The sequence below is a fragment of the Rhinolophus ferrumequinum genome, chromosome 3 (genome assembly GCF_004115265.2).
Source record: "Rhinolophus ferrumequinum isolate MPI-CBG mRhiFer1 chromosome 3, mRhiFer1_v1.p, whole genome shotgun sequence".
In the NCBI taxonomy this organism is placed as follows: Eukaryota; Metazoa; Chordata; class Mammalia; order Chiroptera; family Rhinolophidae; genus Rhinolophus; species Rhinolophus ferrumequinum.
The window spans coordinates 64607631-64751809 of NC_046286.1; positions in this window are offsets into that span (position 1 = coordinate 64607631).

Here is a 144179-nt window from a genome sequence, read left to right on the forward strand (position 1 = left end):
AACCCCATGAAATTCTACTAAACTTTGAGGACTCACTGGAATAATGACTGGAAAAGCCAGAAAAGGTCTCAATTCTTTAGGGAAAAAAAAGAATAATCTGGTAAAGTAACCAGACAAGGGTGCTTCTATAAATCATACCTTTATCACTGCTAAAAACAAACAAATAAACAAACACAAACAAACACGGTTTGCAGTTAACTACACCCTACAGGATGCAACTATAAGAGCACCAAAGAAACACGAATAAAATAGAAAATGGAACCAAAGAACTCCTGGATATACATATAGACAGTCTAAACTGAATATATGGGGCTTAAAATCTTCTCAAAGTGTTATGTCATAGTTTTAATCTTCATGATATTTTATTGCTGCATTAAAAAAATGGGTATTCTTGGAATGGAAAATACCATTTCCAATGTTGAGATGAAATGTTAAATTCAAATAGAAGTCTTCTGTCTTTAAAGGTAATTTGTCAATTTCAGAAGTAATTTTGGTTTAACTATCATTTAGAAAAGAACTGACTCATAGTCAGTCTTTCAATTGGTTTATCTTTGTGAATATAGAATATTGCATCATTTCCTGATTCTAATTTAATTTCAGATAATCTATGTAATATTCAGGCATGCATATGTCTAATAACGTTTCTGAGCCTTTTGGTAAAAACACATTTTTCTATTTTTCTCTTCTACCTATAACATTCCAGTCTTCTTTCACTTATATATTTACTTTTGCTGAAATTCTTTTCGATGTATTATCCAGGGAAGCTGAGTGAGTGGTAGGTATTATTTTTAAGAATGAATTTTCTTATCATTTGAACATTGTTCTGTTGAAACACAAATGTGTAGCAGTTTGCCATTTTACAAGCTTTAGTTCATTTATTTCAGTTGATATTTATTGAATTAATGATTTATAAAGATTGAAGAAAATTTTAACTAGAAATGCATGCATATAGAAAAACCAGCTCATTCAAATCATGGCGAATAATATAAAATCAATGTGTATATTACATTAAATCATGTAAAATTGCTAATATTGATATAAAATGTCAATTTGATGCAATTCACCCTAATATGTATATGCCCTATGAAATATACTTTTTCTATAATGACTATTAAATCAAACACTTGTTTGTGCAAAATGCAATTGGGGAAAATTTGTAAATGCGTTGTTTACTTAATATGCCTTATGTGAAAATTATATTCCATAGAGTCCTATTATATTAAATCTCAACTTTCCAAATGATGAAATATAAATGATGAATAATGAAGATAATAAAATTGGCTATTTGGATTGCTCAAAGAATTTTGTTTTAATAAACTGATGTTTAATATATCATAGGTTGTACCAATACAGTTTAAAGAACTCTTTTCCTTGATATTTTAATTATGCTATAAGAATTAATTTACTTGCATTAAACATTTCATTTCAATAAAATAATATTTAATAACAGGAAATAACTGTGCTCATACTATGAGAGTAAATTAATTTTTATATTATTAAAATGTTACCAAAGAAGAAAGTTCTTTAAGCTGTTACTGATAACCCCAATTTTTGGTCTATACACATCAAACAAAAACAGAAGGGTGGGGAGTAGAATTGGTCAGATTCCTAGATGAAGAGAGAGAAGTTGGACTGTCGGGTAAATATTAATTCACTTAAAGCAAGTTTTGAATAATTGAGCAAAACAAAAAAACAAACAAAACACTGCTCTGGATCTGCGTTTTCAGCCTCCCTCTATTACCAACTAAATGCCTTGGGTAAGTCCTTTTAACTTCAACGAATATCAATTTCTTCATCCATAAAGTGAAGGAATTAGGTAAAACAGGTAGGGTATACATTGTCTGTGTAAGGGGGGAGAAAAAGGTGTGTAAAAACTAACTTGACATAATTCTTTTCATCAAAAAGTTGTTATATATTAAACCCAAACAAAGTCTCAGGTCTTGTGCAGTGAGTCACTCTCCTTTCCGGCAGCCAGGGTTACTTCCTGTTTTCAATTATTCTAAAATACAATTCTGCAATTTTTTGCATATATTTAAATATTTTTTATTGATCAGGATGGACTAAGCACTTAGGTATCATCCTCTACCATTTTAACCTATTTTAAGAAGTTTTTTTTTTTTACACAAGTGTCATTGGATCAATGCATAATCTAATTGTTAAACAGAAGCACACCTAATTTCTGTACAATTCTACATTGAAGTGAAGTGGTATTAGCAAGAGAAACAATTGCCTATAAAGAGTATTCAGCCAATCTACTAATTACTATCAGGTAAATAAATAATAACACTTGCTGATGTTAAATCTCAGGGAGGCAAATTGCTTCACCCCCTACAGGCCATATCAATAGATAACAGAAAAGCTAATGGATAAAATTTAAACCCTAATTCTAATCTCTAAAAAAAGTGACCTCAAACTTCATGGAAAAATCAAAATTTCCTTTAACCTCTGGGACAACATAGGAAAAATCAGCTCATCATCATCTAACCATTTTTTTTTTCTGAAACTCTGGCCATTAAAATAAAGTATGAAACAAAAGTTTGAAGAATAACAGTTATAGAGTAAAAGAAAGGAATTAGTCAACTATCATTGATAATTTTAATATAAGATGAAATATTTTTAATAACTAACAGATACATTTGAAACAAAGATTCAAGTTCACAGTACCGTAGCAGTAAAAATATGAAATATCTAAGAATAAACTTAATAAGATACGTGTAGGACCTGTAATAAAAAAAATCTTTCTGAGAAAGATAAAGAAGCTTCAAATAAACAGAGAGAAATGCTATATTTCTAGATTGTATTAATAAGATTAAAATTAAAAGGGCATCAACTACTAAATCTCATCCTTAGTTTTATAAAAATTTCTCATCAAAATACCAATGGATTTTCTATCAATAAAATAATTTTATATTTCAAATTGAATAATGTTTAGAATAGTCAAAAAGTTTGTAACAGGAAGACTAACCAGAGAGAACCAAATATTAAAAGTATTATAAAACTACAGTAAATTAAAAAGTATGATATTGGTGAACTCAAAGAAGCAGATGTATCCAAAAGAAAAGAGAAAAAACAAAACCTTCCCCAGTTAAATCCTATGAAGACAGAAACAATGAGAGAATAATATATATATGTATAGTGTATACATATATATACACATATATATTGTGTAAATATATATACACACATATGTAATATACACACATATGTATTAGATACAGCTATGTGTATGATTATTACATATATATGGGTAAAATTATATATGCAAAGGAAGCACATAATTCACCATGTGAACTGATAAATGATGTCAAGAATATTGGCAAGACTTTTGGAGAAAAAAATATCATCCATCTTCTTTTTGTACTTAATGCTAAAATAAATTCCAGATGGAATGAATTGCCCAATGTAAAAAAGGAAACCTCACAATGTTAGATGAAAGGTAATAAATTTGGAAGAAAACTTCTTAAAGTACCAAAATCACAAAAATATTCAAAAGAGTTAACAATTTATAAGCAGGATTAAATAGCAAATAAAGTTCGTACATATCACTTCAAATAATTATTGCTTTATATTTTAATATTTGATAGAACTCTTGATTATTACCTATTAATTTTTTATATTATTTCTGCATATGGTCTCTTGTTATTTTTTTCTATATAAACTTCAGAATCATATGGTTTATAAAATGAACCTATTAATATTTTTATTGGGGACTGCAGGAAATATATTAACTTTATCTCAGGAGAACTGACATATTTATAATGGTGATTCTGCTTCTCAAAAACTACCTGTTCAAATCTTCTTTTGGGTTCTTCAGTAATCATTTCAAGTTTTGTTATCTGTGTTTTTAATATGTACATGTTGCCATTTCTTATTTGGTTTATCACTAGTTTTAAGTGTCAAAGTATGATCTGAAATTTTAAAACTTCAGATAGAATAGCCAAGATAGTCTTCACTAAAATGACATTTGATAAAGATCATTATGAAAATCTGAACCAACTTACATGGTTCACTGAGATAGCACATAGAAAAAAGGGAATAAGACATAAACTGAGGCAGAACAAACCTGATGAGCTCAGGAATACAGAGGGTGTGGGTGTGTTGGGGAGATTACAGAGGTAGGCAGAAGGGTCCTGGGGGAAGAGGGAGGTTGCAGTTCACATTATGCAAATTGTATGTATGCTTTTTAATTGGATGTGCATGTATGTGGGTGCTTTTTTTTTGACATTGGAATTGACATTATTTTTATGGTCTAATATGTAGGCAATTTTTATGAATGTTTTAAAGATAACCTATATCTTCCATTTTCACTGTAGAAATTTTTTTATTTTCTCAGTAGAGAGTTTGTGAGATATATAGATAAAAAGGCAGATAAATAGGGAGATGATAGATAGATGGATGATAGATATGATACAAAGTTACTTCGTTATATATGTTAATGTCTATAACATCTTTATTTATTATGTACTCAAACTGTGATGGATAGAGTGAATTAATGTCTTCTCTGCTAGTTTGTTTCTATTTCTCCTTGCATCTCCTGTAATGTCTATATTTTGAATTCTGCTTCTATGATATTTGGTGTATAAATATATATAACTGTGTATCTTCAATGTGAATTATTCTCTTTATCATTATGTGGTACCCTTTGGCCTGATATTAAGATTGCAAATCCTACAGTTTCATTTGTTTATATATTTGCATTTGTTGGTATACATTTGCCCTCTTTAAAACAATTTTTTTTCTAACATTCCTGAATCTCTCTTTTTTTTTTTTTTTTTTTTTTAAGTGAATCTCCAGTACAAAGAAAAATATTAGGTTTTTCTTTGTCTGAGATCAAATCTGAAACCAATTCTTGTGCCATAGGGGTTCCAACAACCTTTGGTTGGCTGAAGTTCATTCTTTAGAAGTGTCTTCCATAAGATTCATGGGAATAATATTTCTTCAGGTATTGCATGTTCAAAACTGTCTGTCTTCAGTCTTCACAATAGAATGATGAGAGTTTGACTGGATATGAATCTCACACCTCCCTCCTGTGAGCATTTTTTGGTGTTGCTCCCCTATCTTCTTACAATGAATGACTGTGGCAAAGTCTGTGGACTGCATTGTGATTCTCAACACAAACATGCTTAATCGTTTTGCCTGCAAATCCAAAGGATTTCTTTTCTACTTCTAATGTCTAATATACTTACAAGTTTGTGCCTCGGTACTGACTTTTCAGGATAATATTTGCAGTGTATGATAGATACATGGTGCATTCTTACATTTAGGTTCAATTTTTTTTTTAAATTCTTTGCTTTCCTTCTTTTCTTCTGTCCTTCTTTCTTCCTCCATCTCTTCCTCCCTTCTTTCATTCCATTCTCCCTTTTTTCTTTTCTTGTTTGGGAACTTTAAGAAAAGTATGTTTATCTCCTTTGCTTATCTTCTATAGCGACTATATATAGCTACTTCTATAGCTAATTTAAATTTTTATTTAAATTCCTTTATCTTCTTTCCTTGTTTCCATTTTCTTTTGGTTTCTATACTTATTTCTACATTCTTTGTGTCTTTCTTTTCTGTATTGTGTATTCTCCTTTTATTTTTACAATTTTACCTTTATTTCTATGATAGCTTATTTTCCTCTTCTATATTTCTGAATTCTTCCAGCTTATGTTTTACTGTCTCTTGTGTAAAATGTTTTACTGTCTCTTGTGTCTCTTACTCACCTCTATCCTGATTCTTATATTTGAATTTTTCTGTTCCTCCATGAGAAACAAAAGTGCTGCATTAAATTATTTTTCAATTTATGGTAGAATATTTGGTGGCACTTTTCCTTGTATTTGTGGCATCATTTTCTGGAAAGTGCTCTTTAGCTGTTTTAAGTATTGCTCTTCTCTTCTACTATATTTCTTTTGATATCACTGCATTAATGCTCTGCCAGTGATATATTTATTAATCATAATTACATAAGATGGATTTTCCTGAACCAGGGATGTTACCTTCTGGTGCAACTGTAGTTTTGTCTCGATTGCTTCTTTGAATCACACCACCAGGCCAACAGGGCTTCTAATGATCAAACATGGTCCCCTAGATTTCAAACTAGCTGGTGTCAACAAGAGACTTGGTCCTGCCTCTTGGGGTGAGCCCCTTCTATGTGGGAAGGGTATATTTGCTGGCAAAACATTTTGAGTTTTGCCCCCCTGGCACCCTGAAAACTTTACACTACTCTTCTTTCCATGTCACCCTGCACATTCTCAGACAGAAATCAGCTCTTCCAGCACTAGATCTGACTAAGGTCTAGTTGGTGTCCAGGCTACACACCTGGTTCACTGTTATTTACTAAAGTTCTTGGGAAAAGGGGATGTAACTCTTGCACTTAAGTGTGAACACCTCAACTTCCAATATATTTTTGCTTGAGTTTTCTTAGATCTAATCTTTGCTGCCAATCTCAGTTCTGCTAAAAAAAAAAAAAGGAGTTTGTGGTATTATTTTTGTTGGCTGGTTTTTGTTTCCTGCTTCTTTGGTATGATTTCGTGAAAAAGAAGGGAGAAGATATTAAGCCTATACTCCATGTTCATAATGGTGATCCTCAAAAGTGAATTTTGGAAGGAGAAAATGATATGTAAGGAGTTTTGAATTTTTAAAAATAATTTCATTGAAGTATGATATTCATGTAGAATAGTGTACAAATGATGTATGTGACTTGGTTAATATTAAATACAAAGTGAAACAATCTGGATAAGCATCACATATGTAAAGTAACAGAACACTACCAGAACCCTTGAAGCCTTCTTGCACATGCTTTAAAGTCATTATATTCTCCCTCACTCCTTGATTTTAAAGCTTTTTAATTATTATGCATTTGAGAATTTTAATTTTATGCATTTCTAAGTTCTTTATTGACTTTCAATTTTATAGTCAGAAAAATGAAAATAAGTTACCTGCAAAATTTTAAAAACAAGTATTTGTTTTTACTTTTTCTTTTACCAAACTCCTTTAAATTAAGAATAGGTATTTGCTGGTAAACTGTGAAACTCTGCTTGAGCTACTATGTTTGGTGGGAACAGGAGACAAGTCTTTAAGGGTGAACAAATGGAACACCTTAGTGACTTCAGGGCTGATGTGATACTATCAGACTCATCATAAACACTACTTATGCCTAGACCTACTCAGATTTATTTATGCGATACAATCGGGCCTTCCTGTTAGCAGATCATATCAAACTCAAATTTAAGAAAAAACAAAAAACACGAATTCCATATACTTGGATTAGAGGGAAATTATCATGGGTACTACATGAGCACCTTCCCTGCATGTAGTTGTTACATTTTGAATAATGAGATTTATCCTGATATGTTTTAATCTGTGTTATAATCAGTTGAGTTAACCAGAGATTCCAGTTTTTGATGCTGTGAAAATAGTGCTATGGATTCAAGCTAATAGGTCAGGCGATGGAAATCATAACACGCTATTTCCAAAAGCTGCTGCCTTCTAGCTTCTTAAAATATAGATAGTCACACTCCTAAAAGGTCAGAGAAGTGGAATTTAATAGCAAAATAATGAGTCTAAAAGGAGATCTATTTGAAACTATCAATGAGGCTCCATAGGTCTACAAAGGAATAATCATAGCATAAGAGTAGCCCACTCACATATTAAGGCCTTAATTTTGTTCTCTTCTCCTGTCCTGTTTTGCTTTGCCCGCTCCCTCACTTGAGAGCTGAACTTCATGAATTGGGGTCCAACCTACATTCTCTCGTTCACTGTCATATATATCACATAGCACACAGGTCATTCTCTTGTTTCTTGGAAAGAGAAGTCAGAGTTTTCTATCTGTCAAGCTGGTGAACTCCCACAGTTCCACAGAGTATAAACTGAAAGGAAATCTCTTTGCAACAGCCCCTCTCTAGCCAACACCAACACAATGGAGAATATGTAAATAGTTGGCTGGACTGATTATTACAGCAGTTAAAGCAAAGCAAGAATAGCTTTCACTCAGACAATGGAATTTGCACTCTGTATGCAAATGTTCTGGTTTTGGTTCTTGGACTTTTCACTCCTCAGGGTGTGCAGTCTCCTAATACGCTCACACACTCACACTCACCTCAAGGCCAGAGCACGGGACTCTCATGTCACTACTACAGGATTTCAATTTCACTGACTTGGAGTGACCTTTGCTTCAAAGCAAAAGCTCAACTCCAGAGCTTGATTTTTTGGGGGAAGTTCTTTGTTTGCCTTTGACCCCTCCCTTTCTGGACTCTCCCAAATAGGTTTAATTCTAGCTCTACCAAGGCTTTTGGTAAACCAACTAAACATTAGGGATCTAAAATACTATATGCAGTTATGTATTACTGCAAGCACTGTACCAAGTACTGTACCAAGGAATGATGATATCATCTCAGAAAGCATGCACTACCTGAATGGTAACAATAGAAAGCATTAAGAAACACAGGAAGTCAAGCAATGCTAGGTGGGACCATCCTGTTGTCAATCTTTCTGTAAGTAAAAATTTGATGTAAAAGTTTGTGATAGGAACTTTCAAATTTCATGTTTTTCTTTTTCCCAGTACTAAAATGCCAATGTTGAGAAAGTGTCCAAGTTTGTTTAAATGTGACCTATAACAAAATTTATCAGCAGAGTAAGATTATGATTCTGTCATTTGCTGTAAAGACAGAGGGCCACATTTCAAATGATGGTGTGTTTCTTTTTCACTGTCTGGTTGTATTAACCAATGACAAGAGCTGGATGCTACCCTTATAACAGTCGATGTCTATATGTATATTTTCTTTAGCTCATTGGACCTGAAAACATTTGTTGCTTAATTCCAGGGATTTTTAATGTTTATATAAAATATTATTAGATTTTGTTTTGTATTTAGTCCTAGAAATCCTGAAGTGGTATTTATATAATAGAAACTATTCTACTGTAAAGGAAATGCTGCATTAATAACATGTTTCCAAGAATGCAGTTGTTACATATCATGGGGAAAAAAATCCAGATGGCTAAGAACATGTTTTAATAATAACATGTAGTGTTTATTATGAGGAAGGTAATTTTTCAAATATTAGATTTGTACCACCAAAATGTATTGAATGTAGAACCATTAGTTTTCTTTTGTAACTGATTAAATAAATATTTAATAAGTTTGTACCATGTGCGCAATATTAGCATAGTACCAAAGAACTAATGACCTGAGCTGCAATATGTTCTTCCTTGTTTCTGTATGTTACACGTAGGATCATTTCTTAGATGTGTCTTTCAGTGCATTAATTCTTTCTGCTGTTTGGAGTTTCCATTGAATTTTTAATTATAATAATGATATTTTTCATTTAAAACAATTCTATCTGGTTCTATTTCTTCTGCCTTATTTTTAAAAATAGCAGGGTTGCCAAAAAAATACACATGCTTGTTTCATCTTTTGTTATCGGTATATATTGAGTATTACAATTTTAATAATTTTTTCTGTTCTTAAAATGTGTATACATTTTTTTGGCACCCTCTGTATATGTATTTTCTTATTCCTTGTTCATTTAAAAATGCATTTGTTATTTTTAAAATTGCTTGTGTTATAAAAAATATCTAATACTGCTTGTATGTGAAGGCCCTCGGGCTCAAAATATTTATCCTCGTAGCTGTGATGCAGTCCTGGTATTTGTGGTTCATTTGGCTTTTATTTTTTCATTGTGAGCTCATGCTTGACTGAACTTAATCTGAGAACCCAAATGGAGGATGCTTTTTTTCCAAAGAGAAATTATATTTGCTTTTGTTGGGAGCCAAGGGGTATTACTGGACCAGGACCATACTGATGTACTTTGAGGGTCTTGGTTTAACAAGAAATCTCAGGATTACATCCTAATCTGAGGTAGTCCCAAGGTTAAATTGGGTCTCCTAACACTAGAGCTGGTATAGATTTTGTCCCCAGCACGACTGTGATTTTGTGTTGACTCTGCTTGCCTTAAAGACTGCCCTTCGTAATTTTCAGCATTGCATTACGAACTGTATTTCTTGTAACCTATCTAGTATACAGTCATATTGTCATATTGTCAAATGAAAGTTTCCCAAATTATCTTGTCAAATATTTTTTGAAAGCAACTCTTCCTTAATTATAATTTCTTCATAGGTAAAAAAAATATTAGTTTATATCAAATTTGAATGCCAACTAAAACACTGTATCCATGGCTACATTATTTTTAATTTTGAAAAGTAAATTATAATCTTGAAAAATTCCACCTGAGAATTTTGAAATTAAAAAAAAGTAAAAGATGCTCTTCAATTTTCAGGTAAACAACACTTTACCTGAGAGATTCTGCTGGGAGTTTATAAGTAATTATGTTAAAAGCATAATTCTCTACCTCTTCACTGTTCATTGTCCAATAGCAGAACCACCGGCCATATGTGGCTAGTAAGCACTTGATATGTGGTTAGTCTGAATTAAGACATATCTCAAGTGTGAACTATGCACTAGATTTTGAACACTTGGTACAGAGAAAAAGAGTATAAAACCTCTTGTTAGTAATTTTATATTGATTACACATCAAAATAATATTTTGGATATATTGGGTCGAATAGAAAACCTTTTAAAAATTAAGTTCACCTGTTTATTTGTACTTTTTAATTAAAAATTTAAATTTAAATAGAAAATTTAAGTTATGTTTTTGGCTCATACAATATTTTTACCAGGAAGTATGGTAACTCAATCATTTTCAAATTTCCAACAAAAATAGTTATCTTTTTAAAACATTGTCTTTCAATATAAACTGATTATGATTTCATAAACTTTCAAATCATAACTTCCAAAGAAGCCATAAAGTTTAATAAATACTATGAGTAGTCTTTATGACTCATGTTAGAATTTGCTTTGGATAAGAAATGATTTTAAATTTTGTTTCTATTTACAAATATAGTGCATGCCCTTTGTTAAAAGTTCAAATAACTTAGATATGCATAAATTAAAAAGTCAAAAAATAAACTTCTCAATGCTAACCATCCAGAAATAACCCTTAAAAATACCACAGTATTAGATTTTCCGAATTTTTTTCAAATATGTACATATGATTTTTCATGCTTTTTAAAGTCTTCTTCTAAAAGTGAGCAAAAGGATACACCACAGTACTGCTAGTGATATTTTTGAACTAAAGTTATGACTACATATAAAAGAAAAAAGTAACTGTGAAACTATTATGGCATTGATAGTAATTACATATGAGATGCTAAATGCATACTTTAGGAAGTGTCCTTAATTTTTATAAAATTTATTTTTCCATGGTGATATGTCTTGCTTTCTCGGTACTGTGAAATACTTTTAAAAAGAGCTATAGTCATTAAGGGAAACACCTGGATAGTCTTTATTGCATCAAAATATCCGCTTCTAAGAAAAGTTTAAAATCCACTGTGAGAATTCCAATAATTTCACAGAAAACCTACGAGCAAGATTAAAACAATTCCTTAATAAATGTATTTTGATTTTTTTTTTTGAGCTGAAGAGTTAAAATACATAAGTATTTGACAGAGAGTCACAGATTATTTTCCTGTTACTGTTCTATGAAGATGGTGCTGATGCCGCATAGCCAAACATTTCCTCTATCCTCCGTGGACTTTGTATTCTTGGGGAGTCACTCTAAATGTGCCTCTGAAATCTAATGACAATAACTTAATCTGTAGTTCTTAATCTATAGACCAAAAAAAAAAAAAAGAAAGAAAATTGGAATTCTTTCATTGCCCTTTGCATTTTTCAATAGAACATAAAAGTCTTCTGTAAGACTATACATGTCTTATGTCCTGCCCCCAGTGAATTTCAGAAATGTTTCCTTGTATAAACTTAGCCAACATTGTGCCAATTTTTCAGGTTCATCTCTACAGTTTTGGGGAGTTTTTTAAAATGAGTTATGATATGCAAAATTTCTGTGAATTAGGAGATAGCATGTACGGTAAATCAAGTATTATATTCAACTGAGAAACATAGGGGATTATTGTTGATTTTGTTTTACCTCTTTGATGTCATCTACCTTGACTAATTTTCCCATGGTCTATCCTACACCAAATGTGGCAACTGACTTTGATTTATCTTTTAGTGGCTTCACCAAAAATTACTCTTCTTTTTACTGTTCTGGGAAATCTAAAACCTATAAAATTGTCTCTTAGATTTAATTCCAGTTCTGATGAACAATCTATTTGCATATACTCTTTTTAAATTACTAAGTAGTGCATACATATTAAAGGCAAGACACAATTTTTGGCATTTAAATAAACTGTATATCAAATATTGTGATTGGCTTACTTGCAAATATAACATGTTACCTTAAATTTCCAGGGAGTGACTTTGGTAGTAGAAATCTCCCTGTCTTCTTCCCATTAGGACTTTGGATGTGAGGTTAGAAGCAAAATGGCTAGCAGAAAGCTTCTTGACTGTGTGACACTCCGAGGGGAAAAATATAGGGGAAAGAAACAGAAGAATAAAAGAAGAGAAGGACAGGAGGAAGTGAAATTAGGGTCAGGCACTGAACACCACCACTTATCAGAAATAAAGGTGTTCCTGAGTCCTTTGTAGGAATGATGGTGAATGCAGTCTGAAATCCCCATCAATTCACCATTAAAAGGGCAGTCTGTGCCTATGTGTTTTGTCATCCTTGTAACAAAAAAATAATAGTGCTTACAAATTTTGAAACCTAAGAGAATATATTTGAAAGTATATCTGAATTTTTTACACTTAGCTAAAATCTTTGAAACTTTCAACTGCAGCTCAATATCAACATTCAAAATTCATATGATTTAAAATACAAAGTCTTCTGCTGTTGTTAAAGAACTGTGACTAATAATTTGACAAAATAAGTTATGAAATCATTAATAAACACAGAAAAATACATATACATGAATATTCTGTTGAAACAGAAAAAGCACAACACAATCGTTGAAAAATGTTTTCAGAAAAACAAATTTTAAATGTGGGCATCTCATGGTGTATAAAGGTGTATTTTCAAGGAGATCGAGGAATCAAATATGTTTAAATTTTCATTATTGCGTCTGAGTTTGTTGATGTTAAGAATGAGGCCCTGAACTGCGATAGCACTAGTCGGAATTGGAAGACGTGGCCAGTAGGCTTTGGTGACTGGTAGGTGGAAAGAACTTAAACACGATGCTAAAGGAAGAATTAACTCAAGTAAAGGGGAAAGAATGGCAGCTCAATGTTCCATGAAGTGACAGAATCTATATAACTGGGACATTATTATTCAATTGAAAAGTCAATTACTATTTTTAATCAGTCTCTCATCTCTAAGTCCAATGGCTGCAACTGGGCACAGAGTGTGAAGAAAGAGCTGTATTACTTTATATCATATTCACCTATAAAAACTCAGATGGCACCAGGTATTTCATACAAGTTATAATTTCAGTACATTGATTCTTGTATTTACATTTGGTCCAGCAGATAAAGCATTTAATTATGAGTCAATAAAACTGGTTTCTAGACTTATAGCTTCATTGACAGTATATATAATTTTAAGAATCATTGTTTATAATAATACTTCAGGAATCATCCTATATATCCGTTTTGTGAAACGGGATGATATGTGGTGCTTGTGCCTCTCTTAAAATTTGATGCAAATAATTGTGAAGTAACACTGAAACCTTTGTGAACAAGTTGCTGTTATGGTTTTTCATTATTGTAATACTTCTGCCTGCAGTGATTTGCTCTACTATAAGGATTTGTTTTTGATAAATTGCCTCTGGATCTCTCACACACGTATGTACACGTACACGCACACACACACACACAGACATATCGTAACACTTATGTAGTGTTAGCATTTCTACGTATTTATATTCCAATCCTCACAGAGATTACATTGTTTAAATGAGGTTATATTCCAATTGTTTTCAATTATTTAAGTTCAAATACCCCGTTACTTGTTTAAACGTCATGTTATAATAGTACAGTTGTATTTAAAAAATTTTTGTGCCACACTTTTTTTCCCTATTGTTATATTATGCTCTCTGAATGGATGAGTGGTCATCTAACTTCTCTAAGAACACATATGAGAAACTGTATTTCATATTTCTAATTCCTCATTTGTAAAATAAGAATTATAGAGATGGTAGATACATTTGCAAATTAACTATAAAATGTTGCTTTTAAAATTATAAAACCGTCATGACAATTTATCATTATGATGCTATCTGTGTCATTTCCAAGCATTTTAATTGATTAAAATGACAGCAGTAACAATTTAGAAGTATCCATTTTACCCCATTGCTCATTGAAGAGAAAAACTTGCTGTATAATAATAGAGCCAACAGAAAAACATTGCAATATTTATGTAATTTATTGGAAACTTTCAGTCACGATTGGCTATAACTGGTAGAAATAAATAATTTAAAGCTTATTCCAATTGATGTTAGGTGACTCTGGATTAGGGTTTTAAAGATTTATTTGTGTCTGTTATCTTGGGAAAAATTATATAACTGGTGTTATACTCTTCTGCTTAATTTCTACTGAACAAATTATCATTGTCATCCACATAGTCATATATCTGGCAAATATTTGTTGAGCTCCTACTACACATATGGTAGGGTTTTAGGCACCAAGATACAGCACAAAGCAAATCACTGTCTCATGGAGAGTACATTCTAGTATTCCTCATAGTTTACATAATTTAGACGGGGCTATCTTCATTTATTTTTTTCAATTGTGGAAATCAGACAATAAATACACAAAGAGATAACTGACAATACAATACCAAAACGAGATCAGTGATCTGATGGAGAATAATTCAGGGCAGTGGAACAGGTAGGTCAGTGTAGCCAGACTGGAGTGAAGGTGGCTGAGTGGTCAGGATGATGGGCTAGAGTCAGGTTCTGTAATGGGCTAGGGCATGGAAAGGTATTTGAATTTCGTTCTACTGGAATGGGAAAAGACTGGGTGGCTATGATGATTGGGATATAAGCATTTTTGTGTTTGTTTAGAATCTAGACTCTAAGAGCCAATTTGTACAAAATGAACCCTAATTGTATAGCAAGCCACAGATTATGTCTCTAGCTCATAAAAAGAATGACATGACCTGAGTTACATTTTTAAAAAATTGCTATGGTTCATCTTGACTAGGAGGGTGAGAGTTAAGAAATAAAGGAAACTATAGTTAGTCTAGACTTACATTAAGGTGGTACTGGAGAAATAATAAACAAGTGGATGTAGAAAATATTTTGAGGAGAGAACCAGCTAGATAGTTTACACATGAATCACACATATCCACGTTATATGTGGATTACATAAATGTGAGGCTTGTGGGAAGAAAGATCGGTTCAAGATACCTCTGAGGTTTCTGGCCTGGCATGGCTGAGTGTGTGGTGGAGCCATTTATTCAGAAGGGAATGACTGGAGGAAGAGCAAGTTTGCAAATATTAGTACTATCGCCATATGATAGTTGTGCATGCAGTTCCACTAGGAAAGTTGTGCTCATTGTTATCGCTGGGATTAAGGTAAGGCAAGTGTGCAAAATTTAAGGAATCACCAAAAAACAAAACAAAATTCAATAGTCAAGATAAATAATATTTTAGTGCAATATTTTAAAAATATTTTTAAAAACCAAAAAATAATGTACAAGAAATCATCATGAACAAAATATAAAAATGTAAATAAAAGATGAGATCAGGAACTGTTCCATGCAGTCATACTAGAATTTGAGGCAAAAGGAAAAGTGTGCATACTTAACATTTTAAGGAAAAAAAACACATTACACTGAAATATTGTTTTAATTTTTTCAATAGTAAATAAGCACTACTTAATATTTAATTGCATCACTCACGTCACCTTAATCCTGACCCTGCTGATTGTACACTGCACAAATACAAAGCGAACCATCTCACTCTAGTCTGTGTAAATGGTACTCTAGGAGCTAGGCCTAGGCCGTGCACAATCTCCATGGCACTGCATTGCGGCCCTGTGTGTACAGGAAAACCTTCCCAAAACAAAAGTAGCATTAATATATATTTAGCCTTTGGATATGTATTATATCCTTTGCATGCCTTCAACTAAAACAAGAGTCCAGTTTACCACAACGTATCTTCTTATATGATGTAAATGTCATATATATATATATATATATATAGAGAGAGAGAGAGAGACACATATATACATGTGTCTATATATACACATATACATATATATACACATATCTATACATATACAGTCAGTGTTTAAAAACGTATACACATTTTTAAAAAGGAAAATAACTGCATTAAAATTACACTGATGGTAACCACTTTGAGGACCTCTTGTAACTGCAGAAGTCAGACATGACTCGTATTCATCCTTTGTTATCAGTATATATTATTACAATTTTAACACAGTTTTTTCCTTTCTTAAAAGGTGTACACATTTTTTTTTGGCTCCCTCTGTATATGATATACATGTATGTATATATATACACGTGTATATGTATATATACATACACATATATATACACGTGTATATATACCAATACACACACAAAAAAACTATTTACTGACCTCTAAATCTGTATTAGGCAGTGTGCCGAATATTTTATGTATATTTTATCTATATGACACCATTGCAAGATGAATGCTTTTATATAAATAGACAAAGAAGCTGAGACTTGGTAGAAATTAAATGTCTTGACCAAGTTCTCATAATTGATCAGTGGCAGAAGTGAAATACCCAGTCTAATGTAAATGAATCTAAAGCCGTGTTCCAAACACCAAAAGAACTGTGGTATGTTTTTCAATATATTCTCCAAGAGAGCAAAGAGAAGTCCAACCCAAATAACAATCAGTCTTTTATGTCAATTTGACATCTATACATGTCAATTTACAAAACTTAAATAATCAAGGGATTTTATAATTTCAAATAGAAAAGAAAATCATCCATCCTGCAAACGATATATCAAGAACTATTTAATAATATAACCAGAAACATTTAATCTTCCAAAACTGCAGGTGTAACCCAAATGTAAAACTGGGCATTCAATAATCTCGAATATTAAAAAAAATACACCAAAGTATTTGATGATAGCATAAGTTTTTATAAAATAAGTATACGTAAACCAGTGGCCTTCATGTATATAAGAAGTAACAAATAAAACAATAAAAGGAAATTTGCAGAAAATGATTTGGAAAACACTTAACAAAAATTGTACAAGACCACAATAGGTGAATCCATGAGTTCTACTGAGCAACATAAAAGAACACCTGAACTGCAACCACTCAGTAAATCTTATATGACAATATTTAATATCATAGTGTCAAATTCCTGATTTTAATGTAGTGATTCAACTCTATCACAATTCAGTAATTGCAAAATATAGGAAAAAATATTATAATTATAAATTTAAAAAATGTCAGATTAGGCAGAAAAATCGTAGAGAAAACATATAATGTTGTGCAGTAATAAGTAATAGATATTAACCTGCATTATCTCTGAAATTTTATAATTTCAAAATGTTACATAAATGGAATCATACATTATATAATCTTTGGGGACTGGCTTTTTTCTCTCAGCATATTTTCCCCAAGATTCATCCAGGTTGTTGTCTGTATTTCTAATTCCTTCTTATTATTGAGTAGTTTTGTAAATAAAACTGTTTTATATGTGTGTATAGATTTTTGTGTGAATATAAGTTTTCATTGATCTGGGATAAATGCCCAAATGTTCAACTGCATGCTTTCCAGAGTGGCTGCACCATTTTACATTCCCACAAGCAATGAATGAGTGACCCAGTGTTCTATATCCTCACCAGCATTTTGGAAATGGAGGACAAAAATAGTGATTGACAGTTTAGGCATAGGAGTAGGGTATGGAGGTAGGGAAGCAGGTGTAGGTGTTAAAGAATTAACATTTAACAATTAAAGTAACACAAGAATTAACTGGGCACTTCATAATTAGAAAATACCCATTTTATTTGTGACCAGAAAAACACAAAGTAATGAGATTCCATTTTTACTTTAATGCAACAGATACAGAAGATTTTATTATCTGTTTTGTAAGGCTATGGAAGACAATGGGTTTCATACACTGGTGTGAGTTTATAGATTAGTATTGCTTTTTTTAAGGGCCATATGAAGAGATAGCTCTTTAAGCTTCCGTCTTATTTATCTAATATGAGCTTCTGAAGATGTAATACTCTGTTATCATCAACTCTGTTGATTATAATGGTGGACATTCAGATGTCCTAAAAGATAACTTTGATTCCCCATAGAGATGTGATAAGGCCATATGAATAGGACCTATTTGGTTTAGATAAGAATCATAAAACTGTTGCTTGTCTTTCAGCCAAACAAACAGATCTTTATTTGACAAATAGCTTCTACAAAGCACAATAGTGTTGATATGGGGGTAGAGAAAATTGTACTAGATCCTATTTTGGATAGCTTAAAAAAGAATAAAAAAAGATATAGCTAGAGCAAATAATTAAAAAATGTCTAACATCACAACATTGAATGTGAAATAATGTGGAGGTATCCTTAAGAAACCTAATGCATCTAGGAAAATATTCAGAATGTATTGTTAATTTGGGGAGAGAGGAATGATGAACAGATTTTTTTAAAGCTTGAAGGCACCACACTAATGAATCAACAATGGTGAGCCTTGAATGATGAGATTTCTGGCAACTTTGTTTTCTTCTTTTCACTAACTATAGTTTCTAATTTTTATAATTAAGATGCAATTTAATACAAACGTAAAAAAATTAAAATATTAAAGTCCAAAATGCAAAACAGATATATTAATTGATCTTGGTTATTTCAATAACAGATTCAAAATTTTATAAAAGATATCGTCTTTGCTGTTATTGTTGCTAGTTTATTTTTAATGGAAATAGCTTTCTTGTATTTTCTTTTTCAAATTTTTATCAGTTACACACATTTCTAGGAAAAATAGCAGCAAAGGGGCTTACAAATTCCTTTTCTACAATGATCAAGGAGAAATGAAAAATGGGGCAGGAACCTCAGTGGTCTCAAAAATGGGGAATATTGCCATACTCATATACAGACACACAAAGGAATTTGTGTCAGATATAGTGGAATTTGTATAAAAGGTGACAGGAATCACATATAACTCTACTACCTGATAGGAAACTGCCATACTGAAAGAAGTTGTGTAGAGGAAGCACTAATAAACTCCTCCATAACTCCCAAATTTTAAGTGACAGGATGAAAGCATTTACAAGCCATTTGAGGTACGGGAGTTGCTATACTCATTCCTTTTTCTAACTTTGAAAGACCAACAGCATTTAAGAGCAGTTTTGTACTTACTTTCCATCTCTTTTCTTGTCCGTGTTTCCTTTAACTTCTTACAAAGTTCAAAGAAGTAATTATCCAAAGCTTTCTTTTGTCTTGAGGTATCCTGTCAAAATATCTTGTCTCCTCATCTATATTTTGCATACTTTATGCATTTTTTGACAAAAATTTGTACAAGTCCTACATCTAATGCCATTTTTCTTTTCTATTTATTTATCTTTGAATGGGTTTGAATCTATCCAGGAATGCTAAATGACAAGAGTTAATACTAGATGAGTCTTTTGAAAGACTAGTGGGTCTCTACCTGCAGTTTTACATTACATACAGAAGAACAAGAATAGGAATTAGAGCAGACTTCTTGTTAGAAATTGTGCAAGCTGGAAGCTAATATAGTGACAACTTCAAAGTGTTGGGACAAAAACAAAACAACGGAACCCATTGAATGATAACAGTAGCACATGGGAGAGAGGAACGGGACTTACACTGGGTAAGGTTCTTACTCCATCTAAAGTAGTATATTTGAAGCTAGTTTCGGAGCTGAATGATTTGGGTTCATCCAAAAATTTAAGAAGAGTAGATGGAACTGGGGTTATATAATAAAGGCCAGTTATTATACACTATTAGGAGTATTTCTTTCTCACTAGTAAACGACAATCATTCATTTTATTAAAAAACAATTGCTATTCATTGTCTGTTATGGTAAATAATTTCAGAAATGATAGCAAATTAAAGGAAATGTAAGTTTAAGTTAATAATCAAGTCTTTAAATATTGGATCTATCATGTCTCCCATTTTCTTTGTGATTTTACAAAGTTCTGGAGAGGAACTATAAGTCAGAAAAGTTTTACCAGTAAAGCAATCAAAAATTTGTTACAACATATAATGAAAATAGTGCCCCAAAAGTCAGACACAATTTGTATGAGGAATAAGATCAAAACAGAAAAAAGGAAAAAGGAGAACTGCAAAGTTAAAAACAAACAAACACAAAACACATAAAAGAGTAAGTATTGTGAATTCTACATGTCATTAAAATGATTTGTCGATTTTATCAGTTCAAGGAAAAATACATTTGGGACCAAACTGATTAACTTGCCAGATAACTGTATTATTACAGATCTATCCAGTTAGTATGTCTTTAATTGGATAAATGGATTTTGAATAAATGACCAATTCAACATAGGTCACTGACACTGAAGGTTTACAGGTGATGTCAGAGCCATACTGAGTCATTGCTTCAAGCAAAACAAAAAATCAGTAACACTGATCTGCCTTTATTTGAAATTGTAATATTTTTGTTTATTATGCATATTCCCAGTTAATTTTTAGTTTTACAAATATTGCACTGTATATTATTTACCTTGATAATTGAGTTTTTTAGCTCCTGCCTAAATTTTATGTCCAAAATTTTAAGTTTCTCACTCATCTCACATTAGTCCTAGCCATACAGGATATCCCAGAATATTTCCACTACTAAAATTTTTGCAGCATGTGTTGTTCTAAATGTAAATTAAAACACGACAAAAACAAAAATTCAATATGCGATGAATGAGATTCTAAATTATATCCACTTTATATTCAGTTAATTGTAAGAACCGTCACATACTGGAACTACAGTGATTAGAAAGCATTTGAGATGTGAGCTTTTGTTTTATTAGGAAAAAGCAGAACATTTCTTCCCATGAATAACATTAGGGAATAAGGCCAATTAGCAGCTCAGGGTTATGGGTTTTCCTGTTTCAAGAGAATAGAGGTCATTGGCTGAAAATGAGGCACAGTAGAATTTTTAATTCTCCTGTACCCGATTCCCACTAGTAATGCCCTGGGAGAAATAAGCTGGAAGTCTGCCAATCCAGTCAATATTTCATTGTCTAAGGGGCATTGTGAAGAGAATCCATCAGCGACACAGGAGACACAAGCATCAACCAAACAGGATCACACAGTGTGAGAAAAATATCATGCATAGGGAGCAAAGGTTCTTTCATCGCCCTTTAACTGGTCTATTTTTTAAAAAATGTATCATTGTCTATTTTGCAATAGAGTTGTGAGAATACATATTTGTCTCCCTTGATAAAGTATTTGATTCTTCTTTGTATCAATGACAGTGCTCGAATTGAAAGGTAGGTTTTCAGTAAATATTGGTTAATTGAGAATGGTTTAATAAAATAATTTCTCCTAATCTATCCTAAATTCACAAAACATTTTAGAAAAAACATTTTCAAAGAAAAGAGGATACATTACATTCTAACTAGTCCCAAGTTAATACACAATTAACTTAGTTCATTAGGAGGAAAAAATAATTCTTTAATAGCGTAGGATGAGTTAAATGTATCTAAAACAGAACTGATATCTGAAACATTTTAGTGCATGACAAAAGTAATTTTATTGTACTCTAATGTGTTACGTGTTCAAGTGTTCCAAGTTAGGTCTGCTTCTCTATTTTGATTTGGAAGACTAGATAAAGAAAAACAGGAAAGAACACATATTCCAGCAGAGGTTCACCATCCTAAACAAAGAGAAAATAAATGCTGGAGAAAGCAAAGTGAAATAGAGAAAGGAAAGAATTAGTTGACTTGAGAAGTTCCAGGACAAAGTTACTTGAAGGTGAGAAGAATATTATTACTTAATTACATCTATTTGATGGGATTACCTGAAAAGTTGGAAGCAGGTTTCTGAACAGATCTTTAATTAGGTCAAGTATTATAGGAGAAGTTATCATTAATTCAATTATGAATAAAAGGAAATATTCAAATAGAGTTTTTAATCAGTAAAATACTTCATTTACAATGAACAAAATATATTCTTCAAATAAAATTTGCCAATGATATAACTGCTGACTCCCACATAAGTCAAATTCATTTTCAATCATTGGCAAAACTTTAATTGACTTTAATATTATTTATTTTCATTTGTTTCTTAATTATCCTTTTCCATTTAGTTTTGCTTATTTTTATAATATGTATTCAAAATTATTTCCTTTACCAGATTGTTTGTGCTTCCAAGTTCCTCTGCTAATTTCTTTTTCTACAGTTACATTCTATTTAACCACAGTGGACTTTATCCTTTGTTTATATTTTTACAACATAAATTTAATTCTAGTTTCTCCCACTGGGTCAAAACTGTTCCCCTTTTTTCCTAAAGTATTATTTCCGGCATATTTAAGCTCCATTCCCTTAGGGCTCCTCTTATTTTACTCAAATAAACTTTTCCCACATTCATAAATGAACCAACTGTATTCTTTTAGCAAATTTGAGCAGTTGCACAGATAATTTTAAAATATTTGTTCCTGATTTGGCTCTTATTATTTTAAATACTGAACATTGAATACTTTTTATTGAATTTATTAGGGCAAAAGTGACACTTTTCACATTGAAATCTACTTACAGGAAAATTACGAATGTCTTATGTTGGATATTTGATAACCCTTTCTCCTTTGGTATAGTTTATGATAACCCTTTCTGCTTGTTAACTGTCTAGGACTGATATACTAGAGGATGATATAATATTTTGAGAAAATTGTTTACTTTATCCATTTGAGCAGTTTTCTTTCTTTGCCTTGGGTGTTTGTGTGTGTGTGTGTGTGTGTGTGTGTGTGTGTGTGTGTGAGAGAGAGAGAAAGAGAGAGAGAGAGAGAGAGAGAGAGAGAGAGAGAGAGAGGATGATTGACACTGCCTTAGTATATAGCAATACACAATACTATCTGTGAAAATATAGAAAATATGTACTTTGTCTCTATTACCCAAAAAATTTCCAGAAGAAACAACTAGAAATTTCATCGTCTTGACAATTTATATAAACAAATTTGATTTATAAACAAAAAACTTAATTGAGCAAAATACATTTAGTATTGGCACATGGCACATGCCTGGGAGTTGTGGAGTGAATGAGGAACCTACTCAACATACTAGCTAGCCTTATGTGCAGTGCTGATGGTGCGTGTGCTACATTATGACCATTCATGCTACTCTCCTGATCTGTTCACATGCTGGCAGTAACCTATCAGTGAAATAGAAAACACAGTAATGTGTTAAGTAGTGCTCTTTATTAGAAGGCATTACATGAGCAAAATGCCCAAAAGTAGGAACTTCTAATAGCAAAGCCACAGACTTTCCATTTCCCCAAGTCTTATTGTTTGGCCTTTCTGGTACTCAGACTCTTATCTGCAAAATGTGAGTGCTGGCCTGGATCCCTGGTGTTAAACAGCAATTTGTGAAGACTTAGGAGTAAATTAAGATGCCTTATACACTGCCTACCAGGACAAGAGAAAGCCTTAAGAAGTAGAACCCTGGACTTTCCACCCTTAGATCAATCGAGTATTTTCTCTCTGGTATTATCTACTATAGGTATTGGGGTCCCATATAAGATTTGTTTAAAACAAGACTTTGACAATTAAACATACTTGAATCCCCTTATGAACTTTCCATTTTAAAAGCTGATTTTTCTAATGTTTAAATATAATATGTAAAATATCATAAGTCATGTATTTCTTTCATTGTATCTTTTAGCTTGTATGTTTCCATACTCATCACCTAACTTAAATTTCTATTAAAAGGGAAAATGGGATTCTTATTTTGCTAATGAGACACCAGAGGCTCAGAGGTATCACATGACCTGTGCTGATGACATGAGGACTGGGATATAGACTCCCCTTCCCTTGTCTGCTCCTCTCCACCATCTCTTCTGCTCTTCTGTTGCCATTACCAATTGGCAATAGACAGTTGCCATTGCCAATTCTAATTTGGACTTGTTCCTCTAACACAATCACCTGGACTAATATTCTTGTGGTTCATCTAAATTCAAGGCTCATAAACTGTTCATGTAGTTTTGTAGTAATTATAAAAATAGATAAGTTTACCATAAACAGATATTTTTACCCAGTCTAACTAAAATTAATGAATTCTCAGCCTTAAATAAAGTTCTCTATTTCTTGTGCAAAATGTAGCTGAAATCCTCATGATAACTGCAAGGCAAAAATCTATAGTAAATACACAAAAGATAAAGAGAAATGAAAGAAAGTCATCAAATCACAGAGTAAGACAGCAAGAGAGGAAGAAAGAAACAGTGAAGAACTACAAAAACAGCCAGAAAACAATTAACAACATGGTTATAGGTACATACTTATCAATGATTACTTTAAATGTAAATTGATTAAATCTTCCAATCAAAGACATAGAATGGCTGAAGGAATAAAACATACCCACCTATGTGCTGCCTATAAGACACTTACTTTAGATGTAAGGTCACAAACAAACTGAAAGTGAAGAGATAGAAAAATATATTCCATGTAAATGTAAACCAAAAAAAAGCTGGAGTAGCTACACTTATGTTAGACAAAACAGACTTTAAAACAAAGACTGTGATAAGAGACAAAGATGGATGTTACATAAAGATGAAGGGGTAAATCCAACAAGAGGATATAACAGTTGTAAATATTTATTCACCCAACACAGGAACACCTAAATACATAAATAAAATATTAACAGATCTAAAGAAGGAATAGAAAGTAATACAATAATAGTAGAGGACTTTAATATCCAGCTTACAGCAATGAATACATCCAGACAGAAAATCAATAAAGAAATATAATCCTAAAATTACATATTAAAACAGATGGATTTAACAGATATACAGAACATTCCATTCAAAAGGAACAGATACATATTTTGCTCAAGGGCACACGAAAATTTTTCAGGATAGATCTGTTAGGCATAATACAAGTCTTAACAAATTTAAAAAAACCTGAAATCATGTCATGCATCTTCTCCAACCACAATGATATGAAAATATAAATTAATTAAACAAAGAAAACAGGAAAATTCACAAATTTTCCTGTTAAAAAACAGGAAAGTAGTATGTTAAGTAGTATGTTAAATAGTATGTTTAGTAGTATGTTAAAAAACATACTACTAAACAACAAGTGGGTCAAATAAAAAATGAAAAAAGATATTACAAAAAATACCTGAGACAAACAAAATGGAAATATACCAAAATTACTGGGGGATACCGCAAATGTAGTTCTAACAAGAAAGTTCATAGCGATAAATGCCTACCTTAAGAAAAAAGAAAAATCTCAAATAATCAACCTAACTGTATACCTAAAGGAACTAGGAAAAAAAAAAAAGCCCAAAGTTAGTAGAGAGAAGGAATAAAGATTAGAGCAGAAATAAATAAAATAGAGACAGAAAAGACAATAGATAAGATCAATGAAACTAAAATCGGGTTCTTCAAAAAGATAAACAAGATTCTTGGTGTGTCTAGCTCACCAAGAGAAAAGGAAAGAGGACTCAAATAAGTAAAATTGGAAATGAAAGAGATGTTACAACTGAAACATCAGAAACACAAGGGCTCATAAGAAACCACTATTAACAACTATATCTAACAGATTGGACAACCTAAAATAAATGGAGAAATTCCTAGGAACATAAAATCTAGCAAGACTGAATCATGATGAAATATAACATTGGAACAGACCAATTACTAATAAGGAGCTTAGATCAATAATGAAAACCTCCCAACAACAATAAAAGAAAAATTCCAGAAACCATATGGTTTCACTGGTGAATTCTACCAAACGTTCAATTTTTCTCAAACTCTTTCAAAAAGCAGAAGAGGAGGGAACTCTTCTAAATTTATTTTATCAAGTCAGCATTACCGTCATACTAAAACCAGACAACAATGCCAGAAGACAATAAAATTACAAGCCAATATCCTTGATGAACATAGAGGTGAAAATCCTCAACAAAGTATTATTCGCAAACCAAATTCAACAATAGATAAAAAGGATCATATAATATGATCAAGTGGGATTTATTTCAGGGAAGCAAGGATGATTTGACACCTACAAATCAGTTAATGTGATACACCATATTAATAAAATGAAAAATAAATATCATACGATCACTAAATAAATGCAGGAAAAGCACTTGACAAAATTCAATATTTGTTTATGACAAAAATTCTCAAAAAAGCAGGTATAAAGGGAACATACTTCAACATAATAAAGGCCATGTGCGAAAAGCCCATAGCTAATATACTCAACAGCTCCTCTAAGATTGGGAACAAGACAAGGATACTCAATCTTGCCACTTTTATTCAACATAGTATTAGAAGTCCTAGACAGAGTAATTAGACAAGAAAAACAAAACAAAACAAAAAAAATAAAACACATCAAAATTGGAAAGCAAGAAGTAAAACTGTCACTCCTTGCATATGACATGATATTATAAACAGAAAATTCTAAAGACTCCACCAGAAACTGTTAGAACTAAAAAAAATGAATAAAGTTGCAGAATATAAAATCAATGTGCAAAAATCTATTGCATTTCTGTACACTAATAATGAACTACCAGAAAGGGAAATTACGAAAACAAAACCATTTGTAATTGCATTGAAAAGAATAAAATACCTAGGAACAAATTTAGCTAAGGAGGTGAAAGACATGTATATTAAAAACTACAAGACATTAATGAAAGAAATTGAAGGACACAAATAAATGGAAAGGTAGTCCATTCTTATGGATTGAAAGAATCAGTATTGTTAAAATGTTCATACTACACAAAGTAATCTATAGATTCAATGTAATTCCTATCAAAATTCCATGGCATTTTTCAGAAATAGAACAAATAATCCTAAAATATATATATAACCACAAAAAATTCTGAATAACCAAAGCAATCTTGAGAAAGAAGAAGAGAGATGGAGGCATCATGCTCCCTGATTTCAAACTATACTGCAAAGTTATATTAATTAAAACAATATGGTCCTGGCACAAAAACAGACACATAGATCAACAGAACAGAATAGAAAGCCCAGAAATAAACTCACGATTATATGGTCAATAATTTACAACAAAGAAATCAACAACATACAACGGGGGTAAAGCAATCTGTTTAATAAATGGTGTTGGGAAAACTGGACAGCCATGCAAAAGAATGAAGCAGGACAATTATCTTACACCATACACAAAAAATTAACTCAAAATAGATTAAAGACTTGAATGCAAGACCTGAAAACATAAAATTCCAAAAGAAAACATAGATGATAAGCTCCTTGATATTGGTCTTGGTGATGATTTTGAATCTGACAACAAAAGCAAAAGCAACAAAGCAAACATAAATAATTGGGACTACATTAAACTAAAAAGTTTTCGCACAGCAAAGGAAGCCATCAACAAGATGAAAAGGAAACCTACTGAATGGGAGAAACTATTTGCAAATCATGTATCTGATAAGGGGATAATATCAAAATATATAAACAACTGATACAACTAAGTAGCAAAAAAGCAAAAAAGTCAATTAAAAAAAAATGGGCAAAAAATCTGAATAGACATTTTCCCAAAGACTACATGATACAGATGGTCAAGAGGTTCATGAAAAGATGGTCAACATCATTAATCGTTAGAGAATGCACATTTAAACTACAGTGAGATATCATCTGACTGTTAGAATGGCTGTCATCAAAAAGACAATAACAAGTGTTGGCCAGAATGCGGAGAAATGGGAACCCGTGTACACTATTAGTAGGGATGTAAACTGGTTCAGCCACTATGAAAAACACTATGGAATTTCCTCAAAAAATCAAAAGATCTACCATATGATTCAATTTTACTTCTGGGTATTTATCTGAAAAATAAATAAAAGCACTGACTAAGAAAAATATATGTACCACCATTTTCATTGCAGAATTATTTACAATAGCCAAGACATGGAAACAACCTAAGTGTCTACTGATGAATGAATATATATATATATATATACATACACACACACACACACACACACACACACGTATATACAATGGAGTATTATTCAGCCATAAAAAAGAGTGAAATCTTGACATTTGCTACAACATGGTTAGTTAAACCTTGAAGGCATTGTGCTAAGTGAAATGAGTCAAAGAAAGATAAATACCCTCTCTTATATGTAGAATCTAAACAAACAAAACAAAAACAAAAACAAGCTCATAGATACAGAGAAAAGATTATTTTTTGCCAGAGGTAGGAGGTAGGGGATAGGAGAAATGGGTGAAGGGGGTCAAAAGGTAAAAAAGCAAATAAACAAATTTGGAATATTAAAAAATGAAATACAATTAGTGATTAAGTTAAGAACACAGCTTCTGGAGTGTTGAGGACAAATTGTAAACTCATTCATTGAAAGGGTTTATAATACAATTAGTTGCTTTTGGATGAAAGGAAAGTTGATTTTTTGATGTTGTTGTTCGTTTGTTTCTCAAATAGACAAGAAGAAACCAAACTAATTTGTCCAAATAAATATCCTTTGGATTAATTAATATTAAATGGAAATTACTCTTTTCCTCCCAACATAAAAGTAGCATAGTAAAAGCAATGTAAAGGCCTAATAGATGCCAAGGTAGACCATGTATTCTGTCTAATATTTATACAATACAATTAGTGCTGTTTTAGTTTAAGTCTTGGGAAATTACTTATGAGAACTCAAAAAAGTCATTACGTTCACACAAATCAGCCTCTGCTATATACAGATATCACTGCTATTCTAAAAAGGTATTTTTTTAACTAATAAAATAATTTGGTAATATTTCAGGTAGTTTTTTATTAGATGTATATCTTTTTTCAGTTTCTTAAGGAGAAAAAAATGTGGTAAAGATTAATTTGTCAAGGAGAAATATAGTAATGTCTTTTATATCGTTGTTGTTTTATTTCATTATTATGTTATTGCTTTCTGAATGTAGTTTTCTATTCAGATGTATTGTAAACTCTCTGATATCAGTCTCATGAACACTAAATTAACAGTTTGTCAATGATTTATTTCTCCTTACAGAAGTAAGAGGTGACGATTGTAGATGACATGAAACCTCAATGTGTGTTAACTATTATCATATTTTATTGAATCAAAGCCACCAGCAATTGTAAAACACCCTATCATTTATGCATTGCTAAAAAAGAAAAAAAATAAGCCAATTAAATTATGATATGCCAACAATTTTAAACTGTATTCTCATTTGTCAAATGTCAAAATGTGTAAAAATTTACCTTGAAATGTCACACCTATTATATATTCTCTCAGTGCTTGTATCAAAACAGAAGCACTGGTAGGAAAGTCATGCAAGGGGACAAATCAGTCCCACAAAGACACAAAAGCCATAACTAAATCTTATACGGTTAGACAGAAAATAAGTATTAGAAGTTACTGGCAAATAGTGATCACCAGGTGGGAGGATTCTTAAACAAATTCTATTAATTCCTTCCAAGATTACCTTACAATTTATTTGGAACCTATGAAAATACTGACTAACATCAAAAGAGACTGTTAAAGGAGAAACAAGTTAGGCCACTTTAAAGTCCCAAGAACTCATTTCCCGAGTACTCTTCTTGAAGGACTGTGATCAATGATCACAGGACACATTTCTGTCACAGTTTGCACACTGGAAGTTGATGTTTAAGGGGTTTCAAAATGGCTATTAGGTATAAAGCTATTGCTTGTCCAGAAAGATTTAATCCATGTTTTACAAATCCATGATTCTTGAAATGGAAATATACATATTTTTGGCTTAGCCCCTCTTATGTTTAGACATATTTCACAGCAGCTACAATTGAGAACAGACATAAATTAGCATCACAACCTCTCACTAAACAAAACAAACATTGCTGAGTGAGGCCCATAGGACACTGAATGCTTGTAAGCTACCTACAAGCTGAGTTTTCTTTTACCAACACCTATTTTCTCCCCCAAGTTATGCTTACCAAGAGTTAGTTTTGTTTGTTCCCTAAAATGATTATGCCAGTTTCTCTTGCTATTACAATCATACAATTATGTATTATAAAAGCCTATATTACTTTGAAAGAGTTGTGTGTGTGTGTGTGTGTGTGTGTGTGAAAGAGAGAGAGAGAGAGAGAGAGAGAGAGAGAGAGAGAGAGAGAGAGAGAGAGAGAGAGAGAGAGAAATGTTGGCTCCTTTGAGGACATTTGATGAAAGTGTCACTAAAAATGCTGTAAGATTAGGTACCGGTGGGTAAATCATAACAAAAAAAATTATGAAGATACAGAAGGAGTAATGCCCTCAAAAGTAATTATTATTTTGTTTAACTGGTCTCAAACAATGCTAAAAGAGCCCACTATGTTGTCTAGTATTTACCTTATATTCAACTTTTAGCCAAGTCCAATACTAGATCCTCAATTTAAGTAATGAATTAGTTATTTAGATACTAGGAAGACTTGAAAATAACCAACCCAGAATTAAAGAATGCTTTCTTTAATCTATTTATACCCTCAAATGGTGAAAATATTTCATTTATCATTGTTTATGGTCATCATAAACTCTGTCTTCATCAGCCCAAGACTTGCAGGTCATCCTGCCCAAACTCAGAAAGACCAAGTGAAAATTGAATGGAATACAGGATCCATACAGCTGGATGTAAAATAGTTATCTTAGAATCAAGAAAATTGGCATCAATCCAAAAAAATACTTCTAGTTGATCCAAAGTGAGAATATATTTAACCTTTCAAGTAATGTTTTAAATTGTGACTTGAAACTCTGTGATATTGACTTGTCCTTATTCTCAAAGCAATGTTTATATTCCTGAGAATTCAAACCTAAAAAGCAGACATTAGACTAACATCTGAAAGTCACAAAGAATCAAATAATGTTTTATGAGGAGTAGTTAGAGGCATGTATGCAAAGGATTCTGGGAACACAAATGAGAGACCTTAACTCTCCTTGAAATGTCAGCGATGATTTTACGGAGCAGACATTTGAGCCGTGTATAAGGGAAGGAGTTTCCAGGTTTGGAAGAAGTGAAAGCAAGAAGAGTGGTGTGGGAGAGCTGTGTGAGGATAATGGGGGGCTCAGAGGTTGGCGCGGAGCATAGTGAAAGGGAGACTGGGGAGGAGATGGAGATGGAAAGACGGCTTTCCAAGAGCGTGGTCTTCATTGTTTGCCCAGGCTCATCTTGGAGTAGTGTTCCTGTTCTTAGTCTAGGTATGAATGCGCAACCACCTAGTCATGATGTAAAAACCATACTCAACTGAATGTTGAGAAACAATGTTTTCTGTTGAAGGATGAAAAAAGAAGATAACTATCATTTCTTATTCAGTGCAGTGCAGGCATTTTTCATGGTCTTGTATCTACTATCTATAAAACGAGTGTTACTAATGTCTTCATTTTAAAGATGAGTTAACTGAATCTTAAAGCTGTCATGTGATCATATGACTTACTTCAAAATTCTCTAACCAGTTAGTAGCATAACAGGGACTTGACCACAGTTGTCTAACTGAAAGCCACAGTAAAAAGGATTTAGCCATCTAGGTTACCTCTCATTGGCCTTCAGAGCATGAAGCCCAGAGCTGCAGCAGTTAACCATCCCCACAATTTATGGGCAAGTTTCTATGCCGAGCTGTGTGGTGGGGGACAGGCTGAGAATAGACAGGGAAAAGGGGGTGGCACAGATTCTTGTTGGAGCTCACATCAACAGAGGCCCAGGTCATGATTTGAGAGCCCCACAGAGGGGCCGAGTAGAGGAAAGAGGAAGACCTAGATCCTTGTGGGCTTGTACTGCAACCAGAGGTCTGATTGACATCCTGACAGGATGGAGAAACTGAATTTACTGGACACACTAATAACCTGGATACATTAACTATTCATGTTATACTAAAGGCTCATGTCCATGAATAGCTCCAGGTGCAGGTACTGCCCTTGACTCTCTACTTTGAATTCTCCGAGTACTGTGGGCCCAACACAGACATATGGTCCATATCGGGTTCATCATCCCAGTCTGACTGACGTTTCCATACGTAACAACTCCAGGCACAGTGACTGCCATAGCAGCACCCCCAGGAATTTTCTGCTCCCACCCACCCACCTTGTCTTAATTGCAAGAGAAGAGGTCCAGGCTCATATCATTCATAGCCCAGTGTGCTACCTCCCTCCCATACACCCAGTCATCCATCTTCATATGTAGGTTTACGTAATATACATTTCCCCAGGGATAAACTCAGAAGGTTTAAATGTGATTGCTCATTTATCCTAGGGAATGAATAAATAAATGTGATCAGGTGTAAGCGTGTCTCTTTAATAAATGGTGACACATGTGTGACACGGAGATAGTAACTGTATGTATGAGTTATTCCTGCTTCTGAGCATTTACCTCATCTTTTAAAAATTATTCTTATAATTTTCATAAGGAGAAACAGTAACCTCATGGCACTTTTGACACATAATCCAGTGTATAAATGGATGTATGAGGATTGTACATATTCTGAATTTGTCAGAGACAAACGTTTAATGAAACTTAACATAGATCTTTCAACCCTGTATTTAGCCACAAACTATACGCTCCTCTCTGAAGAGTTTTGTCATTGCACTTATTGTGTATGAGAAATGCTGTTTTTATACATAATAAAATGTATAAATCAAAGAATAATAGGTATTATAATTATGTTAAAATTATAATAATAATACAATTAATTGTACTGTCTAAATTTGTTATAATAAATGGTACTAGTTATGAAAATCTATCAAAGGTCTTCTTTGAGGGAGTGACTTCAATTCATGTTTCTGGTTTATATTTTAAAAAAAATAACTAAAATCTACAAAAGCAGTTATAATACTTTTTAATCTGCACAAATTATTGTAAACTTTAGGAAGAAGATAGATCACATTATTTTAAATGTTTTCAATTCTTCTTCCAAAAAAGAAAGACCTGTTCAAAAACTTTAATTAACTATGATGTTTTAAAAACATAGAATACCTGGCTTGTCATGATGTGCTTAACGCAAACTAGAATATAAATTCAGTTCCTTGCAGGATGATTGATATATTTACATCAACCCTCAGGCAATGTAATGGCAAAGAGGTCCTAAGTGTCTTTAGTTTGCCATACATGGAATAATTACTTTCTTGCTTTTAAGAATCAGCCTTGAGCCTTAGAAAAATCAAAGGAGAGCATGATCCAGGTGTCTCAAAGAACTCCTACAGCTAGTGTGAAAATAAGTCTCTCTGAACACTGTTTCAAATTATAGCAGCAGCAGCCTAATTACTATGGGGACAATGAAATGGATTTGCATAAAGGCAAGTGATGGAATTAAGATTCCTTAGGGGGCACTAGGATCAAGTCATTTTGAGAAACCTGGATCAGAGGTGGAAATAATTAGACATCGTCATCCTATGTCCACTTCTCATAGTCTTTCACTATACTTTTGATTTTTAGTAATAAGATGCATGTCTGTAGGGTTTTGTTGTTGTTGTTGTTGTTGTTGTTTGTTTGTTTTATCTGAAAATCCTTTCACTGTCTGTAACAGAATCCTTAATATATAGGGCTTAGACTGTATATTTTTGAAGGAGGACTCTCTTCTGGCATAACGTAGTGGATCTAACCCTTGGTGAAAATAAACAAATACAGCTTTCCTGACTAGAAAACTTACTCTGTATCATGACAAACAAAAAATATCTTATCAGACTGTGTTTTTCTTCTTCATACAGAGGTCTCTGTCTTCATCCAAAATGTATTTTTGCCCTCTTATTTATCATACTTGTTTTCTTTAGGTGATGGAAAGTTTTCAATTGCAAATTATTTTTGTTAGGTACAATTTCATTTCAGTTAATAATCAAGAGTCTTTTTTTCATTTCCAGTGGAATTTAGTCTCTAAGTAGTTCCTGTCCAAGTAGAAAATGGCTTAGGAGAGTTTCATCAGCAATTCTTTTTATATAATTAAGCTCACCAAGCATACCATGGTTAATGTCAAATTAAGGCTTACTGAAATAGAGATGTTTTTCCCAAAAAAGTGTGTTTATCAGAAAATATGCCAACTAAGTAGAAAAGAAATAGGCATACACTGAAATAGATTATCAGACAGAAAAAAAAATTACATTATTACATTGGCACAATTTCCCCCCTTATTTTGTCCTTCCAAAACCTGTGTGGACTGGAAGGGACTAAGGCAATCTTTTATCTTCTCACCTCTTTTTACACACAGAAATGGGTAAGAAGCCCTGAGGATTGGAAGGCTTGTTGTGACTTTCCCTATAACACACAGCTTATAACTAGAATTCAAGTGTCTGGATCATCACTTATGTATTACATAGTTTCTTCTGACTCTGGCTGAAATGAAATCTAAGGATCATCTGTTTCAAAAGTATATAAAATTGTAGAAGAAGATGAGCTCTCTCAGAGAAAACATAAGAATTTAAAAGAAAAATGTCTGAAGGCAGAATCCTAAACAGCACCAATATTTAAAATGTAAGGAGAAGTAGAGACATTAATAAGAGATAATTAAGAAATAGCCAGGGAGTCCACAGGAGAGCCAAAAGAGAACGGAATCAGAATCATGGAAGCTAAGGAAGAAGGGGATTTTGAAAGGGCAACATTACCAAATGATTCAAGGTCAAGTTTCCTTCTTGAACCCTTTCTTCCTTTCTGTGATACCACATTCTTTTGTTTTGCTTTTGTTTTTGTTTTAACCTTCCTAGCTATGTAGCCTTCTTTGCTGGCTCGTCTTTCCCTGGTGAGCCTCTAAAGGTTTAGAATGGCTCAGGCTTAAGTCTGGAGCTTCCTTATAGCCCCTAAGTGACCTAATTCTGTCCCATGACCTTACATATCCTCTACATGCTGGTGACTCCTAAAGCTACATCTCCAAGCTCTGCTTCTCCTGAGAAGTTTTGACTTTTGTCTGAAAAGTCTTCCTTGAGATCTACATATACTTTTCAAACTCAGAACGGTCAACTATTGATTCTTACCCCCAGACCTGTTCCTCTTCAAATTTCCTGCATCTCAGTGAATAATAACAGATATAGTCTGTTGCTTGCACTAAAATCTCAAGTGTTTCCAGTATTATTCTTGGTCTCTCCAACACACTATATCCAACCTAGCACTGTTTAGTTTAATGAAAAATTGCATCCTAAATGTGTATTCCACTTCTCCTTTCCTCTGCTACCACTAACTTAATCCTAACATCATCTTCTACCTCCTAGAATAATCCTCCCAGACTCCTGCAAAAATCTTCTAACTGCTTTCTCTTTTCATTCTTGATCCTTTATAATCTATTCTCTAAAGAGAAGAGGAACCTGATTTAAAACATGAATGATTCAATCTTGTTTCTTCCCTGTGTAAAACCTTCATGTATTTCCATCTCAATTAAAATTAAAGCATGATCGTGCTCTGGCCAGCACAATCCTACAGGATTTAGCCCCTTCTAAAACTTCAGTCTCATCTTGCACTACTTTCCCTTGTCGATTTTCTTCCAACATCACAGACATTTATGTTGTTCTTTAAATGTGACAAGCCCAATCCAATCTCAAGACATTTTATCTTGCTTTTCTTTAACTTGGGAGATTTTCTTCCTGATCCTTGGTGATTATTTCTCGTCACTCAGATCTTACTATATATGTCAACTTGTGAGAGAGGCCTTTCCGGAGCAGCCAGGCATTATCTAATACATTACCCTATTTGAAATCTCTGCATAGCATGCTACCATTTGATATTCTGTGTTTATTTATTTCCTCTGTCCCTTCTCCAAAAATGTAATCTTTGTGAAAACAAAATCCTTGTCTGATCCCAGAACTGTGCCTGATGTAGAATGCACTGAATATGTATCGATTTAGATAACAAAATATTTTTATTATGTGGGCATTGGATGCTTTTGATATAATAGACAGTTGGAATATTAGTTGAATAGAGTCCAAAAAAAATTGACATATGTTTTCCAAATAACAAGATTGCTACTCAGTTGTCTGACTACCATAGCATTGGGGTTATGGAAGTAAGCAAGGCAGTCACAGGCCTTGCTCACTGGGGAGAGAGTACTCATTAAAACATGATTACACAAATTATCACTTAATTGCCCTTAGTATAAGTTCTACGGAAGAAAATTATAGGGTGATATAAAGCAGGTAACCTGGGGATGTAACTAACTAGGTATCAGGGAAGATACCCTAAAGTGGAATTTACATGACATTTCAGGTTCTAAAAGATGAGTAGGAATTGGTTTTACTATTTTTTGATGACCACTTTTTTTTTGTTATGTAAATAGTGAGACTATAATGATGTTCAAGGGATAAAAATACCATATCTGATGGATTATTGTAGTCATTTGAAATACAAGCTATGGCAATTAAGTTCGGGAACTTGCCACTGTGGGCTTACATTGAAAACACTATACAAACAGCTCAGTAAGGTTTCATAACCTTGGTATATCAGTGTCTCACAGCTGTGTTCATGTCGATGGGTGGCGGTGTCTCCTGAGTGGTGTTCATTATTGTTGTTGCGTGTTTTTGTGTGCTGTCGCGAGAATATCTGAGCTTGAATTAGAACAATAAACAAATATTAAACTTCTTGTTAATCTTAGCAAGAGTGGAAGTGAAATCAGGGACATGTTAGTCCAAATTTGTGGAGCTAATGCCATGAAGAAAACGGCAGTGTACAAATGGATTAAACGTTTCTCTGAGGGGAGAGAATGTGTCACTGATGAAGAGAGGTCAGGGCAGGCAGTAACGAGCAGAATGACGAAAACATGGCAAAAATTTGTTGACTTGTACGTCAAAAGCGTTGGCTGACTGTGAGAAGCATAGGAGACCAAGTAAACATTGATAGAGAAACAGTTAGGAAAATCTACAACTGAAAATCTTTTGAGAAAGGTGTGGGCAAGAAATGGGCCCGAAGAAGCTCACCAATGAACAAAAGCAAAGGAGAGTTGAAGTTTGCCAAGACCTTTTGGAGAGGCAAGACAATGTTTTGGGCAATGTTATCACTGGTGAGGAAACATGGGTGTACCAATATGACCTTGAAACAAAGCGTCAAAGCGCACAACGAAAGTCAGACAATTCTCCATGACCAAAAAATTTCCATCAGTCCAAATCAAGAGTCAAAACGATGTTGCTAACCTTTTTTGGTATCAGAGGAATTATTCATTATGAATTTGTGCTAACTGGACAAACAGTTAACCAAGTTTACTATCTGAAGTGCTGAAAAGGCTGCATGACAAAGTTAGAGGAAAATGACCTGAACTTTTCGCTAACAATTCATGGCTCTTGCATCACGACAATGCACCAGCTCACATGGCACTGTCTATGAGGGAGTTTCTCAGCAGTAAATAGATAATTGTATTGGAACACCCTCCCTACTCACCTGATCTGGCCCCAATGACTTCTTTTTTCACCTGAAGATAAAGGAAATATTGCAAGAGTAATACGATGACAGCTCTGATGGCCATTCCAGAAAAAGAGTTCCAAAATTGCTTTGAAGGGTGGACTAGGCACTGGCATTGGTGCATAGCTTCCCAAGGGGAGCACTCCAAAAGTGACCATAGCGATATTCAGCAATGAGGTATGTAGTACTTTTTCTAGGATGAGTTCAGGAACTTAAGGGTCAGACCTCATATACATTTCCCTCATTGCACAGATAAGCAAAGTAGTAAGTTTGGCTTTCTGATTTAAAACTCAGTTTCATGAGAGCTTAGTAGGAATCAATAGCTTTGAAAAGTTATTGATATGGTATTACCTAATAAATGGAATTCGGGTAACTGCAAATTTGAGTCCTACTTAGTAATTTGTTGTGAGTGTTCCAAATGCTTATTTCCCATTGGTCACTGGCTCTTTCTGTGATACTGTATTCAATTTCATTCATTTTATGAAGGCATTAATTTTTTTTTTATAAAAAGGTAGAATTTGAAACTTTTCTTCTATTTGTTTCTGTTATATGTTTTACATTCAGTGACAAAATAAATTTTAAAATTTTCCAGGTCTACCTCAAGTAAGGTTTTAAGATTCTAAATGTATGAGATTTTATATTATGTAAAGTCCTGATAAGACTGAATTCATATGTTTTTGGAGGAGGAGCATTCTTAAAGATCATCTAGTTAAACAGATTAAAAAAAAAAGAGAGAGAGAAAAAGACAAAACTGATGTTTATGAAGATGAAGGAATTTTCCAGTAAGTACCCAAACTAGTTAGAGGACAAGGGATTTTTCTCAATATCTATGCTCTTTGCATGGCATCAAAAAAAGGAGCTACATGAATATTTTATGGTATCATTATAGTTTTTCTAGTATGTTTTCTAGTTTTAAAAAAATAGAGTTAACTTTCCTTCTTTACTCTATCTCCCATCCACAGCTTCTGGACCATTTTCTACTACTGCCTTCTTTGAATCTTATATTTCTTGTATTTCACGTATGGTTGCTCGGTAAAGGCCCCTCTCTTGATATATACGGTAAGATCTGAGTGAAATCTTGTATTTCACTAGAGGAAGGGTATGTTTTCAAGTATTTATTTATTTATTTATTTAATTTTGTTCATGCTGTTCCTATATCTGGGCTGACTTTCCAGGACTAAGGCTCCATTCTCAAGAGTTACTTCCCAGAGGAAAAAATTCATAGCTAGTGACACCAGGCTGGGTTCAGTGTCTTCTGAAATGTCCCTGTAGAAGTCCACTTTTCTCCCTAATCATAAAATCTCTTTGAGGAAAAATAAGTATCTTGCTTTATCTCTAGATATTCCACATTTAGCATCAAGTCAGGCATATATCATGCCCGTCACAAAGTTTTTGACTAAAGGGAATTCACACTGTGCAGTCATTCACATATTTACCCAAAGTTTTTCATTTACCTGAGAAATAAAATTATTCATTCTTAAGCCTGCTATTTAAAAAGAGTAAGTTAAAAATTCTTTTTATACTCTCTATTAAAATTATTCCTTAAACTTGAGACATTTAGTTTTTCCTTAATTTAAATTTTATTGAACCTAATTTTGATCTCCTCCGGTTTATACTTAATATTTCCACTTTAATTGAATACACTTAACAATTCATTAAGAAACAAGCTAGCAATTTTCTATCTACTTATATTAATAATTCTGTCACCAGTTTCTAAGTCATAGAATTTTGGAATTGAGGAGTATTTTAGGGATTAACTCATCCAATAGTTAATAATTCATGATGAATAACTCATCTACAGTTATTCTCAGAAAAGCTGTATTATGTATTGTATAATGTATATTACATCATAATTAAGCTCTTTCAAGTACATAATGTTGCCTTTCTGCTGAATATTTACTAAAAGTTACCGATCCCAACAAATATCAAAAGCCTAGAAGGAAGGTCATTCCCTTAACTGGAAGATTCTTTCCTCATTACTGATGGCTAAAAATAAAAAGATAAAATAAAATAAAAATGGTATCTTCAAATTACATACCAAGTTATTGAGAAAGCCCTGGCATGGCTTAACAGTTATAGGTACGTGTATACTAATTCAATAAATTTGGAATTAGTCTTCCTGTCTTGGGGTCCATCTTACTAGAGATCTGCCATTGGTATCAGAGTCTTGCACTAGGTTTCTCATAATTATTTTGGGCAATCCAGTATCCAAGAGGAATCTCAGTATATTTTCATTTCCCCGCAAATTTGAGGACTTCAGAGCTTGAAAGTTTCTGCTCCTACACTAGAACTGATTCCTTATCCTTGATGCTAATTGCTGGATAGTTATTTTTAGAACATGATGAGCTGTTCTATCTGACTTGAGTTAGTTTCCAACTACGGTCATGCCTTACTCACTAGTTTCACTCTTCTTGCATATCAATCTTGGTCTAAAGCAAACCTTAATTCACCGTGTTCCTTTAGAAACTGCGTGGTATACGGAGTACCAACTCTGAAACCAGCCTTACAGATAGATTTATTCTCCCAAACTCAGCTCTGCCCTGCTGTACCTCCCACACCACACCCCCACAACACCACTGCTCGTGTCATTGATGTTCATCATGTTTCAAGACTAAACTGACCAGGTTATAACAACATGAGTTATATTTAACTCAGCTCTGTAATGGAACATATCAATACATTTGATCTTGAAACACTGGGGTAATTTTTGAAAACTTGCTATAGTGATGGTGCTTTAAAAAAATAACAACAAAGATCTATAAATATTAAATAGCACTCAAGAATTCTTTAGTATTATTTGCTTCATTAGTTGTATATTCAGTTCTCTTTCATTGAGGTGAAATATATATAACATGAAACTTGAACCATTTGAACCATTTTTAAGTGTATAGTTCAGTGGCATTATTTACATTCACACTGTTGTGCAACCATCACAGTCATCTCCAGAACTTTTTCATCTTCTCAAACTGAAACCCTGTATCTGTTAAACACTAACTCCCCACTCCCTTCTACCTCTGTAGTCCCTGGCAACTACCATTCTACTATTTGTCTCTATGAATTTGACTACTTTATGTGTCTCACATAAGTGGAATTATATGGTATTTGTTCTTTGGTGAATGGCATACTTAACTGTTCTCAAGGTTCATCCATGTTATAGCATGTCGGAATTTCATTCTTGTTAAGGTTGAATAATACGGCATTCATGTGTACACCACACTTTACCTATTATTTTTAGTTCTTTGAGTACAAGAATAATCCATACATACACCGAAAAAGGCATATTATAAGTGGTTAGTAGCAGCATTATGTATAATGCTGACAGCTTAAATACAGTCTAAATGTCCATCTATGAGGGAAATAGTTAAAAAATTATAAGCTCTCAATAGGATGAAAGGTCATTTAATATACAGAGATAAAAACAGGAACTGAAGAACCAGTGCCACATCTTACAAACTGGGTAAACTGGAATAGTTAGTTAATTTCTCTGAGGCCTATTTTTTTCATTTAAGCAATTAGGTGATAATAGTATTTTTTATGAAATGTTACTTATAATTACTAACTGAATGGCATATACAAAGCAATTAGCTCAACATCCGTTATAAGAGCTGAATAAATGTTAGCTATAATTAGTTATTGTTTTTACTGAGTGTCGGCAGGTTAACTCCTAGCTAGATTGTAGAGATAAGATGAATAACAAGAATCCCTGGATTTGAGGGGCTCACATTGAAATAGAGAAAAATACCCAAACTCTGAAATACATGTTGAGTTCTCAAATTATTTTCATACAGGTAATCTAGTTTCATCCTCACACCTAGAAACAGGTTTATAAAATACTCTTAAAAGTAAAAATCAGAACATAAAATCTAGGAGGTACACATTGATTACAATTACGCAAGCTATATTTCAGTGTGCACGCACGCACGCGCATACACACACACACACACTTCAAACAACAGTAATCAATGTTCGCTAAAATGTTTACATGTAAAATTCTCTAGAGGCATTAAAATGTTAAGAATAATTAACAGTATGTAAAAATCATTTTAAGAATCTGGTATATGATTAGGGATCAATAATTTGGGTTTGAGAGAAAAATAACTAAGCAAGGCTCTGTTCCTCTTCAGAGTAGAATCATTGAACGTTCTTGCTAATAAGGTTTTTTATATAATATGTCTAAAATCTTCAGTTCATAGATGAGGAATCTTAAGTTTGGAAATGTTTAAAGACTTGTTCAAAATATTGCAGCAAGGGATAATAGAAACCAGTCTACTGGCCTTAAGTCCTGCAGTCTCTTTTCTGAACCGTAAGTTCATTTCTGAACAGGTTTCTAGCTCATTTTTGGTAACTTTCATCGTATTTTAAGATACACAAGACTAACTCCCCTTCCTATCAGTCACATGGAATAGATAGAACTTTATATAGACTTGTCTTTAACACATTTTGAAAATGAACCGTCTTAAGGATTTCATTAAAAGGTAGCTTTAAATATTTAAAAATATGTCATACCCTTCATCCTCTTTATTGTAATGCACATTAAAAATTACCCCAAGTCTCCTGAACAATTTTCTGAAGTCAATAAAATACCAGTTTTTAAAAGTTCAATTCTGCAAAGACTTTTAAATCATAGTAGTAAATATTCTGAAAGCTGATCTAATAGCTTTCATGTGATTAATAGATGCTGACTTGTTTTAATGTGATTAATATATGCTGACTGGGTGTTATTTTGGTTTACTATATAATTATATTGGTATCTTTTTTGATACCTATTCAAATAGGGATTTGCCTTCTTATTGCTTTTAATTTTTTAATGGACTTGGTAAATGAGTGATTAAAGTAATTTTTAAATAATTGCCACTACTTCAGAAATATATTTTCAAAACTATTATTGTGTGTATATTAACTTTATCTTGGGAAAGTATTTCTCAGAAGTTGAGGGTTCCCTAACAACATTTTGCTCTTTCATAGAGATCTTTTCTTGAATTTCTTTTTTATTGGAAAGCATATTATTTCCTAAAAGATTGATGGAGAGCATTTCAATGATAATCTAAATATTTTCCTGATGTCCACTGAAAAGGATATAATGTCTTGGCTTAGAAAGAAAGCTTCTTGTCTTGCTATACATTTAGAAAGCATCCAGTATATTTCCTATACAGTCAACACAATCTTTGAGGCCATCTGTAGTTTGCAACAAATTTATAGTTTAGTAGCTTAAATTGATAGGAAAATGAGCTGCTGACAGACATGTTTTTCCAAATTGATATTTGATGATGGTGCAGCCAAAATACTTGGCAAGGGAAATGAGGATTGTGTTATCTACAGAATACAACTCTACACTGTCACACAAGCTAAAAATACTTAATATCTGAAATTTTACCGGTACTCTGAAGTTCTATTTTATAATCTTTAATGCACTGTTCCGTTAAATCTTAGGACTACAGCATTATTTTTCTTGCTTATCTGGGTAGATACAAACATTCGAATTATTGGCAAATTTTCTTGAGGAGTGCTATTTGAAATAGGCATTCTTCTGAGTATTGTTCATGTATTGATTCATTAAATCAGCAGATATAAAAAAGAACAAACTGAAAAACAAACAAAAAAAATCTACCATAATTGTTAATAGTGGTAGGAAAATTATTAACTTCAAATTACTTTTGAGGATCCAGGCTCTTTATGTTTTGATGTAATTTTGTTGAAATTTGACTATTGCATTGTACATACATACTACAAAAATGTGTGTACACACACACACCACACACACACATACACACACACACGTAGTAATGTAGTGTCTCAAAGGAAAAAATAATTTGTTTTGTAGCACAAACATTTTGCTGTTTCTTTATTCTTTGTATTTTATTTTATTTATTTAATTTGAGGCTAAGTAGCGATGGTGTTGGTCTCTTTGGTCTAAGATAATGGGTAAAAGGAAGACCCCTATACCACTTGTCAGTACATTTTTTTCAAAAACAAAAGATATATTCAAAAAAAACTTTTTTGAATTACAAAAACTAAATTTGTGCTCTTTAGTAATTAATCATTGATATTGGGAATTTAATTAACTCAATCAACAGATTTCATTAGGTCCTAATATATAGGGCCTCACTCGGGAGGTACAATTGCATTGCTGCCTCCGTTCAGGCAAAGCTTTGCCATCCTCGAATGTGAACATCCTTTCTCCCTAGAGACCCATAATGTGTAGACCAAGTCAAAGATGAGACTTAGTTGACATTAACTCATCCCAAAGGGGACTTGGATTGGTACCCTAGGTGGGAACACTAAAGCCTCACTAGTTCTTCACTTGCAGAGTTGTGACTTCCTGGTGTAAAAATCATCATTGCCATTTACATTGCTCCTCCCCACTGACCAGCTCTGCGATTGTAGTATGTCCAGTGAGTAAGATCACGTGGATTTCGTACCAAATATCTAATATAAAGCATTTTCTAAGTGGAAAGCATTTTGAATTGGTTTGCAACATATTGTACGTCATGGAAAAGCAATCGTAAATAGTACCCAAACTGCTTAATTTGTTGAAATATTTAACAATAACCTAGGTCTAAGTTAAGGAATATGTACAAACATTAGTATTACAGGAAATTTATTTAAACTATGAAGCAGATTTGTCCTGTCCACAGTTTTGATTCACAAAGACATACACCATAGACTGTGCCACTGCAGGAATCCCACTCAGCTGTAACTCTGCATCCCCAAATAGCCTTCCAGGGAAGCCCAGTGTTGTCTGGAAGCTGTAGCGAATGGCCATTTTATGCATTGTTTGCAATTGCCATGCAAAGCACTCAGCTAGGCCTGAAGCCATGGGAATTTGCCTAATTTCAGGTTTCACTGAACTTAAATGCAAGCTTAGTTTCTATAAAAGTCTCAGCTCTTCACAAAGAGGTCCTATATTCCAAGCAGTGGTTCTGGGTTTGAGTTCTTGAAAAAGAGTGCGACTGACATTTTGTTAGATTTTGACTGATTCAGTCAAATGTAATTCAGATAGAAAAGGAAAACTTTATAAAACTGAATGGAGTCTCTCAGTCTACACGAATTTCAGATTGAAAAAAGAGAGCTAGCTAGGGGCATGATTTTTTTAATCATGAGAAATTTAAGGGCATTCCATAAATGTTCCTTGAGTGCCTATTAGTTGTTAGGCACTATTCCAGGCCTTTGGGGTACAGGTGTGAAACAAATAGGGAGTACCCCAGCCCCTGTGGAACTGTCACTGAGTGACAGCAAAAGTAATTTCATAAAGTAATGTCAAGTAGTGATAAATGCCATGGAAAGAAAAGCAGCACAAGGGTATAGACACACAAGTGGGGGCGGGGGGAGGGGGAAAGTATTCACCTGAAGGTAAAGTGATAAAGAAAGGACTCTCAGATAAACTGAGGGATGAGCAGAGACCTCCATGGAGTGATAGAATGAGAGATGAGCTATAGGGAGAGTGTCTGGGCAGAGGAAACAGTGAAGACCCTGAGTCGAGTTCTAGGAGTCGGTGTGTTCCAGTAAGTAATGTTGGTGGGTTGCTATAAAGAACAGGGACAGTGTTAGAAAATGAGGTTACAGAAGTAGTCAAGGCCAGTCAGAGAAGGCCTTCAGGCCATGTTAGAGATACTGTGGCATCTGTTAAATATTGTGTTCCGATAAAATGATTTTATCTGGGGAAGGGAAAAGTACATGTAATTTTGTTCTTTATTATCTTTTAAAATATGTTTTATAAATATATAAGCATATATGTGACGTGCAGGTAAGTATATTGGACAACTCTGGTCTCATCGAGGGTCCACCTTTTTTTCCACCAGCCATTCTTGCCACAAACACTTTGCCTCAGCTGAGTGGTGATCTCTCACCCAGGGGATATGGCTTCCCTAAAGTCTCTGGATGGGAAGCTTGGGGAACTGCCCTGTCACTCATTCCTGCCGGACCTGGAAGTGAAGGCTTAATGCCCCATGGGGCAGCCCTTGGCCAAGGGAGACAGGAGCTAGTGATGAATGTACATCTCTGTGATTCTGAGGTTTATTCTTTTGGTTCCACAGAAGGTCTTGCCAAATTTGAGCCCTAGTTGTCCTCAATAACTCTATGGGCTTTCCCTTCTTTGTTCCCCCCTCCCCAAAGCCCCACCCTGTTCCCTGAAATTACTTCCCAAAATAAACTACCTATATATCAACACTCATGTCAGGCTCTATTTTCCTGGGGGAATCTCAGCTAAGACAGTAAGTTAAAAGGTTTGAAGTAATGGGGCGGCCGGTTAACTTAGTTGGTTAGAGTGTAGTGCTGGTAACACCAAGGTTGCTGGTTTGATCCCCACATGGGCCAATGTGAGCTGCGCCCCCATTAAAACAAACAAACAACAAAAAACCCACCACCACCACCAACAACAAAAACGGTTTGAAGCATAATTATAGAAAATACAATATCCTTCACTACACCACCCAATCTAAGAACTACTGCATTCCAATAACTATAGTTACTTATGGACTCCTCTCTACTCCATTCCTCAGCCTCTCACAATCCTCATACCCTCCCCCAGTCCAGACAGGGAACCAGAGTCACAAGCTTTGGTTTTACCACTCTCTTACTGTAGTTTTTTTAAAGTTTTATCATATATGTATATATTCCAAAAGAATACTGTGTTTAGCTTTTGTATGTCTTTTAGCTTTATAAAATGCAAATCACAATAAGTGTAGTTTATGCAATTCAATGCTTTATCTCAAATTTACATTTCTAACATTCATCCCTGTTGTGTAAGGTTGTAGTTTCAATCCTACATATTAATATAATTTACCTATCACAGTTTATCAATTTATTCTGTCAATAGGCATTTAGGTTTTTCCATTGTTTTGCTATTTTCAGCATCACCACTGTGAACATTTTTGTTACACATTCCCTGGTAAACATGTGCAAGAGGTCCGTCCCCTCAGGCTATACAGCCCCATATGGTGGCACCTTGCCACATGAGACTCGTGAGTTTTGGAATGTGGCTAGTCCAAATAAAGACATGCTATAAAATATAAAATATGTACCAGATTTCAAAGATTTAGTATGAAAAGGAATGAAAATATGTTTTGAATAATTTTTAAATATTGATTGCATGTTGAAGTGGCATTTGTCTGGGTTGGTTTATATAAAATATATTATTGAAATTAATTGACCTGTTTCTTTGACATTTTTAACATGGTTACCAGAAATTTTGAAATTATTGATTTGGCTTGCCTTGTATTTCTACTGGACAGCACTAGTCTAGGATGCTGCTGCTCAAAGCGCGTTTCCTCAGCCAATAGCTTCGGCGTCACCTGGACATGCACAATCTCTGGCTCCAACCCAAAAAATGTGAGTGACTTGCAGCAAAACAGAATTGAAAAAGAAAAAAAATAATAATACGAAAAGACACAGAATCCAGGAAAAAGGAAAGAAGTGTAGTGTACAGCATGCATAGACAGATCAATGGTAAACACAGACCTCTGGAGGAAGGCCTCTGAAAAAACAAAACACATGATTATATACAGAAGTTAACAAAAGATAGAGGGTATGTTTATTATAACTAGCACATAAAAGGGAACAATTAGAAACTTTAGGGGAAAGAAAAGCAGTAGCAGAAGTGAAATGGAATCATTATCCTGGATCATTAATAAACAATATTTATACACAATTATGGGGGAAACTGTCATGGGGGCAGATCGGGGAGATTGTATCCATACTTTAAAAAGTGGAGCATCAAAAAGACCATTTGTACTTGAGGGAACATGAAATAAGAAGTTAACACATTACTTACAGATCAAAGGGGCATTTTAAAAATGGAACTAAATTATGAGAAAATATATTTATGCTGAGTATGGGAGGAGGGGAGCTAGAGGTCTGGAAAAAAGGATATAAATTTCATTTGTCATGGCAAAAGAGTCATTGACTAAAATGATAGATGGTGAACCAGCACTAGAAGAATATTATTTTCCAGGAGAAAGAGCTAAAGAGATAAAATTGTTCACTTCTGAGGAACATGTCTAGAGTAGGAAAAAGGTAAGGAAATCATTGCTTGTAATTAAGTTTAAAGATTATGTTATAAAAATATGAAAAAAATTACAAAATGCTTACCAGATCAGATATATTATTAGATACTTACATATAGTTATATGTAGTATATAGTTATGTGCCATTAATAGACATTATATTATAGTATATACATGTGGATATATACTACTTAGCTATAGTTCCTACTCATCAATTATTATATTAATTTCTGTTGACATTATACTTATAGCTTTTTCTCAGATTTCTCCAAGTTTAATTTTTTATGACATATGTGTTTGTTTTGTTTACTGTTTAAATGTATATATCAATTTCCCATCCTCTATCATAAAAGTTTGGAGATATTTTTGATGTTCTCTGTCTTGGTTATTGACCTTTAAAAAGGAAATTCATTCTCCACATCAAATATTGTTTTCTTATATGAGAAGATTCTAAAAAAGATTTAAGATATGGTTTAAACAATACTATGAATTTATGTCAAAAGAGCATTTAAAGGTATATCAAGGCAAGGAACACTTGATCAAGTAAATTTTCTAGGAAAAGAAAGGAACTGTGCTTGAATAGATGTGAGGAGAAAAGCAATGTTTAACTAATAAACTGATTTCAGAAGATATCCTCCCAAAAGAGGAATTATTTTAAAGATTAGAAGCACCTCATAACTTCCATCATTTACAATGAGTATTTCTAGTGTTTTAATTTTCCCTTTATTTTTTTTGCAATGATTGATGAACCCCAGTCCTACCCTAATACATAGCCGAAGGTCCTCATATATCAATGAGATTTGCAAAACTCTGCAAGCAAAATTCTTGTGAGATTTATGGCACTGGATAATTGTTTTCTTTGGGTTAGTATGTTGTTTATGCAGATTATTTTAGTTTCATCCTACTTAAAACGGGAAACTATGGTTAGCAAAACGAGGAATGAAACTAGACTATTTTTGAGATCTTTATACCAAAAGGTTAGCTTAACTTTCATTCAGATCTAGAGAAATGTTTTGGTTATATTATATTTTATGTGCCTAAATTATTGGGAATATGTATAATAAGCACACACTGTGGCCCAACTGTGAAGAGCTGATTCACAGAGCACGTACCATGACTGTGCTAGCAGCTTTTCAAATCTGGGCTACTCCTGTTAGGAGTCCTGAAAACACCTGGAGAAATGACATTCAAATAAATGGAGAGACTGATAAATTACTACAATCCATGGAATCATTTGTCAATAATTCATACATAGTTATCGCAACAAAAACACAACAGTGGTCGTATTGGTGAAGTTGTGGATTTAGCTTAATGTCTACAATAAAACTTTTAATTACTAAGCATAATGACTACATATTAGTTTAGACACCTCTAAAGACACAGACAACTTTTCAGACAACTTTTGATTTTACTCTTGATTTTGAATGAAAATTGACAAGTATATACATTCTATTTGAGTCCCAATTTTATTGCTGAGTGTATATATGTAGGTAGCCAATTTTGAATAATTCCAGTGAATATATTTGTGGAATGACATCCTTTGGCAGTGCTATAAAATTTTCAAGCTAGAAGAAAGCTAACATATAATTTGTACAAACACTATCACATCATTTTTTTAGGAGACTAAAACAGAAATTAAGAAAGTTGCCACCCTTAGAGAACCTACGCTCTGAAACTTCAAACATGCTTTTCTTGACTGATAAAGTATGTGCACTTATTTTCTAAGAGCTTTAGGCAAATTCTGAGACTGGAGAAAGACACATCTATCAATTGAGAAAAAAAAATACAATTTTTCAATTCAAAGAATTGAAAGACTACTGAATCATCAATAAACTGACTTGCTGGGATTATAGATGAATCATTCACTGACTCTCTGGTTCTTTTCAGCCACGTAGATAGCTCCAGACGTTTATTAAACAATAGACTCCTTATTCTGGGGAAAACAGCTGCAATAGTTATTCAAGCGATGGGTGATATTCTGCTTTGTTTTAAATATTCAAATTTGATATGAATGGAAAGACAATGTTTTATTGTTTAATAATAAATTATGGAACAATTGCTGTTTCATGGCATTCTCTATGATTGGAGTCTGTAGATTTCTACAGGGTTTTTCATTTATTAATCGGAAGCAGGACATTGACCATGGTGATTTATATCTCTGAGTTGCTTTTTAAGGTGAAGTGTACAGTCTTTAAATCCTTTAGTTCAGTTCACCAGCTAGTTAGATATAAACTATTGTTTTATTTCTGAATGTCTTAAAGTTATGCATAAAGCTTAAATTATTTCAATTTTAGAACATAAACGTTTAATCTCAATATTCCATTGACTATCAGAAATTTAATGAATAAAAAATTCACATAAAATGTATTTATTTTAAACATCTCCTTTGGATTTAAAAATATATTTAATCTTCAAATTAACACAACATAATGATATGTATTACAGATATGTGGAGTTTGTCTTTCATACTCTTTCTAAAGGACAATGGAGATTCATATCTCATGTTGATGTTATAAATTAAAATTATTTTATATTATAGCTATTTCCTGATATTTTACCAAATAAATTGACAAGCAGAGAGGAAAAATAATATTGAGCCAACTATCTTTGGTAAGTATGGTGGCCATAATCAAAGGAAAGTGAATAAGCTTTAAAAATTGATCAAATTCCATTTAAATTGTGACATTTTCTGAAAGGGATAAACATAAACTTTCCCAACAGATCATCAGATGATTTAATTATGCAAAGTACTTCTGAGACTCTCTCTCTCTCTCTCTCTCTCTCTCTCTCTCTCTCTCTCTCTCTCTCTCTCTCTCTCTCTCTCTCTCTCTCCTTCCCCACTGCTTTGGTTTGCTTTTTCACTAAATTGCTCATAAACCCAATTAGGTTTTTCTTCTTTCTCTTTTTCCTAGCAGTGATAGACTCTTCTCTCAGGCTAATTTTTCCACAAGGATAGCCTCCACATCTTCAGGTATGTAACTGACTCCAGGCCTGCTCTAAAGACTATTGCAAGACGGTTTATTTACCATGCACTAGCATCTTCCGTCTTCATCCTCTGAGACTAATAGAAGGCATCAGATCCTGTTTCCTGAGGCTCCTGGTATGCCCTGCACTTGGTTTATTTCCTCCAAAGCTTGGCTTTGTTTTTCCCTTTCTATATCCCAAGGTGTAATAAAACACTCTCAACTATTGTACTTTCTCTATAAGACTCTCCTTGCTGCCAGAACTTTAAGTATTATAAAAGCAGCATGTAGTAATAAGCCAGGAAACGAAAATATCTTAGAGGTCCATGTCTTTCACAAAATATGATTTTCCAGAATAAACACATCAGATTGATTTGTGTCAAAAGTAATAAACATAGTATGCTAATAATAGGCTGATATTTACAAGCTCTTTTTAACTACTTAAATGTCACAACAAAATTGAAATTATAGCCACACTTCCTATTAAATGAATAAAGAAAGTTCTATACATCCTCTAAATTAATGAGTTATTTCTCAATTATTCTTTAAATATTTTTATTGAAACTTGTAAAACCAAAGCTATTTAAGATGGAAAGTGTCAATATTTTAAGATAACAGGAATGAAAAATAGATAATTTTATGCACCAAGCCAAACACCAACCTGGGCACAGAATAAACAATAATTACCAGAGATAAAGGCTCTGCCCTCAAGAAGATTACAATTTAACCTAGAAGACATTTAGACATGTAAACCTACAATAGCAGATGAACAAAGGCAGTATGGAACAGAAGAAAAAACTAAGGGGAAATGCTGGCTTAAAATTACGTATCTAGCACTAGAGAAAGCATAGCATATGTGAGATTGACAGAATTTAAACCCTCATTGGATTAAAAAAAAAAAATCCTATGAGAAATCCTTGGAAAGAGGAAGTTAAGTCCCTGGGTTGAGAGAAAACAGAAGCCTAGACTGGGAGACGGCCAGAGAAAGACAGTACGGAGTATGGGCTCAGGTCGAACGTTCTCCTTACGCCTTATGCTAAACTACCCTTTCCCCCACATCATCCTGGTTGGGGACAATCCAGAACTTCCTAGCAGAATCGTTTGGCATGGTCATATCTTCTCCATTATAGTCACAAATGTCATCTGGGACTTGTTAGTTAGGTCCAGAAGTCAGGGAACTCACAGTCCCACAAGTAGTTATCCGCATGTAGGAAGTTTCCAAATCATTGCAAAAAGAGCAAACTCTCAGGGTTGGGCTTTTGTTCCTTGTGTTAGGCAAACATTATGAGTTATGAAAGGCAGTATATGTCATGCAGTGGTTCTGTACCCTGGATGTATACATTTAATGTATACATTTAATGTATACATTAAAATCTCCAGGGGTGGTGAGATGCTAAAAAACAAACAAACAAACAAACAAGACCCAAAACAAAACCCACCAATTTCCAGATCTCCTCCTACACAAATTAAATCAGGGTCCCTTAAGGTGACTCCACAGCTTTGGTATTTCTTAAATATTCCCTTGATGGTTACACGGTACAGTAAGGACAGATAATCATTACTCCTAAGGTACTCATACTCATAGGAACACTTAAAAGGCATTTAAAATAAGAAAGGGAACAAGTCCTGAGTTAACAAGGAAATAGCCAACTAAATGTACTAAGTTGGGGAGCGTTCTAGCTGTAGTCTGTTCTCTTTCCCTTGTTGCCCTGAGTAGGTCCAATTTAGGAGCTGCCATAAGGGTAGCCTGAGAAAGGTGTTACCTCCTCCACTGTAGTAATATGGAACTCAGGGTGCTCAAAGTCTCTCTCTCTCTCTCTCTCTCTCTCTCTCTCTCTCTTTCACACACACACACACACACACACACACCTCATCACCTTCCCACACACAAATACAAACTAAGATGACAAATATAAGAGTAATTAGAGTTAATAAATGGATAATGATAAATTAAATATAAATGGGTAAAACCAATCAAAAGACAGAGGTTCTCAGATTTCTTTAAAGAGAACATTCCGTAATATATCATTTGTAAGAAAAACAAAGCAACAGGAAACAGAAAGTATAAATATAAAAGAATTAAAATCATATCAGAAATATGGAAATTTAGAAAGTCAATGTAACAATTTTAACATAAGTCAAAATAGAATTTAAAGTGAAAATCATAAGGTGCTCTTGACAATCTTAGTTTTGACTGATTCTAATTATACACTGTTTCTACATTGGAGACAGATACTTATATCTACATCTATCTATATATCCATCAGACAGGGTATCATAAACTATTAAAAGGCATAACATATCAAAGAAATATAACAACCACAAACACATAAGCACTTTAGTGTAGACTCAGTTCTGATTAAATTGATCAGGAATGGGATTTGAGCATCTCTACTTTTAAAAAGTGGTCCAAGTGAATTATTTTCTGATAGGTTAAGAATCACTACTTTACACCATATCAATATGATTTACTTTAATCAATCAATAAACTGTAGTACAAAATGTAATACCTTCTACAAAGTAACAAATGCTGTTACATATCTAGAAATTAGCCTCATTAAGAAGGCACATGGTCTTCACGGCCAAAATCTAAAATTTTCTTGGAAGATCATTAAAGAAGACCTGAAAAAGCAATGAAGTGACATATTATGCTAATAGATGGGATAACTTAGCGTTACAATGTAATGTCAATAACCTCCCCACAAATTATATATTCAATACAATTCTAAAGAAACATTCAGCTGAATCTCTGGGGGAACTTGTCAAGTTCATTAAAAACTGTATATATTATAGAAAAGTAATACCCATGAATAAATATGATCATTACTATAAAGAAGAGCAAAGAAAGGGGCAGGCCCACCACACACAAAGCTATATTACAAAATCACAATAATTAAACAGTGTTGTACTGGTAAAGAAACAGGAAAAAAATAAGGCCAATGAAACAATTACACCACACAAAAAAATTCTAGCTAAGAAATTATAGAATTTTAACTAGTTAATATCTTCCAAACCCTAAAAAGATAACATTTCAGGCAATGGACATCACTGAATGGTAAGACATTAGGAGAAATATTGATGTGAATTTTGCAATGAATAGGCAAAGCTGACATTACATGAAAAAAATTGAATAAAAAAAATCTTGACACTATTACTTTTAATTGTTTCTAATTATACAGTATTTGCATACTGGGTATATTCATTCATCCATTTCACAGATTTTTTTTTTTTAAGAGCATTTACTATTGTGTCAGACACTATTCTAGGCCCCTACCTTGCAACAAACAACAATAAATTATTTATTGCAAAAGTAAAGTTCTTTTTCACCCCTAAAGGAGATCTCCAGTTCAGTCGGACTTTCAAGAAAATACCCAAGAGCTCAAATAACCCAGGAGTTCTCTTTAATCTGATGTGCACTGATGCATGGGTATATACGAGTATTTTCCTATGGTGTTGGTAGTTCTATCCTAATCCCTCCAGATACCCAGAAAAAGGAAAACATTTCATTTAGTCCTTTTTCCAAGTCACCATTCTTACCTCCAGGTCAAGTGACTTCCACTTTTGCAATACTTTCTAGCCCTTAAGACTTTCTGGTACATAAAACATTATATACCCCAGAGCTCCTGAGACTGTACAACGAGAAATGAAAGACATTCCACAGTGTATGACTAGGGATCCCAGGAAATCTGGCAGCATGTGCTTCAGATACACCAGGGAAAGTTTCACAGTCTTCAGATACACCAGGTACTGTGTATCTGAAGATACAGATACACTTGGTACTGTGACCTAAATGAAATTCATTATTTTAACCAAGGTGAGGATAGTCTCAATAAAAACAGATTTAAAAAAAGATAACTGACCAAGTTTAAATTCTGTTTTCTTTAGGAATTATTATGCAAAGCACAATTTTATAATAGGCAAAGTTGCTGTAGTTAGCAAGAAAGTAAGTAATAGACATAGAATCAAATTCATGGGATATGAAGCTTAACGAAACCTCAAATTGGATATAAAACTTAAAGTCTGACTTGAAGCGGAAAAAGTTACATATTCTCAGCCAATTACAAATCAGACCTCAACTCCCTGATCTGGAAAGGGGGTCAATGCGGAGTAATTACTGCTTTTTGTTTGTTTTTAAACCAAAGACATAGCTGAGTTTTACATAAAATGGAGTTGGTTTTAAAAACAAAATTTCAGCTTAGGACATCATGTGTCTGTTTCCTAAGGTCCCTTGGCAGGCCCAAGTGCCATCATAAATTTAATGCACTGAAACTTGAGCTTCTTCATGCCGAAAAGCAGGCCAGGATATGTCAACTCACCAAAAAGCATATTATTCTTGGAGGTCTAAAATATTTGTTCTGTAGCTACAATCATATTAAAATTTCCTTCAGTTTGAATTTAAGTGTTCCTAGTGGGACGTGTGATGAAGCTCTACATTTTCTTGGCAGACACTGCGTAATCTCCTCTGGAATCTTTTTGGCCTGGATATTAGTACAACTTGGTCCTGTTTTTCTTCACCTTTGATAGGTATCTGGGGATAAGGTCATGACCCTATTTTCTCCTCCTGTGACTCACATATCTGAAGCCTTTTCTTAAGAACATATCTCAGATTGCAATGTTTAAGTTCTTCAGTAATCAGAGGACCTGAGGAGGACATTTGGCAAAAGCATAGAGATAGAGTGATAAATTCTGTTATCGTCACATTTACATACAACTTCAAAATATGTCCAGGATAAGTGCCACACAAAAATGATTCTAAAAGAAAGGTCAGGATAATGGCATTTACATGAAAAAGCAAAATAAAGCACGCCAATATGCAACAATAAAATGAAGGCTGCCTTCAAATTTGGAGGTTTAAAGAAAAGGATGCATTAAAATCTGCCAATGAAAGAGAAGTCTCCTTTCTGCTTAGTCTCCCAACATAGCACCCAATCAGGCCAACCTATGGCATCCCGATTAAAACCAACTTCATCAACTCTTCTCTTAAAGCCAACTTGGTTTTTGCAGTGAATGACAGACTGTCTCCATGCCAGTGGAGTGAATCTTCCTGTTATACCTAACAGTGTAATGATTTGAGAAACTGAGGCAGAAGTATCAAGGGGCCCTACGGGATGCCAAGGTTCTGAGACGGGAAGGATTTTCATGTACTCACAAAAGAACCTAGTTGAGTGCTTAGTATTAAGAGTAACTCAGGACAAATATTACACTGTGGCCACCATTGACCTTGATCTTAAGTTAAAATGTCTGCAGTTCCTACTGCAAATATTTCTAAGCATAGGTACATCAAAGGGATGCTGTATGATTACAGAGGGCCTTGCTTTTGACTCTTAAAAGAGTTTATCACTCTTCATTTAATTTTCTCTGATGTGTCATGTGATGGCAAGATTTACTACTCCAGAAGTATTCCCAGTTTCTCTAAAATTGGCAAAAAAAAAAAAAAAAAAAAAAGCCCTCTAGGGGGTCAGAATCCCATCACCGCACAGACACAGCACAGACCTTGACGATTATTTCCTCCACCTCTCTTACATTAAGGAGAGAACACTGAACTTCAAGAGGTTAAGTGAAAATACTAGCTGATGCCCAGGTTTCCCCTGCCCTAATCTGACACTAAGCCTACTACAGTAATGAAAATGGTTCCCAACCCTCGTCAAATAAATATAATATCTATGTTTCTTCAACTCCAAAACTTGGTATATAAGAAAGAAATTTCCAGCAGCCTTAATACCTCACACACTGTCACCCAATAGCCCCCAACTGTCATTCACAAGGGAATGGTCTCATTTTCTTAATCCATCTGTTTGGAATATACTCTGATTACAGAAGTAAAATATGTTCAAATTCTGAAAGCTGGTTTAAAAAATGTCCATAATTGTTGGTAAATCTGAAGTAATAAATGAAGGAATTTTGACATAATCCAGCTGCTAGCATCATCATGACAAAAAGGTGCTTGGTTTCTTATTGCATTTTTCTAACTTTAGGAAGAAAAATGCCCTCGTGTTTATAGTTTCTAGCTATAAAAAAATAAGAAAGTGTTTCTACTGAAGAGCAAAATGAAGTTCATGGATAAGAATTACTTCACTCTGCAAACTTACTTTCACAAGAACCACTGAGTTTAGCTGAAAAGCACATCGACTATCAGTGGGAATACACAGAATAACGTAAGTTACAACTGCATTTTCATAGCCCTACTTTTGTGTAAATAAAAGTAATGGTAATGAAGGTTCGGAAAAAGATAGGAGGAGAGGTTGCTCATGAAGGATTCAGGCCTGGAAAATGTGTTGCCACGTTCGAGGGGCCATTATGGCACTACTGCCATCATCACGCGTGTACTGCTGGGCTGACCTGCTCCTGCAATCAACTGCATCCCCATGTGTCCACAGACACTTCGGACACATTGTACTATCCCACTTCACTCGCGACTGCCATCTTATGGTTTTCACATTTGCCATCTTTGATAGGTTGAAATAAACTGACAAAATGATGCAAGAATGAGTGGGTAGAAAGGTTAATTGCAGTTGTCATAAGCAAAAATAATTAAAACAACAATACAATATTAACTAGGGACACCATACTTCCTAGTTTTCCGGGGACAATTCTATTCTAAGCCCTAACTGTCTGGTTTGGCATTTGTCCCAGACAACACTTCCAGGTTTGGTGATAAATGATGCTGTTATTCTAATAATAGATGATGATATTTTAATGATCATATGCCACTAAGGCTAGAGATATGTATCATCTAATTTAATCCACTCAACAATAGTATGTAGTATAAAATATTATTATACCCATGTTACAGGTGAAGAAACTGAGAAGCATAGAGTTTAATGCAACTTTATAAATACCATGCAACTATAGTAATAAATGAATCCAGGATTACCAATTCTAGTTCTTTTATTATAACCTCCTCACTATCTCACAACAAATGCACACTTCCTGGTATTGTAGAATTGTGCATTTAAATTATAAGTAAGGATATGCTTCAATATCCTTACCATAAATGCAGTAAATTGCCTGTTTTTAAGCTGTCAGATAGGATTTGATTGCTGCTTATAAGGCCAGGATGGGTTTGGAAAAGGCAGATGGTTCCTTTAGCAAGCCTGGAATATGAGAACCAGGGCCTGTCCCTTGAAATCTTAAGAGATACATTAAGTAGAAATTATGAAAATGTGTTTTATAGAGTGAAGACCTATTTGTGGATATTGCTATCAGGTGTTGATACAGACTGAAACTCAACCATGTTCAGGTAATAATTTTAGGGATGGTAGGTTAAGAGCGAGTTATTGGAGTAAGGTAGGTATTGGGGTGGGAAATATATGTTACTTTTTAAGGGTGACATTAGAGAAGAGACCTGCTTAGAGCACACTGTAACCCTACATGGCCTACACATGAGTCTGATTTAGTTGGTAATTTTTGCTTTTTCTCATGACAATTGGATAAAATTTCCTCAACTACATAAATCTTTTGAAATAGCTGTTGCTGCAAATTACAAAACATTTTGTGTAAATAGTACATTCTGAAATCTGACGATATTTTCCCTTCAGCAATCCCCATTAACCAGCAACGTATTTCCTGAGGGCTACAATTGCCATTCTTTAGGAAGAATAACTTAGGTTCTAATTCATTAAAAATTATACTGAAAGCAATGCTATTGGTTTCTATTTCTGTGGAACTTGCTAACCTTTGAAGACACATGTGAAGTAACTGTACTACTAAGAATATTTGAAGAATTTGAACATTCCGTTCTCCAATTTACTGATTAAACAGCGTTCATAATATATGTGGACAAGAGTTCCAGTACCATGGAGTATTTCTGTTTGTTTTTTTAAAGTGTCATATACATATACAGATGAATAACTCTTGGTAGCCTTATCCTTGAAAATAGTTCAACAATATATTGCTCTGCAAAGCCTCAACATAAACAAAAAGAAATGTGTTTTATTTGCACAATGGGTTACAATATGCATTCCATCACTGACTATGGTTTGTTCCTATCTAAAAGAAGTAAAGATGAATGAGTCAGATAATTACATCACGCAAAATGTGTTTACAAGCCTATTTCTAGGAGGCCAATGATATCACTCAGAGTATAGTCATGTTCCACATCACATTTCAGTCAACAATGGACCATATATATGATGCTTGTCCCATAGGATTATAGTGAAGCTGAGAAATTCCTATCACCTAGTGAGGTCATAGCCATTGTAGCATCTGTAGTGCAATGCATAACTCACATGCTTGTAGTGATGCTGGTGTAACCAAACCTACTGCGTTGCCAGTTGTATGAAAGTACAGCACATACAATTAGATGCAATACATAATACTTGATAATGATGGTAACTATGTTACTGGTTTATGTATTTATTATACTTTTTATCATTGTTTTTAGAGTATACTCTTTCTGTATACATATACAGTTTGCTGTGAAACAGTATGCGTGTTGCGTTGCAACAGCCTCAAGCATTTTGTGTTTACTGTGTCTCTTGATTGCATCATTGTCTCTTGTACTTGATTCAATTTCATGTTGTTTTATAAATTTAGTATTACCTAACTGTACAGTGTTTATAAAGTCTAGAGTAGTGTATAGTCATGTCCCAGGCCTTCACATTCACTCACCGCTCACTCACTGACTCACCCGGAGCAATTTCCAGTCCTGCAGGCTCCATTCATGGTAAGACCCCTACACAGATGTACCATTTTTTATCTTTTATACCATATTTTTACTGTACCTTTCCTATGTTTATATACACAAACACTTACCTATAGTGTTACAATGGCCTATAGTACTCAGTACAGTAACATGCTGTACAGGCTTGTAGCCCAGGACCAATAGGCTGTACCGTGCAGCCTAGGTGTGTGGTAGGCCATACCATCTAGGTTTCTGTAAGTGCATCTATAATGTTCACACAACGAAAAATTCTCTTAACGATGCATTTCTTAGAAAGTATTCCTGCCCTGAAGCAGCACATGACTGTATTTCAGTATTAGTCAGAGGAAAATTATATTTTCCTTTGAAACGACTTGATGCTCTTTTTGGCAGGAGGGAACACGGTACTCAATGTTGTGTGTCCTTGCCAGAGAGGTAGGGTCAACTTGCCAGAAAGATGTGCTCTCTGTACTTGACTGTATAACCACTTTAAATGTTTATTGAAAAACATTTGAATAAAAAGATAAGCCTGAATTAACTTTGTATACTTTAATCCTTTTTGCTAAAAATATTGTTTGTTATGGTATTTCTTTTTTTTAAAATAATCTATCATTCAGGTATAAAATATAGGCAGACTTAAGTCATTTTCACAATGGTTTCTAAAATTTTATATTTAAATTTTATTTGAAAAGATTTGTAACATTTATTTTCCAAGAGTGATACCACCAAATATACAAACATACAATCGCTACACACCAACATGCATTCACATGTGTATGTATATGTGTGTACTCACTTTGCACAGTAGTATGGGACTGTGGGAATGGCCATTTAGACTGAAACTGTGCAAAGTGATTTTAATAGCAAAGGGGAAACCTCCAACTGTTCTGTGACCTATAAACATTTTGTCCAAACATGAAATCTCTTAATATCAGTTTAAAATGTATTTCAAAATGAAAAAAAAGTAAAATTATTATTTACTTAATATGCTGCAGTTTACACATTAGAAATATTGAGAAATGGAATATTTCTTTGGGGAAGAAAAACTTATCAAGAGTGGTTGTTTGAACAATTCTTGCATCCTTCTTGTCATATAAGAGGATACAGAGCTACTATCTTTTCTAAGCTTTAGCGAACTGTCAGACATCTTTTCAAGTTTGGATATGCTTGTGCTTTCTATGTTGTGAAATATCTCCAAGAGTTCCTTTAATGCTAAGTGTTTTGCCAGTATCAACTTCCTCTGGGATGTCCTCATCCCTTTGGTCACAACGACTATCTTCATTTATGTCAGTAAGTTCCCCTTTATGAAGTTCTTCAAGCTGCACATTTAGTCTCTTGAACGGGGACTGTGCCAACATTCCCACAGTCAGCCATTCCTTGTATAACTCCAATTGTGTTCAATTCATATTGCACTTCCAGCATCATTATTTTTCATTTGTTCGCTGCTGTTGGCCAATTCATCTTTTAGCCTATTTCTTCTTTCCTTCATCCATTTTTGTAAAATGTTGCATGAAATTATCACTGGGAGAAAAGGAAATAACACACCCTTTGCTGTCTGTGGGGAACTCAAATAGTAGATGAGCAGTGACCAGTCATTGACAGACTTTGAAAGAAGTGAAGTGATTGGTTCCTGATCATGATGTGCATCTGTTATTTTTTGTGATTGGTACTTATACAATTACTTGCAGTTAATCCAGTAATCATTGAAATTTGAACAGTGTTGATAGACTTATGTTACTTATTAAATTGGGGCAACTGAAATTTGTACATATTAGAGCTGTGCAAGGAAAGAAATGCTTACAAACTTCTCATATTCCTTCATTACACCTTGGGCTATGTCCTGATGTCAAACAAATATAATGAAAGTTGAAGCAAATGAATCTTGACTGGGATGTATATTGATTAATCTTGCTTAGGATATGCATAAAGCACTCAGTGTTGAACACATGTGGTTGCTAGAAAGGCCAATTAGAAATACACCCTGCTTTCTTGTTGCCTGGAGGCTTCGGAACAATTAAAACCCATCTATACATAGCTGAGGCACAGCATAAGAAACAGGCAGAATGTCACGGCGAATATACATGGGCAGTACAAAATCCATCTTGGGCTGTTTCCAGACTTGCAAATTTTGATTAGGGAAGGACAAATCTTCAGTGGAATTGTTCTCCGTGAGAATTAATATGACAGAAAGATATAAACTAGATTGCAGGTACGGGAAGTTTTGTTAGGAGGGCGCATTATTCGCTATTTTAGTAGGACACTGAATTACTTACTCCTAGGAAAGATTACTGAGGCAAGGGCAGTGGTAATGGAGAGAATGAGAGACTATGACAGAGGTGCAGAAGCTAGAACTTATCAGGAGGAGATACATCTGGAGAAATGAGTCATCTAGAGACAACACTTTCAAGCTCGAGTGATTTGCAGAAGCCTGAAGATCTGAGATTCACAAGATACTAGTAATAGTTAATGTAGCTCATTAAAAAAGAAAGATAAAAAAAATTTGTTAGGTTCTCTCAGTAGGTCTGATGTGTTGTTTTTCATGGTCATTCACCTAAATTGCTGGGTCCCTATTGTAGTCTATTATAAAAGAAATAACAAAGAGCAGGTGACAAGATCTACTCCTTTAAGCCTTTTATATCTAGTGTGTCTAACACTTTTCAGACAACATAAGCTTTTCCCTTTCTCAAAAAATTTGAGATAATTACAATTATCTATCTATCTATCTATCTATCTATCTATCTATCTATCTATCTATCTATCTATCTATCTATCTACCTATCTATCTATCTATCTACCTACCTATCTAGTAAAATACATATTTAAGAACACAAAAATCTATTTTTCTTGTTTTATCATTGTTTTATCCATGAATACAAGGTCTGAAAATTAGGTTCACAAACTTGTTGCAATGATGTTGCTAACTTTTTTTGATATCAGAGAGATTATTCATTAAGAATTTGTACCAACTGGACAAACAGTTAACTAAGTTTACTATTTAGAAGTGCTGAAAAGGCTGCATGGAAATGTTAGACAAAAATGACCTGAACTTTCTGCCAACAATTCATTGCTCTTGCATCACAACAATGTACCAGCTCACATGGCACTGTCTGTGAGGGAGTTTTTAGCCAGTATACAAATAACTGTATTGGAACATCCTCCCTACTCATTTTGTCTGGCCCCCGATGACTTCTTTTTTTACCCGAAGATAAAGGAAATATTGAAAGGAAGACATTTTGATGACATTCAGGACATCAAGGGTAATATGACGACAGCTCTGATGGCCATTCCAGAAAAAGAGTTCCAAAATTGCTTTGAAGGGTGGACTAGGGGCTGGCATTAGTGCTTCCCAAGGGGAGTACTTCGAAGGTGACCGAAGTGATATTCAGTAATGAGGTGGATAGCACTTTTTCTAGGATAAGTTCGCAAAGTTAATTGTCTTACCACATATTTTAAATATTTAGGTGTGCTTAAATTCTTTTATTGGTTTCATTTTGGTGAGAAGTTTCTTTGTAATAGAGGCAACGAATCAAGTCTCTCCAATCTTCCCATATCATAATTTTGAAAAATCAGAAGCATGTTGTGCACATTTTACTTTTTCTTAGTCTGTTTGTCATCAGTGATCATATGTTTCTAATATTCTGAACCTCAGAAATACCATAGTACCTCTAGCATTTGTCTCACAGCATGTGTTTGCCAACTTTTATCTGCAAGGGAAAGCTTTCATTATAAATGCGAAGTGAGTCTGGCATAACTGTTCAAATCCAGAAAACTCGTAATGATGTAAACTGAGCCATGAAAAAAAAAGAGTGACTATTTGGTAATATTAGAACAATAGGAGTATTCATGCTCTTGTTACCACAGTCCAGTTTGCCTGACAGCCATGGTATATTCTTTCATAAATCAAACATAAAAACATTTTGCATGATTGTGTTTCTTATCCAGAAGCTCTGGTGTAATAATGTAACCTATAGTGGATTCAGATATATTTCACTGTGGTTTGTAGATGTTTCTAGTGACATATACTAGAGTAGACAAGGCTTTTCTGTCAACGCAAATAATGAAATGGTATCAGCATGCTAAAGGAGGAGAGATCTGAGGTCCAATTCTGATTCTGTCTTTCACTCAGCTGTATGATCTAGAAAGAGTAACAGAACCACACTGATCCTTACTTAGATCCTTTGTTTATAATTTGGGATAATAATTCTTCTACTCAAGTCCAAGTTTCGTCTTTAAAACCAAGGAAGGAATGAAGTCTTACTATATAAACTTAAAAAGCATTATACAAATACCGGCAATGTCAAAAACATATGTAAAAGTGGACACTTTGGTCAACGTTGTTCAAGCAGTAGTTCTCTGTAATCAGAAGTGTCTGGATGCTGATGGCAACCACTTTGAGTACCTCTTGTAATTGCAGAAGTCAAACATGACTTACATTCGTCTTTTGTTATCAGTATATATTGAGTATTACAATTTTAATACTTTAATAATTTTTTTCCCTTTCTTAAAATGTGTATACATTGTTTTGGCACCCTCTGCATATGGCTTTATTATTATCTATAAAACACTATTTTTTGCACTGGAAAATGTATGGCAGTGTTCACATTTATCAAACTCATATACTTCTTTTAGTATAGGTAAAATGCGAGGTAGAATCAACAGAGAGAGGAAATAGTGTATTGTAAAGGATCTTGACTATGAGTTAATAAACTCTATCTCATATTAAGTTCTTGAGCAGTGATGGACAACACAGACTACTGTGGAATATGTTGCTGGCTGAGCTGCAAGATACATGACTTCATTTCTAAAGGAAATATTAAAATACTGCTGTCAGTTTTTGCTTCGCATAAACCAAAGACCACGTGTTAGTGGTTCCAATGCAGAGCCCAATTCTGCATTGACATTCAATAAAGCAGGTAATAAAAGTTTTTTATATATTGTTTCTCAGTATAGCTCAAATGCAGCAAACTTTATGTTGAAGAAAAAATATGGCCAATAAACGTTTTTTCTTCCTAAAATTTTCTGAGGAAGACTAGAAAGGAAAAGAACTCGTCATTTTTTAATGTCTCCTATACTATAATAATAAAAGGTATGGTACTGGTACAAGAATAGATACATAGAACCAAGAAAAACAAAAATGTCCAGAAACAGATATGCATTTAAGTAGGGTAGTATTAAGAGATAGTGGTAACAACTATTTGAAGATATTTGAAGGAATGGATAGATTTTTTTCAATTGACTGAATTTGTAATACTAGCTTTCCATATAGAAAAAAAAAAGTTCAACCCTTCTTTTAAATGACATAGAAGAGTAAAATCCAGATTAATTAAATATCTAAATAGGAAGATAAAACCATAAATATTTTTTAAATTGTAGGAGAATATTTTTGTGATTTTAGGGTGAAGACTTCTTCAATAAAATGCAAAAGCATAAACCAAAAGGCCAAAAAAAATTATATGATTTAACTATACAAAAATTAGTGATTTCTATGCAATGAAGAATATCACAGATAAAGTTCTTAATGGGGGACCCACTGGAAGTTGTAAGTGATGATTAAATTTCAGAAGTGAATAGTATATAAAATTAACAAAGAATTCTCATTAATTAGCAAGAAAACTATGGGAAACACAATAAAAAAAATGGTACAAGGACACATACAGACAAGTCACAAAAGGAGATCCTAACTATCTTTCATGTTGGAACAACATGATCAACTGATTGTGTAATCAGAGAAAAGCACATAGGGTCTTTTTTCCTCCAGAAAACCTAACACATTTTAAAATGCTTAGTACTTGACAATTAAGTTCACAAACTTGTTGCAACCATGTACCTAACATTTTTTTGATATCAGAGGGATTATTCATTGTGAATTTGTACCAACTGGACAAACAATTAACCAAGGTTACTATTTGGAAATGCAAAAAGGCTGCGTGAAAAAGTTAGACGACCTGGACTTTTTGCCAACAATTTATGGTTCTTGCATTATGGCAATGCACAGCTCACACTGTCTGTGAGGGAGTTTTTAGCCAATAAACGAAGAACTGTATTGGAACACCTTCCCTACTCACCTAATCTGGTCCTCAATGACTTCTCTTTTTTGACCGAAATATAAAGGAAATATTGAAAGGAAGACATTTTTGAAGACATACAGGACATCAAGAGTAATATGATGACAGCTCTGATGGCTGTTCTAGAAAAAGAGTTCCAAAAATGCTTTGAAGGGTGGACTAGGAGCTGGTGTCAGTGCATAGCTTCCCAGGGGGAGTACTTTGAAGTGATATTCAGCAATGAGGTATGTAGCACTTTTTCTAGGATGAGTTCACAAACTTAATTGTCCAACTTCGTAAGTTTTACAAAATATATGGGAAATACAAAACTTTGTAAACTACTAGTGGGAGTGTCAACAGGTAGAGCCTTTCTGAAAAATTGCACAGCAGCATATTCCCAATGACCTAGCAATTCCTCGTCTTAATGTGTCCACAGGGACTCTCCCACAGGTCCATGGGAGGACATGGATATGGAGGTGAATCAGAACAGTTTCTGGGGATTGGGAAGCTTATGGTGGAAACATAATATTATACTATGCAATGATCAAAAACACTGAAGTTGGGGCGGCCGGGTGGCTCAGCTGGTTAGAACATGAGCTCTGAACAACAGGGTTACCAGTTTGAGTCCAACATGGGCCACTGAACTGTGCCCTCCACAACTAGACTGAAGACAACGAGCTGCCGCTGAGCTTCTGGAAGGGCGGCGGGATGGCTCAGATGGTTAGAGCGTGAACTCTCAACAACAAGGTTGTGGGTTCAATTCCCGCATGGGATAGTGGGCTATGCCCCCTGCAACTAAAGATTGAAAATGGAGACTGGACTTGGAGCTGAGCTGCACCCTCCACAACTAGATTGAAGGACAACGACTTGTTGCTGATGGGCCCTGGAGAAACACACTGTTCCCCAATATATTCTCCAATAAAAAAATGAAAAGCAAAAACAAAAAAACACTGAAGTTGATGTGCATTTTTGTGTATGTCTGTGTGTGATTACTCACTATGAGTGGGTCTTAAATACATGATGCTGGGTTAGAAAACAAAAGAAAACAGGAATATAACAAAACATTTTTCTAAAACAAAATATAGTGCAGGCAATCATTCATGCATACATTTATATATTATGTATGTATATATTTCACAAAAACATCCGTACTGAAGTCATATATTAAACACATTAAATTGGGTTTCTATGTGTGGCGGGGGCACAGGGGCTAGAAGGAGAGGCTGAAGTAGAAAAATTAATAGCCTCACATAAAACAGACCAATGATGACAGTGTGCCATGAATTCAGGACTATAATTAGCTGAACTACATAAAAATGAGACTCATAAAATCAAAAGCAAAAAGTAAAATAAAATGTACCTCGATGAATTGAAGGAATTAAATTTTTGTTTGATTTTTTTAAAGCTCTTAATATTAATGTGAATATATCCAAGAGAAAGATCATTAATATTGGCAAGTGTACAAAGCGGCAGGAATAGCAAAATGAGAAGCAATGAGATATTAGTATTTAATCTGATAATACAGTAATATAGATAAATATTTGAAGATCGTATATAACAGTCATGTCTGAAATGGCATGAAGAAGGAAAACACAAGCAGAAAACGTTAAAACACAAATAGATGTCGCGTAGAATTCTAACTCTGAGTTGACCTTCCATCCATTCCCAGAGGTAAACAGAGAGAATTCCTATCACATTAATATTTTTAAATTAGTTAAACCTCAAAGTTTTATTTAATGAACTGTAATACAGATAAGTAAATATTCTGGCCTTCCAAATTAAATTCTGATTTTATATAATTATTCTCTCTAGTCCAGGGATTATTAACCATTTTGGGGGGGAATGGACCCCTTTGTAGTATGTGAAGCCCTTGAGTCTTTCTCATAATGATTTTCACAAAATCCAATATTCATTTGTTGAATATTAATAGGCTTCGCTATCATTCGTGATTCTCAGCAGGAATCACAGGACAGTGATAGGCCCTAGATATTTATAGACAAATTCAGGTTTTTGTAAATGTTTCTGCACAGCAGCAGCTTCTCAGGCCTCTGAGTAGCACAGATTACCTTTGTCGCCTAGCAACACTACTCTATCACAAACAACCTGACAGTCAACTGAATTGGAAGAGTCAGAAGTTGAAAACAGAAAGTATTTTCTTGTCTAGATTGAGGTTTGCCTGGTTTTCTACAATTTGTGAATATACTGGCCTTGGAAGTATTTTTTCTTGTCTATAACCCCATTAACATAGAAGTCAGATATTAACGAACTCTGCTAGACCGGTCTTACCTATTTATTGGTGGCAAGGATCTCAGCCAGTCTGAGGCAACTGCTTGGAGTACTTATGCAGGTTCAGACAAAGAGTCAAGAATAAACATTTTAAAAGTGTTTCAAGGAGTCAAGCTTCAAATTTTCTTTTCTATCATAAAATTTAACTATATTTTGCAGTCATCTGGTCACCTACAAATGAGACACTGGAAAACATTTCCTTTTCGTTTTTTCTCCTTTGTTTACAGATGTGGTTTTGTACCCCACTGTTTCTCCAGTCTCTCAGTTAATTGGTCATCTTTAAGCCATGCACAGTGTTAGATGCTGCAAAAAACTAGGGGTGGGGGATGACTAATTATACTCTCTGAACCCTGCTTTTCAAGCTTTTCTGCCTCTTTCCTTTTCACAATTAGCAAGCTAAGAGAAAGAAATCAATGACTCTCAAGGAATGAATGCAAGATGCCTGTTCAGGACAGTGTGCTGTCTTTGATAAAATTTGCCCTAAGTTCTAATTTCAATAAAATAGTTTCAGAGAAGAGCCACTTGAATCTACCAGCTCACTCTCTTTTCCTTGTAGTATTTTATACTTATTACCAGTATATCCCATTGTTTTGCACTCAAAACCTGTCCTTTCAGCTCTCTTGGCAGTCTGTCTCCCATGTACCTATACTCCCTTTCATTCCCACGTTTCATATTATTCTCTTACACCACAAGCACGTTATTGACTCCAAAGATGTTTTTTTCTCTTTTCAAATTCCTTTTTATCCTCACTCTATTTTAAGTGAGTGTATAACATTTATAAAACCATTGTGCAATGTTTTCTTAGTGTAGTTTGAAAGGTGTCTCTGGATCTCCTTGTATTCCAAAAATGCACCTACATTTTATATACACGCAATATAAAAGTTGTATTTATAAACTACAGGTGTGATTTGATCCATGGTTTCGTGAATCTGTCATAATGAGCTGTGCAATGCCAAATTTTCACAGCACTACTAATCCACAACTTCTCTATGTTACACTTGAAAGAAAATATGTGACCTTACATAGTGTGGGTTTTCATTTAAAAAAACTCTATGGTCGGTCATTTTACCATTGAACTTGAAAGATCAACTTGAGGTTGTTTTATTTCTAACCACAAAATCTTATTGGTTGGTTTCCTTTTAGTATTGAGTTTTGAGTTTCTCTCGTTCTCACTCTCGTTCTCTCTCTCTCTCTCTCTCTCTCTCATACACACACCATCACCATCTATAACAACAACTTTTCTTTATTTAAATTTTCTATTTACTACCTTCGTTTTAAAATCTTCAATACTTCTGTATATATATTTGCTAATGAGTTCTTGAAAGGTTTAGGAATAAACTAGCTTTTTTTTTCTGCTTTCACTTTTGTATTTGACACAATTGTTCTATTACTTTAGTTTTATATATTAATTTTGTGTCTTCATAAAGTTATGCTATTTATTTTGCTATGCTTTAGCCAGACTGTAAAATGTCATCATTTTTTTTTAACCTCAAAATGATGACAAACTCTTTTAAATAACAGTCTGGTATTATGAGCCCTTCATTCTATTTTAAGATACAAGTCTTTCTTTTAATTTATTGAAAATAATCCAATTTTGAGACTATAACCACCTAAGTATTTTTCTAACAACACTTTCAGAAAATGCAGTCAGCTGGAGGAACTAATAATTACAGCATGTTCGAAATGTTATTTAAAAATTTGTTATTTAATCCTTTCAAGATATATATTTCAAGTATGTTGCTCATACTTTTAAAAAAGACAAAAAAGTCAGAGTATTACAAAACTAGTGTTTGAAAATGTGTAACTGCTGTTTTACTTAGATAGGTATCAGATTAATTATAATCCTCACTTTCCATTTTTACTGTTAGTATTTTTTTCTTTATTTCCTAATATATTTTGGGACAGAATTTATGCAATAATTTTTTGATAATTCTTTGATTATTTTAAATGCATACGTTTTCTTTGTAAATCTCTTAGTCTTCTATCTAATGCATCTTTACTTATTCTGTTTTATTATTTGCATCTGGTTTCTCTTTACCCATTGGTTTACTGGGCTTCTGTCATTCTAATAAAATTGCAGTCCTTATAGGTCCTTCCTATAATTATTATTGTTTCCGTTTCATTATTTAAACTTTGCTCTTTCTTGGTTCATATATTCTTTGGTCTTCAAAGTATGTTAAGAATAAGAAAAAGCCTACTCATTATACATATATTACACATATACTTAAGGTACATTGATTCCTGTCAAGGGAGATAATGTTCCTTAAAATATTTGATGGAAACGGTAACAAGTTTTGGATTCTAGAGCAGGCCAGGAAGGATCTCCTCCTCATCTTTTTCAGAATTAGATATTCAGTGATTTTGATTTGCTTGACCCTCCATCACCACCACCCCGCACCTTTTTTTTTTTTTTTTTTTTCCTAAAGGAAACTTAAGAAAGGGAATGAGATTAAATATCCCTTAGTATTTTTGGTTGGGCTTTTGCAGAAATTACCAATAATGACTGCATAATCACTTGACTCAGTGCATATTTTCAAAGATCTAGGTATTTCTTTTACTCAGTTGTCTTGTGCACTGCCACTGTTGAAATGCAACAATTTTCTTCCCTGGTCACTCCCCTTTCTATTTTTACAAGTTCTCACAAATATCAGAAAAAAGCAATCATTCCTTGGTGTTAGCTTCTAACATTGAGCCACACCTCTTACATCCTCTACACAATCAATGTTCAGCTACTTGTCCACATAGCCCTGCTCAGCTCAACGTTCTATCCATGAGTCATCACCAAAGCCTGTATTTCGGAATAAAAATTATTTAACAAGTTGTTCAAAATCTGATGGAGCATCTATAAAAGTTCATGGCATACAGGTTAAGGTCAGACTGTTCTCCTCCCTTGAAATATTCCCTTTTGCCCCACCCTCCATCAGAACTCTATGCATCATGAAGGGTTAGTTAAAGCCCAGCCTCCCTCATTTCAGGCTCCTTTACTAACCAACCACATCCTACATTGATCTCTCCTAGGTCTGAAGCATGTTAGTGAATGTATAGTCAATGATGATCACTTTATTATTTCACATATTTATATCTCTCCCGCTGAATTATAACGTATCTAGAAGTCACAGAAAATGACAAAATTTTTTATCACCTCAGTGAACATATTTTAAATAAATACATATGAATAATTGTGTAATTAACTAGGAACACAAGGAGAGAACTCCTGAAATGGAGATTGGAAAAGCTAAATTCTATTTGAAATTTCCCAGTAATTATTTGGATTATTTAGGAGAAATATGTTTGTTTTCCTGGGTCTCCGCTTTCTCATAAGCAAAAAGAGAGATTTGAGTCTCCTTCAGCTCCATGATTTTATGAAGCAATAAAGAGGGCAAGTGAGTGAGGAAATAAATAAGTTAAAGATTTCCAGTAGACAAAGATAATCGAAATAGCTAAGGGACACTTGGTGTTATCATGGTTAGAGGGTAATTTCCCATTTTAAACATTAAATACGTACTTTAGCTATCACTCATGAGATAATTTGAATATACAAAAAGGTCAGACAATTAAGTTCGTGAACTTTCCACCTCGTATAAACACAGTGGAAAGTTCGCCAACTTAATTGTCTGACTTTGTAGTAAATTCACAAGATGGTAGTTCAAGTTTAGTTCTTTTAGTTGTGTTATCTTGGGACATTGACTTAGCCTCTTTGAGCAGCAATTTTTCAGATGTAAATGGGAAATAATAATACCTACCTAATAGGTTTGTCATGATTATTAAAAGAAGTATTTATGAGGTGAGTTTGTAAATATAAAGTACTTGCAGAAATACCAATGTTTTCTATAGAAGTGATATACATACACAATTTCTCATTTTTTTTAATCAACACTTTTTGTTATTTAATCAGGCATATTTCTTTTGTTCCCAACTCTGTATAGACTAATCTTATTTTGGATGAAATTTGTAAAGACTTGAGCCATGAATTTTTCCTGGGTCAAGTTTATCAACCAAAAGATAAATATACCTTGCATACATTTGAAATATATATCTTGCATTTATTTCTCTGTATTTCATTGAAAATAAGATGTTGGTGGTTATCATCTAAAATGCATCAATAAATTTATGTAATCTTATGCATGGAAAATAAAGGTTGAACTTCTAGCATTTCTGGGTTATGGTTAGGAAATTATCTTAGTGGAATTAAGTGTTATTTTAACCTATGGTATATGTTTTGTGTTTATATAGCATTCAGGTTTACTTGATAATTGATTTTTATTCCTTCTCTGTGGAATGTCTATATAACCATCTGGTGCATTCAGACATTCATTTAATAACATTTGTTTTCATATTGCTATTTTATCTATAAGAATCTGGTAAATTAAGACTAATATTTTCACTTATCATTGCTTTCCAGACCAGGGAATACTTACAGGTAACCTCACAGGATGAAGTATATTTAGCAAATATTGTGCTCTAAAACTTTTTTAGTAGCATTGGTATGATTTTTTCGTATATAATAATTACTACCTTTTTTCCATAAATACACTTCCTTCAAATACACTTGAAGGAAGATGAAAATGAAGGTAGTATCACTGAGAGTTGGACAGCTCTGCCCCTCTGTCACCTTGAGAGGGGATGTTGGATCAAATGAAGAAGATGCTTTATGGGAAATGACGATGTGTATTAAACTGAAAACAGACTAGCATTTTCAACATCACAGCCAGCTAGCTAGTGTGATGTCCCAGCTGATCCCGAAGTAAAATTGCAGATAGTTGGTGAGAAGGATTAGCAAAGACTAAAAGACAACACACAGGTCGGTTGGTATACAACCCAGTTCTCTGTGAGTGGGAGAAAAAAAGAGCAGCTTCCCGCACAGGAAAAGAAGTTCTAAATAGAACAAGATGCTTCCTCTTCTACAACACTGAAGTTTACTTAACAAGCACTGAAAATGAGGAAATCAAGTATCAGTTGCTTTGAACATGAAAGGAGAGAAAATTCAAAAGGATAAAACTTCTTGCTTTCATCCCATTCTTTTCTCCCATCTGGATGTTAAGAATAATCTAAAGACATAACTAAAATTGAATTACTATTTAATTTCTTTATGCACACCACAAAGACTGGAGGGATTTACACATAATCAGTTGAAATGCAGCAAAAACTAAGATACAATTTTTAACTGATCTTCATTCTTCGTTCACAATTTTTTGAAAGACCACTATGCATGTTCCCGGCATTCATTTGGTTCTAAGTTGAGTTAGACCTGTCCCTGCCCTCTGAGAACTCATGAACTAGTACAGGAAATAAGCACGTAAAAACAACAGAAAAACTAATAAATGTAAATGTTTTCACTAAATTCTCTATATTTATTTTGATCAATGGATATATACACATAGATATAGAAAGGCTTCTCACAAGAGTGATTTTGGCTTCACTTAGCAATTAACTATGTAGGTGTGGAGCACAGGAAAGCTAATGAAGTTATTTCCTTGATAGTCTGAAACAAAAACCAGGCCTAGCATAAAAAATTCAGTAGTTTGAGTGAGGGTGAGGGGGAAAATAGATTTTAATCAGAAAATAAACCTAGAGGTATAATTAAGGTAAAATTCAGCCATGTTATTAATTAGGAATTGCTATGGAATGAATGGTGTCATCCCCACGTTCATATTTGAGCACAGTACCTCAGAATGTCACTGTACTGGAGGATAAAGACTTAAAAGATGTGATTCAATTAAAATGAGGTTACTTGGATGGACCTTGATTCAATATGATTGGCCCCCTTAGAAGAAGAGGCAATTAGTACACAAACATGTATAGAGCAAAGACCTTGTGAAGACACAGGGAGGAGATGACCATCTGCAAGCCGAAGAGAAAGGCCTCAAGAGAAATCAGTCCTGTCAATCAATACCTTAATCCCAGACTTTTAGTCTGCAGAACTGTGAAAACATAAATATCTGTTGTTTAAGCCACCCAGTCTGTGGTACTTTGTTATGGCAGCCCTAGCAAACTAAGACCAGGATAATTTATTCAGTTTCTGATTAGTGAATTTTCTTGATTTTTCTTTTTAATCCCAATTTCCTCGTAGATTACTTTTACTCAGAGATGACAGGATTAAAAGAAATATACAGTCTTAGAGTAAAATATACTTGACTTCTATATCTTCCCTGCTTTTTTCCCAGGCTAAAATCAGGATGTTCTAATTATTTTCTCCAACAGTTAGGGATGGGATAATGGCTATTTAGAACTATCATACTTTCCAAGTGTACACAATTTTCAGTGTGAGGAAACTGTGCCATTATTAGAGTGTACGGTAAAAGTGTTGAAGGATGATCATGTGAGCAATAAAGGTTAAAATAAAGATTATTTAGCTGTTATTTTACTTAACTGTATAGTTAATTTATATATAAGCTCTACATAGAAGTCTTCTGCGCTCCAAAAAGTTCTTATGTTTACCCGGGGCCTTTCTTCGCAAAGAGAAGTGGAGCCCAGGTTCCTCCCAGGTTCAGAGACGTGAAATTAAGATAATGAATCTCAGACAGGAACATATCTCAGGGGACCAGCTGCACATACTTGTGAGCTCCTCCCCACAGCTGGACTGCTTTGCTCACAGTCACTTCCAAGCCTTGCATATTATCTCCACTATGAACACAAGTCAGTTTATTAAAGCCTTATGTTTGGAGAGTTACAGCAGCAAGACAGCTGCCTGGGAGCACGTATACAGCAAATAAGGCTAAGAAGGGCTCCCTGACATTTTAGATGCTCTCAGTGCTTTCTGTCTCTGGGGCCTTGGCTATGGCCCCTGCTATGATGACCTGGTCCCATGGACTCTGAGCACCTTCGTGCCACTGCTCAAACTTTTGTCTCCCACTGGGAGGCTTTCTGGTGATGCTCAAATGCAAGAAACAGAACCATGCAGGCCCACTACACATTAGCTACATAAAAGTGGAAAAGAATCAGCCCCTGTGGTGAACTAATACAAAATGAGGGTTGTCAGATAAATTCTTTTCCTTCCCCTACCTGGCAATACCGCCCTGAGAGTCAGCCCTTTATATGTCCTCTCGAAAGGGGTCCCCAAGAGATTAAGCAATCCATCACACTGGATGCTACGTAGTATCAGTTTGATAACGAAGCCTTTGATGGTGTGTCCTGTCCAGGCTTCTCTCACCTCTTCCCTCATTACTTCCCTGAAGGCTGAGATTATAAACCTTTAACATAGGTGACTGCTTTTCTAAATTAAGGCAGAAGGGAAGAGAAAAGCAGCGCTTTCTTGAACTAGCTAGCATTATGTGCTCCAGAAATGACAAAGCAAATAGATCAATTATTGATTTCAAATATATGTCAATTTATCTATAGTTTAGCAAAGTATCTGTGGATGTGTCAACTTGCCTATACTGAACTACATTTCACAGAATTCCCTTTCTAGTATGTTTACAGATAGAGTAGGCCACAAGGGATAGTCTTTCATGAAGGTCGGAGAAGAAGGGAGACCGTTTTGTGGCATAAACACACTTTCTCCAGTTAGTCAATCAAACATTAATCCAAGTGTTGAGATAAAGAGATTTTACAGATGTATTTAAAGACCCAAACGTGCTAATTTTAAATTAACCAAGAGACAGATTATCCTAGATTGACATGGATTAATCTGTTTTAAAGGAAGGCTTGGACTTGCCCTGAGTGAAGAGGCTCCAAACACCATTCAGAGGTGCAATTGCTCCCATGGAATTCCAGGGCTTATGATTTTTCTATCCTGACTGCCTGCCCCATGGATTTGAGGCTTCCTTAGACCACCCCACACTTGAGTAACCAATTATTTGTTAAAAATTCCACATATATATTAAACTTGACAATATTTGTTTATATATAGGTGGCCACCTCATACTTATGCCTTGTGTTAGTCCTATTATTTATCTACCTTTGGAGATAATAAAAATGACCCCAAAATGTTATGTATTTAATTTTTTATGAAATTGCACCTATTATTTGACAGGTATCACATAGCACTGTGGAATCAAACATAGGTACTACATTGTCTCTGTCCTCTAGGGACCCACAGTCTAGTAAGAAAGGCAGATACACGTGCATGATTAGTTTAGACACTGCTCCCTGTCACAATCTAAGGTCATCACACTGGATTGGTTTCTGATTCTTTCATTCGAGAGTTATAGTACCTAACCAAGCTGTCAACCAAAAGATGATTTTTTTTTTATAACAGATAACTATGTAATTTTTGGCACATAACAAAGGGTCAAGTGACATTGCTGTATCAAAACAAGGTTCCTTATCATTCATTCACATTTATAAAAATGAAAAACAGAAATAGATTGATGTCAAACCCATTTCAGTCTTGTATTAAGTACTATTCACCCAAATATATGGAAACTATTTGAAGAGAAAGTAGCTGTTATTAAACTATGAATTTAAAATTTTGAATTTTGTTTAACAATCTATTAAAAATGTAATGTATTTATGTTATTTTCATCATTTTTGTAAAAATAATCATTATAATAACATCAATACAGAAGAAATTTTATAAACTCTTAGTGCATAATGGTCAAAAATTAATTTAAAATTTTGATATAAATCAGTATTGTACATCTGAAATTAATGCAATATTGTATGTCAACTATACTTGGAAAATAAATTAATTAAAAAAAGAATTTAAAAAACTAACATAGGTGGTAAATATATATATATACACGTGTGTGTGTGTGTGTGTGTGTGTGTGTGTGTGTATGCAAACGTCTTTTTTAATTGCACAGAAGTATATATTGCACAGAGGTCATCTATAAAAAGTTTCGAGCAAAAACTATATTAGAACAGCATTAGCTGATGTGATGGTTATATTTGTGTGTCAACTTGAGTGGGCCTTCGGGTGCCCAGATATTTGGTCAAACATTATTCTGGATGTTTCTGTGAAGACATTTTTGAATGAAATTGACATTTAAATCAGTAGATGGAGAAAAGCAGATTGCTCTCCATAACGAGTGGGCCTCATCCAGTCAGCTGAAGTCCTCAATAAAACAAAGGCTGACTCACCACTGAACCACAAAGGCACTGGTCAGTCTTCAAACTGGAGCACTGGCTCTTCCTGCTACTACAGCAGCCTGTCAGCCTTCAAGGTCAAAAAGGGACATTGGCAGCTTCCATAATCATGTGAGATAATCCCTTATAATAAATCATTACATATATGTATGTGTATATGTGTCTGATCGGTTCTGTTTCTCTGGAAAACCATGACTAATACTGGTGGTATCGTGAATGAAAGAATTAATTTAAGGAGAATAAGAACTACATATAATGTCTGGTCACTAAAGAGCTTGTTTATTAATTTTTAAAGTTAACAGTAGTATTTTTTGATTCATTTTGATTCACATTGGATACATTTTTAAAAGTGGGCTAAGAGTTTACTTTAAACCAGGGTTTCACAGACTTTTCTGTAAAGGCCTTGATTGCAAATATTTTAGAATTTGTGGACCACTACAACTACTAAACTACCAAACTCTGCTGTTGTAGCACAAAAGCAGCCATCGACAATATGCAAAGGGGTGGATATTGTTATCTTCCAATAAAACTTTATTTACAAAACTGAGTAGTGGGCCTGACTTGGGCCTTGTGCGGTAGGCAGTGTGCTGACGCCTACTATATAATATAAATATTTATATTGCACTGAAGATCATACTTTTTGGTAACTACTTAAACATATGATGAAAAATTTTAAGATAGCAACTTGAAAATGTGTGAAGGTGTACCTAATTTTTCAAGTCTTTCCGATGGCACATAAGCAAAGAACTATGTAGACCAATGACATCATTGTGAAGAATGAGGAGAAGGAAAGGTGGAACTACCTTGCTGAAGGGGACAGAAGGGATGTTCCAGAGAAAGGGGACAGCGTGATCAAAGGCACAGAGGAGGAAACAGCATGGTGTGTTCCCACCTTTCTAACAGCTTGGTGCTGTGAGAGCACAACATACAAGATGGGTAAAGAGTCTGTGAAGCTGGGCTGGCAAGCAATGGCCAGATGGCAAAGACTTTTATATGTCCCACAGAGGGATGTGGACTTTATTCTGTGGGTAGTGAGAAGTCACTGAAGAATTTTAAGCAGTAGAGTGACATTACCTGAGGTTATGGGTACGAAAGAGTCTTAGAAATGTTGAATTAGAAAGAAGATCATTTAGGAGACTATTATTGCAATAAAGTTGAGAGTATCTGAACTGTGGCAGTGGGAGTAGGAACTGTTGCACATAGACTTAAGAAATACACATAGTGATGGGCTTTCACTATTGGTTGGTCATTGGATAGATAAGAGAGGAAGTCAAGGCTTCTATTGGTGCTATGGAAAAAGGTGTTGATAAGGATTTTACTTTGGTGTCAGGGTGGAATATGTTGTCACAGGCTTCAAGAAAAGTGTCAACTGAATAATGGTGTTGAGAAAATGAATTCACTTTTTAATTTTATTTTTTAGGTATATTTAGAACATCTAATTGGAGTGGTAAAAAGGCAATTGACTTTAAAGGTTTTAAAATCTTGCAGGTGACCTTGACTGGGAAGATTTTCAGAGCCATTTTGATATTAATAGGTCTTTGAAAACATGAAATTTGAGAATGTCTTGCATAGAGAGTGCAAAGTGAAAAGAATAGCTGCTGAAGCTACTATTATATATATATATATATATATATATCCCTGCATTAAGCCTCCAGGAATATCAGTATTAAAAAAGCTAGTGGAGAAAAATCAATGAAGAGGAAAAACCAAAGATAGAAAATGACTCAAGAAAGTATGCTCTTTTTCAATACAAGTTAAAGATAGTTTTCAGAATTAAATGTTGATAAGTATAGTAAGGTAAAGATTGTAAATGTCCTTTGTAATGTGGACCTTGTAAAGTGAAATTTCAAAAATGTTGTGAGAGCAAAAGTTAGGTTACAATGGCATCATGAGAAGTAAGAAACCAGAACTATTTAGGATAAATTAAAAAACAAAGACATGAATATGAATTGAAGAAAAGATCCTAGGATAAAACAGGTACTCTAAAGATAGAGAATAAAGGAAGCAGAGGAAGCATGGTCTTGGTGAAGGAGGATGAGGGTGGAGAAATTGGACTGACAGAAGAAAAGTGGTGAGGGATAAATGGGGTTGGAAAATGGAAGGAGATCAAATCTAAAATATTCAAAGTTCAAATGGAAATAAGAAAGTACAATCTACAGAGAATGAAGGGAAGTGAGACAGATTAGATAAGAGGAAACAAAAGTTGATTTAAAGCCTTAAGGAAAGTGGAAAAATTTGAAAAGACATTGAGAAAAATAGAGTTAAGTAACCACGTGTCAGACATTGTTAGTGTTTAGCAAACGTCCATCTTGTTCTCTACATTTCCTAAGCGTTCCTGCATCTAGGAGGCTTCTTGTGAACAGAAATGATGTGTCATATCCAGTCCAAGGAAGTTTAGAGTGGGTATGCTTGTTCTATGCTCCCTTCTTCCAGGCTGTGAAAATCTTAAAGGTTATGGGTTCCAAATGGAAGAGGTGTAAGTGGAGAAGGGCTAGCAAATGTTATCAGAGTACAATATGAACAGAAAATAAGCCTTGTTGTGTTAACCAGCTGAGATTTTTGGATTTATATGTTACGGCAGCGTAGGCAAGCCTATGATCACTAATGAACCAAGGCCAATTGAAAGGTTGCAACCAGTATTATAGATCAGTATTTGCAGGACTGGTATACACAGTCCATTGATTTTTAGCTCTGTCCATAGGAGTTGAAGAAAGAGAGTTACTAGTGTCAACTGTGTTGGGCATGCAGGTGGGGGTCAGGGAAGGAGCAAGTGAGAAATGATTAAGCAGTGAGGAAATCTGATAGGCTGGGGGGAAAGTATCGGGGAGTACGGGTGTCTTTTAGTTTAAAAAGTGGGTACAGTGGGGCTTTTAGAGTGAGATTGAAGAATGGAAGAATGTAGTCAAAGAGTATTAAAGTAATTTGTGATTTTTCAAGGTAGAGCATTTCCCGGTAATGGTTAAATTCATGGATTTTCCCTAGGGACTGTAGCTGAAGTTAAGTAGAGATGAAAGTTAGGATAGTCCAGAAATTGTTCAGGGAAATTATTGCCTGTTTCATCTACATATATGTGGAAACAATATGAACAAATTGAAGTTCCAATTTAATGGCTCAAAATTTATCCTTAAGGCACTAAAATAAAATATTCTCAAACGTTGTTGTTAATGTACTTCCTTGTTTATATTTTCTGTCACATAATGCTTTTACTTGGAGGAAACAGAAGTGCCTTATAGACTTTTTGTTGAGGGACACTATCATGGGGCTGGTAGAAGTGACCGCTATTTATCCAGCTGTGCAATTTTCACATGACAGTTAAATAAACACACATACATTTTAATACCTAAATTTGATCTCTAATAAATTTGAATATGAAGGATATATATGGTGAACTTAAAATGTGAATTAAAATTTTCATTTCATTTTCAAGGAAGATTAGACCTAATTAACTGAATTGTAGTGCTATCACTGCATAGAATAATTACTTTAAGTACAAAAGATATTTTAGTAATTCGTTTGACTTTACATATCTTCCTTTTTCAATTGTCTATTGAATACTTCATTTTATTAGCTCATTTAGACATATTTCCCTGTATTTCTAAGCATCATAGCTTGTGATCTTACCAAGTGCTTCTTCTGTATTTTGATGTACAACCTTAATATGATTATAGTAAGGTTTTAATAAATAAACCCTGGCACTGAGAGATAAAATTTAACGCTCACTTCTAAAGGTATGCAAATGACTATTGGAAAAGACAAAATGTTAATGAAGAAATGCTTTATAGAACTTGTGCAATTTGCTTGATAAATTCAGTTTGAGTTCATCAGTGCCCACAGACCCCATGGAAAGAGTCAGGCTAAGTAAGGGCTCCAGTAAGAACGTCCTGAGAAAGGACTCAAAGAGTGTGCCACATTGCATGAGAGAGACTTACCTCACCTTTCCTGCAACTTACCCCAATAAAACTAATTTGCCAACTCTGTTAGCTTTCTATTGTTGCTATAACAAATAACCACAAACTTAGTGGTTTAAACCAACACAGATATATTTTCTTACAGTTCAGTAGGGCAGAAGTCTGACATTATTCTTCACGGGCTAAAGTCAAAATGTTGGCAGGCTGTGTTTTTTCTGTAGGCTCTGAGGGTGAAATCTGCTGGGTGTTTTTGTTTTTGTCTAGTTTATTTTGCATTTTCTGTTTTTTCAGAAGCCACCCGCATTTCTTAGCTCATGGGCCCTACCTCCATCTCAAAGCCAACAATAGTGGGTTGAATTAACACACTGTATCACTCTGACCTCCTCTTCTGCTTTCCTCTTCCACTTTTTAGAACTCTTGTGATTACATTGGTACCAACTAGATAATCCAGAATAATCTATTTTGAGGTCAGATAATGATTAGAAACCTTAATTCCATCTGTTTCCTTAATTACTTTTACTATTTAACTTAATTTATTCGCAGGTTCCAAGGATTAGAATGTGGGCCTCTTCAGGGCACCTTTATTCAGCCAACTAGATCAATGATTTTAAATTCAAGGTCCGTAACTCGTTTTTCCCTGTTTCCAGGTGGCCTCTCCAGCCCACTGCCTTCACTGCGCCCAGAGTAAAATTTATCAGTACAAGTTTGCTTGTGTTCCTCCCCTTCTTATCATTATTTTGCGGAGCTGCAGTGGCTCCAGGATATAGCCCATACTTAGTATGGCAGTCTTCCTCAGCGTGTGGCTCCTGCCCTGGACTCCAGCCTCATTTTTTCTCAGGGTTCTATCATACCTTCTCTTTTCTCATATCAAGGCTCTTGCACTTTGAAAAATTTGCAGTCAACTGCGCCGTTGCACATCCTGTTTTATTACGAAACTCCCTGACCCCTTCCACCTCCCTGTTCATCTCTTATCCATCATTTAACACTCAGCTTCGATGCTTCGTTTCAGAAAGCCTTTCCCCATCTACTGTACCCCTCCAAAAACAACAATAACCAACCAAGTTACAAACAACCAAGTTACAAACCAACAACAATAACCAACAATAACCAACCAAGTTACAAACAACCAAGTTACAAACCAACAACAACAAACCAAGTTAGGTAGCCAAACAATTTGTTTCAATAGTGATTTACTATTCTCTCTCTCATAGTAAATAGCATTCTGTCTCGCAATTGTGTAGTATTTTTTATTTTCCTCTACTTGACTTTGTATTTCTTAAGGGTTGGATTTATTTGTAATTCATATTTATGGGACCAGCATCTACTACAGTATCTGGCTTTTAGTAGTGTTTTTCAACCTTTATATCACTACCCATGATATAGATTTGAATATCATTTATCTTTAATAAAATAGGATATAAAACAGAGTACAAGAGGTAAGATTATTGTTTTGTGAAAATTTGTTTAGGTTAAATACATATCTGTAATTGTGTTGCCATATAAAATATACATTTTATAATTACTTGGTCAAGATTTAAAAAAATGGAAGCTAATCAGTAATATAAATAATTGTAGAATGGATTATGTACACACAAATAATTACATAGCGGATACGAATACCATGTGACTCTTGTCTCCACAGACTTGAGAATTCTTCTCGATTATGACTCTGAATCAGGCTTTTCCTGGCCTTCCCTTTACCTGGATGGCTGCCTCAACCTGAAGGGAGCGTGTCTTGGAAGTGAGATGCTTCCATCCCCATTTCAGTGGGTACAAGGAGACTTATTTCAGGGAAAGCTGGAAAACTTCTCTTAGGATCCTGGACTTAATTTATTTTCCAAGAATTCTGGGTAATGAACAGCCCCTCCTTGTACTAGAGCCTGCAGAATGGCTCCAGTGTCCATCACCTCAGCCCTGAGGGCAACTGCTGAAGTGGCAGAGGCTGCAGAAGCCTGGCCTGGGGAAAGCAGCCAGTCTTCTTCATCCAGCAAAATTCACCTAAGCTGTGAGGTGGCTGCTGTCCTGTATCAGAGAGCTAAAAATGTAAGTTACAAAGAAGGAAGTCATTTCAGTATTGCTGGAGGTTAAGTTCAAATTGGAATAAGAGAGAGTCCTTGAATCCAATTTTTGTTCCTTTAGTCAGGTCTGAACAAACATCTACTACTGTGGCTAACTTTATTTCCATGTTTTTGTTTGTCAATTTTCCAAAAGTACTTGAAGCAACTTATCCTATATCAGACCCAATGAAGTAAAGGCAGAGGGGGCTAAATTAGAAATTAAAAAAAAAAAATTAAAAATCAGCAGGAAAAAATAGTTCTGTGATGTATCTGGAGAAAGTAGACTCTCTCCATGCCTTGCATAATCATTTTTCATGGAGTTTCAGGAATTTAATAGGGGAGGAGGAAGGAGTAGTGAAGATAAATGTATTTGACTTGCAAAAACCTCTGGCAAAGGGGTCTTTTCTCAGCAATGTGAGCCCTCTGCACATGTACCACGAGGGGCAAAAGTTGGTCATTCTATCCCTGGTTAGAACTATTTCCTGTCATTCTCCCCCAGTTTAGGGACATAAAATATGCTTCTGTGTCAGATACACTCATCTACTTCTAAACTGGGGAAAAAAGATAGAGATAGAGAGAGCGAGAGCGAGAGCGAAAGAGAGAACCTGTGAATACGAAAACATGAAGGACTACTTTTCCTCTCACACTTCCACTTACAAATAATGAGGTTTGTTTTCAATTTTTTCTTCTTGGTAGTTAAGAGTAACTGCTATAAAATGACTTTGTGTTTGGTGAGGTGGCTCAGCAGGGAAGTGGGGGGCAGGGAGTGTTTCACCAAAGCCTAAGAAGAAAGAAATGACGACAAAATAACTAAACAGAGGAAAAGACGAGGGCAGGAATGTAAAAGACCAGCTGGGTCTTGAAGTAAAAATTAGTTTGGATGTATGGGCTGAAAAATTAATTTACAGTGAAGAGCATGGAACGAAAATAAAATCAGAACAGGGAAAAGAATTTTAAGAACTAAGCAAGAACCACTAATGTTTGATGACTTGTCAACTCTCAAATGAAACGCAGCTGTCCTTTCTCTTAACCCACTTCTGCTTCTGAGCAGACTCAGGGCTTCCAAAGGGAAAGGCAAGAGGCTTCAATTACAACTAAGATTACCTCGATCACATTGGACGTACGCATTTTCCACTTTTGTTGTCAAGTCCTGCTGACTGCATCTGTGAAGGACATGAGCCAACTTTGCTCCCTAAGTGAGGGTTTTTTGGGGGGGAAACCATCTCTAAACACTAGAAAACACTGTATTGTTGTACTGCAACTGATGTAGGCCAAAAAGTTTCAGCAGGTTACGATGGGAAGTAAGCTGGCATGTATTCTTTCATGTTTTAATAGAAAATACAAATATCAAGGAAGACCAAGAGGAAAATATCTACAATTCTGTAAGTTCTTTAGATATTTCTTATTAAAAACCGTGGGTCATTGTCATGAAGAGTTTGAATTTAAGAGTGACCCTACTTTTGTAGATAGGAACAAACTAAGTGGAGAATTATTCTCTTAACTGTTCAGTGTTGTAATCCAAATACAATCTATTATATTTAGATTACTCTTTACTTTGTAAATAATAGAGCTTTAGGTATGATTTCAAGATTGTAAATATAGCCATATTTTGTTCTCTAAAATATATATTTCAATTAAACATAAGGGGAAAAAATGGAAGCATTTCTTTTCCTCCAAGACTTTATAAGTCTGGAGTGTGACCATCTTCCAACTTTGTAATTATCTGTTTATCTATGTATCTAACTGTCTATCTCCTGGTTAATATCTGAAATGATAGTATTCTACTTTGCCTCAGCTCTAATTACAGATTCACATTTTAACACTTTTTAGACTAGGGATTCCGGTTCCCCTTCTGACATGCAGCATGAGAATGAGAAACTGCCACTGTGTATCAGAAGTTTAAACTCTATCATTTGAAAATCCACCAAAGCAGAGGTCTAATTAGCCAGGCCTCCTGTAGCTGGAGCTGCTGGAAGCCCCCGAGCCTCTACACAGCAAGGGGCTGAGTGAAAGGAGTGGGGGCTCAGGGCACAGCTGGGAAAGGTTAGCTCTGTCCACAGCTTCCTCAGAGTGTGCAGGCCCCTGCCGAAGAGAGGCTGCTGGAAGCATGTCATGGAGCTTTCTCAGGGCCAGAGGGTCAGTATGTGGGACACATCCCGTAGCGTCTGTGGCAGCGTCACTTGTCCATTCCATATTAAAATAAGCAACTAATTTCTCCTCACTTTTTCTGGTTGGGAAGATAAATAATGGAATGCTTGTGCATTTTGTCGGAATATTAGAGGACGAGATAATTGAAACATATTTATATGTATTTTATTCACATAGCCCACAGATTCATCACGCAGAGGTCAAGGAAACAAGCAGTCAGGATACTTTTTCTTTAGGTTAAACTATTATGGCTCAGGTAAAGGAGGGAAAAAAAAATCATAGAAAAGAAAAAAAAAGGACTTCTTGATTTTTTTTTCCCCCGAGGACTTTTACTTCTTCTGAAATATGTGGGTAAACCATATGTGCATATTTATATGAAATACACATGTGTATATGTTTACTTAATTTATATATAAATATATTGAACATATTATATGTACACACTTGTATATGTATGTATATATTTTTTAATGGAAAAGAGATCATTTGTAATTTTGATATCTTTTTTGAATCGATGAGCTTCCATCCTCGTTTACTATTTGGCAACAGTTCCCTACTATGTATGTGTCATCTTGTTGAAAGTCAATGCTCTGCCATCCACTGCCAACACCAGAATGGCAAGAAGTTCTCTTGCTCTGTGCTGGTAGGCAGTGCGTATGCATGTTATTTTGTCACAGATAATTAGATGGCCAAACCAGGCCTTGTCCCTTGAATGAATGTCACAAAGAATGAGGAAGAGTAATTCAAGGATGCTGTATAGACCATGTTCTAGAGCCTCGGAAAGTTGTACCCCATTTCTGCTAAAATATAGCTGTTGTGCTTCTGGCTTTTTGTCTTTAAGCAGCTCTCCTAGTGCCAAGCCTGGTTCCCAGACTCCCCACTCGTTCTGTGGCCCTGCATATTCTTTTAATAACTCTTAATTTTTGCTTAAGCAAGTCACAATTGGTTTCTGGTTTTTTTTGTTTTTTGTTTTTTGTTTTTTGCAACCAATTGCATGTAAATGATGCTAATGCTGAGAACAGAATCAGTCTCAATCTTCCCATCTAAGATCTTCTCTCCATAGAATAAATTTTTAAAACTATCCGATTGATAGCTTTATATGAAATGAGTTACTGCACTGAATAACAATAATATCTGTACCCCTAAACAAATTCTCTCAACATGGTAAGAAAGTAAGACAAAGACTGAGGTTTTGAAATCAGGAGGAAGTTGAAACTTGAGTCTCCTTATATGTGGAAACTTTAAATCTACTATAATATTTGTCCTTTATAAAAGTCACTATTGTAAATGTTCTTGATAAAAACATGTTAAATGATATTGTAGTAATACAAATATACTTTTATAAATAGTATAAAGAAGAACTAATTTACTATTTTTCACCTACAAGGTCATTCCAACTACCTTTAAAATCATGTGGCATATGCAGATTGAAACATGAAGTATTCCATCAGAAGTAGCCACTAAAACCACTAAAAATCATAGTATCTCCCATTACAGTGGATAGATCTATTCTACCACTAGGAATCATTCTATATTTTAAGTTATTATGAGATAGAAAGAGATATTTTCTAGAAATTTTAAGAATGGACTTTTCATTTAAAAATATTTTTGGAAAAATTCAATTTACTATGTAGTAGGAATTTTTAAATTATTTTTATATATAATTGCAGAAAAACACAATAAAAGTTAAAGTCACTCTAGCCAATGTTCTTGGTCAAGAATTCTATATAATGAGAGTAAAATAATGTTTTTAAAAGGTGTGACCCAGTCAACAGAATCATGAAACTTTTTACAGTGCAGAGCTATAAACACACATGTGTGTACAGCTAAGCTCTTAACAGGCTTATTTGCAAAAAGAGATGAAAACCTAAAGGTAATGATAAAATAAAAGCTGCTTTTCTATGAAGTCTGAAACAACTTTGAGATTAAAAAAAAAAAAAAAAAAAAGACTATCTTGTTTTCCTGAAAGACATTCCTTGGCTAAGACTCCTTAGGAGGTAGAATATGAAAAAGCAGTGCCATCTCTGAAGGAAAGTCTTAATGAAAGATACCAAATGACAGGATTATAAAATAGATTTAACAAATATGTAGCAAACTGGAATCAGAAATTTGTGATAATAACACTATCTCCTTTTATGTTTCTAAAAGTTTTAAAAGAAAATGGAAATACTATAGGATATGTAAACTTTCAACTATGTGAAATTCTACAGAGAATATCAAATAATGGGCTTTGCTAATGAAAAAATAGTATAAGCAGCAAAAAAGCAAAAAGGAGATACTAATGAATAAACAATGACATATTGCTCTAATTTTATCTGCTGTGATTATATAATTTCTTACAGATACCACAAATTTGCACATTTTCTGAAAGATGTGTAAAGAAGTTTTAAAAGATACAAAGGAGATATTGAGATTTTAAAAAGTACATGAAACATACAATACCCTAAAATATAGTAATCGTCACTTTTTGAAGCATACATCACCTCTCCTTCAACAACTTTGTTGATCACCATCAACAAACTTCCTGACTACAAAGTGTTTACTGCTTCAAAGGACTCCAATCTGTTCTCTTTGCTTTCCCCAAACCCCTCGATTACATACCACAACCTATACCAGTACCCAAGGAGATGAATTTTGATGGAGCAAATTATAGTCAGGACCACTCATTTTCCTTTAAAATTAGGATCATGAAATTTCAAGTGGATATTTATTCATGTCAATAATCGTACCATACTTTCCAACTAAAGTTATTTTCTTACCCTCTGCTATGCTTATTTTACATCTTTCCTTACTCCTATATTTAGTATAGAGGTTATGATCACAGGTTCTATGCACTAGCAAAGATGTAAAACAATTGTATTTCTCATACTTTGCAGGTGGAAGTATAATTGATTCAAAATTGTTTGATTGTATCTACTAAAGTAATCTACTTCTAGGCACATTTCCAAGGGGGAAAAATGTATATACCAAAACACACGTGCAAGAACAATCATAGCAGTTTTACCCAAAATAGCTAGAAACTGAAAGCAACACATGTCCATCAATAGCAAAGTAAAGTGAAAAAGAAAAAAAAAAGTGGTATATTTACACAGTGGAATTTCACACAGTGATGGAAAAGAACAATGGTTGATGCATGCAGAAATATGGATGGAAGCCAGATGCATGTATATATCCTTGCAGTCCAGTTACACAAAATTCCAAGATCAAGATAAATTATGGATTGTTATAGAAGTCAGAGTGGTGATAGAAGTCTGAATGAGTGGGTACTGACTGGGAAAAGGCATATGGAAATATAGTAGGGTGGTGGAATGTTTCTATTTCTCTATCTGAATGGTGGTTACATGGACATGTGCACGTCTGAAAACTCATTGAGCTGCACTTGGGAATGGCATATATTTGTGTTTTGCATTATGTATTTTTTTAAAAAAAACTTTTTTTTTTCATTTTCAAACATATATAGACTCATGGAATGTTGTAAAAAATGTACAAGGGAATCATGTGCATTCTTCCCCCAGACTACCCCAAATTTAACATCTCATACAACATTAGAATATCAAAAGAAAGATATTGATAGTAACACAATTGATAGAGCTTATTTAGATATAAAGGTTATACATGCCCTCTTTTGTGTACATAGATCAATGAAATTTTATTAATGTGTAGCTTTGCACAGCTATCAGCATAATCAAAATACTCACTATTATATCCCCGGTAGTAATAGTAAATTATATTACCCTGTAGTAGCCCTTAATAGCCACACAACTTCTCTTTCTTCCCCACCCCAAACCTGGCAAATAGTTATGTTCTCCATTTTTCTAATTATGTTATTTCACAATTGTAACATAATGGAGTCAAGCAGCATATATACATTTGAGATTGGCTTTTTTACTCAGCATAATTCCTTGAGGTATATCCAAGTTGTTGCATGTAGCAATAATTTGTTCCTTTTTATTGCTGAGTAATAGTCCATGGTGTGAATGAACCACAGTTTGTTTAACCATTCACCCATTGGAAGACAACTGGGTAGTTTCGAGTTTGGGGCTATTATGAATAAAGTTGCTATAAACATCCATGTATAGGCGCCTGAATGAAAATAAGTATTTCTGCAAGCTAAATGCCCAAGTGTGCAATTTCTGAGTTGCACAGTAAATCTATTATTAGTTTTGAAAGAAACTGACAAACTGCTTCCCAGAATATCTATACTATTTTAAATTCCCATTAACAATGCATGGTGATCTAGTTTCTCTGCATACACACCAGCATTTGGTGTTATCATTACTTTTTTTTCTTTTATTTTACCTATTCTGATCAGTATAATATCTTATAATTTTAATGTGCATTTTTTCTAATGGTTAATAATTTCGAACATATTTTCATGTGTTTCTTTGTTATCTGTATATCTTCTTTGTTAATATTCTATGTACTTTGTACCTCAAATGTTAAAAAAAAAAAAATCCCTCTTAAGAATAGAAAGGATTTCAGGATTTCAGGCTCTGGAGGCAGACTCTCTTAGTATTAATACTAGCTCTGCCACTTACCAGCTGTGTAATCTTACGCAAGTTTCTTATTTATATTTCTAATAGAGATGTTGTGGGTATTTAATATATTCATATATTTAAAACATTTAAGTAGGCTATCAAGACAAAGAATATATTAACAAAAACAAAACTGTCCAAAATCCCCTTCCATTTGTCTTCTCATTCTTAGCTTCTAGCTCAGCCTCTACAAAAAATGATGATACTACTCAAAGTGTATGAGATATATTAACCGTAAGGCAACAACCTCATAAGGCAGATATATACTTTACAGAGTAAGGAATTAAGCCACAGAGAGGTCGAGTTACTTGCACAAGATCAGAAAGCTCTCAGAGGCCAGACGAAAGAAATGAACCTGGGCAGTTGGACCCAGAGCAGTGCTCTAGACCAAATAGTCAAATGGGAGTGGATTTGCTTTATGAATACAAATCTACCCTCTGCGTGTGGACTCATTTACTCTGTATTTCCTTCTCTCACAATAAAATAAATGCCTTTCATTCATCTAAGATCAATCTCTACAATCATGCTGGGAACCAATCTCTGTTACTTACTCAAGGATTTTACTTCTGTGGTTGTCCCACTTCTCCTCTGTATTCTCCATTTCTCTCTCCCACATGCATTGCTATCACTGATACAGCAACACGCCTCACTTAACATTAGCTCTCTTCTACACTTCTGGTTTTCCTCTATAGTTACCACGCATTTATCTCTTTGTAGCACAGTTCCTTAAATGAGACATTTATACTTCTGAGGTCCACGTCTTCATGTCTTTACCTTTAAGGAACTCGAGGCTTTTTCTCACTACTCACAAGACGAGTTCTGAGAAGGGCTCTTAACATGCTATCAAAGCCACAACAGTCTTTATCTTTCCCAACCATTTACACTACTGACTCCATTCTTTCTCAAAACAGCATTTCCTTTAACTTTCTATTACAACAAAGTTATCTAATTCTCTATACCGTCGTGGCTACAGCTTTTCAATCTCCATTTCAGCTCCTTCACCCTGGCCCAACCTCTTAAAGGAAGCATGGCTCATGTCTCAGTTATTTTCTTTCTTCTCTCTTCAGGACTGGCCCTTTTCCTAGATGAATTTATCCAGAACTACGATTTCAAATATACTTATATACTGATGATTTTTACATTTCTATCTCCACTTATAACCCCTCTACTGAGATCATGAGTTGTATATCCAACTGCCTATGTGACATATTTACCCAAATATCAAACTGGCATCTCAATTTTGAAATTATTTTTCAAAACCGATCACTCGATTACCACATGCTGCATACACCAAAGCCACTCCCCGCTGGTCAGCCTAATCTTAGATAATGATGCTGAGACCCAAACTTACAAGTCATGTTTTATTATTCTCTCTTTCACTCCAGTTATACCAGTATCTATCTTCTGGCTAATTTCTAGAAAAAAAGATACTGAATCAAATCATGTAATGTCATATGCACTGCTACCATGCAAATCATTGACATTCTGCACCTTCTATTGTTGCTTTTCCTTTTGCCTCTCCATGAAGCAGCCTGAATGAAATCAGAGTATAAATCAGATTATATAATATACCTACTTAAAACTCTCCAGTGGATTCCCATTGCACTTTAACCAAAGTCAACACCCTTATCAAGACTTATTATTAAAAAGCCTTATGTGAATTGACCCCTACCCCATCTCTCTGAATTTAACTTTTTTATTTTACCCGTTATTCACAACTTTCTAGCAACAATGGCCTTCTCAATGTTTCTTAAACATGTCTAACTTTGTCTGCTTGTTATTCTCTTGCATCAGACATTTTCATGACTATTTTCAAGTTTCTGCTCAAATTTCTCCTCTTCAAAGATATTTTACCTGACTACTATAGTCAAAGTAATTGTCATTTCTTATTACTCTGTATGTTTATAGTCTCTTCATAGCACTTATTACCTAGAGGTAAATTATAGTTATCTTTTGATTACTGGCTTTTATATTTATTGTTTGTCTCACCACACCTTTCTCACCCTCTGCCCTACAGAAAGTGATTTTCAAAGCTGCAAGCACTTTGTTCACCACTCCATTTACAATATCCACAATTTGCCTGGAATTTAAAAATACCCTCTATACTCAAACGATTAGAAACAGCCATTGATAGATTCATTATTTAAGTCTATTAAGATGCACAACATACATATGACATGTATAGATATATAGATACATCATAAAAATGCAAAATATGTACATCCATTCAAGTTCTTTTAATGCATAGGCCAGTCTTTGGGTGTAGATCCAATAACTGGAATTCCAGAGTCTTTCTGTAGAAGTTACACCCATAAAGTACCGCCTGTGATTACCAGACAGCTAAGGATGAGCAAGTAATTCAAGACACTTATGAAGCCCTCTGGATATAGATTCGCTTCAGAATTTTATGGTATTTTCTTCCATATTTTATAATTGTCTGAGCAAAGATAATTTAGCATTTATTTCTTTAGCAACTCACCTTAATATTACTAATATTTCCAAAGCTTTCAGTGAGATTTTGTAGAAATAACAATTTTGTTCCATTTGTCACTCATTTCTCATTGTTTTGCTATGATATTAATTAGTTCATTGTGACATCAATTAAATATATAATTCAAATAATAAGTACAGTTGCCATAAACTGATTTGGGCACAATTCAAGTGCAACTTGGTAACCCATTGGAGAGACAGCAATGAGAAGGTCGTGCTAATACCTCCTTTCCCAGCTCCTCTGAGCCTTTAAACCTACAGTTACATAACCTAAGAACAGTCTAGAGCTTCTTTGTCACTGAGCTTAATTTGTAAAAGCTTACTAAATTTAGAATTTTTTGAATTAAATTTCATGTTACAGTCACAAGCAAAAGGGTGAAGACTTATATTTGGCTATTACTAAATAGGCTTATTTATATGAATTTGTAAAAATAAGTTTTTCCAAAATAATAGATTGGTCTCCTTTGAAACTATGGCAAACATTATTTAATTAGTTTTTTCTATTTTCTCAGAACCTCAGAAGATATATGCGGCTTTAAATTCAGTTAGAAAGTCAAGACTGACAGGTGAAATATTAACAAATGCACCTGAAAGAATCATCAACTTTTTCTGCAAGTCCTACATAGCTGTATTCTACAAACTGCCTATTTTATTGTACATGATGAAATAATGATACAACTAAACATTTGCAATAATTATTTTTTTCAATAAGTTACTGCTTATACATAATTTAATCTTATGATATGACTAATTTTCTGATAAATCAGTGAAAATTAAAATATTGCCCATTTGTGCTATACAGAGAAATTCTGCCGATCAGCCTACAGTAACACAACATACTTCCCTACTCAAATATTGGATAAGAGATTGACACAAGGGTATTGTATACACTGTGTAAAACCCAATACATAGTTCTTTTTCAGATTTATATATTGTGATTATTTCATTTGAAACCCTAATTATCACTCAGAAAAAGTTAGTTATGAACAGATCTTTCCCAGAAATCATTTCACTCACAGTGGTAAGATAAAGACTAAAACTTAAGGAATTGTGGGAAAGGTTCATTTAGATAAATTTTTATACAGTTAAATTACAGTTAATGAGGTTTAAACATGCAGCACCATTTAAAAATTTTTAAAAAGTATATTTTTGTGTAAATACCAGAATTACTTTTGTGAGGTGGTGGTGATGACTGGAGTATATCACAGTTTCCAACCATTTGGAAGGTATTAGCTTTAATCTGTAGCAGACTGTTATGGTATTTGCAACCCTATCTTTTAAATCATCTCATTACAAGTTAATGAAATACATACCTCATTAAAGAAATACAAAATGTGAGCTTTCGTATTTATACCAAGCTAAAGAATAGTCAACTCTTAAAACTCAAAATGTTCTTGAAATTTTTGTATTTTTGATATATAACTCATATGACATTTAAAAAAAAATTTCTCTATAAAAGTTATTTCAAGTTAAAAACTTAAATAGTTGATTTTGCTTATTTCTTGCCAGGTGGGAAATACAAAGAGAACATATATTTAAAAGCAAATTAATTATGGTGTGTCAATGAAATGTAGTTTGGAAAAGGAAGACACATGCTGTGACCAAAATTTTATGCATATCCTAGAAGTATCTGAATTCCCTGAACAGCTCGTAACTCAACTGGCATGCTTAAATCTTTAGTACATGAATTTTTGTCTTGAAAGCGCATTTTAAATTATATTCTGATAAAGTTATCTGATCATGCCTTTAGTTGATAAACGAAATATAATTATGTCTTCAGAGAATTAATGTCAGCAAATAATATCAGAGACCTCAAGCTAGGTATTCTAAAGTTTTGTCAAAATGAGACCATAGCAAAATAATAGATAGAGTTATAATGATTCCCTTTGGGCTAACGATACAAATTAATTTAAAAATTGAAACTTGAAACATTTAAAACTGGAAAGATGGTTATTCATGAGCTAGTTCAATCTCTGAATTTTGAAAAAAAAAATGTAAGCACAGACAGCTTAAGAAATATTCACAAGGTCAAAAAATTAGCTAAGGATAGTTTCCTGAGTCCTGGTTACATGCTCTTTAACTTTTACCACCCAAATAATTAGACAATGAATTGAAAAAACAAGTGACAATAATCAAAATAGCATGGTACTGGCAGAAAAACAGACACACAGACCAATGGAATAGAATTGAAAGCCCAGAAATAAACCCACATAAATATGGGCAGATAATTTTCAACAAAGGACCCAAAACCATACAATGGAGAAAAGACAGTCTCTTCAATAAATGGTACTGGGGAAATTGGAAAGCCACATGTAAAGGAATGAAACTAGACTGCTTTCTGTCACCATATACCAAAATTAACTCAAAATGGATCAAAGACCTAAACATAAGACCTGAAACAATAAACTATATAGGAGAAAACATAGGTACTAAACTTCTGAACCTTGGGTTCAAAGAGCATTTTATGAATTTGACCTCAAAGGCAAGGGAAGTAAAAGCTAAAATGAGACTATATCAAACTAAAAGCTTCTGCACAGCAAAAGAAACCATCAACAAAACAAAGAGGCAACCAACCGAGTGGGAGAAGATATTTACAAACAATGCTCCAATAAGGAGCTGATATCCAAAATATATAAATAACTCATACAACTCAACAACAAAAAACAATCCAATTAAAAACTGGGCAGAGGGCCTGGACAGAGATAATATCTCATTGTGGTTTTTATTTGCATTTTCTAATGTTTAGTGATGTTGAGCATCTTTTCACATGTCCATTTGTCATCTCTATGTCCTGTTTCAAGAAATGTCTATTCAGGTCCTCTGCCCATTTTTGAATTGGATAGTTTGTGTTTTTGGTGTTGAGTTGTATGAGTTCCTTATATATTTTGGATATTCGCCACTTATCAGAGACATTGTTTGCAAGCATCTTCTCCCACTTGGTTGGTTGCCTCTTTATTTTGTCAATGGTTTCTTTTGCTGTGCAGAATCTTTTTAATTTTATGTAGTCCCATTCATTTATTTTAGCTTTTATTTCCCTTGCCTTTGAGGTCAAATTCATAAAATCCTCTTTGAACCCAGAAGTTCAGGACCTATGTTTTTTTCTATTTAGTTTATTGTTTCAGGGCTTATGTTTAGGTCTTTGATCCATTTTGGGTTAATTTTGGTACATGGTGACAGATAACAGTCTACTTTCATTCCTTTACATGTAGCTTTCCAATTCTCCCAGTACAATTTATTGAAGAGGATGTCTTTTTTCCATTGTATGTTTTTGACTCTTTTGTCAAAAATTATCTGGTTAGAATGGCTATCATCAACAAGACAAATAATAACAAGAGTTGGAGAGGCTGTGGAGGAAAAGGAACACTCATACACTGTTGGTGGGAACGCAGACTGGTGCAGCTGCTACGGAAGGCAGTGTGGAGGTTCCTCAAAAAATTAAGAATAGAATTACCGTATGACACAGCACTCCCTCTCCTGTGTATATATCTGAAACATCTGAAAACATTTATCTATCAAGATAAATGTGCTCCAATGTTCATTTCAGCTTTATTTATGGTGGCCAAGACATGGAAACAACCAAAATGTCCTTCAGTAGACGAATGGAGAAAGAAGTTGTGGTATATATACACAATGGAATACTATCCGGTGGTAAGAAAAGATGAAATAGGACCATTTGTGACAACATGGATGGATCTTGAGATTATCATTCTAAGAGAAATAAGTCAGACAGAAAAAGTCGACAACCATATGACTTCACTCATATATGGGATAAAAAATTGAAATCAACAAAGGAACAAGACAAACAAACAAAGAAACAAAAACTCATAGACAAAGACAACAGTTCAGTGGTTACCAGAGGGTAAGGTGGTCACTATATGGTGATGAAAGGATAAAGGGGTAAAAGGGGTCAACTGTATGGTGATGAAAGGATAACTGACTCTAGGTGGTGAACACACAATGTGATATATGGATGATGTATTAATAGAAATGCACATGTGAAACCTATGCAATTTTGCTAACCATTGTCATCCTAATAAATTTAACTTAAAAATTAAAAACAACAACAACAACAACAACAACAAAAACCCAAGAAATTCTTCAAACCTTTGTCAAACTTTTCATGGGGCCCTTAACCTGTAAAATTCATTGCTCAGGATACCCAGGTCTGCACGAATGCTTCATCATTTATAGCATTCAGTAATTGATCAGCATATACAAAAGAAAGCCAGAGTAGAATAAAGGGTTGAATGTGTCTGGGTGTCTTCCAACCATAACTCCTCAAGCTTCCTACACTGCTTATTTTTCTTTTTACAATGTCAAGCAACAAGCCACATGGATATAGAAATGGGTGATGGAGGAACAGATTTTTAAATCACATTGTCATAGTCAGATACCTTCTAAGCTCTTTCATTCTTGTTTTATGAACACTTTTCAAAAGTTTGTCCCCAACTCTGATTAATCTAAACTTCATGTTATGTTGAATTGAAATGTTTTAAAATTTTAAGAAGTCAAATGATATAAATACAATTGATAATCTCTATATATCCCTTTTCAATGTAATTCCCCAGTCTCCCCTCTCAAAATGTAACCATCATTGTGAATTTAATGTTTATCATTGCCCTGAATGTGTTTTTCTTATATTTTTACCACAAATATATGTAGTAAATATATAATTTGATGTCTAACATAAAAATATGTAATATTGGTATAATGTTTATATAGTACTTTGAATTGCCATATTTAACGGGCCTATATTTTTTAGTTTTATGATTGTAGATAAATTTTCTAGTTCATTGTTTCAATGACAATGAAAATGCTACAATTCATTTATTTATTCTATAGCTAGACATTTAGAATTTTTCTGAATTTGCTATTGTAAATAATGCTGAAAGGAAAATGTGTGTATGTCTTGCTAGATCTATATGCAATAGTTTCTATAGTGTATAAGCCAAGAAATGGAATATCTGGATTTTAAGATATACAAATCTTAATAGTTAGAGGATATTTTCAAGTACCTCTCCAAAATGGTCATACAAATTTATCCTCTCATTATGAGTATCTTAGAATTGTTTGCAAACAGAGTTTTGTCATAGTGTTTTAAATTTTGATCAGTATGATGTACACAATTTTTGTGTTAACTTGCATTTCTATGGGTGCCAGAAATTAATTTTTTACATGTTTATTGACCATTTAGGTATCTTCTTTTATAAACTGCTCACACATTTTGATTTTCATTCAGTTCTTTGTCTTTTTCTTATTTGTAAATATCTTCATATTATATGGACCTTAATTCTTTGTGGGATATGTACATACATATGAGATATACTGCATCTCCAGTATCTCCTTCCAATATGCGACATTTGGTTAAGCAGAAGATTTAAAATTTAATGTATTTCTACTTGCTTTTTGATCTTTGCTTTTTATATTTTGTTTCAGGATATTTTCCTTCCCTGAGGTCATTGTTATATACTTTTATATCTGTTTATAAAACTTGTAAAGGTTTGCATTTGGTCTCTGAGCCATCTGAAAATAATTGTGTATATAGTATTCATTAAATAAATCATCCTCTTCTACTAAGCTATAATTCTACCACTGAGATACATATTTTCTATATGTGTATCTTTAGGACGCTGCTGCATTGTTTTATTTGTTGTGGTCTGTAATATTTTTACTAAGTGCCTTGATTAAAAGAGGTTAACAATGAATGCTGATATTTTACAGTAGTAATACCTCTTAATACACACTTTCTTCTCCTTTTTCAAAGTGACATGTCAATTCTTGATATTTGCTCTTGTCTATGAAGTTTACAATGACCTTTCAAGTTTTATGCAACATGTATTTAGCGAGCTTTTGTAGTAATTCCTGCTTAGCAATGTTTTTTACTAATGTAACCTATTTTAAGTGCCCATTGCTAATGCATACAAGTTTATCCAGTTTGACATATGTATACATCTGTGAACCCTTTACCATAATCAAGACAAACATTTTTATCAATCTAAAAGTTTCATTGTGCCATTTTGTATTCCATCCCAACTTCCATCCCTGTCCCAGGAAATCACTGATCTGCTTTCTATCACTAGATATTAGTTTGTGTTTTCTACAATTTTATATAAATGGAGTCATATAGTATAGACAATGTTTTTGCATAGATTCTTTTATTCAGTATAATGATTTTATGTGTATCAATAGTATATTCCTTTTATACTTCTGAGTAGTATTCCATTGTACAGATGTATCACAGTTTGTTTATATTTGCTTGTTGATGGATATTTGGCTTATTTCCAATTGAGGCTATTACGCATAAATCTGCTATGAACATTTATGTACAGCCTTTACGTGAACATATGTTTAATTGCTCTAGGATAAACACCTAAGAGTGGAATGCCTGGGTCATATAATAGGTGTTTGTTTAACTTTATGAAACTGCCAAACTATTTTCCACAGGAGTTGTACTATTTCACATTCTCACTAGCAGTGTATGAGAATTCCTGTTCCTCCATATCTTTGCATATGCTTAGTATGGCTGGGACTAGTTCTTGTGTTATTTTGCAGCTTAACTGTATTAATTCAAACAAGAAACTCATGCAATAAGCAGCAAAAAGTTAGGAATTCCCAGAGGACACTTTTCCTAGCCTAACTAGAGAGGAAACCTTCTTTATTATCTTCCTAAACAGGTATGTAGACATTTTTATCTACCTTTCATTGACGATATAGCATTGCAAAGAACCCCACTTTAGGTGAAGGCCTCTTATTTAAGTTCCTAACTTTCATGGGCCAAAGGCCTGATCTCCTATGCCTGGATGGGTTACGAGATTATTGAGGCAGGCAAATAAACCATGCTTCTTCTCACCTTCCATCTCAACTGACTCCCAATATTCATAACCACTTCCAATTACTTTAGTGTCTTGGAGCATGTCTCTCTCTTTGATTTTGCTCTGAGAGAAACCGAACCTGACCCATTTATTAAAATTCATTTACTTAGATTTACTATTTTGGTTAGTTCTATAGCAAAACAAAACTTCTAGCCAATTAAACATATTCTCCTATATTTGTGTTAGCATAAACCTAAAAGTTAGTTTAAATTAGAAAAGCAAAATACGATAACAGCTTTGGAGAACCACTATGCAGAATAACCAAGAGGTGGAAGCAAGCCAAATGTTCATTGACAGATGAATAATCAACAAAATGTGACACATACGTCTGTGTGTGCATATATATGTATACATACATATATGTAGCACTTTTTCTAGGAAGTGTTCGCAAACGTAACTGTCTGACCTCATGTGTGTACACACACACACACACACACACACACACACACACAAACACACACCCGAGGTCAGACAGTTGCCTTTGCGAACTCATTAGAAAAAGTGCTACATACCTCATTGCTGAATATCACTACGATCACCTTCAAAGTACTCCCCCTGGGAAGCTATGCACTGACGCCAGCGCCTACTCCACCCGTCAAAGCAATTCTGGAACTCTTTTTCTGGAATGGCTATCAAGGCTGTCGTCATATTACCCTTGGTGTCCTGAATGTCATCCAAATGTCTTCCTTTAGATATTTCCTTTATCTTTAGGTAAAGAAAGAAGTCATTGGGGGCCAGATCAGGTGAGTAGGGAGGGAGTTCCAATACAGTTATTTGTTTACTGGCTAAAAACTCCCTCACAGACAGTGCCGTGTGAGCCGGTGCATTGTCGTGATGCAAGAGCCATGAATTGTTGGCAAAAAGTTCGGGTCATCTAACTTTTTCACACAGTCTTTTCAACATTTCCAAATAGTAAACTTGGTTAACTGTTTGTTCAGTTGGTACAAGTTCATAATGAATAATTGATATCAAAAAAGGTTAGCAACATCGTTGCAACAAATTCTCCAACTTAACTGTCAGACCTAGCACATATATATACATACATATATATACATATACATATATACACATATATATACACAAATATATACATATACATATATATATATATATATATATATATATATATTCATTATTCAGCCTTAAAAAGTAAAGAAATCTTGTCACGTACTATATACAATATGGATGAAACTTGAGGACATTATGCTAAGTGAAATAAGCCAGTCACAAAAAAACAAATACTTTATGATTCCACTTATATGAGGTGTCTAAAATAATCAAAGCCATGGAAAGAGAAAGTAGAATATAATTACCAGGGGCTGGGGGAAGAGGGAATGGGGAGGCATTGTTTAATGGGTACAGAGTTTCAGACTTGCATGAGAAAGTTCTGGAGATTTGTTTCACAACAATGTGAAATATACTTAACACTACTGAACTACACACTTTAAAATGGTTAAGACTGTAGATGTTATGTCTTTTGACCACAATAAAAATAAACAAAAGCTTTGGATAGTTTTCATTTCTATCAGCTTAAAGAAATTGTCTTCCTGTCTCTTCTGAAATAGGACTATTACTAACTTTTCCCACAAATATTGGTATGCATTTTTAGTGAAGTTTTTGAGCAATACCAACAACAATAGTTCCACTGTGATGGATTTCTGAATACTGAATGAAGCTGAGAGAATTTTAAAAGATTTGGACTCACTGTAACCTCTACTTACTAAAGTTCAGATTCCATTGCTCAAAGAGCAGACGAGTTTCCTACTTACCAGATGTCAATTGAAGCAGGACATTTTTTTTGTTTCTTAGCTGAAAGGCAATGCCCTCTACATTTTTTTTAAAACCAGTAATAAAGCTCCAAAGAAATTATTGTCTGTGAACTATGACAGTTTATTTTTATGGGGCAATTGTGTATATTCATATCTCATTATCTTGAAACTTATTTTTTAAAGGTAGTTACCTTCGTTCACAATCCTCCTGAAAAATGTGAAAACTAAAGCAGATTCTGCTTTAATTGTTTATTTTAAAGCAGCAGTAATGTAAATAGATTTATCAGAAATATGTACAGAATATTAAAATATGTATATTATTTCGGAAATTGTATGTGCACTACAAACTAGGTGGTCCTCAATATGCAATTGATTTTTTCAGGTGGTCAATGTGAAGGCAGTTATTTAACCTTCTCTGTTAACTTCTAATTAGCAAATGTAGATGTTTTTTGAAGGAGAAAGAGGAATCCGTTAAAAACCTTTCAGTATTTTCAGTAACTTTACTCCTTTGACGCAATCACTTCATAGAGTACCTCTTCTGAATAGTCTCTTTTATAAATCTGAATTTGTATTTTTGAGTTCCTATTGAAGTCCACTCAGCAGGATAGTTTTGAGTTAAAATTTTAAGGAGAGAGAAAACATATTCTTGTCAGCAAAAGCCTTTTCATAAACAACTTTTAGGAATCTGGTACAAGCTGTTAGAGTTTCAGACTATGTAGCTATTCTTCTTGAGAACTTTTAAGAGTAGTTTTAACTTTTCAGAAACAGTAAGGTCAAAGCAGTGAAATATAGTTTCCCCACTACCTCCCGTGGACTTTCAGTTTATTTCCACGATTGCTATTAATACTTACACTTTACAATAATTCTCTGTCATTATTTTAAGAGGTTTTCTGTTCTCTGAGGTTTTAAAAGCCAAATGGCCAGAAGTTTAGGAAGTGTAAGATTTGTATTTGCAGCATAAAATTATTTTTATAAAACTATATTATTTCCTAAGAGTGTGGATAAAAAAGAAAATATAAACTTTTAAAACTTATATTCCTAATCACAATACAAAAACATTTAATAGAGTTTTACATTATTTTCTCTACATTTAGTTTACCCACACCGTAGATGGTAGAGTGGTTTCAACTTTAACTTGAGGTCAATTTGATGGAATATCTTCTACCTTCCTAGGTTGGATAATAGGTCTAGCATTTAAGTGGACCTTGCATGATACTAAATAAATTGAACGACCACAGATTGCGTTAGCATAAAATTACTCTCAGAATAAATGATTCTCAAACTTTTCCCATATAGACTATGTGGTGATAGGAGCATGAGGTAGGAAAACAGAATTCTGGATCTGAAGCCAGGAGGTTTGTGTTCATTTGTCAGCTTCTCTATAGATGTCCCTCTACCTTGGACAAGTCATTTATATTCTTACTTCCCTATAGAAAAGGTAAGAAAAATAATTGCCATATCACGTTATCAGACTACTATCAGAATCAAATAAGAATGTGAATAAAATGAGTTAAAATCGTAACATTTTTAGGGCCGGCCCGGCACTCCTAACTCTGAGGTCTCTGGTTTGATTCCCACATGGGCCAATGTGCTGCGCCCTCTACAGCTAAGATTGTGAACAACAGCTCTCCCTGGAGCTGGGCTGCAGGGAGCATCATGAGTGGCCGGCAGCCAGGGAGAGTTGCTGTGAGCTGCTGTGCGCAGCTGACCCATGACTGGCAACCGACTGCTTGGGGGTGGGGGGGGTCGGGAAGGAGCAGGTTGGGAACGCGGAGGGAGGAACAGGGGGGAGGAGAAGGGGGAAAGGGAGGGGGTGGGGGAGGAGGAGGGGGAGCAGAGAGGAACAGGGGGAGGGGAAGGGGGAAGGGTGAAGGGGGAGGGCAAAGCTCATAATACCAGCAGGGGCCAGGGAGCTGTGTCCTACACACCTAGACTGGGAACAACGGCTTTAACTGGAGTGGCAGAGGTGGGGGGGAGGCAGAAAATGGGCAAAAAAAAAATCATAACATTTTTAGAAAATGAAAACCATTACATTCCATGATTTTATCATTATTTATAATGCAATGACTTAGAATCACAGATTTATAGAGCTAGAATGAAACAGAGAACATTTTCTAGTTCCAAGTTTCCTAAATGTTCTTAGATCACAGAACTTAATTGGGAATTTGATTTAAAAAATTATGGATATTCTAGTTAGAAAATATACATATTCATAGGTAAGCAAAATATTGAATATAATTTCATTTATTTCATGTATCCTAGGTATGTCTGATCAATTTTAGTGTTGTATTCTAGAGTGGATAATGAGAACTAAAGGAGTGAAGAGACTTAACTGAGACCACAGAAATTTTGTGGTAGAGATCATTGTTGAGTGCGTGCCTGATGACTTACTCCAGTACTATTTCCCTAAACCAGGGTTTTGGTAAGTGCATTCCACAGAGTTCTATTCATTTTAAAGAGATATCTCACGAGCAAACACAAGACAGATCCCAACCCCAACAACTTCTTTTATCTGTTTTCTACAGTAGGCTTCCAAATTTCTACCTTATGGAAATAAAAATGTTTGGACACTATTGCCATATAAAAAATAACAAAGTGATAGATATGAAGTGGGAAACATACAGTTATATTGGAGACAGTTCTTTTATTGTCATGCCCTTTGTGGAAAAAAAGTACAGTTCCCAGAATTATGAAGTTCTTTAAAACCACATGGTGTCTGGGAGTCCAGGTATGAGTAGCTCTAAAAATATTACAGAAATAGAATTCAGAATTTTAAAACTCTCCAAACAGTAATCTCAAGGCTGGTCTGATTTCACTGGAGAATTCTACAAAATGTTTAAAAAAGTATTAACACCAATCAATATACTCTTTCGCAGAAAATGGAAAAAGAGAACACTGCCCAACTTACGTTATGAAGCTAGTATTGCCCTAATGTGAAAAAGAAACAAAGGCAGTACCAACAAAACAAAACAAAAACTACAAACCAGTATCCCTCATGAATATAGATGCAAAAATTCTTTTAAAAAGTAATAGCAAATAAAATTCAGCAGTATTAAAAGGAATTATATATGATGACCAAGTTATTCCAGGGATGCAAAGCTGGTTCAATTAAAACAACAACAACAACAAAAAAACAATATAAACTACCACATTAATAGGCTAAAGAAGACAAATCACATGATTATATAAATTAATGAAAAAAACATTTGAAAACATGCAACACCCATTCATGATAGAAACTCTCAGCAAATAAGAAATTAGAGGAAAACTTCCTCAACTACAAAAGAACTCCATCTAACATCCTATGTAATAATGAAATATTGAAAGACTGAATGTTTTTTCCCTAAGGTTTGGAACAGGGCAAGGATGTCTACTCTTATTCAACATAGTACTAGAAATTCCTACCCATGCAAGAAGGCAAAAATAAAATTTTAAAAAAGGCATAAAAATCATAAAAAGAAAAAAAAATTAACTGTCATTATTTTCATATGACAGGACTGATTTTATAGAAAATCCCACAGATTCTACAAAAACACTTCAGGGACTAATACTGATTTTATCAAAGTCACAGGATTCAAAATCAACATAAAACTAAATTTTATTACTATATAGGACCAGTGAAGAAATGGAAATCAAAATTTAAAACAATACCATTTACAATCATTCAAAAAATTAAATACTTAGGTTTTTCGAAATAAATAATACTAAGTGAACTAAATAAATAATAAATACTTAGACATAAATTAATAAAACATGTACAGGGCTTCCATGATGAAAACTACAAAAAACTGATTTTTAAAAAAATCAAACATCTAAATAATTCGGACATACATACCATGTTCTTGGATTGGAACATTCTAAATTGTAAACATGTCAAATCTCTTTAAATGGATATATGTTCAAGGGAATCATTATAAAAATTTCAACAAGTTATTTTATAGATATAGACAAGATTATTCTGAACTTATACAGAATGCAAAGAAACTAGAATAGATATTTTTAAAGGAAAAGAATAATAAAGTGGGAGAATCTCTCTACCAAATTGTAAGATTTCTTTTTATATAGCTATACTAATCAAAATTATGGTTTTGTCATAGGGTTAATTAAACAAATACATCAAAGGAACAGAATAGAGAATTCAGAAATAGTAATACACAAGCATATAGAAGTACAACCAACTGATTTCAACAAAAGTGCAAAATCAGTACAATGAGTCTTTGCCTCATGTACCATCAGCAAAAAACAAAAACAAATTAAAAAAACTTTCATCTTTTACAAGTTAACTCAATCTAAACCATTTAAACCTCACATCTTATATAAGTTTAAATCAAAATGGATCATATTTATTGTAAACATAAAACTTTTAGAATAAAAGTGAAACTCTTTTAAAACTAGGATGTGGTGAAGAATTTTTTTAGACATGACCAAAGGCATAATCCAAAAAAGGAACAAAAACTGATCAATTGGACTTCATTAAATTATGAATGCAAAAGACACTGTTAAGATGACAAAAAGAGTAGGAAAGAAAACATCTGCAAATGACACACATGGCAAAGGATTTGTATCTAGAATTTGTAAAAGACACTCAAAATTCAACTGTAAGAAGCAAACAATCTAACTGAAAAATAGGTAAAGTATATGAAGAGACATTTCACCAAAGGGGGTATATGGAAGGAAAACAAACAAACAAAAGCATGGAAAGATTTTAAACATTAGTCACTAGGGAAATACAAATTAATTCCATGATGGGATATCTCAAAACATATAGTAGACAACTAAAAGAGCAAATCAGTGACTGTGTAAAATGCTGGCAAAGATGCAATAAAACTGGATCTCTCATACATTGCTGATGGGAATGTAAAATGGGAGAGCAATTCTGCAAAACAGTTTGGCAGTTTCTTTGAAAAGCTAAATATACACTCATCATATCACTCAGGAATTACCCTGTTGGGCACTTTTTCCCACAGAAATGAACATTTATATTCAAACCAAAACCTGTACATAAATGTTCATAGAAGCTTCAACTGCAATAGAAAAAAACTGGAATCAATCAAATGTCTCCCAATAGGTAAATGGTTAAACAAAATGTCATATCTAGGCAATGGACTAGTACAGATGCCCCCCTTGTCTGTAGGGGATATGTTCCAAGAACCTGAGTAGACAGATGAAACCACAGATGGTACCAAACCCTATATATACTATGTTTTTCTTTTCTATACATACATGTCTACAATAAAGTTTAATTTATAAATTAGGCATAGTAACAAATTAACAATAATTAATAAAACAGAACAATTATAACAATATACTGTAATAAAAGTTATGTGAATTTGTGCTCTTTCTCTCCCATAATCAATCTGATAACTGGGATGGCTACTGAGTGACTAATGGACTGGTAGTGTATATAGCATGGACACATGAGGGATGATTCACATGCAGACAGATGGTGTGAGATTTCATCAAGCTATTCAGAATGGTGCACAATTTAAAACTTATAAATTGATTTTGTAATTTTCCATCTAATATTTTCAGACCAAAGTTAACCAAGTGTAACTGAAACTGTGGAAAATGAAACCACAAATGATGGAGGGGGTACTATATACTCAAAAATAAAATTTAAAAAGTAACAATCTCTATGTATAACAACTTGAATGGATCTCAAATGCATCATGCTGAGTCAAAAAAAAAAATAAAGAGATCACAAACCATATAATTTCATTTATATAACATTTCCTAAATTATAAGATTATAGACAAAACAGATTAGTGGTTGTGAAGGATTGGGGATGTCTGGGGGACAAGGGATAACTAAAAAAAAAAAATGGGGTAGCAAGAGGTAGATATGTGTCCTGATGGTATAGTTGACTGTACACATAGTTAATGACACATTTGATTGCAGTGGTGGTTACACATACTTTTTACATGTAATAAAATCATATAGAACCTACTAAAAATAAAAAGTGAATTTAGGTACATTTAAGAATAGAAAGTCAATACACAAATTTAATTTAGACATACTACATCAAACAGTTGGGAATAAAGTTAACAAACAATGCCATTTATAGCAACACTAAAAACCATAATATATACTCAGAATTATATTTAACACCAATGTCCAAGATCGTCATAGTAAAAATCTCCAACATTATAGATATTAAAGAAGACCTAAATAAATGGATATGTATACCATATTCATGGATTAGAAGACTTATTATAAATATGTTAATTCAATACCAATTTATCTATAGACTCAATGTTATCCCATTCAAAAATCTTAGCAAAGTTTTTGAGTTTTTTTGGTAGAAATTGATAATCTGAGTTTAAATATCATGGAAAAAAAGAGGACCTAAAATAATCAAAATAACCTTGAAAAGTATAATAAATTTAGAGGATCTATATTATTTGATTTTAAAACTCACTATGAAGCCACAATAACCAAGATAATCTAGCATTTGCATACAAATAGACAAATACATCAATGGAACAGACTAGTATTTTTTAAAACAAACCCACACTTGCATGACCAATTACATTTTTTGTGTGTGTGTGTGTGTGACATATATGCCAACATAATTCAATGAGGAAAGTGTAGACTTTTCAACAAATAGTGCTGGGACAACTGGATATCCATGCATCTAAAAACAAAAGACAGCAACCAAACGGAAGCACTTGACCTCTATTTCACATCATACATGAGTTGATTTGAAATAGATTATATAGGCTTATACATAAAAGTGAAAAGACTTTAACACAAGCATTTCTAAAGATGCTCAACATCACTAGTAATGAGAGAAATGCTCTTTGATAGCATAATGAGATATTACTTCACATTATAATGGCTAAAATTTAAAAGATTGGTAATACCAATATAGAGAGGCTATGGAGCCACCAAAATCTGCAAACTGTATTTGTATGAATGTAAAATTATAACAGCACTTTGAAAAAATTGGCAATTTATTATATAATTACAAGCATAACTACCCTTTGGCCCATCAATTCCACTCCTAAGAGAAATGGAACACATTCACAAAAATACTAATACAAGAACATTCATAGAAACTTTAGTCATAACTAACAAATGCAAAATAATGTCCAGCAATGGGAAAATTAAGAAACATTGTGTAATACATTCCCACAATAGAATCTCACTCAGCAATTTAAAGGAGTACACCAGTGTTACATACAACTTGTAAAAATCTCAAAAAAATTATGTTGAGTGAAAAAATCCAGGAATGAAAGTGTTACTAGTGCATCATTTAAATTCTATGAGGTTCGAGAAGAAACAAAATTCACACATGAGAATAGTGGTTGACTTTGGGGTTGGGAAAGGAACTAACCAAAAAGGGACATGGGGAAACTTTCTGGGATAAAAGAAATTGTCTCTCTCTTGTTCATCAAGGTTACATGGCTGTACCTGTTTGTCTAAGCTTACTGAACTGTGTACATTAAATTGAGACATTTTATTATATGTAAATTAAACCAAAATAATCTTTTAAAAAGTAAAATCATTCTTCCAGGTACCCTCAATTGTAAACTGTTTACTGAATGCCTATCAAATAGACCTCTAATCACTATTACAATTAGTGTTGTTGGTTTGGAAAGGCACTGAATTTCAGTTTTGCCATCACCTTGTCTTAAACATGAACAAAAAAGGAGTCTTTAAATTCAAATGGATAATTTATACATGTGCAAATGATTGAATGCAATTTGCCATATTTGGTAAATGTTTTCTTTCCTTTGTCTAACAGGCTCCACAAAACAGACTAGGCCAAACTTAGCACTCATACAACAGGGAATGAACATTGGACCTAGAGTCAGATGACATGAGTTTCCTTCTAGCTTCAGCTTCTTATGATTCTGTTTACCAAAGTTCCCAACTGGCTATCGCTACAGACGCTAGAAGTATTAGTGGATCACAGAGGACCATGTGCACACGAAGCAATTGTCTAATGCCCTGTGGTCATCTTGTTGTCAGCTTCAGGATAGCAAAGCGACACTGGTATTGTGGTAATATGATTATTCCTGCTCCTCATTCTCTTCCAGTGTGTTGAATATGCTGTACCTTTGTTTTAATATGCAAAAATCACTTTTCTGTTTCATTTTTAAGGCTTTTATGACATCCAGTCACATGCTGCAGTGCCACCTTTTAAGCAGCTGACATAAAGCCAAAGTGACAAGGGGAAAAAGAATAAACGCTATCCCTCTTTTCTTTGTCCCCCATTACATAGAAACATCTCCATGGCTTTTCACTGATAACTTCCTTTCAAATTCTGACATTTCGCAAAATAAATGATTGTGTAGCTTTAAAAATGTATTACAAGACTTTTACCACCCCTATGTTTTAAATGCATTTTCCTTAATGTGTTACTATATACAAAACAATTTCATATATATACACATACATACATAGACATACAATGCTGATGCATATTCACATGTATAAAAACATATACAAATAATCATATATTCCTTCATATAGTCTTTCACCCATTCGATACATAAATATTTTCAGTGCCTGCTATATAAAAGCATTGTGTTAAGCACTGCAAATGTGATTATAAGCAAGACAGTCTGTATCTCTAGACTAATAGTAACTAAGACTTACATCCATGCTCAATACTATCCTAAATTCTTTGCCTTTTCTAGAATCGCTTAATTTTTGCAACACTATAGGAAAAGGCATTATTTGGTTGAAATTCAGAGAGAGGAAGAGTAACTTATCCAATATCACATAGCTAGGAAACGGTAGAGTCAGGATTTCAACACAGGTTGTTGAGCTTCAAAGTAAGGAACGGGTGACTACAATACGATGTTTCCCTGCTCTTGTACTTTACTTCATGGAGCTAAAGGAAAAAAAGTATTGACTAGTTATGAGGATAATGAAATAAGCAGATATAACTCAAAATGTATTTCTCTCACACTGACTGAGATATTTCACTTATTTTTTCTCCTACAATTTGAACAATTCCAAATTCTTTCCTTTTTTTAAACCAATTCCTATTTTAATGATGAAAATAATTCTGGGACATCTTCGGTGCAGGTCCATTCTTTTTTTCATAATATGTATTTGAGACCAGGTAAGAGAGGGAGTGGAAATTTAATGGGATGAATTGGGTTGATGGGGGCAAAATGTAACTTTAGAACATGGAATACATTAGGAAAAAAATAGGTTTGATAGATTATTTTTGTAAATTATTCAGAATCTTTCTTATAAGAGTAATACACTGTGTACATTGTCATATGATTTATAGAATTTTCCTGTGAAAGGAATTTTGCACCATGGTCACAAAGATTTGGTCATATATCTTGGTCTGGCCAACAGAATATAAGAGGAAGTGTTGTATGCCATGCAAGGCAGAAGCTTTATAGTTATTTCATTGTTCTGCAACTGTTTCTTCCCTTTGCCACGAGAACGGTATATCCTAAATAAGGATTACTCTTTTGGTCTGGATAACATAATGAGACCTAGAGTGATGCTCAGTGCACATATAACAGAAGAGAGAAATAAACCTTTGTTCGTATAAGCCAGTGAAACTTAGATTTGTTTGTTATGACAGAATAATCTCACAAAATCAGTAGGACACAATAGGCTTATCTTTTCATATTCCTTAACTAAGAGTTCTAAATAAAGAGTGTTATTCAAAAATCCTTCGGAAGAAAACCACATGAAATACGTTAGTAAGAAAGGACAGTATACATATGGTAAAAGCTGAGTGCTACAAACTAAAACCAAGGCCTTGAAAATAACCTGACATTTTTTCCTACATTTTGCCCCTATATTTCTGTGTACATCAACTTCTTTTCTTTCTCTCTCCTCTTCTCTTCTCATCTTCTCTCTCTTCTCCCATCTTTTTTATCAATGTATTAGCATGTGTTATTCTCTTTCATCTTTAATGATACTTTGTCGGTCTCTAGATGCTCCCGTACCTTTTTCCTCCCTTGAGAGTCAAGCTTTATAAAAGACTAAGTGTACTTTCTGTCTCTATTTCCTCATTTCCCACTCCTTCCTCTATTTACTTGAGTATTTTTTGCCAATATCACTGAGGACTACCCAATATTCAATTCCAACTTAACTGACCTCTCAGCAGATTTTATCTGTCAACCATATCCTATTTCTCAAAACATTTTCTCTGACTATTTTAGTTATGGCTCCCATTTTCTTCCTACTCATTTTGGTCATTCTCTTTTTCTCTATAGATTTTTCTTCCTCCACCTAACAATGAAATATTGGGTTTTTCCCTAAAGGTCCATTCGGTAAACTTTCTCACTCAACAGACAGTCCTTCAGGGAGCTCACCTATGCCCTTGGCTTAAACTGCAGCACACCTGTTAATAATTTACCAAGCTATAGATCCAATCCAGATCTCACTTTGCATCATGTGACGAGACAAAGGAAGCACTCCCTTCCAAGGGATGGTTGCAATGAATCTCCAAGCTTATATCTAATCTTATAGCAATCCCTACAGAAGTGAAGTTATTTATTTTCTTACACTTCCACGAAAGTCTATTCTTTAAATATTATCAGCCCTAAGGAACTTCTCATAAGTCCTTCAAGATGCAGAGGTGTAATCAACTTCTCTCAAACTGTATGGACTAAGAATTGGAAGAGATGTTTTCTCATAGAAGAGTATAAGTGTTGTATAAGAAGAGCAAATGAATGTTGGGTAGCCATAAATTTCAGATGCCCTCTGCATACTATGTCTCCAGAGTTAGTCATACGTTCTCATTCCTGACAGAATCAAAATGTGACAAAGAGCTCAAAGAGGCAGGTGACAAATTTCAGTGGTTGTTGAGGGAATATGAGGTTTGGAAGAAGAAGATCACGGAGACTAGAATTCAGTGAGTCAAGAATGCCCTGTGTAAGTGATGGGTATGTGGGAGTGGGGCAACATGATACAGGAAATCCGTGTCGGACTTGGAGCAATTATCCACGGAAATATGAATGAATGGGTCAGCTGAAAACTAAGGGAAGCAGAGAGCCAGCACAGGAGACGAGCAGGAAGCCAAAGCAACAAACTAAAGGAAGGGATGTGACAACAAGTGTTTTAGGTATTGTGTCAGAAGCAGAAAAGAATAAGATTTGCAGGTGTCAGAATCCAAAAACAAAGGAACTGACAAAGTATGACAAACGAAATATGTGCATATACATGTGGTATAATAGGATACAATCAAAGGATTGGATTAAGCCAGTATATTTTGACCACTGGTTTAACTGATTCAGCATCAGGAATTGATTCTGTTGTTAACTCAGCATGTCTAGCGAATCACTGGCAAAGTTGTGTTCACACTCAATTATGACAGGAAATATTGATATGACTATGGTCAGCACAAGAGTAAAGTTATATTTAGCCCCCAGATACAGAGGATACAAGTCAAATAAAGAAGGGAAGTCTGAGGTAGAGGTATAAATAGGTATAAAAATGAGGGGTATTTAGGTTAATGAAACTAGTAACATTTGGGGGTTAAAAATCTTATATTTAGCATTTTGCAAGGGCAACCAAGAATTACTGTGTTGCTAATATTTTGATCAGGATATTATAGAAGGCCATCCTGAATAGTTGGAGTTAGTATTTTAAAAGGGCAGTCAGTCCAGGAGAACAATAGGTTTACATTTAAAGGTGCTGTCAGCTAAACAAATTGTCAGGGTGGACCATGTTATTGTAAAGTTTCTTTAAGATTAGCTAGAGAGACTGTAGCATGGCCAGGTAACTGAGAGTATGCTTTAAGATATGGGCTGTTGGTTTAGTGAGGGTTACATAAAAATTATTTTATAATGCTTTCACAGTGGATAATGTGGTATCAGGGGGTGAGACTAGAAAAGCAGAGGTCGGAGGAGCATAAGGCAAAAGGGAAAAAGGAGAAGGAAGGGCAGCTCACAGTGGCTGGGGCTGAATTAGGAAAGAAGCAATGGGGGACTGGTTGGGAATATACGCAGTGGAAACTACATTTAGGTGTTATACATAATATAAATATATATAGTTTTTGTTTTTGTTTTTGTTTTGTTTTGTTTCTTTTTAACATGGAACTTAAGGCTGAGGATGATTCTACTGAGAATGAGTCCAACTGTTCTGACTTCTGCATTGAGGTCATGACAAAGGATGAATCCAGCCTTGGAGTAATGTTATATTAAGTGAATACACCTGCAGGACCGATGTTATTATTGGGACAGGGGGTGAATCCAGCTGTGAGGTTGAGGGCATCAAAATAATACCATACCTTTGCTCCTAGAGAAAGGTGAATGTGGTTAGGATCTTGTCTGCAAATATCGTGAAGCATGGCAGGACTCTAAAGGTACTCTCCTGGGTAGTTACATAATGGTATATTGTGTCCCTTCAAAGGGACAATGTATGGAGGAATTCCCAGGGAGGACAGGGCAGGTATAATCAGGTTTGGGCTGGGTTAAGTGAGACAGAGTGTAGGGTGAGCCCATATAGTGGCTAGGGCCTGGGGCTGGGGACACATTCCAGAGTCTGGGCTAGACGGTTGCAAGCTTTAAACTTCTCAGCTCTGCAAAATGAGAGTGTGTATGAAAGAGCTTCCATAAGTTACCTAGATAGTACAAAAGAAGGTAAAGATAAGGCTTGAACGCTGTCAATGATAAACAACAAAAATGAAGTCAGACTTTTTCTATTACTGTTATGATTTTAAAAATATATATGAACCTATGCAGACTAATTCCTAATTCCAACTGACATTTTCAATATTGCTGTTTGGAATAACAGTGGAGCAGTAACATAACTTAGTATAATGAAAAGGAATTTTTCACTTAATTAACCATGGTTTATAGACTAACAGGAAAAACTAATAATACTTGGAAATTGAAACTGCTAGAAACTGAGTTTTACATGTGAGTGCACATGTAATAATAAATTAAACCTTACTTCCTTGAAGTTACTTTCAAGTTGAGGACTAAGGGACTGAAGGAATTAAGATAGGACAAGAAATAACTAATAGCTTAACCTTTTCAGGAACGAGGCTGAAAATATATATATTTTTTGAATTTTAAAAATAACCAACAATTTTCCCCATTGTTTTAAACAGAATCTATCCACCTCTGTTTTTTATTGAAATAGTTGTAAAAGCTGCATTAGGTACCATTTCCACCCAACAGATGCAGGAAATACTGGAAATCTTTTTAAAAATCTGTGTTGCAGGGATTTCCTTCTATATTTTGCAGACTTAAGCAATTCATACAAACTCACATTTAAAACAAAGAAAAGAAAAACAAAAACCTTTGTGGCATTTAACCCATGAGTTACAGAGTGAGAGTTTTAAAAATCAAATAAATAGTATTATGATAATCTGGGGATGGCAAACAAACTTTCTTTGATGTATGGTAAAGTTTATAGTAACTCTGTTTTTCATTGAGAATCATTATATTTGAAAGTCCATTTGTTGCTAAAATTATTTATTTCTATAAATACCTAACCATGTGGCACAAACAAAATAAAAACATTTTTATAGAGACTCACCTAGCTCAAGAGAAAGTGTTTATGAGTAAATTCCTTGGCCATTAACCAAATGCACCATTTTAATATTTTGCTGAAAATATTCATATCAATATATCCTGGCATTATTGGGTGTGAACATATTTAATTTTGCCAACGGCACACTAGACAAGCCTGCTAGAAGCAGAATCAATTCCTATTGCCAAAGCAGTTAGATCAGTTGTCAGTACACTGGATTAATCTAATTCTTTGATCTCATCCCATTCTAGCACATACACATAGACATATTTTGTTATTTATTTTCAAATATAAAGCACATTACATGTGAAATAGACTGAATTGCTCTAGAACTTGGTAGAATGAATGAAATGGTATTAAAATTATCATTGTCTTTTACAACTTTTTTTTTCAAGGAAATCTATCATGGAATCTATTGTGCTGAAATATTTAAGAAGTACTGAGATTTGCATTTATGTTCAAATGAATAAAAAATTAAGAGAACTGATAGAAAGGACTGTGACATGTATAGTTATATAATAAATTAAGTATAGCAAAATATCAATGCTAGGATCTAAATGATTCGTATATGGGTGTTCACTGTAAATTTATTTTAACTGTTCTTTATTTTTGAAATATTTCATAAGAAAGTGTTGGAAAAAACTTTAAGGCAAATAAAAGAAGTAACCTCTGATGATACTAACCATATCGACTTTATGATACATGATACCAGATACAAGTTCCTCCTCTGTGTATGTGTGCACTGCACATACACACACTATATATATGTGTGTGTTTATGAACATGAACATGTGTAATACAAGGAAATAAAATTGTAGGTTGTATTACAAACAAATACTAATGTTTTTCTACCTGCTTTATTAAGGTCCATAGATTTGTTGTTTTCTTTTTAATATCCTCAGTATATGCTAATACATCATTTTATATCAAATAGCACAGAGAATTCAAAGTCCCATATCATTCATTTACTATTGAGGATTCGCTGTAATGCCTTTTTTATCAAGAATTGTTAACACCAAATCATTATAACTCCACCACTCATTTTCCTAATATAATTGTGACCATAACGCCCCATTGCTTTATACAGCATTGATGGCAGAATCTGGGCCGTGTTAAGCGCATACCCAGCTCAATCCTAAAACCATTTGATACTCAAAATCTACAAAAATCAACTTCATTATGCTTTGTCAAGTTATCTTCCAGACAAAGAGATATATATTCCAATTAAAATATCTTTGAAAATGTTCCTCAGGACATTAACTTGTTTTTATAAAGCAATATTTAGAGAGGTAAGTTTAAATGAGCCATATGGATTGCATTCCACTTGAAATAACCATACATTGGCAATTTAATGGAATATGGGCTTGGAAAAGTTTGGAATGTGTTAGGTTACCATCTGAAGGTCTTTCATGATTATATTTGATGGTTTCAGCTAACAAACCACAATTGGAGAATAGAATTACCACATATAGCAGGGGTGGCATTTCAGTAGCATGCATGTTTTAGAAAGGATTTGGTTTGAGGGTCTTATAATCTATCCATCTGGAAGAGTATATTGCATTTCAGGACAAGTTTATACTGATCTGAGGTATCCCTGGTGGACCCAGAAGTCTGTTTGCACTAAGAATATATCTAACTTAGCAGGGCCATTCATTATACTATGCATATATCAATTTATTCATTCATTTTATAGCATTTAATTAGTGTTTCACATTATCATTAGCTTGAAAACATAGGGTAAAATAATAGATCTTGATTAAAAACCGTAAGTATAACAAATGCTCTTGGTGCCACATCCATATCCATGTAGCAGTACCATTTACACTGCATGCCAGACAAACTTCCAACAGCCAGCACGTGAATCTCCTTATCTGAGGGCTTTTTCTGACCATCACATTCTGCTCTGCCCATGTGCAGTAGGCTGAAGCTCTGGAAATTAATGTCTCCCGCAAGCAACCTTATACCGCTCTCCTGGAGGTGGGATGATATTGAGGTTTACTATCAGGTTTAAGCTCCGGTTACTCACACTGTTGGTTATTCCTTCACTATCTTATTTCTCCACTCCTCGATTCATGTTTCCTGATATCATGCCACAAAAAAGCTACCTGTTCTAGAACGTTTATCGTAGGCTATGCTTCTGTGAAAACCCAAATTACAACAATATGTGTATTAGGGTTCTCCAGAGAAACTGAACCAATATGATATATAGAGAGTTACATAAGAGGAGATTTATTATGAAAATTGGCCCACGTGATTATAGAGGTTGAGATACGCCACATTATGCCATCTGCAAGCTGAAGAACCAGGAAAGTTGGTGGTATAAGTTAGTCTGAGTTTGGAGGCCTGAGAGCCAGAGGCTCCAAGGTCTAAGTGCAAAAGAAGATGGATGCCCCAACTCAAAAAGAGAGAATTTGTGCTTCCTTTGCTTTTTGTTCTAGTCAGACCCTCAACGGATTAGATGATGCCCACTGACATTGGGGAGGGTGATTGTCTTTACTCAGTCTACTGACTCAAATGCTAATCTCTTCTGTAAACATACTCATAGAAACACCCAAAAGTAATGTTTTGCAAGCTATCTGGGCATCTCTGTGCTCCATCCAGTTGAAACATAAAATTAATCATCACGATAGGTAAGATAGACACGGAAGCAAATAATACCAAAAAATAAAATAAAATAAAATAATGTGGTATAAGCCATAGTAACAAACGTCATGGGAATGAAAAGAGAGAATCACATTTCTTGTTCATTTAACAATAATTTATTGGGCAGCACTTTCTAGATCCCCAATTAGTACAAATGTAAACAAAGCACCAAGGCACTGTCTAGATATTTCTAGAAATGTAGTTTATTAAGTAATCTACAGAGACTAATAATCATTTAATCTGGAGACAAAGTAATCGCTCTTTCTATGCCTAGGAAGAGACAAGGAGGGGTGGGGTGGAAAGAAGAGGGGATGAAGGAGAAAGAAAGTATTGAAAGAGAAAATATGTAATGGAAGCTGAAAAATATTTCTGTGCATAATGTTTCAGTTGATTTGCACCATAAATAATCTTTCCATACAGAAATTTAGAGACTCAGAGGCAGAGAGACAGAAATTTGACAGGCCCAGCGTCATTCCAAACGGTATGGTGATTTAGGAGCAGCAGTTCAGTATACTAAGAACAAGGCATGGATGCGGGAGACTTGAAGAAGGTGAAGCAGGAAAGGTACGTTGGAGTGGGATTGTGTAGACCCTTGTACGAGAGTGTGGACTTCATTCAATAAGCAACAGGAATCCACCAACATGCTCTACCCTGGGGTTGCAGTGGGCATGCCCCTCTGTCTTCTGTGGTTTGAGGAAGGCACGCTTGTATATGCTGTACTTGGGTGTCTGTCTAGAGTTCACTGGTGACAAGGAGATTAGTGCAAAACTGCTGAATGTGTTTGAGGGTATAAACTATTTACTCTACGCTACCTTTGGTTAGAAAATCACCAAGCTTCTAAACTACAGAGGATTGTGGGGATCACTTGTCCAGTCCCCTAGCTTTCCAGAACCTAGACTGAAATGCACATATCATAAAACTAACTCCCTCTCTAGTACACTCAATTGTTCTTTAACAAGACTATTTCAATCTAAATAAGTGTTTAAACTGTAACGTGTGTGTTGGTGTTCCTGAATACAGAGAACAGCCACTGTATTTCCAAACTCAGCTCTCAGCCAATGCAACAAGTTTGGCCACGTGTTGATTATTACTGATGGCAGGGATGCGTACATAGGAGTTCATTATGCTCTTCTCTCTACCTTGGTATATGGTTTACAGGATTCACAATAAAATGAAACAATTCTCAAAAAGAAAGAAAATTAGTGGTCTGTAGCAGATTCCGTTGGGCACCTTTAGTAATCTGTTTCCCTTTTCCACAGCTGCTGCTCTCTTGTGCTTCCTTCTTCAAAGTACCATCCTTTGTTGACTGGAAGCCCTTGCAAATGGCTGAGGCTCTCCCCACACCACCCTCAGGGGTGTCCATGGCTAATGACTGACTGAGAAGGAGAAAATAGAAACAACAGTTCTCTCATGTTTAGATGGAAAAACCTCTGGTGCAATTCACATTCCACAGCTGCCTGTGGGATTGGACTGAAGCTAGACTCTTCTAAACCCACATCTCTGTCTGGCTTCTTCCCTGCTCTGTCCTGCTTTCCTCACCTAGAAGTTTCTCCTGAGAACACTCCCTCAGCAAATCATTTGCAAAATAATTTCTCTGCTTCTAGAGAATTCAGCCTTAAACAATGTTATTTTGGAATCGATGGGAACTCATCTGTTGATTAGAGCACTAAGTGAGGTGGGAATCAAAAGGCCCGGTTACCGGACTGATTTTGTGTTTTCTTATCTGTGTCAATCAACTCTGTGAACATTGGTTTCCTTTGAAAAATGAAAAAAAATAACATTTTTCCAGTCTATATAATATATCTAAGGAGCAAATGAGATTATGCATATGGAAGCCCTGTTGAAAATGGAAACTTCTATACACTATGATCACATGACTATTTTTCTTATTATCTTCAAAAAGTTGCAAATTGCCTGACATTTAATTATTAATACATTATTGCATTCTACAAACTGAGAAATTATTTTAAGGGCAAATAAACAGGCTTGTCACAATGTGCCACAAAACTGGGCTGGCATTCTGATTAATTCTGGCCTTTTATCTCAGCCTGCCTTTTCCTGACAAGACACTGGACCTAGATGGGAAGCTGAACTTCTGGTGGACAAGGGAAACTGTCATCTTTATGAATAAAGAGAACACATTTCCATTTTCCTTTCCAGGAGTGAAGAAATGTTTTACAAATTGAATATTAACATCTTATAACTTGTATGAAGGAAAAAAAAAACAACAGCAATAATAATTCAGCTTAGTTATACACTGTAATAATAATCTCCATTATTGATCATGTGTTCTATTTATAAAATGGCCACTGTAAAAAACAGATACCACTTTCTCTAATCAGGTGATAACCCAGCAATATAAGTACTTACATAACATTATCTAAATGCCTGACTGCAGTGATTGCTGCAAAGTTGAAACGGTGCATGAATTTAATCAGAGTGAAAATTGCTAGCAGGGGATGTCTATGCTTACGCTGAGTTCCTGATGTTCAGCGCATCACTCTTGAAAGAGAGTCACTGAATTCTCACATTCAATGACCCATTAGTCTGGCGTAATACTCCTTTCTCAGACAGATACTCCTTTGGGAAAAGGTGAAAAGGTTGTTCATGTTTAGTCTTCACCCCGTCTCCCCACACCCCACACCCTTCTCTCTTTCTTCATATGCATAGTTTTAAAAAACTATGAATCCTATTTACAGATTTCTATCTTAATAGACATATCTTTCACCTGTGTCTTTCTGAAATATGTAGGGAATTACCACAAAATATCTAAAACAGAATCCAAACTACGTGTCCTCCCACTCTTGAGATATTCTGAAAATAAACTTTACTCAAAAGTAATATCTGGTGATCTTACATGGCTGAAAACTAGGACATACTAGTTAGATGTCAACATAGCTTAAAGTAATGACTTGCATAAATATATAAATACTGTTTTTGTTCTCTGTTTTCTATTGTAGTTCTTAGCAAAGTAACACATATAAAATAACAGAAATGATTTCCTTCTCTTTATCTCCATAGAGACTGATATCTCAATGGGGGAAATTTAAATATCGATGATTCCTAAAAGCATACTGAGCTTTTAGGAATTGTAAGGAAAAGAATTAAGAGCTCACAGTTTGAAAATCTGCTGTGCATACTAAAGTGGCTGAGACTTAAATAAACATTTGAAGCTTTGAGCAAGATGGAAAATTAGCACAGGCAATGGTTAACAATTTCTAGGGGGATGCCTCTAAACAATATTTGGAAGGTTGCTTATGTGATGTTATTGAGTATATATGATCACACACACACACACACACACACACACCCACTCTTAGTCTCAAAGTATTTCATTTTCTGGTCCATCTAAGCTTACCAAGACCGACTTATCTTGACCTACGATTTTTTTCTTTCTAAATGAATTATTGAAATTCCTTCTTTCATCTGGTTAAGAATGGGATAATTCATTAGTAAATAAAAGTGTTTTCTTTATTAAGCGAATAGAAATTGGTAGAAAATTGGCAGGTAATGAGAGACTGATGTTGTTTAACTGCAAGTAGAGCCATCTGAGCAAGGTTAGGAGTGGCCCTGAAAATAGCCATCCCCCCAGGCTCATAGTTGAGTAATGGCCTCCAAGCAGAGATAAAGACCTTCCAGACACAAATATTCAGAGGCAGTGCTTTCCACTGGCTCCACTGCCCCAACGTTCACACCCCACACAGCACAAGCTTGTGTCCATGTGCTAAAAAGGAGAAAGGCCTCCACAGGCACTAGGTTCACACTTTATTTCCCAAATAAGCTGCTTCTTCTTCTTTTTTTTTTTTTTTTTTAACTTACTGTTGCATCAAACTGGGGATTTAATCTAAGCAACACCAGCCCAAGTAGGGCAAGGGGAAAAAAAAATTAAAAGAAAAATAATGTAAAACATGTTAACAAATTTAAAACTTTGGGGTTTTTATCTTTGCAGTTGTACTCCTCCCAAATGAAATCACATTGGACCAAGTTAGGAATGTTAGTGTAATTTTAAGAAAACAGAGAAATGGAGAAAGATAAATGATACCCCCATGAGATTCTTTAATCAGCAAACTTTCCAGCTTTGGACACTTTCTGTGATGGGCTTGATGTCAATTTTCATTAGGTCATTTCCAAATTGAAGTAAACATGACATTTTTGAATAAGATCTATGATTATTTCATTGGTGATTAGTTAATTCTGTGACAGATTTGTTACCTTAAGTAATATTTGGTTGATACACTAGTGAACTGTGCATTTAACTTTCTCCTAAGGATTAAAAGGATTTTATATTTAAAAGTTACAGTTTATGGATTTTAAAAATCTTAAAGATTTTTAGACTTCTGCTTCTGGGAAGATGAAGTAGACATACCTTCTTATTTCTTCCGCTAAGTACATCTGAAAGCCCTGAGCATTACATATAAAACAAATATAAGAAGTCTTTGAAAGGTGTATAGGAAACGGCACATCATTCAGGACTGGGGATGCAGTGCGTTCCTTGTGTTTTATTTTTGCCTCATATATACCACGCTTGGAGGTGAAGAAGCTGAAAACTCGGAAACACCAACACTGCAGGTGAAATAAATAATCAATGAAAACTACTCTCTTGGCCAAAATACAAGGAAAGAGGCCACATAATAAGACAGAAAACTTTTAGGCATAACCACTCTACTCCAATCTAACACCACAGGGTGGGGGGAAAGTGGCCCCATCTCTACCCATGTCAAAAGGTTGAATGGTAAGTCTAGTTTCCCAACCTTGCCAGTCTTTAATGAGGTTTATCTAATCCACTCCCCTCCACCACCAAGGTGGTGTCATAGAAGGCCAAGTAAGAAGCCAAAACTTTCATTCCATTTGGCATTAGCAAGGTAACCACTAAAGGGTGTCAGTGGGGACCATCAGAGAGTCTAGACTTTCACTCCCACTCGGTAGTAATAAGCCATCCCTCCCTCTCTCTGCTGGGGCAGTGCAGGAGGAAACCTACAAGAGAGTCAGGACTTTCACCACCACCCAGCAGTTAAGAAGTATCCCCCATCACTGTAACGTGGCTAGTGGCTGCACGGGGAGGAGTCATGAGGCATAGCTACCCCTCTCAGCCAGGGCAGTATCAGTTGAGGGCCCAGTGGGGAGCCAGAAATGCCACTCATACCTCACAACCAGGACAAGCCCCTTCCCTTTAATACTAACAAAGGTTGAGTGGGGGAACCTAAACTTCGACTCCCAGCGGTAAAACCTGAACTTCTGCCCCAACAAATAGCAACAAATCAAAGACTCTCTTCTTCCCCTGATGGAGGCCATTTCAGATAAAACCAGCTAAAATAAAAGGTTTAGATAACATTCACAGTCTATTATCATATGACGTACATTTTTAATCTTCAACAGAAAAAAATCATGTATCATACCAAGAACCAGGAAGATCTCAAAATGAATGAAGACAATCAATAGATGCCCATACTACAATAACGGTGGTGCTAGAAGTATCTTACAATGATTTAAAGAAGCCATCATAAAGATAGTTCAATAGCAATTACAAATACACTTAAAATAAATGAGAAAAGTGAAAAGTCTCAGCAAAGAAATAGAAGATATAAAGAAAAACAAAATATAAATTTTAGAACTAAAAATATAATAATCAAAATGAATTACTAAGCATTAATGCCAACAGAATAATGGAGGGGACAGAGGAAACAATCAGTGAACTGGAAAATAAAACAATAGAAATCACTCAACCTGAACAGCAGAAACAAAATAGATTGACATATATATATATGTGTGTATGTGCATGTGTGTGTGTGGTGTGTGTACATATACATATAAAACCTCAGAGAACTGTGGGACTATAAAAAAAGTTCTAATATGTGTGCCATTGGAAACTAGACCAAAAGGTAAAAGGGATCTCAAACTTGGTAAAAGGCATAAATCTACAAATTCTAGACACAGAAAATCTCACAATTTGTTTTCAATAAATCTAAACTAAAAGAATGAATAAGGTAAGTTTTCTAAACAGAAAGAAAACAATAAGAGACCATGGAACATCAGGAAGGAAGAAAGCACATAGCAAGCAAAATTATGGGTAAATAAAAAAAGATGTTCCTTTTATTCATGAGTTTTCTAAATTATGTTTGATGATTGAAGCATAAATTATAGCACCATGTGATGTAGTTCTATGTATACGTAGAGAAAATGCTTAAGATAATTACATTATAAATGGGTCTGGTAAGGGAAACAAAGGAAGGGATAGTTTGTAAAACTCACTTTAACTGGTAAAATGACCACACTGTAGATTGTGTTATTTATACATATATATATTTATATATATATTATACACAGAGCAATCACTTAAATAAAACTGCATGAAGCAATCACTAAGAAAACAACATAGAAAAATCAAAATAAAATTCTAAAATTCAAAATAACCTACTGGAAACCAGGTAAAAGTAAATAGAGAAACAAACAAACAAAAAAGTAAACAGAAAACATAAGTAAATGAATAAATAAATAGGCATATTTAAGCCCTAATGTATCAATAATTACATTAAATGCAAGTGATCTAAATACATAAATAATAAGACAGGTTATTAGTCAAAGAGATTAAAAAGCACGACACATATATACTGTCTAAAAGGAAGTCACTTAAAATAAAACAATATAGGCAAGTTGAAGTAAAAAAGAATGAAAAAAGATATATTATGTAAACATTGATCAAAGAAAGTAGGAACAACTGTATGAATACTGGATAAAGCATACTTCAGAGCACAGAAATTTACCAGAGGAGAGGAGGACCAGACATAAAAGAAAAAAATAAAAGTAATACACCAACAAGAGATAGCAATTCTAAACATGTATATATCAGAAAACCAGAGCTCAAAATATATGAAGCAAAACTGATAGAAATGAAAAGAGAAATAGACAAATGTACAATTATAGTTGGAGATATCAATGCTCCTCTCTCAACTGATGGAAACATCAACAAGCATATACAAGAACTCATCACCATCAACTAGAATAATGTAGCCAACATTTTCAGAACACTACCCAGTTACAGCCAAATACACATCTTTTACAAATGACCATGGAACATATACCAACATAAGTTATGTCCTGGGCTATAAAGCAACAAATTTAGAACTGAAAATCATACAGAGTGTGTTCTTTCAGTACAGTGGAATCAAATTAGAAGTCAGTAACAAGTAGATAAGAATATCTCCAAACACTTGGGAAATAAACAATATATATCTAAATATTCCTTGAGTCAAAGAGATAGCTAAAACAGTGCTGAGGTGAATTGTGTCACTAAGTGAATGCATTAGAAAAGAGGAAAAAAAATCTCAATCTCCATGTAAATGCCTACCTCAAGAACCTAAAACGATTAGCAAAATAAACCAAAACAAGCAAAAGAAAGCAGAAATCAATGAATTGAAAACATAACTGAAAATTGAAATTGAAAACAAAGAAACATAATAGACAATGAAACAAAGAGTTCATTCTTTGGCGAAATCAATAAAATTGACACATCTCTCACAAGCCTAACAAAGAAAAAAGGTAGATGACACAAATTACCAATATCAGGAGTGAAACAGGTCGGTTACCACTATAGATGCTATACACATCAAAATGATATTAAGGGAATATTATGAATAATTCTACACACATATTTTGATGACTTAGTCCTTAAATGTAATATTTAGGCCTGTATCTAACAAAACAAGTACAGAATTTGTGTGGGGAAAACTACAAAATGTTGATGAAAGAAATAAAAAAGAACTAAATAAATAGAAGACTCAATATAGTAATATATCAATTTTCAACAGGTACATGTACAGTTACCTGATTATAATACTATTATATAGATACAATAATCAAAACCATGTGGCATTGGTTGGAGGATAGACACATAAATCAATGGAGAATAGACACCCACAAATTGGCCCATACAAATATTCCTAGCTGATTTCTGAAAAAAAGGTGAAAACACAATTCAATGGAGGAAAGTCTTTTTAGTAAACGATGCTAGAGGAATTGGATATCCATTGGCAAAAAACAAAACTTAAGTCTCACATCTAGCATACAAATTAACACAAAATGAATTACAGATTTAATTATAAAATGTAAAACCATATATGTATATTTTTAATTCAGGAAAAAATCTTCAGGATCTAAGCTTAGGCAGAGTTCTTAGACTTGAAACCAAAATTACAATCCATAAAAAAAAAAAAAAAAATTGATGAATTGGGCTTCAACAAAATTAAACACTTTTGGTCTATAAAAATCCTCTAAGAGGATGAAAAGACAAGCACAGACTAGGGGAAAACATTTGGAAGCCATATATCTGACAAAGAACTAAAATCCAGAATATATAAAGGATACTCAAATCTCAACAGTTAAGAAAATCCAATTAGAAATAAAAAGAAAGAAATATTACTGAAGAGGATATACAGATGCTAAATGTGTACATGAAAAGATTTTCAACTGTATTAACATTAGGGAAATGTAAATTAACACCAAAAATGAGAGATACATTACTCACCTATTTAAAGAAAGACTAAAACAAGTATAGTGAAAACACTAATGCTGGCAAGTATGTGGTGAAACTGGATCTCTCATACATGTTAGGTGGCTAAAAAGGACAGCCAGTATGGAAACAGTTTAGCAATTTATTAAAAACACTAAATATTCAACTACCACATAACCCATCAGTTGTACTCCTGGGCATTTATGTCAGAGAAATAAAAACTTACATTCACACAGAAACTTTTAATGTTTACAGCAGCTTTATTCATAATAGCGCCAAACTGGCAGCAATTCAGATATTCATCAATGTTGAGTGTTCAAACAAACAGTGGTACATTCATACCATGGAATACTACTCATCAATAAAAAGGACAAAACTTGTAAATGGAACTCTGGATGAATCTCTAGAGAATTACACTGAGAGGAAAAAAGCCTATCCTGAAAGGTTATATATTGTATGACCTCCATTTATATAATATTGTTGAAACAATTGTAGAAATGGAGAACAGAACAGTGATGTGTTTGCCAGGGGTAAAAGAGGTTGTGGTTTGGGAGGGAAGTAGTGTGGAATCTTCACGGGTGATGGAATGTTCTGTATCTTGACTATATCAATGTCAATATCCTGCTTGTGAAATTTCGCTACAGTTTTGCAAGATATTACCACTGGGGAGAAACAGGCTAAAGGGTACACAGAGTCTCTATTCTTTTTTACAGTTGTGTGTGAATCTATAGTCACTTAAAAGTTTAATTAAAATAAAACAATCATAGAAAAGTAACACGATTTCAAAGAATCATATCATTCTTTTTCTTTTGTCCCTTGAATTGTATCAAACATTTTCCAGACAGTTTTAGAAGTTATGGTTCTAAAAAACGTAAATGGTTTTAAATAAATAGTGATTTTCAACATTTTCTTTGGTGAATAATTATACATGTCATTCATTCTTCCAAATTTAATGTATACAGCTAATACAATACAAAAAAATTACTTTTCCTGAAGAAAAACAAAATTAATACAAGATTCACCTGGAACTATAAATATAAAAGACTATCAAGTAATATTTCAAAATATTTAAAAATATAGCAACAATGAAATATAACTTCACCACAAAATAATTAAATGCTATAATACTATTATACACGTATTATATTAATGAAGCCTAAAGTATTGTCAAGAGAGAACTTATGATATCTCTGTCAAACATTACAACTCATAAAGCAAAATAATTAAAATTTCATAATTTTATTACATAGGTCACAAAAGAAGATTCATGAAAGGGATTTATGTTAAGTATTTGATATATGGGAAAGAAAACATTATATATAATGAGAAAATATTACTAAATTTTAATTTAAATTATAACTGGGTAATCACATTTTTAGAAAAGTAAATTCCCAAATCATACCAAAAAACTCCACAAGATTAATGTTCATAATTTTGTATAGTTATATAAATTAATCAAAAGAAAATCTATACAAAATAATCTTATATTAAATACTTAGTTAACCATCCTGACCCAGAACTAAAATTTTACTAAGATCCTTTTATCTTTATGATTAAATGTAGAAGAGATTTCCAATTAATTTATTGTTCTTTTCTAAGAGTTTTTTAAATTCAATATTTTCTAAAATGTAATTATATTTCCAAGCAAGTCATCCAGTGAGTAAATCCTAAGCATTCAGAATTAGAAGATGATAAAAGTAAACATGACGCTCTCTTCCCTGATGTCTCCAGATACTCTATTTTGCCCTGTGAATGCACATATGAAAACAAAAGAAGTTCACAAGTAAGCAGAGGACATACTGACGTGAAAAATGAAGTGATCTTTCTATTTTACTTACTATACCTTGACAAAAATGTTGTAATACTCTTTACAACAACTTCCTATTTAATATGCACTTGAGGACAGTCTGTATTTCCAAAACTAAGCATTAAAATTTACTTCATAAATAGGCCCCTATAAGAATCTTTCCAGAATGACTCTAAAAGAGGCATCTAAATTTGTACGTAAGATATACTGGGAGAGTTCAGCCAATATCATTATTTTTACTTTGCAGCATTTGCTGTTTCTTTAAATATTTATGTGTTCCTTACAAGTACAGCCAGCTTTGACTAAAACAAATGTGTTTCTCTTTAAAGCAAGATAACTGGTTAGGGATGATAACGGCTTTGAATTTGTGGTGGCTCTGAATTGGTGGTTTTCTTTGAAAAGCAAATAGATATTATTCTAATAGTCTTTTTTTGCTGCTGAATATTTTGAATTGAGACTAGAATGTATATAAGTCTCTTAAACAAAGAAAAATGTGTGCATAAATGTACAAACATAGGCCGTAACTATAAGTCAAGAAACCGGTAACTGGTTGACGCTGGAAAGAAATGGGAAGGGATGGGATGAAGAGATATTTTTGTTGTATGTACCTTGTAATTCTTTATTTGTTTTACCATGTGCATATGTTCTCTTTAAATGAATAAATATATAAATAAATGTGTAAATAATACACAGAAATAAACGAAACTATCATCTGAGATAAATCTTTATTCTTCATATTATTTCTTTTTCCCGCAAAAAAATCTGAATTTGAAGAAAATTTCAGTTGAGAATATTTGAAGAAAAATGTTCTTAACTCTGTGATTTATTACTCTGCCTGCCATTTGGTTTGCTATGCTCAAGAATCTGCAAGTAGTTAGGTGGCTGCCAATTTGCTTCTTCAGTTGCTACTGATCTGTAGGACATGTGCCATGAGTAAGTCATAAAATATCACCAATACTTATTTGTTTTTCTGAAAAATGGAGGCCATTATTCTTGTTGATTCCTTGCCTATTGAGGGTATTATAAATAATTTATCAAATAACTTTGGCATGTTCATTGTTTTACCTGGAAAGAAGGCAAAAAAAAGTGTTCATTATTATTACAGTAAATCATAAAGTTAAAAAAGAATGCCAACCTAAAAAGTAACCATTATGGCTATTAATAAGTTTAAATTGGTTGTTTCTCAGAATAAAGATATGTTTACTGTTGATTTTGAATATTGTGACAACAAAGGAAACCTAACAGTGATAGTTATAACCTCTTCTGAAGATAAAAAATAAGTGAAACCAGCATAACCAGAGAAATGACAGCAACTAAAATCCCAAGCTAGGCCAAGCCATTAATGTTTCACCAGCGTACTATTTCTCCAAAACCTCAGTATCATGAGTCGCTCTTTAGGTTCTTTTTCTTTTTCACATTTCTGTTTATAATTACTTAAGGCGACAGGAACGCACTGTGTGTGTCAAGTGCAGAAAAAGCAGTTTGCCTGCCATTTGATATTCACAGGGAGCTACAGTCAGCTCAAAGAAGCCCAGACACCATCTCTCTGACCTAGGAGTTTCCAAAAGATCTGAGTTCCAGAAGTCAATTCTGTTATCTATATATGCAACCAAAATGTAAAAGCGTTCTGAAAATGAAACTGGAAATTTCGTCTTGCTTCCCAAACTCTAAAATAGGTAAAGAATGTCTTGTGAAGGCCTTGACCAATTTTATTATAATTTTCAACATAGAGACTATAGCTGTGCCCTAAAACGATCACCAAGTGGTGATTGTTACAGAAGTCTCAGAGTTGATCATCACCAAAGTATACTTGGCTGAAAAATATTGAAATAGAATCACTGCATCTTTAGCTCAGGAATTAGGGCTTGAAAAGGATACATCCTGAATGGGGTAGTAAATTTCAAGAGTAGTTAAACTTTTTTTTTAGCTTACATTTCAGCAATATTAACAAATGGCATAAAATTTCTGTATTAGGATAACTTCCTCAGAGATTACTATGTTTAGCATTGAGGAGTCAGACAAAAAAGACACTATGCTTGCCCTCAAAGAGTTCATGGTATAGTCAGTCAAAAGGGAAATTAGACCGCAATAAAATAAAAGGTATGGCAAAGAGAACGCATAGAAAGAATACCCAATCAGGACCAGGGAACAATCAGGAAAAGAGGAAAGTGAGGATGGAGAAACACAGAGAAATTCGCCAAAAGAAGAAATATGGGGGAAATGTAGTCTAGATAAAGCAGTCTAGAATTTTTTTGCAACATCTGTGGCAAAGGCAAAGATGAAACCTGCAGCATGATTTGCTCAGGAAACTGAAAGGTGGGTAGGTGGTAATGAGGGATTGATATCATTGTTACCACAAAAGTAGGAGAGGATCAGGCTTTGAACATCAAGATACATTTGAAAGGCTATAGCTAGGCTGCTATAGGCCTGATGAGGCCATCAGAAATAGCATAGGGAAGCACTTGTGGGAATAGGTATACTCTTGAGGGTTGAAAGAGCTCCTATACTGATCTAATAATATACAAAAAACTAGAGGCCTGCAATAAAAAAAAACAAGCCTTCCTTCTTTCTACTTGGTAGCTTTCTCACTTTTGTGGGTTGTACTAACAAACAAATTTTAAGGTGCATCCATACATCATTACTCTTTTCATAAGTATATCCTTGCACTTCTTATGTGTTGTCTTTGTGTGTGGAGAGTTAGGAAAAGGATACTGCTAGCGTATGTCGTTGCTGTTATTTTATTTTGGCTTGACAATGACATTCCTTGGTGGAGAGAGTACAGAAGAAAAGATAGCTCCAGGTGGTAGGATAATGATTGTATCACCTTTGGAAATGCCCTTGGGAAACAAATTATATCTTTTAATAAACACAAACAAACATATAAGTCAGGAGGGATGATTGAAGATGTGTGATGATAACACATAAACAATATTTGGTACCATGGTAGTATATAAGATCAATTCAGGAGGGCCAGAATGAAATAGAGGTTGAAGACAGAGCTCTGAAAAACAGTGACGGTTGTGATATGGGTGGAGAAAGAGATGCCTTTTTGGCTGAGAAAAAGTAGACAGCGAAGGAGATGTAAAACCAAAAGAGAGTAATGTTCCAGAAATAAAGAGAAAAAATAATTTCATTTTAATAAATAAAGATTTTATTAAAGAGGTAATGAAATGACTAGATTTGATTTTTGATAAAATGAATAAACTCTGGTAAATCAATGTCAAGTGAATTAAATTTACCATTACACACACAGGTCAAGTAAGAAATGAGAACATTTTTTGATAGTGACACGGGTACCTTCATTGTAGTGTTCAAGGTGAATGTGGCAAGGGAAAATGGTATGCAAGTATGTACACAGGCTTGAGATACAGGACCTTTCTAAGAAATTTCAATTGGTCCCTTTCAGCTCTAATTTTTAAAATTAATATATAAAGAAGTATAGTATCTTATTCCAGTATCTTTAGATTATTCATTGTCATTCTAATTAGAGCTGTCTTTATTACACACACACACACACACACACACACACACACACACACACGCATGCACACATTATTTCCCCAAAAACTTCACAAGGTCATTATTTATGGAGAAATTCCGGAGTAAAATTTTAAGAGGTGCCTTGAAGTGTCATGAATATAAAACTAAATATTTTGGGATCTGCCTTTGTTTCTCTGGGGAAATATTCAGAACTAAATTAGTTAACTTATCGACGTGGAAACTATTTGTAAGTCATGCCCACAAAGAAGTGAGCATTAATGAACTATCAGAAAGATAAATTAAGAAAACAATCATTTAAAATTGCATCAAAAAGAATAAAATAACTAGGTATACATTTAACCAAAAATGTAAAAAACCTGTATGCTAAAAACTATAACACATTGATGAAAGGAACAGAAGAAAACACAAATAAATAGAAAGACAATTCATGTTCTCAAATGCCCATGCTCCCCACAGCAATCTGCAGATTAAATGCAGTCCCTACCAAAATTCCAATGGCATTTTTCACAGAAATAGAAAAACAATCCTAAAATTCATATGGAACCACAAAAGACACCCAATAGCCAAAGTAATCTTGAGACAGAACAAAGCTACTGGCATCATGCTTACTCCCTGATTTCAAAATATACTACAAATCGATAGTAATCAAAACAGTATGGTATTGGCATAAAAACAGACACACAGATCAATGAAATAAAATAGAGAGCCTAAAAATAAACCGATGAATATATGGCCAATTAATTTATGCCAAAGGAGCCAAGAATATACAATGTGAAAAAGACAGTCTATTCAATAAATAACATTGGGAAAACTGGACACCACATACAAAATAATGAAAATGGACTACTCTCTTACACAATACAAAAAAATTAACTCAAAATGGATTAAAGATTTGAATGTAAGACCCAACACCATAAAACTTCTTGAAGAAAATCTAAGTGGTAAGCTCTTTGACATAGGTCCTGGCAATGGATTTTTTGATCCAACTCCAAGCAAAGACAACACAAGCAAAAATAAACAATTGGGACTGCATCTAACTAAAGAGCACAGCGAAGGAAACCATTTGCAAATTGAAAAGGCAACCTACTGAATGAGAGAAAATATCTGCAAATTACATATCAAATAAGAGAGGTTAACATCCAAAATATAGAAATAATTCACACAACTCAATAGCCAAAACAAAACAAAACAAAAACTCATAGACACAGACAATAGTTTAGTGGTTACCAGAGGGTAAGGAGGGAGGGGAGTGGTAGATGAGGGTAAAGGAGATCAAATATATGGTGATGGAAGGAGAACTGACTCTGGGTGGTGAACACACAATGTGATATAGAGATGATATATTACAGAATTGTACACCTTAAATCTATGTAACTTTACTAACAATTGTCACCCGAATAAACTTTAATTAAAACAAAACAAAACAAAACAACAACGAAAAACAATACAACTAAAAAATGGGCAGAAGACCTAACTAAGATGTAGAGATGGCCAACAGACATATGAAAAGATGCTCAACATCACAAATCATCAGGGAAATGCAAATTGAAACCAAAATGGGATATCACCTCACACTGGCTACAATAGCTATTATCAAAAAAACAAGTTTGGGCAAAAAAGGAACACTGACACATTGTTGATGGGAATGTAAATTGGTTCAGCTACTATGGAAAACAGTATGGAGGTTCCTCGAAAAACAGAACTACAATATAATCCAGCAATTCCATTCCTGGGTATTTATTTAAAGAAAATGAAAACACTAACTTGTAAAGATATCTGCACTCTCACGTTCACTGCAGCATTATTTACAATAGCCAAGACATGGAGACAACCTAACTGTCCATCAATGAATGAATGGATAAAGAAGAAAGAAGATGCAGAGTGAGTGTGTGTGTGTGTGTGTGTGTGTGTGTGTGTGTGTACATAGATACAAAATGGAGTATTATTTAGCCATAAAAAAGAATGAAATCTTGCTATTTGTGATAACATGGATGGACCTTGAAGGACATTATGCTAAGTGAAATAAGACAGAGAAAGACAAATACTGCGTGATCTCACTTATGCGTGCAATCTAAAACAAACAAACATACATAAAACAAACAGAGAGAGATTGGTAGTTGCCAGAGGCAGGGATTGGGGGGAACGTAAAATGAGTGAAAGTGGCCAAAAGGTACAAAATATGAATTATAAGATAAATAAGTCATGGAGATATAATGTATGGCATGGTGACTAGTTAATAGTATTGTATTGCATCTTTGAAAGTGGCTAAGAGAGTAGATCTTAAAAGTCTACATTAAAAAAAAAATTCTAAGTATGTATGGAAGTTTACTAGACTTACTGTAGTGATCATTTCACTATAATTAAATACATATATATATATATACATAAATGTGTATATATACTCATATATATCTGTGTGTATTTATGTGAGTGTGTATATATATATATATATATATATATATATATAATAATATCATTATGTTGTACACCTGAAATTAACATAATGTTATGTGTCAATTATACCTCAATAAAAAAAGAGTGGGCATTAAATGATAAAAATCTAAAAGAAGAAACAAGGCAAAAGATATGTAATATCCAAGAAGCAGAAAAGGGGTGATAGTTTAAAGAGGTGGGGGATAATGAGTTCAATTTGGGATGTGTTGAATTTATCTCAGTTGGACTGAAATACTTAGGGCAGCACAGATCAAGAGACACAGGTTTGGATATCATTGACACATAGATCAGTATTTCTCAAATTGTGGTCTGTGAACACCCTGTATCACAATCATTGGGAGTGATTATTAGAAATGCTGGCAACCCAGATGTCCTTTCAGGTCTACTTATTCAGAATCCCTGGGAGAGTGGTCCTAAAATCTTCGTTTTAATTGAACACCCCTTATAATTCTTAAGCACGGTACAGTTGGATAGTTTTCTCACCTATGGCAATAGATGGATCACCCAAGGAGAGAAAATACAATTAGTTTCCCCAAGACAAGGGCTCTCTTTTTCACTTCTATATGTCTTGCAGCAATATGTTTTCTGGAATTTATTGTATAATAAATAAATGATTGTTAATATTATTTTTGAAATTTCTGGGAAATAATATACAGTATGAACCAAGAATCATAACCATGTTCATATTTTTGATCTAGTAATATCAGTTCTGTATCACAATCATTGGGAGTTATTTTAAATAATAATGGAACAGGAAATAAAATGAAATCTACGGAGATGTTAATACAACATATTCATATAGAAATAATAAGAAGAAGCAAATGTCAAGAAATAGGGAAATGAGTAGGTAAGGAAGAAGATATTTGTCTTCTACGTGACATATTTTGTTACAACTAGAAATAGCAATGATAAAGATTATGTAGCAACATGTATAAATAAATATTAAAATAATGTTAGAAAAGAAATTTTATCTATCCTAGGGTTACAACTGTAAAAAAACGATATGCTGTGTATAAGTGCTAAAAGAAATAAAAAATGAAAACCATTTGATTCACTAAGTTGACACATTATGAGTGATTTTATAATCATTTCAGTTAATTATTCCAGAATGTAATATGTATTATAAATATTTCTGATTTAGAAACCAATGATGCTTTATTCAACCATTTCAAGTCACTATAAAAGTGAAATATGGTTTAAAAAATCCAATTTTGTTCAAATAAAATATTATGAATCTGTTCTAAAAGAGGAATTTTAAAAAGAAAATTAAAAGGTATCATAATTAACTCCTAGATCCCCAAGAATTTTTTCTAAATGAATATCATCAGATGTTCTTGCAACTTGCTCCAAAATAGTTCTGAATGCCAGGGCACTTTCAAATGAACAGAACTGAAGAAATAAAATCTCTCTCTCTCTCTCTCTGTCTCTGTCTCTCTCTCTCTCTCTGTCTCTCTCTAGTTAACACAGAAAAATGTGAAATGTGTTTGAGATTTTCTCACTGGATTTTTTCACCTGTTTCATGACATGCCAGTATAAACATAAAAGGACTCAGACACAGCCATTTACCCACCCCATACATAAACACATAACTCGAATTGTGGTATTTAATGAAACTAAAGACAAAACCAGTATGAAAGTTAAAGACTAAATCAGTCTTATTAGAGAATCATTTAATGTGTGCTCTTCTAGTGAACATTTGTTGAATGAATGTCTATAGCCTATGTGTAGAATTTGGTCTGCCTTGCTTTCTTTATAATCTAGTAGCAAGTATGGAGAAGTAGCTACCTCTTGCCATCTCGAATGATGACAATTACCTACCAAAAAATGAAATTTAAGATCATGAATTGCCTAATTAATTTAGGTCCGTTTGCAACATCTTAGAAATATTGATAGTTTAAGGGACAGAGAAAAAGGATCCCATATAGATGACAGAGTTATAAACAAATATTAAAGTACCATGAAATAAAGATAAGAGTGAATCCTTCAACTCAGATGATTAACAGAGAAATCTTTGCATTGAATAAAAATCTTTGAATAAATGTATAGGGAAACTCTGATCGTGAGGGGCCCAGGTACAGTAAAACAGCACCACCACCACCACCACCACCACCACCACCACCATCATCATCATCCAATAAAAAGGATAAAGATCTATACTATGAAAGAAAGAGTAAGTTTTTTAGCATGAATCTGGTGGATAGTATGTTAATTTCATTGACTACAAATAAAAATGTAGCCTTCTTTCCATTATTTTAAGAACAAAAGGGACCTATGTCCTTAGAGGTGAATAAACATGTAAGGAGAGGTGATATAAATGCTTATTGCTTATAGTAGCCTCTCCTATCAAAGGAAAAGCATTTTGAAAGATTTGGGGTACTGTTAATTTATGTCCTAGTTATACCAAACCCAAAATAAATAAGTTAAGTCATTTGTCTCAGCTGGCCCTGTGAAATGCTTCAGGCTCACTAGAATTATGGGGCCATATGGAACTTATAGTGTACTTATAAGTAAGACAGATGGCAGCAGAATGAAGCCAGCCTTGAGGCTGTATAAACAACCCAGTGACCATGAGCAGCCAATTAAGAATTGAGACAAGAGGGAAATGTCATTTCAACTTCTGTAAAATTTATCTGGTGCACATATCCTTGCTGCCTTTCATAAGCCTGCATCATGGTCTGTGGCTCTAAACTAGAGGATATGCTTTCTTTACCCCCTCTTATAGAAAGCATCTAATTTCCAGTCTAGTTCTTAAGATATCAAGAATTAGTATTTCTGCTTCTACCTGGAGAAAGCCTAGAAGACTAGATTAATTTCAGCACTGTTCTTAGCAAGCTCAAGATAAAATATTCCTTTAGCTCTTAAACAGGTGCATATCCCCAGGACTCATTCATTAAACAATTTCCATATATCTTCTTTCTACCGATTACTCTGTAGTTTAAATGGTACCAAACTGAAGTCAAAGCTCTTGTTTTCAAGGAGATCATGAAGGAGAGAGACAAGTAAACCAGCATTATAACATAGCAGATTGGGTATTCTAATAGAAATGTGCCCTCAGTGAGCATAGATAAGGGTTAACTCTTCACCCAAACAAGGCAGGAGAGTCTTTCTGGAAGAAGATTTGTTTGTGCGATCTTGAAGGCTGAGTGTCAATAGCTAGAAACAAAAATGACAGAGGAGGGCAAACATTTGTTGTAGAAGATATAACGAGTGCAAAAGCAAATAAAGCAAGAAGCAACATCATTTATTCTTTTTTCTTTCTGTTGTTCTGTTTGGGTGATCTCTGCTACCTTGTCTTCTAAGTCGCTGATTCGATCCTCTGCTTCATCTAACCTGCTGGTAATTCCTTCAAGTGAGTTCTTAATTTTGGTAATTGTATTCTTTAGTTCTAACTGGTTGTTCGTTATGATTTCTACATCCTTTTTATGTCTTCTCTAAGTTCCTTAAACATTCATATCACCAGTATTCTGAACTCCGTCTCTGAAAGGTTGGTTACCTCTGCTTCATTTGGTTCCAGTTGTGGAGGTTTCTTCTGTTCTTTTATTTGGGACGTGTATCTTTGTTTCCCCATTCTGGCTGACTCTCTGTGTTTGCTTTGATGTATTAGGTAGATCCCCTAGAGTTCTTAGTTCTTGCTAGGTTATCTTATGTAGTATGTGTCCTTTATATTTGACTTGCACTACGTCGTTCTTCTCCTCTGCGTGTGCTCCAAAGGTGATCTTGTGTTGTGTATATTGTCCTGTTCAAGAAGATCTTTAATTGCTTTTTGCTTGTGAGTAGGTGGGGTTAACTCCTAGGCTGACTCGTTGTGAGACTTGGCTCTGCCCCCCGCAGGGCGTTCTGCTGCGCGTGAGGGTTGACCACTAAATGTGGTTTGGCCTCTATGGGCTCTAGTGCCTGCAGAGAATTCCCTCTGGGTGTGTGACTTGTAGGTCAAACCCGGTAGTACTCTGGTTTGGTCTGGAGTTGGCCTCTGGATATGTTGTATCTTGTGCCTCTTAAGCTGGGCCCTCCTGGTCTCTGTGCTCTCCGTTCCGCCTGGGATCCCGTGCGTGCCTGGAACTGCGGGTGCCACCGCGGTTTTCGCTGCCACCGCCGTGGGCCCGCGCGTTTTCACTCCGCTCCCTTCCTTCCTTCCTTCCCCTGCTCGCCCAATTAGCGCACCTTCAAGTAATCCTTCCATGAGTCTCTTAGCTGTTCTGTGTGATGAGCAAAGAGTTCTTTGATGGGTTATAGGTCCCGTTTGTAATAAGATCCCGAGAGAACTCAGAAAGTGTGCCCCGCTGCCGCCATTCCTATGACGTCATCTCAAGAAGCAAATCATTTAATAAATAAGTAAACTATGCTGAGGCCAGAACACAGGTCATGTGGCAGAGAGTGTGTTGGAGGTGAGAGTGAATAGGTTTGCAAGAGCCAGGTCTAACCTTGAGTGACAGTCTCAGATCTTTGACCATCACAGTTTGATGCTATGAAGAGCTCTCCTGAAAGAGGCTTCACATAAAAATAAAATAGCTCTGATTCTTAAAATATATACCTCTATATCTATCTATATCCATTCTATATCTATATATCTACCTGTCTATGTCTATATGTATATTTTTATGTCTGTAAAGGACAGATGTTGAAATATGCAGGGGAGTTAGGGTTGTGGGAACAAGGATGGTTGCAAGACTGGCCACGGAAAGAAAGATTAGGAGGGTACTATTGTTAACCTAAGCTAGAAATAATGAAAACATGAACTTCGATGTTTAAGAAGGGATCAGAGACTGTTTAGGAGAGAATGATTTAGGAAAAATCAGTGTAGCATTCATAAGTGTTAGTAACATACTGTGCTCAGAGTTGAAGACGACCAGGCTTTTGGCTGTGGGTTTCTCGTTCACAAAAGTATGTGTAATAGGCAGAATAGTGGCCTTCTCTTAATATGTCTTTGTCCTAATTCCCAAAATCTGTGGTATGTTATGTAACATGGCAAAAGGAAATTAAGGTTGTATATGGAATTAAGGTTGCTAGTAAACTGACCTTAAAATCAAGAATATCATTCGGCATTATCTGGTAGGCTCAATGTAATCACAAAAGTACTTTAACATGAAAGAGGAAGACAGAAAAGTGCATAAGAATGAAAGCGATATTTGAAGATGCTAGAGGCTGGAATCGGGACAATGAGACAAGAAACTCAGGGGGGTCTCTAAAGCTAAAAAAGGAAACAAATTCTCACTTAGAGCACTGAGAAGAAACATAGCCCTGCCAACACCTTGATTTTACCTCAGTGAGACCCATTTCAGATTTCTGACCCGCAGAATTGTAAGACAATATGTGTTGTATTAAGCCACAAAATGTGTGGTAAGCTGTTACAATACATAGAAAATAAACACAGTAAGGGATACAAATAGAAAAACAAGTTAAGGGAGAGATGATGGCATTAGCTTTGACCAGGTTGAGTTCAAGGTTTCTATGAAGATTCCATGTGGGGCTGTACAAAAGACGGGTGGATATGAAAATCAAGAGGCCAAAGTGAGGTTTTAGTTGCACACCTGAGGAGATCACCAAAACCATGTGTTTGGATAAAATAACTCATGGGTAGAGTTTAGACAGAGAAGATCACAAGGACAGGATAAAATTCTAGGGAAGAGTGATGCACAAGGTATGAATATTTACATTAAAAAAATTATTACAGTAAAAGACACATTGCCATTAATCCTCCTCAAAATACTCCCCTTCACTTTAAATATACTTATTCCATCATTTTTGCCACTTTCTGAAGCAGTTCTGGAAGTCCTCTTTCATGAGTGTCTTTAGTTGCGCTGTCGTGGATGCCGCGATGTCCTGAATTGATTCAAAACGTTTACCTTTCATGGTCATTTTGATTTTTGGAAGAGCCAGAAGTCAAATGGTGCCAGATCTGATGAATAAGGGGGATGAGGACATGTGACTGTAATGTTTACATTGGTCAGAAATTGTTGTACCAGAAGTGATGTGTGACACGAATGTCGTCATGATGGAGGATGAAGTAAAGACACTCACAAAAGAAGACTTCCAGAACTGTTTCAGAAAGTGGCAAGAATGATGGGATACATGTGTTTGAAGCAAGTAGGAGTATTTTGAGGGGGATTAATAGCATTGTGTCTTTTACTGTAATTTTTAAAATTTAAACATTCACTGTATTTATTGATCATTTCTCATATATATCTATGAATTAGTGAAGGGAGAAGAAACTGTGAAGATGACCAACAAGATTTGGCTCGAGGCACAGGATGATAACCAGGGCAGCCTAATGTCCAAAAGACCAAGGAAAAAGAGAGTAAAGAACAAAAGTAGACAATAACGTCAAATACCACAAAGTTCAAGAATAGAATGATGGGAAAGTGCAGTGTTGGAACCAACAGTGAGAATAATTTCACTGAAGTTGTAGGAGGTGAAATCTAAATCACTATTGATTGAGCAGAAAATAGAGGTAAGGAAGGAAAGGCATCAAGTGGCCTCAAGAAACTTGGCTCAAATGAATTGGTCCTGTGTGAGTGGAGGCTGAAAGTTACTGTTCACTTAACCTTTCACTTCCCATTCCTACATCCTTGATTCAAAATTGCATTAGAAGAAAAAGCTAAGAAATGCTATATTCAAAAATATTTTTGTAAATCAAATTACTATAATGTGCCAAAATTTACTTGTTCTGTGATTGTTAAGGAAAACGGCTGTCTTCATTGGCATTTTAAATATAACTGAAACATATCATCTTACATAACAATTTGTCTGTTGGTTTAACTATATTTTATGACAGGTTTTCTCAACCACATCAAGTATTTTGTCTCTTCTACAATGGAGGGGTATGTGTAGAATGGAAACAGAGATATAATTCAAGCTTTACTTGAGGCTTCAGTGACATCAATGTGAAAGCAATGAATGCGTGTAGTTATAGTACAGTAGTACTTCTAGTGTCGAATGAGATGTGAGAAGACTTTGAAATTATACTTATACCACTGTTATTTTGTGTTCTTGTGACTGGCGTTCATGTATCCAGTGCTCCAAAATTGGCAACTATAATTTTTCACTGCTGTAAATAATATTTCTTTAGGTGTTCCCCTAACCCCAAATAATTTGTATTTTCTAATCTGTGGATTTAAAGGCCATATTACCAATTTTGTTAATATGCTATATCAAATAGGAGTAAATAAGCTCTGATCATGAACCCCTATGTATTTTCATTAATGGGTATATATTGTAGATCATCAAAGACCTTTTTTATTTAAGTTTAAGTTCTTGGCTCTGTTCTAGTGAGTTGAGGATGCCAAATGGATGTAAAGTAACATGAATATGGATAAGCAAATAAGAAAAAAATTCTTGTAATATTCACTGAACCCATAAATTAATTAGTTTTGCCCATTGGATTTGGCATCCTGATTCATATTGAAACCAGTTATTTGATATATTTAAATACAATAATAAAAACATTATAGGAAAGAAAAACTACAAACTAATATAGCTCATAAACATACATACAAAATTCCTCAATAAAACATTAGTAAATCAAATACAACAATATAGGCAAAGAATTATATAAAATGCCAACTATATAATATGTAGAAAATCTGAAGAATCAAAAAAAAGTCAAAAAACAAAAACTCATGGGATAATCAAGTATAGCAAGGTTGCAGGATACAAAGTAAATATATTAGAGTCAATTGCTTTCCTATATACCAGCAATGAAAAAAATGGAATTTGGAAATTGAAAAATAATGACATAAATAGTTTCAACAAATGAAATACAGTGGTACCTCGGTTTTTGAATGTAATCCATTCTAGAAGACCGCTCAAGTTCTGAAACGTTTGAAAACAGCCGACAGCTAGGCCTTAGGATCTTGCACTCAGCAGAAGCCACATGACATGTTCAACTTCCGAGGTGTGTTCGAAAACCAAAACATTTGTAAATCGAAATGTTCGTCAATAGAAATAGTTCGTCAAAAACTGAGGTACTACTGTAAGTATTTTATAAATAAAAGAGTTAGGTGTCTATCAAAGTATATATTAAATCTATATGTAGAAAATTACCGAATTCTGATGAAAGAAATAGAAGAGTTGAATAAATGATGTTGTGTGTTCATGGACTGAAAACCTCAATATTGTTAAAACAGTAGTTCTTTGTGACTTATATACATTAAATATAATCCCAATTAAAATCCTAGCAAACTATTTTGTAGATACACCCTTATTTGAAAATACACTATATATGGAAAAATAAAAGACCTGGAATAGCCAATACAACACTGGAGAAGAACGAAGTTGGAGGGCTCAATTTTAATACTTAGCATAAAGCTATAGTAATCAAGACAGTGAAGTACTAATTGATTGATTGATTAAAGAATAGAATATAGACCAATGAAACAGCATTGAGGAACACAGAAATAGACCTACACAAATAGAGTCAACTAACTTTGACAAAGGAGTAATGACAACTAATGGAGAAAGGACAGTCTTTTAAACAAAGTGTGCTAACAATTGGATATTCTTATGCAAAAAAAAAATTAACTTAGACAAAGATTTTATACCTTTCATAAAAATTAACTCAAATTTCATCATAGACCTAAAAAGAAAATGCAAAACTATAAAAGTTCTAGATGAAAACAGGATAAAATCTAGATGACTTTGCATTTGATGATGAGTTTTGGGATATAACACCAAAGGCACTGAAATGAAAAAAACAAAAACAAAAACAGATAACTTCATCTTACCAAAATTAAGTACTGCAACATCTGACAGAGTTGCCAACTTTGTAAGAAAATAGTTATTAGTTTTTATTTAGATAATTCAGATAGCTCTAATATTAGTGGGTGATTTGTTTTATCAATAATTAGTAACAGCTTACATCCATATTTTTATGGACACAATACTTTAACATATTTCTTGTCTCTGATGTGTAAAGCAGTTCTGTTAGTTGGCCAGAGTGGGACAAGCCTTATTACCATAAGATAGAGTACAGAGGTCCAAATGGGTAAGTGACTTGTTAAGGACATTGAGTTTGTCAGTGGCAGAGATGAATCTAAAATCTAGACATTCTGACTCCTAACCTAGTGCACCATCCACAACAGTGGACAAGGGTATCGATACTACAATTGACTTACTAAAAATGACCACTCATATAACATAGCTAAACCATAATAATGGGAAGTGCAATGTTACTGAAAACCCAATCATACTCTTATTGTACAGACATGCCTAGTGTGTAAGTACCTTCCACAGTGTTGAGAGGGAAGCCAAAGACTGAATTAGTTCCACAATAATAAGCATCCTTCCATCCATTGCTTTCTATTATTTTAAGTCATGATACCAACCTTGAATCCTGTTTCTTCTACTTCCTATCTGTGATTCTGTGATATCTTAGGCAAGTTATTTAACTTTTCTGGGCCTAGTATTTCCCATCAATAAAATGGGCATAATGAAAATAGCTACCTCAAAGTAGCATTGTGAGGATTAATGCATTAATACAAATAAAAGACTCAGATTAGTACTCTGCACCTATTAAGAATTCAATTACTGTTAACCATTACTTAAATGCTCTTGAAAATAATTTAGGAAATTCTGTTTGAGTGTAGTCGGAGACCACTCAGACCCAATAAACGCTTTATATATAAGGCTCACTGCAGCTAACCAGCTGACACTCTCAACTTTTTGAAGCTCAACTATTCTTCTCATTTGTCACAGTCTGGTCTTGGGGAAAGACACATGTATCTGAAACCTTACCTTTCCCTCCTTAAGAAAACTAGTGTCACCCAAATAGCTACTCTGCAGTCTGTCATGTACAGGGAACTGAACATCTTATACAGAGCAGTTTGTTTGGAGGTCCCAAGTTCTAGGCACGTCTCTGATCCCATTTGTTCAATTATTGCTTTTCTCTTTGTGTGATGAAAATACAAACACTGATTCTGTAGCCTTATAAGTGAACTGAGCATGAACTCTTGATGAAGACTCTTTCATGGTAGTGATTAATGGGCTGCAAAGATTTTGAAATAAAAACCTGAGACCACAAACTAGTCATACAGTTGGCTAAATATTTTGTTTGGGTGCTCACACCCAACCTACAGATAACCTTGTGCTGACCCTGTATTCCAAACCAGGAAGGAAGGGCGGGGTTCTGAAGAGGGAGATTTGTGGTTTGGGTTTGGTCTGTCTATAAAAAGAATTACAGAGCATGGTCTTAACGAAGTTCATCTTCCAAGTCTCTGATCAACTGACTATGAGGTTCTCACAGAAGCAAGTTGTGACAGCTGGAATTTGGCATCCACAGCCTCTCAGACAGGCTGCTGATCCCAGACTGATAGTTTTAAAACCCTAAAAGAAGCCTGTTACCATTCTTGAAATGTGTTTCAGCAGGCGCCAGGGAGGAATGTTACTGCCCCCTCATTGCTAGCCGTTAAGTCTCATCCCAGCATAACTATGAAGAACTTCTGGGCTCTTGGCTCCTGCCTCTTTCAGAGATTATGTTTCCCGGTTGGTGGCAGGACACTGGCAAAACCACATGCTTTGTTTAAACATGTGGAATGAGTGGTAAGATCAGCAAAGGCCCTTTAGGCAAATGTCAAAAGGCCATCGCCATGTGAGAGAACTAAGCAAAATGCACAAGGGAAAGGTGATTTCTCTGAATCTTATAGAAGTAGATTTTTAATCCTTTAAGGGAAAAAAATATCTATTTTGCAATTTTAGATACGTATTGTGCAACTCGTACTTATTTTGAACCTCATGCAAAAGAAAGCATACATACAGCCACTGATTATTGATTCTTTAAAATATAAAACTCAAGCTGTAGGTGGTATATGGTCTTTGATTTACCTCTTTAATCTTCCACTTGGTCTTACGCCTTTGAACTAAATTATGACTTCTATTAAAAAAAAGGGACAAGTTAGCCAAGGATAAGAGACAATCAATAGTTCCTTCTTTGTAGCATCTTTGAGGAAAACTATTCAAAGACGTGGAGCAGGATTTGATTAGTTTGTGATTGGTAACAATTAAGAACTATGTAATATTTATGCACGATACGTAATTTTTCCTAAGTATGGCAAGTCCTTGTTCTGTCACTTACTAGTGTGATCTTTGGCAGGCCTCCAAACCTCTGGAAGCCTAAGTTTCCTACTATAAAATAACAATAAAGTTATGTGATGGTTGGCGGATTTATTGACTAAATATGAGAATATTCTTTGAAACAATACAATTATTATTATTATCTATGCTCATGTTTCTTCAATTAAATCCTTAAATTTTCCTGCTATTTATAAAATATAATTAAAATAATATGTTAAGCACAACAATTTAAATCATAAATTTTATTTTTGTTTTAAATGCCACATAACTGAGTAGGAAACAAAAAAGCCAAAAACATGAAGAGTTAAACAAAGCAGGGTGGAATCAGGAGCACTATAGTAATTGTAGAAGCATAAGGTGTCATCCAGGAGGTACTTGTGGCAGTGGAAACTGTCAGGCTGGATGAATCCCTAGAGAGCGTTTGCAGAACGAGAGGAAATAAAGACCCACGGTTGTATTCATGAGAAGACCCACCACTGTAATCTAGGTGAAGGGGAGGATTTAGGTACTGTTTGGAAAAATGAGACTACCCAAACTTGAGAAGCAATACCTAGCAAATTACTGGAAGAACCTAGACTGAATGGTTATTTCCGAGACTGAGATTCGAACATGAAAGATATAGCCATCCGCTCATTGTCAATGCTACTGGGAATTCAAATGAGATGAAAACTGG